Raw genomic sequence first — 144,179 nt, 5'->3', positions numbered from 1 at the left:
TGTTTTAAAAACATGGATGGATGACTTCTGCTTGGACCCCCCTCTTCAGTTCCTGGTGGCTACACATTCTTAAAAAAGTAAACACCCACAGCTGCTCACCAGCCTGTGGAGTTGCTCAGAACTTTGCTTCCAGCCTGTGTTGTTCCAGATGAGCTATTATAAGACGCGCTGTTCAGAGAGATGCTCCTCTCCGGACCAGTGCAGGAAAGGGCCTTGACCTCTGTGCCACCACCTTGTTTCAGCAATAAGAAGTCGTAACTCTTTCCTTCCCTTTTTGGCTAAGAATCCTACTTTTCTTTCCTATTCAGCTTTTATTCAATCAATTATGAATTGAGTGCCACGCACCAGGCACTGCATGAGATACCTCAGCGAATAAAACAGAGCAAGACTTTTGCCCTCTACATGCTAGTGGGGGGGGTGGGAGGTAGACAGGTAAGGAACATAAATTAAGTAGCATACCACAAGGTGGGTGCTTCAGAGAAAGAAAAGGTAGAACAAGGTAAGGGGGATTAGGAGTACAGGGAGGGAGCCGGTTGGGTGGGGAAGGGATCAGGTGTGACCTACTTCCAGCCCGTCCCTGGTCCATCAGGAAGTGATGGCCCACCCACACTAGTTGCAGACGGCATATGTTAGCATGTTCTTTTCAACTGTAAAGCATTATAAAAATAAATATATCCATTATAGGGGCGCCTGGGTGGCTCAGTCGGTTAAGCATCTGACTCTTGATTTTGGTTCAGGTCCTGATCTCACAGTTTGGTTCCTAAGTTCAAGCCCCACTTCGGGCTCTATACTGACAGAGCAGAGCCTGCTTGGGTTTCTCTCTCTCCCTCTCTCTCTTTGCCCCCCTCCTTGCTCACGCTCTTTCTCTCTCTTAAAATAAGTTTAAATATATATATCCATTATAATAACCATAATCACCTAACTTAAATATTGGCACAAAAAATAACTAGAGGTCTTTCTCTCTCTCTCTTACACACACACACACACACACACACACACACACACACACCCCTCCAGTCCATTCCCGTTACCAGACTTCTTTGCTCACAGTATTATTCGATGTCACCTGTCACCTCTGAGGAAGCAGTTCCGTGAGTGTTGTTTCCCTATATTCAACACAGCCTGGAGCTCTCACCTTCTCCCCATCCCTTCTGAGGCCAACATCTCTGCGATGAGTAGCCCGTGATCAACTATGCAAAATCACTTTCAGACTATTATGGGGAGGTTTTTACAGCCCCCCAAAGCCAAGTGGGGCTCCCTTTTATAAACTGATTTTTCATGTAAGCTTCAGTAGGACTTCTGTTCAGTCTGGATAGATAATTGGGAACTGGAAATATTTAGGATGGTTTTTATTTTTTTTTCATAACATTCAGGGAAAATGATCATTTTTTCCATCCCTAAACTAATGACGATTTTGCCATAAGCATTGTGCTTCTCCTACATGATTTAGCCGATTTCTTCAATAATGTTTCTTTTACCTGCTAGGTTGGCTGTGCCATCATTTCCTGGAACACCTGATTGCCTGGCTCACATTTCAGCCATGTCTCCCTTGAACTTGCTGATTGCTCAGATCCCTGATTCTCCCAGCTTCTTTCCTTTTTGGTACATTTTCAACTTCAGAGACTTTGAACTTTCCTCTCCTTCTGAAGTGGCCATAACCTGTTATATGTAATAGCATTAATGCTGACATGGATAAAGAATTAGCCCTGAGGCTGGCAAAAGTCCTGGAGTTCCGAAATCCCCACTAATAAGACTGCCCTGCAGTTAAACAGCTATAACAAACAGTAATAGCCTATCCACATCCATTATACAGCAGGATGCCCACTGCTTTATTGACTGGCAGAAAACAATTCCCATTTCATGAAACAATAAAAATTAAATTGAGTGTAAACTCTCCCAAGGTCACTGCCTCTAACCTTCTAACATCAGCAATGAGGGTTGTAAACCCCACCGTGTACCATTTGGTCCGGAAGATGCCAGAACATTGGTTCCCGTGCTGCATGTGCGGCACCCCACGGGTGGGGCCGGGTGCCTCCTCCCACAGGCAGTGTTGTCAGGAAATGACAGGAACGCTCCTTCCCACTCCAAGTCTGGCAGACGCCTTCCTCACAGCACTTGCTGCCTGCCTGGCCCACCGAGTGACGAGGCCCGTGCACGTGTCATCTTGAGAGGTATCTCGGGCAGCCTCCACTCTTGGGGACAGAAGGAGTGACAGCTCCAGTAGTTACTGGCCCATCAACGTGACCGCCAGCCTCAGGGACCGCCCCAGGTCACCCATCCTCCCCTGGTTACCCGAACACCTGCCAGCGAGAATTCAGTAAGACTCTGACAACTGACCACCCAATCGCCACCGGTCTCTCTAGCGTGAAGGCCTTCGCAGACATACGAGCATGGGGCAAATGCTGAGTAGGTCGCAAGACGAAAAGGGAAGCCGAAAGGTGATTTAGCCCAACTCCCTCCTTTCCAGAAGTGCCACCAAAACTCTCCCAGTTAAAAGTAGCAGAATAATAAATGCATGGGGAGATGCTCTGATAAGATCAATTAGGACATTCGCTGAAACTCCTAGCGAAATGAGAACACGGTTTTTCGTAAAAACCCCCAAGCTGATCCTAAAATGTATGTTTTTATAATGCAAAGGACCTAACACAGCCAAAACAATTCTGACAAAGAGGAACACACTTGGGGGAGACTCACACGACCCAATTCCACAACGACCACGAAGTCATAGTAAACGTGACAGGTGGTACCAGCATAAAGGACAGGCCCATAGACCAGCGGAGGAAAACCGAGAAATCCAGAATGAAACTCTACGTTAGCAGTCCGTTGGTGCTGGGACCAATGATTAGCCACGTGTGAACACGCAAATAAAACCTGACACCTTCACCACTCACCATACATAAAAATTAATTCAGAATAGATACATCTAGCTATGAGAGAAAAAAACATAAAACCTTCAATGAGGCAACATAAGAAAAACTTGTTGTGATCCTGGGTTGAGTAAAAAGTTTTCAAATACAACACCAGAAGCACGATTCATAAAAGAAAAAATTAACCAACTGTGCTTTATCAAAGTTAAAAACTCTTGCACTTGGAAAAGATACTGCTAAGAAAATGAAAGGCAAGCCACAAACGGGAAAAATACTCGCAAATCATCTGGCAAAGGAATTACATCCAAAATAGAGAACTCATAAGTCAATGCTAAGAAGATAATTCAACTTTTTAAACGGGCAAAAGATCTGAACAGACATTTCACAACAGAAGACACGTAAGATTTACATTACTAACAATTACTTAATTATATGTTTACAATGGGCGAATATTATGGTATACAAGTAATATCTCGGTGAAATTGTTTAATATAAAACAAAATCTAAAATCTCTATATGTGGCATGTCACAAATATTACATGCGACTATGAGTTTCAAAACTAATAAAAGACAGTATTTCCAAAATATTACCAGTGATTACCTCTTTTTGTGGGATTATGGGTGATTATTACTCTCCTCGTTATCTGTGTTTTTAAAGTATTCTATATAAAGCATATACTCCTTTTATAATCAGAAAAACAGAAGGTCTTTTTAAGGAAAATATGACACCCACTAAAGGTAGTACCAAGAAACAGGAATGTGACAACTCCTTCTAAAATAGGTTCTAATAGGTCATAACACTGATTTTAGTAATCAGTCCTACATGTTGGACTAAAATGTATTAAGTCCTACATGTTGTTCCTAAAAATGTATTAAGGACAACAGTCCTACATGTTGTTCCTAAAAATGTATTAAGAATCAACTTGCCATGGGGCGCCTGGGTGGCTCAGTTGGTTGAGCGTCTGACTTCAGCTCAGGTCATGATCTCACAATTCACGAGTTCGAGCCCCGCGTCGGACTCTGTGCTGACACCTCAGAGCCTGGAGCCTGCTTCGGATTCTGTGTCTCCCTCTCTCTCTCTGCCCCTCCTCTGCTCTCTCTCTCTCTCTCTCTCCCCCTCTCTCTCTCTCTCAAAAATAAAAAAATAAAATAAAATAAATAAAAAAGAATCGCCTTGCCAAGAGTGCCTCTCACCTGTGCTACAAAACGACCTCTCTGAGTGCAGCACGGACGGACCATCACCCATCCCGGCCTGCCCTCTTCATGCCTCTCATGATTCTGCTCTTGCCACAGGATCCCGCCCATCTCCCCTGCTCTTGGGGGTTCATCCCATTGGTCACTTCCACACATATCCCTCTGGATTTTATCACAGAAGCAAAGAGGAACTGTGCTGCTCTCCCAGGGCCACCCCTACAGAGAGAGCCTCTACAGAGAGAGCCTCTGGTTAACAGCAGTGCACCCGGCTACTGAGAGAAGGGAATCAGGAGGCCACCTGGCTGCTGGGGGCTGACAGGGGACAGACAGTGAGGCCCAACACTGCTGCCCCTGCACAGTCCTCACCACCCCCGCCCCGTCCCCACCTCTTCCCCCTCCCACTGCAGGGCCTTGGGCCTGAGCCGCCGAATCCTGAGACCTTCCTGGCTTGGAGGGAGGCCAAATGGAGCGAAAAGAGCGTGCTAATCCCTCATGTGAGGACATGCCTCCTCACGCCACGCCATGTTGGGACAGCGATTATTTTGAGCTGAAGGTACATAAGAAATAGTAAATGCAAGGAGAGACTTTCTTGGAACTGTCCTTCTCTGCCTAAAGACAGATCCCCGAAAGGAACCCAGTGATCAAAACTCCCCTCCCTGGGGTACCCGGGTGGCTGTCGGTTCAGTGTTGGACTCTTGATTTCAGCTCAGGTCATGATCTCACAGTTCGTGAGTTTGAGCCCCAGCTTCGCCGGGCATGGAGCCTGCTTGGGATTCTCTCTGTCTCTGTCTCTCTCTCTCTCCCTCTCCCTCTCCCTCTCTCTCTGCCCCTTTTGTGCTCACGCTCTCTCTCAAAAACAAATAAACATTAAAAAAATTAACATTAAAAACTGATTAATAGATTCAAATACCCTTTCTCATGTGAATTTGTCTGCTCTTAGCTTATTTCACAGCCCCAGCTACCAAACCTGGGAGGGGAGAGGGAAAGTGCTTCCTTCCCCACGTGAGCCAGAGCAGAAAACCAGAGACAGCCGCGTCCTCCCGCGGCTCCCAGGCTGCTCCCTCGTGCACAGGCAAGATCTCTTTGCCACGGTCGCTCTTCACTGTCCCATCCTGCCTGCCCGGGGCCAAGGCACACAGTGCACGCACACCCCTCAGACCACTGACTCCATCAGCTGAACAAATCGCCACCAGAAACGAATGTCAAAGACGCTGGCTGCGTGTCAAAGCGAGTGACAATTTTAATGCCGTGGGAGAACGTTGTTTCTCTGGCTGATGTTACTTTGGTTTGCGGTGTGAATGGAGGTGTGAACGGAAGGTAAACCGACCCTGCCCACATGAGGCTCAGCCAGACCCACAAGAGCCCCTCCACCTGGACAACTTTGTTTGCCTTCGGTCTTGGCAAGCTTCTAGCAAAAGAAGTGAAGGCCAGTCCCCAACTCCAGTGCTAGAATAAACAGATAGTGCTGTTTCCAAAGGGAAATAGTCACCTCCACAGAAACTGCAGGCACACCAATCGCTCGTCCCCGGGGAAGGGAAGGACCAGAAAACAGAGCACAGGGTTTGCATTTCTGCGGCAGCCGTGTGCACGAAACGAATCCTTAGCGGCCTGTAACAGTGCTTTGACCATCCGGCTTTCCTCACAGACCCACAGAACTACAGCAGCGTCCCAGGTAAGAGGAGCATTCCCACTAACCCACGGTGGCTTTCCGCTGCCTGGGCGCAGAGAGAAGGACAAGGGAACAGTGCCGGTGACCTTACTGTTTATCACGTCATAGTCCACGAAGCAGTGGTGACACGTATCCCCAGCAGCGATGGGCACGCCCACACTATGAGTGTTTTGTAAAAATAACGAACAAAATAGAAAAAGTTTATAATTAAGAGCGGAAAAGCATCACCACAATGTTCTAGAGAGGATGCTAAACGAGGCTCCATAAAAACCTTGATGCAAACCCTGAATTTTCACCCGCTGGCCGCATGATATGGATCCAGTCACTAAGCTACCGAACCCACCCTTCTTCATCTGTAAAATGTTACAAACTCTCTTCCTCCAAAGCATACGGTGTTGTCGTAAGGATGAAGTGATGAAATACAATACAAATACTGGGTTACTAAAAAGTGCCACACAGATGTATTACATTTTATGTTGAATATATTTCTTCATGAGTTTTCCAAAAGGGATGAACAGAAGAAAACTCTCACAGCTCTCACTGCCTGCATTGCTTCATACCTTCCCCAGTACTAATGTACCTGGTGATTCATTACTGCTGATGAAGACTGAACCTGGAATTTTCATACTGAAACATTAAACTTTCACAAATGATGGCATTTTCAAAAAAGAGCCTGGCAGTGTTCGTATGCTAATAATAGACATTCCGAGCTGTGTCTATTCGTTAAAGTAAAAATTTCCAAGACAAGAAGCTGAGAATTCTTTACTCATTTGTAAGTTCTTAGTACCATTGAGCAACTATCTGAAAATTCATTAGGATAAAGTTCAAGGGTTAATATGTTCAGGATCTCCTAATTTGTTAACTAGGAATAATATACTAAAAACAAGTTGCCCTAATCCTTCAATTTATTAAATGGATATCTGCACTACCTTAGCAAGGAGTTGTCATTTTAAATTAAGAGTTGATTGAAAAGAATTGAAATTAATCTGCCTCATTCAGCCACATTCTTAACTTTTCTGAGAACAAAAAAAAAAAATTAATTATCTCTAGCTTTTTCCATCATGAGAAATTCTGACACTTTAAATATGACCTATCACATAAATCAATAGTGCGAGGCCTATGTCCGGTCAAAACTATCAATCATAGCATTTATTTTGTGTATTCTCAGTTTTTTAAATTGTCCTCCCCTTTTTCACATTAAGCCACTCCCCACGATCGGCACTTTCTGGCCATCTTGGTCTCATAAACCCATTCCCACAAACCCCCTGAAAATGCTGTTGGGCATACCAGTTGCTGCGTTTTTTTTAATTTTTTTTTTCAAGTTTATGTATTTATTTTGGGGAGAGAGAGAGAGAGAGTCATTGCAAGTGGGGGAGGGGCAGAGAGAGAATCCCAAGCAGGCTCTATGCTGTCAGTGCAGAGCCTGACACGGGGCTCGATCTCACGAACCACAAGATCATGACCTGAGCCGAAATCAAGAGTCGGACACTTAACCGACTGAGCCACCCAGGTGCCACTCCCCCAGTTGCTGTATTTTAAAAGAAGAGGCAAAGTGAGGGCCCTAATTAGCACGAGGAATGATGACAGGAACACTCCCATCATAAGCAGAAGACCCTCACTGCATTAGTCAGGGTTCTCCAGAGAAACAGAACCAATAGATGTATACAGATCTATTTACAAAGGAGAGTTATTACAGAAGTTAGTCACGGGGTTAAGGAAGGTGAGACGTCCCACAATCTGCTGTGTGCCAGCTGGAGACCTAGAAGAACCAGTGGTATAATTCATCTGAGTCCGAAGGCCAGAGAAGCAGGGAGATGATGGTATAAATTCCAATACGAGTCCAAGGGCCTGAGAACCAAGAGGGTTGAGGGCTGATGTCCAAGGGCAGGAGAAGATGTATGTCCCAGCTTAACAGAGTGAATTTACCCTGCCGCTTGGGCACTCAACAATTAAACGATATGCGTCTGCATTACGAGACATCCGCACAAGAACACTCAGAAATAATGTTTCACCAGCCATCTGGGCATCCCTTAGCCCCGTCCAGTGGACACACCAAGTTAACCACGACAGTCGGTTGCACGGAGAGGTCCAATGTCCCCATAGCGATGACGCCTTGTAGCCACATGCCTGAGCTCACTCTAAAACGCCACTAACTAAACTGGTGATGGTAATAAAGCTCTCCAGATCTTAGTTTATCCGAGCTTACTTATCTACGAAAATATCTAATTCTGGAGGGAAGCCATGGGGCTACTGGGTGCAATTATGTGACTTATTATTTCACAAAGAACTGAAAGTGAGGAAAGCAGTATTTCAGCCAATATCTGTGAGTTCTTCCACAATATCCACACTTGACTAAATTGGGTCAAATACCTTCCCAATTTTTTGTTTGATTTTTAATTCATGTGGTTTATTACTCATATTTTTATTTTATTTCCAACTCAGATTAATCCTTGACTTTATGAAAACCAAATGAATTCAGGAAGAGGAATTAACAAAATTGCTTAATTCTATTCCACAAGGAATAGGTCTGTTCTTGACAGTTTATCCTGAACTCCTATATCCAAAACTCCTTGAAACAGGACCCATGGCATTCGTTTCTCACCCATGTCATAAATAGTACCTTACTATGAAGACTTCAGAAAATAATGGGCTGAGTAATGTAACTTCCATTCCAAAATGAAACAGCCCAAACCCTTTAAGAAAATGAGCAATCACGATAGGAAGCTGTCAATTTTAAAATAAGAAAATAAAAAGCAAGGGGAGAGGAGGCTATAAATTTGACCTCTTCACAACAGGCTATATTCTTTTCTTTTTAGCTTTTTTGCATGGCCTAAAATATTTACAGAATAATAGCCATGTGTTTTCTAAGAGTGCTTCTTCCCTTTTCCACAAATGAGTAAAAAAGTTCACGACCTTTACATTTGTATGTTTACAGGGGCACCTGGGTGGTTCAGTGGGTGGAGCATCCGACTTCGGCTCAGGTCATGATCTCCTGGTTCCTGAGTTCAAGCCCCGCGACAGGCTCTGTGCTGACAGCTCAGAGCCTGGAACCTGCTTCGGATTCTATGTCTCCCTCTCTCTCTACTCCTCCCCTGCTCATGCCCTGTCTGTCTGTCTGTCTCTCTCTCTCTTTCAAAAGTTAAAAAAAAAAAACAAAAAACAAACAAACAAAAAAAACCCACACATTTAAATTTGTATGTTGACTCAGCTGAACAAGAAGAGTCGGTAGCTATGCCCAGGGAATGCCTGCACTCCGGAGCAACTCAGGAAAGGACGATGCCCTTGGCTTTCTCCTTCCCACCCCCCGCCCACCTGCCCGCCAGCACGTATGCTGTCCTACCTTAGACAAGAACATGGACTTTCCAGGAAGGGGGATCAGTAGGAGTTCCACCGGCCACGTCCTGCGCTGGAGATGACCGTCACAAAGGGAAGGCTTGGCCAAACCAGTCACACGAATTTAAGAATGTCTCAAATGCTTGTAAAACCAGGCGTGGTGGGGCAGCTGGGTGGCTTCGGTTAACGCCACGTGATCTCGGGTCTCGATCTCCTGGTTTGTGAGTTGGAGCCCTGCTTCAGGCTCTGTGCTGACGGCCCATTTAAAAAACAAAAACGAAAACAAAACACCACCAGACCTCGCGTGGACCTGCGCGGCGAGGCTCCTTCCCGCTGACCCGGGAGGTGGTGCCGGCGCCAGTGTGACCACGCCGGGCCCCCGCCACTGTCGCTCAGGGAAGCCACCGTGCAGACGCCCTAACAGCGCAGGGACACGGCCGCCGGGGCCTCGTCTCACCGTGTGTGCACGCAGAGTGGCAACGAGCGGAGCTCAAGGGTGTGTACCCGAGCTGAGCGTGGGCTCCCGCGCTCATCCGCGCCGAGCCTGAGGCCTCGCGCCCGGCGGCCCAGGCTACAGCCTGACCGGGACTTTGCAGGGGCCCTGCAACACCTGCGGCACCGCGTGCCGGGAGGGGAACGGCGGCGGCGGCCCCTAAGCACGGCCGGATCCGGGTGGGGGCTGCGGGTGCGGGGCGCCGGGTGCCGGGTGCCAGGCTCCGGGCTCCGGCCACGGCCCAGCCCCACGCCGCGGCGGCGCTGCGCTTCCTGCGCGCCTCCCGAGGACGAGGACGGAGCAGGCGTGGGGCTGCCCCGGGCGCCTGCGGGGGGGGGGGGGGGGGAGGGAGGCGGGGAGACTGGGGGGGGGCACCTCGCGCCTCAACCCCGAGCCCAGAGCCCCGCCCCGCGCTGCACCTGCCGAGCAGGAGGCAGCTGCCGCTGCAGCTAGGACTGTGCCCTCGCAGGCCCCGACGGGGTCGCGCTCGCTACTGCCGGTTACTGCCAGGCGCGGAGCAGCCTGCACAGGCCCAAGCCTGGGGCCTCCTCTCCCGCCTGGCTGCCGGGTAACTGACTGCGCCCCCGGCCAGAGGGGAATGGGCCTCCGGGGATGGGATGGGACGGGGCCTCCAGGAGGGTGTGGAGGACGTGACCGGAGACAGGCACTGCTGCAGGGTTAGGCCCTCGACTGAGCAGACCCACCCACGCTCCACCACCACCACCGCCACCGCCCAGTCAGGCCACGAGGGTTCAAGGCCATGCTATGGGTCTTCGTAGGTGGACCAGTCTGTTATTGCCCCCCATGATGAGGGGTACCGAGGCTGTTGTCATGGTGGGCGATTACCTTCAGGAGACAAAGCATGTTTGGGGTGCTAACATCGATGCCCACGGTCTTGGGTTGATTTCGAGACCTAGAAAGGGTTTGGGTTTGGTTTTGGTTTGTTCTGCTTCTTTTGGCTAGAGCCAGCCGCAGTGACCCCAGCAGGTTCTGAGGGCCTGCAGCCTCCATGACGGCTAAAATATAGTCTGTGGTGGGCACTGCTCGCTTTGGGTCAGGCCGGGTCACTAACGGGGCCTGGTGGTCCAACCTGGCTAATCACTGCTAGGAGTGAAACTGAGGCATGAAGTAGATACCTGGGTTTGGGGAGGTACAGGCTTAGCCCAGGCCCCTGAGATCCCCACCCTGAGCTGTGGAGGTGTGCAGGCAGGCGGGAACCAAGCAGCCCAAGGAGAATCACAGCCCACATCCCTTCCAGGGTGCTGCTCCCTTCCCTCATGTCCTAAAGGGCCTGGGAGCTTGTTCTTCAGAGGGTGCTGGGCCCACAGTGGCCAAGGCCAGGTGTTCTCGCCCAAATGGCCTGGTCGCAGGGCCCTTACTTAGGACAGGGGAGTCTCCTTTTCCTTAGCTCTGGATTTGTTACTGTTTTGATTGCACACTGGGCAGGGAGGGCGGGGGGGCGAATCAAACTTCTAGATTTTTTTAATTGCCATTCTTTGGTACCTCCACAGACTAATAGTAAATAAAATTTCTTGCAATTATATGGCAAAAAAGATAACTTTGATACCAGCTTATATCTTTGCACACAGCCCTTAAACATAGGATCAAACAAGAGAGCAAACATAGGTGACAGGGTCGCTTGGATGCCTCAGTCAGGTAAGCATCTGACTCTTGGTTTCCGCTCAGGTCGCGATCTCACATTTCATGGGTTCGGGCGCTACGTCGGGCTCTGTGCTGGTAGCACAGAGCCTGCCTGGGATTTCTCTCTATCCCTCTCTCTCTGCCCCTTCTCTGCTTTCTATCTCTAAATAAATAAGTGAACATTAAAAAAAAAAAAAAAAAGCCTGAAGCTATCAACAAAGACCAACAGAGCAAGACCTATGGCTTCTAGATGGAGTCTGACTTTTCAAGAACACGGAAGGTAATTGGATAACTATTCTGTAAATTTTTTTGTTGATTCAACAAGATAAGCTTTCCCAGAACGGCAGCAGGAGGGATTGAAATTTTACCCACAGAGTGTGTTCTGGGACACCAGAATGCTTATGCAAAGTGCCTGCGGGAGATCGCCCTGCCCTGCAGGCCTGTGTAGGGACCCCTCACAGAATTTGTTGATGGCTTCATTATTATCACTCAGAGATTTAAACAAATGTTTCTTCTTTTGTAGTGCAAGGCCAGAATACCAGCCTAGAGAATGATAATCTGTTTTTTCCCTCCTTGTATGGGTTTCACTTACCAAGAGTATTTCTTACGAGACAGTTGTAGCCATTCCAGGAGCCCACATACCATGTTCACAAGTTCAAGTCCACCCAGACAAATGAAAATTAAAAAAAAAAAAAAAAAAAAAAGGTGTGTGATCAGGTCAAGTCAAAAGTTAGGACCAGCTAGAACAGAATGTCATCGTGCCTTTGAGATTAGAGAAAGGGACAGACATGCTTGTCCTTCTGTCTTCTTTTATGTTCCCTCGGAGCACGGCGACCACATCAGAGAGGCTTCCACGGGTGACTGATTTGACAGGTAGCTTACAAGTGCGGCCCAAATTCAAAAACCTCCCAGCCCCCGTGAAACCAGGCTCTTCTTTCTCATCTTTTCTTGACATTTTGCTCCTAAAATTAGCTTTTTGATGAGAAAATTGCAGTGGGTCATACCAAAGCTAGTTAGAGGTGAGGCGAATGCCTTAGATTGAAATTGAGTTGATTCTACTTTGCTTGCTGATGGTGGCTGGTAATTGGACATTGGAATTAGAACTGCTGTGACCTTTCACAATAATAAGAAAAAAAGCTCTATTCAATTTGCTGGAATTTTTTTCGACATTTAAAGCATTTTTTTTGAATGAAGTAATTTACTCTTCTTTTTAAATTAGCAATACCAAGCAGCCTGTTTTTCATGTCGTTCTGTGCATTTATTCAATAATTCTAGTTCTCAGATCAATAAAAACCAATCTGTTTCTCACTTTCTTATCACCTCTTGCTCCAATCCCAGCCCCCCCCCGCCCCCGCTGTTCATGGAAGTTACCAGTGCGACTTGCCTTCCCTCCCCTCACTCTTCCTGCCACCCAGATCTCAGAGATGCTCCTCTCCAGATGCAGTCTACACTCCCTTCCTCCCCCACCTAATGTCATGTCTGCACTGGCCTATTAGCATGTTTTGAGTTGCCGTTTGAGAGTGGGGTGATGGACAAGATGTGGAGTTGCTGTACCAATTATGCAACAAAAGCTAGAACAAGACTGCGTTTCTTTCTCCATAGGATTTCCCTAATGTTGTATCACTCATCCTTTCAATTCATTTATTTCCATCACTTAACAAATGTTTATTGGGTGCCACTCTATGTTCACCCATATTCAAGTACCTTGATAAGATTGCATATTGCTCAAAGCAGGAAGAAAAAAAAAAAAGTCTGCCCTCATGGGCTTATATTCTAGAAGGCAGACACAGACAATCAAAAAATATAGATCAATCAAAAAAGTAAAATGTGTATTATACGAGAAGGTGCCAAGAGCTATGAAGAAAAAAAGGAGTCTGGACTTGTAATGAACTGAAAACTTCTAGAAGGAAGATCAGGAGTTCTGTTTGAACACAAGATTTAGATATATGTTAGACAAGCAGAGGTCACCTACACAGAGACACCAGTGCACAGCTGGAAATCAGGAGACAGAGCTGGATGATGGCTGCTACTCATTTCCACAAACAGGATATTTAAAGCCATGAAACTGGCTGACAGCAGCAAGAAGGAGTATAGATTAAAAAGGCAAAAAGTCCAGGGGCGCCCGGGGGGCTCAGTCATTTAAACATCCAGCTCTTGACTTTGGCTCAGGTCATGACCTCACAGTTTGTGAGTTCAACCCCACGTTGGGCTCTGTGCTGAGTGTGCAAAACCTGCTTGGGATTCTGTCTCCCTCTCTCTCTGCCCCTCCCCTGTTCATGTGCTCTGTATCTCTCTCAGAATGAATAAATAAGCTTTAAAAATTTTTTTAATAAAATTCAAAGAAAGACTCCAGCTTCCACCCTACTAGCCCTCTCTTGTCCTTTCTCACTATCTTTTTCTACTAGGATGGAGAAAGCCAGCTAGTGCGTTGTGAGCTGCCCACTGGGAAGCTCTGTGTGGCAAGGAACTGATGTCTCTGGCCAATAACCATCAAGGACCTGAGGCCTGCCGACTGCAGAAGTGGATTCTCCCCAGCTGAGCCTTCAGATAAGACCACAGCCCACGCTGACTCTTCAATTGCAGGCATCTAAGACACAACCTGAACCTAAGGATCCAACTAAACGGCCTGGATTCCTGACCCCCAGAAGTTGTGAGATAATAAATGAATATTGTTTTTAGCTGCCAAGTTTGAGGGTTGTCACACGACAATGTAACTAATACAACAGAGAGGGAGTTAAAATCCAGACATGTTGTTGCCAGAGCCTACTTGAAAAGAACGATATGGAGGGGCACCTGGGTGGCTTAGTCGATTAAGCATCCGACTCTTGATTTCAGTTCACCTCATGATCTCACGGTTCATGGGTTTGATCCCCGCATCAGGCTCTGCGCTAACAGCATGGATCTCTGTCTCTCTTCTCTCTCCCTCCGTCTCTGCCTGCACGTACCCTCTCTCTCTTTCTCTCTTTCAAAATGAATAAACAAACTTAAAGAAAAAAATCAATATGGAGAAAGGGCTGTTAGGATGCGTATGGAATTGCAGAGTTTCATCATTTTCAATCCGTCCCTCTGCTGCCTACACAAAGTCCCCAGATCAAGACAAGATAGGACTCTGGAGAGAAAGGATGGCATATTACACTTGTGGTCACGACTCTGACCTCCAGAATGATCATACTCACAAAACAGTAGCCTCCCCCCCTTCACAATTTGACATGGGTAAACAGAGACATGTTCTCTGACGCCATTCTTGTCCATGGAATTAAAAATATCTAGCTTCATTTCATCAGATTCCAGGATTTCATAATTTTTTTAACACTTCTTAGAAGACCTTTTAAATATAGCATTGAAGTTTAAGAAAAAAATCAAAGCTGTCTAGCACAAGTCATACTGTGGATCCTTCCCCCATATATGAAATTGGATTTTTAAAAGTCAATAAAACTGGCCTGGAGGGGGAAAAAAAGAAAAGGAGAGAGAGTTCATAAAAATAGTTGATGTATTAATCAGTGAAATGAGAAGAGTTGGTTCAATCGACTGATGATAATGTAAATCAAGTCATTGTTTTTTTTTTAGCAGCCCCAGAACTGCTGTGAACCCCTTCCTCCCGGCAGCTTCCTCCCTGAACCCCTTCATCTCTGGCCCTACAGTATTTGAGGTTCATAAAGAACAAGGCCCCAGTGGAGCAAAGGGAAAAGGGGAGCTGTCCAATGGGCATAGAGTTTCAGTTTTGCAAGATGAAAAAGTCCTGGTCATCTGTTGGATAAAAACGTGAAGATAGTTAACACCACTGAACTTTATACTTAAAAATGGCTTAGGAGGTAAGTTTTGTATTATAAGAGTTTTACCACAGTTTAAAGAAACAAGTAAATACGTAAGCAAGCCAGCAAGCAAAGGAAACCTTCACCAGGAGACCCAAAAGTTTTTATAAGTTCTAGAAATCTCCTTGTAAACATTTTTTCTTCATAAAAGATAGTCAGCACTGATGACAAATCAGGGGGCATAATCTTGTAGTTCAAGTCAGCAGCTCACAGATAGCATATTAAATGTTCTATTGGAAATACAGGTTACTGTAGGAGTTACAGTTAATTATGCCAAAACAAATTTCATGGGCAAATGCAAACAAAGCACTACTTAGAATAACTAGTTAGATAATCCAAGGTGAAGTGTCCCTCAGAAGCTGAATACAGACGTGTAAGTACAGGAACCTGACACCAACTGCTTCTAGAAGGAATTCTATTTCTCCCCAGAGTATACATGCAAAACACATGTAAAGCCAATATGACTTTTAAATATGCATAAACATGCTTATTAACACACACACACACTCTCTCTCTCTCTCTCACACACACACACAAATGAGGCCTGAGTCTCTACACTAATTGTCCTAGATCTGATTATTTCTACAACTAAATATTTAGTTAGTACCCTCAAACATAATCTGTAATACAATCTGAGCAAGCCTGTATTTTAGATGGGCTCTGAATGACCTCCTAATCTAAATTGTTCAAACAAAATAACACTTGAAGAATAGATTGAAAAATGAATATAGCGACAGAGAACTACAGTGAGCGCAGGAAGAAGCTGTCAGGTATTTTTGACATGAGTTTCATTAGCATACCAAAATACCAAGAGTCAGAGCAAAACTCAAACCCAGATATTCTGCTCATCTGAAATGCATTAATTCTGAGTGTTAATTCTCTGATTGGAAAGATGGAGGGGTTTGGGTTTTTTTGTTTGTTTTCTTTTCTTTTCTTTTCTTTTCTTTTCTTTTCTTTTCTTTTCTTTTCTTTTAGAAACATAAGCCTGTGGTGGCTCTAATTGGCCCCGAGTCTGCTATACCTCTCACATACAAAATTTTCATTCAAACAACTTAATTTCCAAATAATTTCACACAAATTTAAGCTGAGTATAAGCTTATAAGGTGTTACACAAGATATACATTTTAGCACTTAATGAAAAATTCTTGAGAATATATATCCTGAATTCAAATAAAGAAAAAGGGAATACTATACCATGAAATAACAATAACCAATTAAAAATACTTTAGTCTTGAGAAATATGGATTAGAATTAAAATATTCAAGAGTTTAAAACAAATCATTTGCAATGATTAGGCATAGATTTTTGGCACTGATTTAGTTTCGTTGCTGCTAAAACGTCTTCAAATCTTATGTGAACCTTGGGCTCAGTCATTCCAAGCCAGAGGCTTCATCCATAAATTTAATAATGGTTCTCCATGCCCTAAGAATTCCTTTTAAGCTGAACTAACAGATGCAGGAACAGACAGAAGTAATTATATTAACTTGAAAAAATATATATAAATCGAATTTAGCCTGCTTGCCCTGGAAAATTTTAAACTATTGAGAATTATGAAATGAAATGCATAGAAACGCCACAAGGGGGTGCTGTGGATAAACCAACAAGAGCCCTTTCTTGGCCACGTGGATAACAGGGAAACAATCTTCCAATTTCCACCCTCACGGAATATGGAGAGAAACACAGACCGTGCACAAAAGGAGAGGAGGGATTTTTAAATAGGAATATATCCAGAACATATATCTAGAAACAGAGCATCACACATGAAAACAGGTATCAAAAGACAAACAGAAGACTTACTTTCCCTTACCCTATTTTCTGATCGGAGATTGAGTCATTTTAGAAGAGCAGGCTGTGCCTCTTTTCAACAGAGCACTAAACTTGAGATATATTTACCTTTGTCTTTAGGGAACAATCCACTTAAAAAAAAAAAGTAGGTCAAAGGCTGAGTTTCCCCGGAGGGAGCCTTCCAGGTGCCCCCCCCCCCCCGCCCCCACCCACCAGCCAGCCTCCAATTACACCACATGCTAGTTCAGCTCAAAGCCCTGTCTTGTACCATGACATTCTCAAGAGCTAAGTAAAACACAAAAGCAAACAAACAAAAACCCTCACTCCTGAAGGTTTAAAATGCAAATCGAGTTCTGAAATTCTGAGTCAGGCTTTGTTGTGCACAGAATTAATTCCACTATTTTTAACTTCCCAGAAGTGAAGTCGCTGAAGAAAGTATCGCTGAAACTTGAAGATGAAAAGCTATAAGCCGTTCCATTATTCAGCTTTCAAAGCTTTCCCCTGAGTGACAATACAAAAACGGAGCTCCTCGCACAGTGCCGGGTTGTCATCTTTTTCATAAAAGCATTTATTTGATTGATAAAATCTGTGATACCTGGAGGTTCGATTATTTTTCACGAATCGTTTTCAAAATGAATCACAAAAGTGCTTTTCTTTGCTCTTCCTCGACCTTGTTAGCCGAACCCACTATCCCCAAATCAACTACAATTTAGCTATTCTAGATTTTCTCCCCACCCTGCCCCATTGCTCTGAATTTTAGCAAAGCATGAGCTAAATAATAATACAGCAGTATGAGTGGCAGAACCGAGCCCACGGTAGGAGCTTGATGACCATCCGTTCCTTACCCAGTGCTTCCAGTTGGTTTTTGTGTGTGAGAAGACCATCCCCTTTGCTTCCACCCAAGGGCAGCTGTATACACAGCTGTCAGCGAATTTTCCACAAGCTGTGCCCTTCAATCCTAAGCCAGGGTCTCCCATCCAAGGAGGCCTCAGCATACCGACACCTGCCATTGCCTCGTGAGCAGTCTCCTGTATGCACTGCCCTGTAAGAGGCACCGAGGGGCTGTAGGTATGTGGAAAGCACGGTCTGTTAGTACCAACAGCTGGATCCAGCAGCCTTTTGAAACACTGAGCTAGGAGTCTGGTGGGTCTGTCATCGAATGCTGAGTTGCACGACACAGAGTGGTTGGCATGAGGCAGCAGGGCGTGAAAAGAATGTGGACTGTGGAGACAAGCCCCTTAGTGGGTTCAACAGTGTCCTCCAAAAAGATATGATCGCCGCCTAACCCGGGGTACCTGTAAACGTAACCTTATTCGGAAATAGTTTCTTTGCAGGTGTCATTCATTAAACATCCTGAGAGGAGGTCTTCCCGGATTTAGTGTGGGCCCTACATCCCATGACTGGTGTCCTTATGAGAGAAAAGAAAGGGAAAGTTGACGCAGACAGACACAGAAAAGAGAAGGCCGTGTGTGCACGGAGGCAGATAGGGGAGTGACACAGCTACAAGCCAGGGAGCACCAGGCGCAACCAGAAGCTGGAAGACAGAGAAGAGAATAGACTCCCCTTTGCTCTCCAGAAACAGCCATGCCTGTGAACACCTTGATTTCAGACTCGTCGTCTCCAACACTGTGAGATAAATCTGCTGTGTGTGGGTGTGTGTGTGTGTGTGTGTGTGTGTGTGGTGTTTTTTGAGAGAGCCCAAGCGGGAAAGGGTCAGAGAGAGGGGGACAGAGGATCTGAAGCAGGCTCTGCACTGACAACAGTGAGCCTGACGTGGGGCTTGAACTCACAAATCACTAGATCATGACCTGAGCCAAAGTTGGACTGACAGACCCACCCAGGTGCCCCAATAAGTCTGTTGTAAGCCAGCCGGGTTGTAATAATTGCTTACAGCAGCCCAAGGAAGCCGATACAACTACACAGTTTCAAATCAGTTTCCCCACCAGCTCTGTGGCCTAGGACACCGAACATCGGTGTCTCCGTCTAGAGTCATAACACGCATCTCACAGAAAAATCAAAAAACAACTCAGACTGCTTATCATCCAGTCTCCAACCTATGGGACCGTGCGTATGAGACTTAACACGTTGTCTCAGCTTCCTCATCTATGAAATGGGGATGGAAACAGTGACGTAACCTGGTAAGGCTGGGGCAAGAACTTGGGGACACCGTACACGGAAATCGCAGATGCAGAGAGCCATGCCTGCATAGACAAAGTCCTCGGCAAGCGGGAGCCGCAGATGCCTGACCCGCCGTGGCGGCGACTGGCAGGGGAACTGAGTAGGAGGGAGACCAGTAATGTTTGGGGGGTCCAGACAACTCTGACTGGAGAGTAAATGTGACATGTACCCTGAAGCAACGGTCCCATTTGGATGGGTCACAGAGAAGGAAAGGGCATTTCGGGAGGTGGGATGGGCTCAGGAACATAATGAGCAAAGGGAGAATGGAGTTGAAGGAATGTGACAAGGGTCTGGAGAACTGGTGGGTAAGAGGGACCTGAGAGGGCTGGACGGCTAGACCGAAGTTAAAATTCAGTAGAAATCCCACGGGCGGTTCAGATGTGATACCCCATGAAGCGAAAAGACATTGAAGTCTTTGAATAAGGAAATGACACCCAAAAAAAGAATGTGTAAGAAAGAGAGTCCGGTGGGAAAGAGCAGAGCTGAGCTCCTCACAAGGGCTGCGGCGAAGGGCTGGGCACTTGCACTCTGGCCGGCATTTGTTTATTAGCACATGCAAACGTGCGTCACGTTACCGTGTCACCTTGTCATAAACACTTCTAAACTCCTCTCAGGGTCTGACTTACCTTATCGCAGACCCATAGGGAACAGCTGGGCCTCCAAACAGCCAGAGCCGGGTCTCTGAGGACTGGACCATGGGTCAAAAGGAGAGCAAAAGAGGGTAACAGACAACAGACCAGCGGGGTGGGGGGCGAGGGGGAGGCACGAAGGGGGTCAAATCCCCTGATTTGCAGGTATGAAAGAAATAAGCCATTAACTATACTTAATAATACTGTACTGTATGTTTGAACCACGGGAACCTACCCCAACAACCAAGAGCACACTTTACCCGCTGTACGTTAGCCAATTTGACAGTAAGTTATCTTTTTAAAAATAAACAAATAAATTTAAAAAATTCTTATCACAGGGGCGCCCGGGTGGCTCAGTCGGTTAAGCGTCGGACTTCGGCTCAGGTCACGATCTCACGGTTCATGGGTTCGAGCCCCGCGTAGGGCTCTGTGTTGACAGCTTCAGATTCTGTGTCTCCCTTTCTCTGTTCCTCCCCTGCTCGCACTCTGTCTCTCTCTCTCTCTCAAAAATAAATAAAGATAGAAAAAATTTTAAAAATTCTTATTGCAAGGGGAAAAATGTTCTGTAAGGACGGCAGGTGGTGGATGTTAACTAGACTTATTGTGGTCATCATTTCACACTACATACAAATATCGAGGATGTGGTATGCTGGAAACTAATATAATGTTGTACATTTATCAGACCTTAATTTAAAAGTTTGGGGGGAGGGGTCCTGGGTGGCTCAGTGGATTAAGCCTCTGACTCTTGATTTCGGCTCAGGTCAGGATCTCACGATTCGTGACACGGAGCCCCCAGTCGGGCTCTGAGCTGACAGCGTGGAGCCTGCTTGGGGTTCTCTCTCTCCTTCTCTCTCTGCCCCATCCTGCTCATGCATTCGCTCGCTTTCTCTCTCTCTCAAAATAAATAAATAAACTTTAAAGAAAGTTTTTAAAAAGGAGCAAAATCAGGGCTGCTGTGAGCTTTAGAGAAGCTGAAGGAATCAGAAATGAGGAGAATCAGACACCGGTGTTTTGAAAAGTAAGTTGGTGGAGACTGAGAGCACTGAGCTGTAAGGAGAGTAAGGAAGAGCTGACTGCAGGGCCTTCCTGAGGTGAATAAACTGACTCGCTTATAGACATGGAAGGAACCGGAGAAAAGTGAAGTAAGTGTTGGAAAGAATCACAAACTCAGAGTGACCACACACTCCAACTCGTCCTTCCTGCTCCTTGAGGCTCCCTGTCAAATCGCCTAGGAAGGGTCCCCCGCAGTGACGACGCACATGAGGGTCCTTTCTTAAATGTTGCCTTGCTGAGCCAGAATTACAGACTGACGATTTCAACACTGTTAAGTTAAATTAAATCACATGGACTGAAAACAAATGTTGCCATGAGAGAGAAATTACTAGAAGGAAAACTTAGTAAAAAGAAAAAAAGATTTTTTTTCTAAGATTCTCCTGGCCACAGGGGGTCAGTGTTGCTTCGAAGCAAAATGACCCCAAGTCCTTTTGGGGGTCTAAAGGTCTTAAAGAAATTATTACATGTTCTCCTAAAAAAAACAAAAAACAAAAAACAAAAAACATGTTTTGATACATCTGATTTTTAGGCATACTGAGTGACAGATGGTTACAGCATGGTAAAAAATTTCAACTTGTTAAAAAAATAAACTTGTTAAAAAATATATATTTCATGCACAATGAACTTGGATCCTCACCGTTCAAAAGCAATAAGAGAAATTAAGAGAAGGGAGAAATATATATATATATATATATATATATATATATATATATATAAACACATGCATCCTCTTTGATATATATATGTGTTCAATATGAGTGTTCAATTTAACTCAGAGCTCAGTGCCAAGGAGAAATAAACCGTGTCTTTACTCTTTAGCTGAAGAGGTCAGACATATGCTCATGTACATATTTAAATTGAGATTTTAAAAATACAACTATCCTGGGGCACATGGGTGGCTCAGTCGGTTAAGTGTCCAACTGTGGCTCAGGTCATGATCTCACAGTTGATGGATTCGAGCCCGTGTTGGGGCTCCGTGCTGACAGCTAAGAGCCTGGAGCCCGTTTCAGATTCTGTGTCTCCCTCTCTCTCTGCCCCTCCCCAGCTTACCCTCTGTCTCTGTCTCTCAAAATAATAAATAAATGTTAAGCCATTTAAAAATAAAAAATAAATAAAAATATAGCAATCCTTGTAAATTAGCGAGGTAAAAGATGCAAATAATTAGCCAATGAAGCCAACTTTTATGTGGATTTTTTAAAAACAATAGATTATTTTTTTAAAGCAACACATTATTTCTCTGCTTCTCCTGCCACTCATTACCACATTTACCTCTTGGTAAAGATACAAAAAGGAAAAATAAAAGCTCTATTGACCCTACATATGAGAGAAAAAGAGAAGATTTAATGTATATGTGCAATGGAGTATTACTCAAGTAATGAAATCTGGCCATTTGCAGCAACATGGATGGAACTAGAGCCTATTATACTAAGTGAAACAAGTCAGTCACAGAAAGACAAATACCAAATGATTTCACTCATATGTGTAATTTAAGAAACAAAGAGCAAAGGTTAAAAAAAATACAGGCATACCTCGAAGCCAACTCTCAACTACAGAGAACAAACTGATGGTCATGGGGGGAGGGGGTTAAATAAGGTGATGGGGATTAAGAAGGGCACTGGTTGAGGTATGCGAGCGCTGAATCACTATATTTTGTATACCTGAAACTAATATTACACTGTTAACTAACTGGAATTTCAATAAAAACACACAAAAAAGAAAAAAAATAATGAAAGAAAAGCTTTATCGTAGGCGGTGAAGGCAGAGATTAGTATTGGCAGAATCTTCATTCTAAGAATAGAATTGAGGGACAGAGGAGTGGTCCAGGGAAGGAAAGCTAGATCAACTCGAACACAGGGTGAAAATTACAACTAACCTGTTGAGAAAATCCCATAGAACGATGGGGGCCAGTTTGGGGATGTGTTGTGTTATTTTGATTCCGCCACATTGCCCCAGTCCCTCTCTTATCTGAAACATGTGGATATTCGTTCGTTGCTTTGGACGAAGAGGGACAGAACAGAGGCATCCCGGCCCCTGTGCAGCTGTGTTCAACGAGTAACCAGATTCAGGAACGCACAATCACACATTGTGATAAAAGCTCCGAAAGAAAAGAGCAGAGTGACCAGACAAGACCTCTCAGAGGAAGTGACATTCAAGTGGAGACTTCAGGACGTCCAGACCAGGAGCTGTGCGTCGCTATTTCAGGTCACGGATGGTGCACAGTGAATGGGCAGGAAAGAAAATCGGGGGTCTGAAGAAGGTCAGATGTTATCCCAAGGGCAGCGGGAAACCAAAGAATGGAGGGAATCATGATCCGATTTGCGTTTAAAAGGAAAAAAAACTATTTTGGCTGCTGTGTAAATGACTGAGCTGGGGACTCCGCAAGAATAGAAGTAGGTTAGGAAGGGTATGTTGCCCCAGACAGATGCCCCTGAGAAGAGGGCCAGGTAAACAGGACAGTTAGAGGTGGAATTGGCCAGTCTCACTGGAGGATCCGGAAGAGGGGGAGGGGCGGAGGCAGTAAACACGTGCCTGTGTGCCTCTAGGTACGCACACATCTGTGCTTATGCCTCTCCTGTTGAAACTTAATTGTATTGTTTCTACACCAAAATACTAACCTTTCCTCTTAAAAGTAGAATTACTAAACTTTTACTGGTTATACAGAGAAGCATCAAGTAATAGATCATTGATTGTGTTGATTTATGTACATAAAATAGCACCAACTCAGTGTCACGACTTCACTGATCATGGAAGCAAAAAACTATATTCAGCCAAATGCTTTTAAAATTTAATAAAGAGAATATTAAAAGATGATTACTTCCTAGCAATTCTGATTGCATATCCATTGTTCAAAGTCTCTGTTGATTTTTCTCTTGAGAATATTCGTGGGAAATGAACAAATTGAATCCAAAAATATTCATCTCCAAATCTATAAATTATAGTCCAATTTCATTTCCATGCTGTGGGAGCATTTTCAACAACATGCAAGCACTATGATAAGACTATCTGCCTCAGCCAGGCAACTCACAGGAGAAACGATGGATCTGCGGACACTTCTAAGTCTTATTAAAAATACAAGGACGAAAAGACTCTAAATGGGCAGAGCTGCTATCCTAAATTAGCCCTGGACTTTCTAATGAAAATGGAGGTTACCTGGGCAAGCTGGTTTCCATCTGGCAAAACCGGAGTATCAACTCTTGTGGGCAGAATCTTAAGCAACTCGATTTCACAAGGTGTTAGGTGCCAGGTTGAGACTGTAGGAGACTACAGATCCTGGGGGCTGGGAAATATTTTTAAGTTATAGAACACAGGGAGGAAAAGGCAGCTAACTAGAATGGCTATAACTTTCCTATAACTTCCTAAAAAATGGGCAGTCGCTACTAAAAGCCAGAGGGATGTTTAGAACCACACAACCTTTAAGGGCAGCACATGGGTTTACCTGGATCTGTTCCCATCAGACTGTCCCTCTGCCGGTACCTTGCATAAAGCTACATCTTATCCCCATGACGTCTCTATTTTAAGGAGCAGCCCGGGGCACCTGGGTGGCTCAGTCAGTTAAGCATCCAACTTCGGCTCAGGTCATGATCTCCCGGGCTGTGGGTTTGAGCCCCGCAGTGGGCTCTGTACTGACAGCTTGGAGCCTGGAGCCTGCGTCTGATTCTGTGTCTCCCTCTCTCTCTGCCTTTCTCTCTCTCTCTCTCTCCCCCTCTCTCTCTCTCTCTCAAAAATACATAAACATTAAATTTTTTAAAAAAAATAAGGAACAGCCCAAGGATCCTGACTCTTCTCATTGGTGATTGTTGTAGGAACAAATCAGGATAATGGTTGTAAAGGGCTTTGAAAGATTAGAATGTGCAATGCAAATGCAAGACTATTATAATGAGTTATGATTTTGTTTTATGACTCATCTGTTACATTTTATTATAAGTATAGACCGCATGTAAAGCACAAATATCATAAAATTATAATTATACATTTTATATTATATAATAGTATACATCATTTACTGTTAGTCCTCAAGGGGCGCCTGGGTGGCTCAGTTGGTTGAGCATCCGACTTCGGCTCAGGTCATGCATGGTTCATGGGTTCGAGCCCCGTGTCGGGCTCGGAGCCTGGAGCCTGCTTCAGATTCTGTCTCCCTCCCTCTTGCCCCTTCCCCCCCCCCCCTCAAAAATAAATAAGCATTAAAAACAAACACCTGGAAATCTCCAGAAGGCATCTGTCTCACAGGTAATCCAGGACATATCCCTGAGCCGTCCGCATCTCTGGCTGTTTTCTAAGGCTCAGAAGCTGCATGAAAACCCCTGCTGTCATCGGTTCCCTCTGCAGCCAGGCCAGCCGAGATCCCAGAAGGCCAGCGCCCCAGGTGCTTGCTCCTCCGCCGGCCAGTCACATGTTCAGGGCACATAACCTGGGATATGCTGGGCTACCCAATGACGTGGTGAGCGCGCGCGCACACACACACACACACACACACACACACACCACACACACACCCCCACACACCCCATACACACACACACACACCATACCACACACACACCCTTCTCGTTCACGCTTCTGTGAGGGTTCCACAAAATCGCTTCCTTTTGTTCCCAATGTCACTCCCAGATTTGTAAAATTAGTGGTTTCTGTTTTCAGTCCCCAGACTTGGGCCCGTCACCTGGAAGGTGTGTGTGGAGAGGCAGGGGGACATCTGAGAGTAACACAATGAGGGTTGAGCTGGAGGGTGACAGCCAGCGGCTCAAGTCAAGATTCTCTCTCTACAAGTTGACAATCTAGGGTGTTTCTATCACGCCCAGTTTGGCCCAACTCTCTTCTCTCTTATTTTCTGGAGCCACTCATTAGGAAAGGCTGCTCCAAGGGGTCTGGCAGAAATGCTTGACTTTTAGCTTGACTACAACTTGGGTCTAGGCTGTGAGCTCTTAGTGTCATTCCCAGAGTCCTTGGTTTGCTGTGGGAGGAAAATCTGACAGACCAGCAGTATCTATCACAAGGAAATCCATGGAAAAGCTACCTTTATTTACAATTAAACATAAAATTGAGAACACATTTACAAAGAGCTGTTCCAATGTTTATCTTCTATTCTCCGTGAAAGTGTGGTGCATCTTCCTTACCTTCCTTCCTCTATCCAAGAAAACTTTGTTACAGAGTCAAAAATCCTGACCACTGCTCTGGAAAATGACCCAGCCCCGTGCTGGTCCATTAAGCAAGCATGTCATTAAGGCCTTCTTTGTCATCGCTGGTCCTTCCCAAGGTGACTGTGTCTCCTGACTCTGTGAATGCACTCACGTCAGACATGGCTGGTCAGGCAAAGCCTCGGTGCTTATCCCTGATTTATGTAGAATAGCAAACTCCCAGATGGCATCCATTAATGCAGAATGGGGGAGGGAGGGGCTCCACTTGCAGATAAGCATCAGAAATGCCTCTTACCTTGCAGATCTGACTGTGTCAGTAGTTCTGAATCAGGCTTACCCGATGACATAATTAGCGTCATTTACCAGGCAGTGAAATTCATACAAGCATACGATTTCATTTAGGAGAAAGAGAATGATATTTTGGTCTGGTAACTCCCTCATTTGGCTGTAAGTCAAGTAAGATGAAACATGTGATCTTAAACAGCTTTAAAAAAATCTTTCTTTTGAAATAATTTCAGACTTACAGAAAAGTTGCAATAATAGTACAAAAAATACCTATATAGCCTTCAAGTAGATTCCCAAATAGTGACATTTTGTCACATTTGCCCCATCATTCTCTCAGTCCTTATATGCATAGTACATTTTTTCTGAACAGTTGGAAAGTAAGAGGCAGACATAATGACCCCCTACTGCTAAATACTTCGGTCTTACTAACCACACTAGGATTATCAAAAGTAGGGGAGTAGCATTGATATGGTACTATTATCTATCCTAGGGATCTTATAATAGTTTTGCCAATTGTCACACTGATGTCCTACATACAAAAAGAAAACTAAACAGTATTTTAAGGCTTTTGGGGTAGGATCCCAATGGGTCTGAAATTCTTTCTGGTAACAGGGTAGCATTAAGAATTGTTAAGGGCTCAGTACACCATAGTCCTGGTGTAAAACATCTCTTGGTATTTAGGCCTTGACACCTGCTGAACCAACATTCTTAATGGCAGAATGAGAAACGGACACAGAGAATGTTGATGATAGGCCTTTTATTTCTTCTCTGTTTCTCTTTTGACCAACTTAATTGAACTCAACAACGCCTTACAGATGCCTGGTACACCCAGGGCACTATCTTTGGTTCAGGAAGATACAACGTTAAATAAAATGCAGTCCCAACACCTCTGTGAATCAACATGCTATTAAATAAACAGTAGCTAGAGGCGCCTGGGTGGCGCAGTCAGTTAAGTGTCTGACTCTTGATTTCGGCTCAGGTCATGATTTCACAATTCGGGGGATTGAGCCCTGGGTTAGGCTCTGTATGCTGGCAGTCTGCTTGGGATTCTCTCTCTCCCTCTCACTGCCCCTCCCTTGCTCTCTCTCTCAAAATAAATAAACTTTAAAAAAACAAATAAACAGTAGCTAAATTAAAATAGTAAAAAGGAAGTTAAAAGGGAGAGATACATTATTGAGTCCCTACTATTTGGTGGATGCCATATCAAATGATTTATATACATATCGCCTTTAATTTTTACACACATATGGTGAGATTGGCATTATTTTTCCTGTTTCAAAGATAAGGAACTCGAGGCTCATAAAATAAAGAAATCTGCCCAGCTTCTCCACTCAGTGAGGCTCAGAACCCGTAATGTGAACCTGCCTCCAAAGCCTATGTGCTTCCAGGAAAGTAAGAGGCAGAAACTGATCATGTGGAGCCACAGGGAGGGAGAGAGAGAAGGGAGGAGAGAATGAGTTACTAGACGGCAAGAAGTCTTATATTTGAGCACAGGATGAAGAACGGATAGGACTTTGAGAGCAAAGATGAAAACAATCTAGACAGAGGGAAAGCCAGTGGCTGCAGGGTCCTACACTTTGACCCAGCAAAACAGCCAAATTCGGTTCCCATGACAGAACAGGGGGAAGAGTTTCTTAAGCATCTGAGTCTGCCCAAGGGCCCTACAGCAACATCAGAAAGCTGGAACAGGCAGTTCATACCATTAGACAGGAAACAGCTTCTCCCCTGGGAACAGTGACTAGGGGGCTTTCTTTTCACCATGGAGCTCCACAATGAAGCTCTTTCTGATTTCTTTTTTTAAAAGGAAGACTCAGCCATTTAAGATAAAGAGTATAAGATAGTACTGGGAGGCCTTTTAAAAATCAAATATTTCTTCAGGGGGCTGGTTTGTTAAGTGTAGACAGAAGCAAAGAGTCATAACTTGGCGGCCTCCTGACCATTGGTCAAGCAACGGACACACAGTCACCAGGAAAGCCATCTGGTTGGGTTGACATCTACTTTTTACTTCCCTCCCTCCCAGTTCATGAGCACTGTCTACCATTTTTTCTGGGAAGAGTGCTCACTTATTAATTTGATAAAATAATGAACGGGTGACTAATGAGCATTTAAAAGTCATGTGTTATCTTACCTAGATAGCCTGAGAACCCCAGTTCAGTAGGTACCCAAAACCATTTTACTATAAGATCTCCTTGCAAAGAGTTGTAGGGTTACTTACGTGGCTCAATTATAAAAATAACAAAATCATTTAAAAATGAAAATAATCTTCGAGAATAATCATGATTAACAGGATTTATTTATTTATTTATTTATTTATTTAGGGGGGAGAGAGAGAGAGAGAGAGTATGGCCACACACATGCAAGCAGGTGAGGGGCAAGGGAGAGGGAGACAGAGAATCCCAAGTGGCCTCCACGCCCAGCCTGATGCAGGGCTCAATCTCACAACCATGAGATCATGACCTGAGCTGAAACCAAGAGTCAGTCACTTAACTGACTGAGCCACCCAGGTGCCCCAACAGGATAGGCTTTAGAATCAGAAGATTTTAATTTGATTTAAGCTGCATCCCCAGTGATCAACTGTGTGACATTGGACAAGTTACTTCCACAGGCCGCAGGTTAAAATGTTGGAATAGGGGTGCCTGAGGGCTCAGTGGGTTAAGGCTCCAACCTCAGCTCAGGTCATGATCTCACGGTCCGTGGGTTCGAGCTCTGCATCAGGCTCTGTGCTGACAGCTCAGAGCCTGGAGCCTGCTTCAGATTCTGTGTCTCCCTCTCTCTCGGACCCTCCCCCACTTGTGCTCTGCCTCTCTCAAAAATAAACATTAAAAAAAAAATTTAATGTTGGAGTAATAATAGCACCTACCATGAATTTAATATAGGTCTTAAAAGTAATAAATAATCATTCAGTATATCTTAGCTGATACTAGCATCGACCCTCAACATCAGCCACTGGTATTATTCTTATGCATGTTTTTTGTTTTCATTGGCCCTCCAGAGAAAACCATGGTCCCTGTGCTGTGGCCTGCATTGCATGGAAACTATACTTACAGGTGTAAACAAAATAAAGAGAATCTCATCAGGTTTCTTTTTATAAAGTTGTAATTAGAGGTACATGGACTTTTATGTTCTGCTTTTTCATGGAGCAAAGGATAGTCATTGGGTTTTTAAAAAAAAATTTAATGTTTATTTTTTGAGAGACAGAGAGAGACAGAGCACGAGTGGGAGAGGGGCAGAGAGAGAGGAAGACACAGAATCCAAAGCAGGCTCCAGGCTCCGAGCTGTCAGCACAGGGCCCAATGTGGGGCTCGAACTCACAAACCACGAGATCGTGACCTGACCCGAAGTCAGACGATCCACCGACTGAGCCACCCAGGCGCCCCAAGGATAATCATTGTTTTCAATGCTCCTACAAAGTTGTTATAATCACCACTGTCATGTGGTTGTGTAATATTTTAACATGTGGATTCTGTGCTCAGTATACAAGAAAAATTCAATAAACACTTAAAGACTGGATTGGAACATTATCAGGATATGGGTTATACTTGGAATAGTAAAAAGTATTTCCCTGAAAAGTACTGAAAAATCTGACGTGCTTACCCTTTAGTGAAAAATATGTATTTGGGCATCTACATGACCATCTATGACCAGTCGTCTATGATTTGGGGAAAATATTATCCTACAATAAAGATGCCCCAAAACACCACCTCCATATTAAAATGAATTACAAATGGAAGCTTTTCTGTAAAGGATTCATACTGCAAATTTACAATAGAGTTTGCAGCATCATGACTGAATGATCTCTACAACATTTTAGAATAACGTTTTTTCCCATTATAAACTAATACATTTATCGTGCAGAAAATATAGATAATAAAATATACAAAAATAGTATATCAGTGCTAACATTACCACATCTGGGATAGAACCAGGAATTCATTTAGCTTTTTTCCATAACATTTCAGTCTGTTCTGCCGCGCATGCGTGTGTGTGTGTGTGTGTGTGTGTGCGTGTGTGTGTGTTTTAACTCATCCTCCAGTGCACATATTACAAACCTCCCACCATGCAGGTGCGAGTCGGTATTTCCTGATGCCCTCATAGACACCGACCGTTATCTTTCCTTTTCAGTCTCTGCCAGACGGAAAATTGCTTCCTACTTTTATTTGCTGTTTTGGGGATTCTATTGAGATCGAATATTTTTTCACACTTCTGTCAGCCACCCAAGGTCCTTCATTTGTGCAGCATATATCAATGACTAGTGAACTCTCGTTAAGTGTCTAATCATGTCGGCAGCCTTGACAAGGCTCTGTGGGAGGTACATTCGCTCTTACTGAAACTCTCTGCTCATGATATTATTAAACCCCCACACCACTCCCGCATTGCTGCATCCTGAGAAAGAGCCACCTGCACTCTCTGGGTATGACACGATGTCCATGCCCTCTGTCACTGATGGAGTGAATCGCTTAATACCAGCTGGCAAGATGGCTGTCCCTGTGCCTGGGCTCCAATCCAGCCCATGTGGAATGCAAAACCTCTCAAGATGACCCTTCCTCCTTCCTCAAGTGGACTCTGCCTCCTTAGATCTTTCACTGGTGTGCTTCTGGGTGACCCTCCTTGACGCAATGAACAGTTAGGACTGTGTTTCTAAACTGATAGAGAATTCCTGCTGCCTGCTGTCTAGATTTGCTGGAACTGTCACCCAGCATATCATCACCGACCCTTATTTTAGAAGCTGTGCTCACATTTATAGAAATCATTATGCTTTAGCATCCTCTGTTTATTGTTCTTACACGCATTCCAGAAAAATAAACAATTCCCATGCAGCGAGCTGCACTGCATGAATGTGACATAGACCCGTATAACGGACCCAAAGACAGAGTCTTTAAGATACTCCATTACTTCATTTAGGCATGATTAATACATCCATTCATTTTTCTAGAATTTATATTCTCTTATCTCTTTCTCTTCACATTTATTCATCCAAAATTGGAGAGGGGGAGGAGATACAGAAATTTTCAAAAACACACACCCATAGGAAACACATCCCAGGGTTAGAACAAATGAAATATTGTGCGATTTCCAGGAAAATGTCAATAACGCCTGACTGAGCGTGAACAAATATCAAAAGAGTCAAAAATGCGTACATCCCAACTAGAGGCAATTTTCCACTGTAAGTCGGGGGAGGGAGGAAATCAGGCTGCAGCCAGGGACCAGGGACAGTCTGGGTCCCCAACTCTCCACGTCATCAAGGTTTGTCTGTCCTGTCTCTCTGGGTTTAGAGGTTTTGTTTCCGAAGCTACCTTGCATTTTGACCACTCCTGTAGGTAGATTTCAAAAAACAAGTAAGCCCAGCTTGCCCCAATTTTGTGTTTACGGATGATACCCTATCAATGATGGAATGTCCCCTAACACGGATTTTCACAATTTCCCTGAAAGCACATATTTTAATAGGCCAGATGCGAGCTCTAACCGGGGACCCTACACGGCAGAACCCAGCGGCTGAGTGTGGACACGGAGTCCAAACGGCTGGGAAACGCTGGCTGCCACGTGGTAGCAATGTGATCATGCCCCTGCACTTTTGCTTCCTGATCTTAAAATTAGAGAATGGTGGTGACTTCCCCGCCATCTGTTTCCAGAATTAAATAAGTTAATACATGTTGAGTATTTCATCTGTCAGTTAAAAAAAAAAGAAGCAGCAGTGAAAATCAGCAGCTTCTCTTACAATTTAGGAACTAAGTGGCCACAGGCAGGAGGGTTTCACTTTGACTTTCAGACATTATCCACAGACAAGAGAAAGGCTCTAAAGGGTGTTCAACATCTCCTCCGTCTACCTACCTCTGGCCATAAATATGTACACGGCTCTGAATTAGAATTCAGGACATGGTCTAAATCTGTGAATTCAGCCCTATTCGTACAATAAGTGTTGACAACTTATTGAGATGATTTAACACATCGTCCAGATTAGAAGTAAACAGTGACTTTATCATGATTCAATCTCATGATTATCCCCCAGAGTACCTACCATCAGCTCTCTTCTTAACAACATTTACTCAATACTGAATCCACAATCTTAGTCCTAGCTACTCGACTGAGGTTATCATTAACCTAAGTACCAGTCTTTTTTTCTTTTTAACTGGAAAAGAAGGACCACTTTTTTTTTTAAGTCTCTTTATTTTGAGAGAGAGAGAGAGAGTGTGTGAGTGGGGAGGGGCAGAGAGAGAAAGGGAGAAAGATAACCCCAAGCAGGCTCCACGCTGTCATTGCAGAGCCCAACTCAGGACTCCATCTCAGGAACCTGGAGATCATGACCCGAGTCAAAATCGAGAGTCAGACGCTTAACCAGGTAAGCCACCCAGGTGCCCCCCACTAAGTAACAGTCTTTAAATGAGAAGAGGGATTATATATTTTCATGATCTCAATACTTAAATTATTCAGTTGTAATGGTACCAAAAATCCTAAAGAGAAATGGCCTTCTCTTCTAAAATGGGTGTCACTTCTAGGATCTTGGTCCACATCTGAAACTTCTCATATGAGTCAGAAACACCCTTCCATTATTGGGCCCTTCATCCCGGACAGCCATTTCTGAATCCTTGTTTCTAGTAGCATTAAGGACTAAAAGGTTACCTTCTCAAGCCATACCATCCAAACCTAGATCCGTGAATTGACTTATGCAACCAGCATTTGCTAAGGGCCTTCCAGGTCTTGAAGCCTCCTCTAGGGAGTGCGGAGATGCCAAAGGAGCAGACCTAGCGGTCACACCTGAGGGCTTCACAGTCTCCTAGGTGACACAGAAATGTGAGTCCGGAAGGGCACCTGTAATGGAAGGGGACCGACGGTTCAGGCTCCGTGTACATAGTCAGCAGCTCTGAGGTGGGAGATCTTCTCCAAGACTTGGTCACGTAAGACATGATCTTGCTCTCTTTGCATAGACAGTCTCTCCCAGATGGCCATGGGTAGTTTATGGAAGTGACCTTTCTTATCATTCGTCACACACCCACCCACCCCTGTGTGCCTCCTACCAGCTCAGAGCATTTCTGCAAAGAGGTCACTCTGCTCACGCAGCAGGCCCTTGCCTTCTGTTTACACGACAGCAACCGCCACTTTGTTCCTCAGAAGAAACGTTGCTGTTCTCTTCTATTTTACTTACTTATTTATTTAGAGGGGGGCACAAGTGAGCAAGGGCCAGACAGAGAGAGAGAGAGAGAGAGAGAGGAAGAGAGAGAGAAGCGGGGCTCACCAGAAGCGGGGCTCGAACTCATGAATCGCGAGATCATGACCTGAGCTGAAGTCAGATGCTTAACCGACTGAGCCACCCAAGTGCCCCTGTACTCTTTTAAAAGAAAATGAGGAAAATGTCATGCTGGCAAATGAATTTTGTTTTCCTGCCATTGCCAAGCGTGCCTGCGGAAGACAATATGGGAAGAAAATGAGAGTTTTTCCTGACCTGCACAGCTAGGTATGGTTTTTGGTGCCTCCTGAGAAAGAAGAGTGAGTTTAGTGTCCAGCAACAGCCAGTTCTATCCAGATCCAGGCAGGTGAGGGCCTCAGCATCTGGAATATCTCATCATTAATTCTGGAACCAAAGCCAGGAAAGGCACTGTTTCTCTGCATCTAGTATCTTCCTCCAGAATAAGGTTATAATAAAACTTACATCAAAAGGAAGCTACTTAGAAAAACTGTCTTGGGGTTCCTGGGTGGCTTAGTCAATTGAGTGTCTGACTTCAGCTCAGACCATTACTTCAGGGTTCATGAGCTCTAGCCCCACGTCGGGCTCTATGCTGACAGCTTGCTCAGAGCCTGGAGCCTGCTTTGGATTCTGTGTCTCCCTTTCTGCCCCTCCTCCACTCATGCTCTGTCTGTCTGTCTGTCTGTCTCTCTCTCTAAAATAAATAAACATCAAAAAAATATTTTTAAAAAAAACTGGCTTAATGCCTAGATAGGTCTTTGAACACACTCAGTGCTTATGAGCAGTGTAACCGGTCATGTCTGGGTCAAGCCTCTTCCCTCTGACAGGCCACCCACCCTGCTGTGCAGCAAAGTTGCAGGGAATTCTCAAAAACCAGTTGGACAGACCACACTGCCAGGGGCGTCTAGAGCCTCGGAAAGATAATGACAGAAAACAAATCTTTGAAAATGTGTATGTTTTGCAATAAACAGGAATTGATAAATGCCAATCTTTTTATTTTTATGAATGTAACATCGGAGCCTCTGGATGTCTCCTGCAGAAAACCTCTGTCACTTAAGAGCAGAAGAAATTAACCAGAGGAAATGATGACAACTACAACAGGGGCGCCTGGGTGGGTCAGTTGGTTGAGCGTCCCATGTCCGCTCAGGTCATGATCGCGCATTTCGAGAGTTCAAGCCCTACATCGGGCTCAATGTTGTCGGCACAGCCCGCTTTAAATCCTCTGCTCCCCCTCCTCTCTCCCCCTGCCCTGCTTGCGCTCTCCTGAAAATAAACAAATATTAAAAAAAAATAACGACTACAAGAGCATATGGCTCACCATGTGCCAGACATCACGCATTCTAGGTGATTCCTCTAATTCAGTCATTCCTCCAGTTAGCACGGGGAGGCCGGTGCTATAATTATTCCCTTTTCCATATAAGGTCACTGAGGCTCAGAGTTAATAAAAAGTACAGATACTTATGTCACAACCATGAAGAGAGAGAGGCCTGAGCATATGGGGATCGGACGATGGCAGAGAAGTAAGGCAGCACCAACACATAGTATCACATGCTTCAGACCAATTGATGGGAAGCCCATTTATATGATTAAAACATCTCATTCATTCTATAGGATATTTCTAAATAAACTGCTTTTTCTTCTCAAGTACAAATAGAAACAAAAGACCAGTAACACAATGGTCACTAAAGTTTCTTGTGACGGACAGTCCTTTGATGTGTGAACCTGGCAAAGGTATAGTTCCAGTTACTCAAACAGCCGTCCAGGTGTTGCTATGAAGGTATTTTGTAGACATGAATCAAATCCATAATCAGTTGACTTTAGTTCAAGGAGGTTCTCCCAGGTAATCTAGATGAGCCTGATTCAGTTGGTTGAAAGACCTTAAGAACAGAACTGAGATTTCCCTAAAGAAGACATTCTGGCCCGGGACAGTAGCTTCAGAATGTTCCAGAATTCCCAGCCTGCCCTGTGAATTTCAAATGTGACCAGCCAGCGCCACAAGAGCATAATCCAATTCCTTGCAACAAATCTCTAACTATCTATCTCCTCCTGGTTCTGCTTTCTTGGTTGAACCCTTACTGAGTCAGTTCTGAAAATGTTCACCATAATTAATATATAAGAATGAGTTAGTAGAAAGATATTGTATACAAAAGCTGATATACAAAGTGTGTTTTTAAGGGGTTTTAAATTTTTCCCTGCATTCTTGTTTACTGATGGACTTCTACTCTCTCAGAGGAAGGACTCAGAAAATCACCTTGCTAAGCCAGAGTAAACTTTAAAGTAAAATTCCATTTGAATTATTCTGAACAAATTCTGAATGAATAGTCTTAATAAAGTTCCAGAATGTTAAAAGAGGAGACTCCTTCCCTCTGATTTAAAGTACACATTAACATACACAGTTCTATGAGAGGGTACCTACCTAACCCCCACAGAAATGTCAAATAACATTAATTAATTCATGGCACAGAATATTCAAATGCATTAATGGAATGCCAATGACATTGAACACCTTTAGCTTTGTGACCTTGGACAAGTCTCTCAACATCTCTGTATCTCAAGTTCCTCATCCATAAAAATAGGGATATAAATAGTGCGTGCCTCACAGGACTATTATGATGATTAAGTGAGTTACTATTTTGAAGGTCTTAGAAGAGTGCCCAGCACATGCTGAGCAGCATTTATTTGTGGGTTTGGGAAGCTGGCAAGGACTTCAGAGAGAAGCTGGTGCTAGAAGGACTAGGATTAGGGGCCGAGCCTGCGGTATGGTCCTGAATAAGGTAGAAGCCGGTTTTGAGCAGAGCTTAGAGGCAGGAAAGAGGGAAGCTTGTTTTGTTGACCCTAATTAAACCAGCCTGGATGGTTCTTACTGGAAACCCCATGAGGGAAAATGAGGCCAGATTGTGGTCAAAGCAAAGTCCAGATTCTAAGTCTATGATACCATATTCAAGATCCCTTTAAAACTGTATGTTACGTTTTTCAAAAGAATTTTATGGCTCAACAAGCTTACAAAACTGTTCCAATGAGGACTAACAGGTTTCTTTAAAGCAGGATTCCCCTAATTAGTAGATCAATGCTACTAATCTACATGCAGCAGCTCCCAAATGGGCAACAGATCCTCTTGCTCCAGAGCACCTCCCAGGAGAACGGGTCAGAGGTGCTCGCGTCTGCAAACGCCAGCTGCATGAACTGTGTGTTCTGGCGTCTTGATGCTCCGGCATTTAAGGGTCCTGCTGACTGACGCGGACCAGCCACCCAGAGTGCACACACCCGCCACCTCCTGTATGTGGCTCTTACGACCCAGGAGGACACCTTCCTCTGCCCCGATCATCCAAGGCTCAGGTACCAGACAACTAGACAGCCTCTGCACCCCAGAGCCCACTGAACTGATTCAAGCAAGCCAACTCAAAGCCTGCTTACCCTGCCTCCTCTTGCTTTTCCTGAGGAAACCACCATAAAGGCTGCTGCCTACACTCTGCCATTGCTCCCACGGGCTTCGGACTCATCTTGCTGCTTCCCGACGTGGGAGTGGTGTGGCATGCCCCTCCTCTTAAGAAATGTGAGTAACAAATTATCTTCTCAATAGCAATCGCTGATCTGTTGGCCTCACCACAACCAAATAATCATAAAACCTACATTTTAAAACATCGGTGTTGGCAATGAAGGGCTTTCCAAGACTTTCAAGGGGAAGAGTCACCTAATTACGTTTTAGAAGTATTCACCTTAAGTATCACCGCTCTACCTCTGCACCACATTCCAAATCTCCAGAGCATCTCCAGAGCCCTGGGAAGCTCAAAACCTACCTGAACGTTTGAGAGGCACAGCAGGGTTGGGACAGCCCAAACTCCCACCTATCTAGGAGTCTCGACAACTTGATGCGTCTCTGGGAGTGCAGTGGATCTCCAGGCGAGTCGTCCCTTAACCAGTCTGGTGACCCTGGGAGTGCGGGCAGAAGCCAGCTGTGGTTGGAAAGGTGATAGACAGTGAGCTGGCTGCGGCTTTGTCTCAGCATGTAGCTAACACTAGAGGTCTATGGCACCAAGATTTGTGATTCACCTGAACTTTCTCCATTGGGGATACACAAAAGCCCTTGAGAAACTGATCCAGTCTCTAAACACTTTGACCTCATTTTTTTTTTCCGTCTACAATATAAGCGGGGCGGGGGGGGGGGGGGGTGTTGAGTCAATTATCTTGTAAAATATCTTCTGGCTCTGAAACTCTAAACTCTAAATTCCAAATCACTCTGCAAAGCTACTAATTCCAGCAAATTTTATAATCCTATAAAATTGCTCGAAGTCATAAAGAAGATTGACGCAAAGTTTTTCCATCTCTGTGTACTTTTTTTTCTTTTCTGTACAATGCCTGCTCTCCAAAGTGCACTTCTCTTTTGTTAGTTACAATCACCCTACTCTTTATTGTGAGCCAATTAAAATAAATATTTTACTTTGGAAAGGGAAATGTACTTTTTTCCCCCAGACTGGTGCCAACCTTCATTCCACACCTCGTCCCATCACTTAACCAACTGTGAGCTTTATCTGCACTTGGAAAAGGCATTCGGGAATTCATGACTCACCGCCCCAGCAGAACTCTTTTAGGTTGAGAGGACACTGGCTACATCCCCTCCCCCACCAGGGGCAGCCCTTGGCGGAGCTCTGAATAAGAACAGCAATGACCTTGCCTTGAAAGTGAGGAAATGAATCATAGGGCTTGACCAGAACTTACTAGTTGTGTCTCCAAATGAAGGAACAATGATAAAACTGATGGTTGCCTGATAAGCAAATTGGAGTAAAAAGTGGAAGACGGAAGTACATTAGCCTGATATCTTCTGAAGGGAGAACTTTGCAACTTTATGGAAGCTGTTTTCCTGGACCGCCTGTCGTTTCTTCTCTGGGGGGATCTCAGATTCCTCGTATGTAAAGCGTCAGGTCTGAAACAGGTGATGTTGCACATGAGTATCTCCTTGAGTCAGTAAACATGGAGGTCGGTGCTGAATCCGTTGGCCACCCTGTTTTCCCAATAAGGAAAAGAGATACCCAGGTGTTACTGGATTGAAACACAGCCACTAAAGGAGTAGGATCCTTGCTCAAAAAAGTCTGTGTGCAAAGGAGAGAAAAGACTCTATAACCAGTGGGGAGCTTTCATCTTGGGTAAGCAGGCCAAAATCTGAGTGCATGATGGCACAATCGGAAGAAGAAAGAAAACAGCAAACGAAAACACATTCAACATTCCGCTTGGCCAGTGGTTAGTCATGAGAAAGAAAGGCAAAAGCCGTCATAAAGTAGAAAAGATTTGCTCCATTAGTCAGCAGTGTGGAGAAGCAGGTATAAATGACAGCAGGGACACTAGGAGATGTGGACCATGGATTTCCTATTTTCTGGACACTAGTGCTAGAAAAATTATCTCTATGGAAGCATCCAACTATTGCAATCAACGTAATTATTCTTACTGTCCTGTAGAAACTGCTATATGTATTCATTCAATATGTATTTACTGAACATCTTCCTATTTGTAACTGAACTCATAACCACTTAGTTATCTATAGAGATAAATAATTCTTGCTCTTAAGTGAGGAAATGGGTAACGACAACTCACTGTCATCACAGTGCTGCTGAGAAGTATAAACAAAAGAACAAGGGAAAAAAATATTCTTACCCACGACTTTATGCCGAAGAGGAGACTGAAGCTCAGCTTTAAAGAATGGATACAGTTTTGATAGAGGAAACTGAGGAGAAAAGCATTCTGGAAAGATGGAATGGAGAAGGTAAAGGCATTCCTTAAAATGGTTTACAAAACTACCCCAATATGATCTCCACTTAAATGTCCTGCTCATAATTATTAAGGTGGTGTCTTCAGTGTGGGCCGCCCCTGAACACATTCGGCACATCGGTACGTCCTTCCTAGCTGGCTCTGTGGCTGAGGGAACCTACTGCATCTTGAGATAAATGTGGGGATAAATCACCACTTAGATTCCAGTCTCCCCAGCCATCTCTCAGACCTTCAGGAAACTAGACGCCATCACATCAAGTGTTTGCTTTATTGGTCAAGGGAAATTAGTTCTTCAATTTCAAGCTTGAGGGTCCCGGGCAGAGTTCTGGTGTAGAAGATATAGTGCAGCGTGTGGCATTACCTGAATGAGCAATCACAAGGGGGAATGATTCAGACACCGCTTCAGGGACTCCGCTCAGGCGAGCAAACTCCACCCCCACAGGACTGCAGGCAAGATGCCCGGCCTCTTGGGAGCTGCTCTTTTTTTTTTTTTTTTTTTTTTAATGTTTGTTTTATTTTTGAGAGAGAGAGAGAGAGAGAGAGAGAATATGAGCAGGGGGAGGGTCAGAGAGAGAGGGAGACACTGAATCCAAAGCTGTCAGCTCTGACCTGTCAGCACAGAGCCAGACGCAGGGCTCGAACTCACAAACCGTGAGCTCCTGACCGGAGCTGAAGTCGGATGCTTAACCAACTGAGCCACGCAGGCGCCCCTGGGGAGCTGCTCTTGATACAAATCTCACATGTGAATGAGCCAATAACATCTTTCTAGTAAAATAAAATCATTTCTAGTGAAATATTAAAATGAAATCTGGGAAGGTTTTTGAGATTATTTTCTTGACCTGGAAAGGCAATACATTCATGTCCTCTGAATGTTTAATGCTTTCTGTTTTCAAAAACTCCCAAATGGTTGTTCCAAAGCATATTAGATAGGTTTCTAAAGATATACTCTGTAAACTGTGGCTATCTCTGGAGGGATTATGGGGTACTTCAACTTTTTTATTTTCAACATTTTGAGTCATTTGAATTTCTTACAGAGTGAATGCATTTTTCATAGGATACGTATATACTTTTTGCGTTCAGAAACAGCCATCTGCACAGGTTGGGAACTTCCTAACTTGTTCTGTGCCACGTGCTCTTTTAATATCTCTCAGCACGTGGGTACTGCATGTAATTTTTGCAGTCTTGCATCGTGATGCTATGCCCTAACAGGTGCCCATAAAATATTCATTAAATAAGGGGCACCTGGGTGGTTCAGTAGGTTAAGCAACCAACTTTTGATTTCGGCTCAGGTCATGACCTCATGATTTGTGGGTTCGAGCCCCACGTTGGGCTTTCTGCTGACCCCGTGGAGCCTGCGTGGGATCCTCTGTCTCCCTCTCTCTGCCCCTCCCCTGCTCTCTCTCTCTCAAAATAAATAATTAAACATTAAAAAAAATATGTTCATAAATAAAATAGTCAAGAAGTAAGCAACATTCATCTCTCAGCACAGGAACGCGTAGAGAAGGAGCCTGCCCATCAGTGTCTCGTCATTGTTGCGTTGCTGAATTCTGTCTACAATGAGCGGGAAACGAGGGAGAGAAACAGCAGAATGGGAACCCAGAGGTGTGTGCTGAGCCGCTGCCCTTCACGCACTCACCGAACGCTGAGTAATACTGGAAGGTTGTGCCTACAATTGCCTATTGGTTGTGCCTATTGGACTTTGGTCCGAACCCCCGCCCTCCTGCCTGCCTCTGCTGCAGCACGCTGGCTGCCCCGTCCTGATCCCCTCCAGGGTGGTGTTCGGTGCCCCGACAACCTTGACGGTAAACCAGGATCATCCCCCTGGGTGCTGCCCTGTGTAGCAGCCCCACAAGGAAGGGCAGCCACGCCCCGCCTCCTGGGGCGACAGGGCCCTAGGCACCCACGTGCTCTGCCAGACAGTCGCTGGCCTCGAAGTCTTGCCTCCTAAGCCTGATGGCTTCATAAAGAGCCGGCTGAGTACTAGCTGTTTTTATTCAAGACTTGGGCTCAAAACTAAGCTAAACCCGATCAGGAGATTATGTCAAGGGAAGAAATGCTGAATTAGCTTTCTGGTGGCTCTGAGATAAAGAGCTGTTGCAGCCCGGCCGTGGTCCGGGAGGGCACCACCGAACAGTTCAATCAGTGGGGCCTATTTTGGTACGTCTGTGGGAAAAGTCAGCCACGGGATGCGTGCGCTCCGTGCTGGCACCCCTCCCCCCCCCCCCCCCCCCCCCACCGTGCTCGGGGCTTAGCCTCGGCACGCTGCAGAGGATCCAAAGCAGAGGGCGGGGGACGACTCATATCACCATCAGGCAGCTCCAGAATGTTCCTTGGCTCCCACATCACTGAGTCAATCTGCGGCCCAACCCAGGACAACGGGAGCCCGTGGTGAGTTTGGTTATGAAACCACAGAAACAAACCCTAAGTGCCCAGAGATCTGGAGAAAGAGGTATAATGAATTCTTTACCAGTGAACTTTCACAGTATCCACAGGTCCTCCTTACCCAGCCCTTCAATGACAAGATCTCACCACCTGCCTTTATCTTAAACCACGTATTTAGGACTTGGACCATGTCTGTATCTTTGCAGATGGCGGTTTAAGGTTTTTCAGTCTGAGCTCACAGGCCACCTAAGGTCGAGGGAGCTTACAGGGGACTGAGGGTGGTAGTGAGGACAGCCCTGAATCAGCACCCAAGCTGTTCCAACCAGACGGCGCCCCTGGTCTGTGGATGGTCTCAGACATCTGACAGTCTTGTGTCAAGGTCCTGGGGGTGCAGGTCTGAGGAAACCACTGACCAAATCAGGGAGAACGTGCAGGATGAATGAAATGTGTCCATTTCTTTTTTCTCTCCCACCGCGTTACTATAGCACTTGCTAAGGTTCGTGGGTGACCGAGGATAGGAAATACTTATTACGCCATTTTTGTTTGTTTGCGTTGCCGTGAGTTTAAGTGCACAGGCTGGGACAGAGTCTAAGCAGAAAAGTGTGCACCCTGACCCTCCTCATCTCCCCTCGCTGGCCTTCACTTTCCATTCCTATTTCCATTTTACTGCATCAACCCCTGCCTCTCCACAGACTTCCTGTTTCCCCAGTCCCTCCCTACATAGGAACAGATATAGTTTATATTCTTGAAAGAAACGTTTTTGTATGAAATAAACTTTCCTGTTGCCTCGAGTTGTAATATTATAAGGCAATTATTGGCAAGGAAAGAGACTTTTAAATATGGAGATCAAACAGAGGGTTGCTGGAGGGGTTGTGGGGAGGGGGGTGGGCTAAATGGGTAAGGGGCATTAAGGAATCTACTCCTGAAATCATTGTTGCACTATATGCTAACTAACTTGGATATAAATTAAAAAAAATTAATTAATTAAAAAAAATTAAAAGGGGGTGCCTGAGTGGCTCAGTCGGTTAAGCCTCCAACTCCTAATTTCGGCTCAGGTCATGATCTCATTGTTCGTGAGTTTGAGCCCCACATCAGGTGCTGCATTGACAGTGCAGAGCCTGCTTGGGACTCTCTCTCTCTCTCTCTCTCTCTCTCTCTCTCTCTCTCCCCCCCCCACTCATGCTATCTCTGTCTCTCTCAAAATAAATAAACTTAATTTTTTAAAACAAAATGCGGAAGTCTAGTTCCAAAGGTAAGTCCATGTGTGCTTTAAGGTAATCTGAGGAAGTATCCAGAAAGAAGATGAGTGCTTTACTCATGAGACCTGCCCCCAACCATGGGATGCTGGAGCCCACTGTCTGGGGAAATCCGTGTCAAAGCGGAATGTCTGTGGATGGGGGACGCCTTGCCCAGGTGTCTGGACTAAACAACTATTTTCTTACTTCTTTCACATTCGTGCACTAAGGTATGTTCATTCCCTCTTCACTCTTAGAACTCCCAAGTCTTCCAGGCACCAGAAACCCAAGCGCCATTGTGTCCTGTCCTGCATTGTCAGCCCCTCTCGCCAGCTCCCTTCAAGCCCGGTGACGAGACCCGGGCTCCAGGTAGAACACAGCCCTGACCTGGGGTTCTAGGACTGAGAGAAGAGGAAGAGCTACGTTCCTGATCCTCCCACCAGTGGGAGGGTCTTAGTCTGCTTAGGCTGCCCTAGCATTACAGACTGGGTGGCTTAAACACAGACATCGTTTTCACAGTTCTGGGGCTAGAAGTCCCAGATCAAGTGCGGGATTGCCTCGGATGAGGGCTCTCTTCCCGGCTACTAGATGGCCCCTTCTCCGTGTCCTCACATGGCCTTTCCTCTGTGCTCCCATGGAGAGAGAGCCCTGTGTGACCTCTTCTCCTTATGAGGACACCAGTCCTATCAGATAAGGGCCCCTCCCTATGACCTTGTTTACCCTCCCTTAAAGGCTCCAAACAGAGTCATATGGGGGGTTAGGGCTTCAACATATCAATTTAGATGGGGTGGGGGGGGGCACGGGGAACACAATTCAGTCCATCACAGTGAGTGAACTGGTAAAGTTGCAAGAATTCAAAAGTCAAAAAACCTTTGCCTTTAATACGTAACACCTGCTTGATAAGAGTGACAAGGAGAGCAATGGCTATATGATAAAAGTTTACAGATATTAGATGAGAAGCAAAACTAAGAGAAAATATAGCTTTGATCGAGGTATATGAGACTAAGACCAGTATTAATTGTAATACTTTACTTAAAATTTGTGAGCAATTTGAAGTCTATTAATATATTGTGAGAGACAGAGAGAGAGAGAGAGAGAAAGGGAGGGAGAGCTTGCACACGCAGGGGAAGGGCAGAGAGAGAGGGAGACAGAGAATACCAAGCAGGCTCCGCGCTGTCAGCATAGAGCACAGGACTTGAACTCACAAACCGTGAGATCATGACCTGAGCTGATCTGGTTAAGTCGGCTTAACCAACGGAGCCACCTAAGTGCCCCTCATTTTACTCTTTATATCCCACAACGTCACTTGATGAATGGAATGAACTATTGAAAGAATTAGTTGCTTGGAAGAGGAAGTGTTAGCAAAAGAAGCTGGGGTAGGCTTCATCTAAGCCTAAGTAAGAGAGGGGACTATGGTCAATGAGGTCTCATATCTAATTCACTCATCCATTCATCCCATAATTATTGACTGGTTGCCTGTTGGTGCTTAATGAATTTGACAGATGAAATAAAGTTGGCATTTTAGCAAGATGACCAGCTGCCCCATGGAAAAGGGATGGGAAGGGGCAAGGTTGGAAGCAGGAAGAGTCAGGGGCCATGGCAGTAATCCTGGTCAGAGGCTCTCCTTACAGAGAGGGGACATTCAAAAGTGAATGCCCATGACTATAGGCAAGGGTCTTTGTTTTTTAAGGTTCTGGTCACCACCACCCCCCGCCCTCCTCGTCCCCCTTATTCCAGCCTTATTGGCTGGATAGCTCTAGGTACTGGGTTGTCCATTCCTAATTGGCTCGATTCCATTGTATGAGGGTGGTCTATGGCCCATCAAGAAACACTTCTTAAGATCAAGATTATAATAATGGTTGTTAAAATTAATGAATATTTACCATATGTCTTTACAATCTTCATCTTTGTAACAAGGCAAGGGGAGTTCGAATTAACGCAGTTAGGAGCGTGCATTCAGGTCTTAGCTCCCCCTCACTAGCTCTGTGACCTTGAAAATTCTTAACCTCTCTGCACCTCAGTGTCCTTGACAGTTTCTAAGGATTAAATGAGTTAATATATGCCCCTGTCCTCATGTACTTTTGTGTCTAGTTATCTAGTACATTCTTTCTCTAAACTTAAAATCAACTAACGCCTTCTTACAAAGTAGATACTCCAGACCATTGATACTATATTATGCTGTAACTGGTCATTTTTAATCTCCAGGGCATAGGTCTCCATTTTTATCCCCAGGGCATAGGTCAGATCCTGGCACATCCTAAGAACTTAAATATGAAGCAGCACAGGTCAGTTCAATGGCTTCTCTGACCACATCCAGACCCCCGCTGTCACTAAGAGGAGTCCTTCTGGTGTATTCCTAACAACCACACATGATGGGGCAATTTAGAATGTTACCACATGGACATTGGTTCAACCTTTTAAAGATTATTTAATTACATTGGTATGTTTTGTTTAATATTTACACTTTTGCATACCATTTCAGCAGCAGGATCCATCTCATGATAACTTTCTAATGTTATAAGAAAATCATTCCCAGGCCCAGCCCAACCAGAGGTATTCTGTTTCTAAACAGGTCAGGAGACAAGGAAAGTTCTGGAAGTCTGGGGTGTCCTTTGCCTACACAGATGCCTGCCCTGCACAAGTCCTATCAGAGCCTTGCTACTCCGCTAACCTTTGAAAGCATCCTTGTGCACAGTTAATAAACAGGGATGTTTCAGGTATTTCTCTCCAGAGACTGATGGTATAAAGCATAATTAATTATATTTTAAGTACATTTTAAATGATCAATAAACCTAATCTGTTCTGTTAATTTTTATGGAATTCAATGACATTGAATAAGTTGCTTTGGGTTACTTCCTCATCCAGACTTTCCATCTTTTCCTAAGAAATGGGGACCTTTCAGAGCCTGGGTTGGGACCCTTCTCTCACAGGGACTTAGCAGCTAAATCTACCAGTAGTTTTTCACTAATAGCTTTTATTACTTTTAGAAAAAACTATTTAAAAAATTTTTTTTAATGTTTGTTTATTTTTGAGAGAGAAAGAGAGAGACAGAGCACGAGCCAGGGAGTGTCAGAGAGAGAGGGAGACACAGAATCCGAAGCAGGATCCAGGCTCCAAGCTGCCAGCACAGAGCCTGACGTGGGGCTCGAACTCACAAACCGTGAGATCATGACCTGAGCCAAAGTCGGATGCCCAACTGACTGAGCCACCCAGGCGCCCCAAGAGAAAACTATTTTTTAACTGCAATTTTCTCCAGTGACTAAAAGTCCAGAAAAAATAAAGAGAAATATCAAAATGATTACATAACCAAGACCAAAGGCTAAATTAGATTAAATAATTAAATAGGTGTAAATTAGGTAAACATTTACTAAGTATGGTAGGCATCTGTAGTAGATATAAACATTTAAGGGATGCAGTCATCCAGGAAAAAGGAAATGTAAATGTAGATCACCAGAAACAAAAGTAAAATTAAGATTCACATACAGATCAGTATGTGATTCATTATAATAATGAAGCTGATATCATTATCAGACAGAATATAGCAACATATTAAAAGAATAAAAGGGGGTGGGGCACCTGGGTGGCTCAGTTGGGTAAGCATCCGACTCTTGATTTCAGCTCAGGTCATGATCTCAGGATTCATGAGTTCAACCTCCACATCAGGCTCTATGCTGACAGTGCAGAGCCTGCTTGGGATTCTCTCTGGCCCTGTTTTTCTGCCCCTCCCCCCCATCTCTCTCAAAATAAATAAACTTAAAAAAAATACAATTTTGATCAAGTAAATTTCATAGCTAAAATGAATAAATGGTTTATTATTCGGATATTAATGCAACTTACTGTGTTAAGAGAAAAATCCTATAATTATCTCTATAGATGCTAATGACATTTGATAAAATTCAACATTCTTAAATTTAAAAAATCTCAATATGTAAGTCTTAAATACAAAACTAAACACATGTCAGTGCACACATACATTATGCTTAGTGAAGAAATATTAGATGCATTCCTATTAAAATGAAAAAGGTATCAGTAGCACAATCATTATTAAGTGTTCTGTAATTATCAGCCAATGAAAGTAGGCTAATAAAGGAATACAAAATATAAAAAATTTTAAAAAACATATATTTGGATTACTTTCTTTCTTTCTTTTTTAAAGATTTTATTTTTAAGTAACCTCTACACCCAACATGGGACTCGAACTCATAAGAGGCGAACTCAAGAGGCGCATGGCTCTACCGACTAGACAGGTGCCCGATGGAATTAATTTCTGATGACAGACTTGTAGACAGAGAAAACCCAAAGGAATGGACTAAAAAATTTTAGAAGCAATAAGAAAATACATAGAATTAGTAAACAAAAGCTGATTACCAAATAAGTAAAGAACATCAAGTTAGAAAATGTGATGGAAGGGGGACCCAATTCTGTGATTCCAACAAAAATGATGAAATCCCTAGTGATGAGCATACCAAGATGTCTAGGCAGTCTAGTTGTGTTTCAGGCAAATGTTACCAAGGGACTGTGATGAAAGCTATTTGCCCCGTTCCCCACTTTCTCCTAAGATTTTAGCTGAACCCACAATCATCCAGAACAAAACTGTTTTTGCAACCTTGCCTGCAGTAAGTACGACCATTTGGCTAGGCGAAGTCCGTGTGGGTAAATGTAGGTGGGGTGTGCTAACTTGGGGTGAGGAGGTCCCTGGAGAGGACACAGCCTGTCTGGCTACCTCTGTCCTCCCAAACAGGTGCAGGGGGTGCTGGAGCAGCCATCCTGTCCGTGAGACAGAGGCCATGCTGAGGACAGGAAAGTGACAAAGCAGGAGGCTGGGTCTCCAATGACAGAGGCCTGGACAAACCCATCTGTGTTCATGAGCAAAGGTTCTCATTCAAGGAACTGTGATTTTCTGTTTGCAATCAGTCACAGCTGGACCAAAAAGAAGACTGGGAAGCAAGACAGATGAAGCACATCTCTTCCTACAGAACTCCTTTCTATGTTTGTTGATTTCACATCAATTACCAGCCTCCCTTTCCTCATCTCCCAGTTCCCCACAGGAATATTTATGTCTGTTTTATTGTGTTTTTATGTTTGCAAATATAGTAAAACCTTGGATTGTGAGTAACTTGTTCTTCAAATGTTCTCCAAGACGAGCAAGCATTTCTAATAAATTTTAACTTGATAAACAAGCGATGTCTTGCAATACGAGTAGTATGTGACACTGAACATCACATGATCACAACTGAGCCAATGGTTCTTCTCTCTCTCCTGTCTCTCTCTCGATTGTGGGTGATCATCTCCCATGCCCAGATCTCAGTCTCAGGCCATGGTGTTTGTCAGAAATCAGTGGTTTTTCAGAACGTTGGAAGGCACCCACAACTGGCATCCAACTGTTGCCATCATGAGGAACAGCAAGAACTTATGGAGGAGATACCATCTGCAGAGGAGGAGAAAAAGGCAGAGGAACCCCTCACTTCCAATGAGATTAGGGAGATGTGTAAAATATGGGAAACTGCAAAATTTTGTAGTTTTCAACAAAAACTACCACCCAAATAAGGCCGTAGCAGTGTGAGCCATGAATCTGTTTAACAACAATGCAATGTCACATTTCCATGAAATCCTCAAAAGGAGGCAAAATCAAGCATCATTGGATAGATTCCTTGTTAAACTTTCATGAAAAGAAAAAGATTCTATTGAGCCAATAGTAGTGATTCTGTTAGTGACAGAGAAAGACTTCTAACACAATAACTCTCCTCTCTCGTCTCCTCTCTCGTCCACCCTCTTTGTCTTACCTCAAAGGTAAGTTCAAGTTAATTTGTTTATTTTTCTTTATATTTGTATTTTCTTTATTATTTTGTATTATATTACAGTATTGTAATCATTTTTATATTAATATCTTGGGGTTGTGGAACGAATCATCTGAGTTTCCATTATTTCTTATGGGGAAATTCGCTTTGATATACAAGTGCTTTGGATTACAAGCATTTTCCGGAATGAATTATGCTCGCAAACCAAGGTTTTACTGTATTAAAAATACATTACAACCTCCTAACCCCTTTCTTCATGACCCCAGTGTGACCTAAGAACCCACCATCCAGGCTCCGCACTGGCTCCCTAGATAACAAACTCGATTCTGCCAGTCTTGTGTTTAAGAGTCAGTATTACACCACTTACAGACCCCTCAAATCCTTCATCACTGGCCCCTGGCTCTGTCTTCCGCTTCCCTCCCAATGTACCCACAACCACCCCACCAACCAATTACAGAATCCTACCCGGTTCCCCCAGCGCACCGGCTGTCCTGCCCCTGTGGCTTCACACAATGTCTCTTCTCTGCCGGGAATGCCCGACGTCTGCGCTGGTCTGCTCACCTCTCCACCCTCCTCAGCTCATGTTAGTAATGCCCCCCAGACTCCCCCTAGACTTCTGCTCTGTCCCCCTAAACCAAGCAGGTTCTCCTCTTTTGTGATCCTTTTCAGGGTTTCCCTGACACCCTGATATAACCTCGAAACATGGTAAACATTCCTTTCTCTTCCTTCTGCCTCCACGAGAACAAAACCAAACAGAAACCATTTGAGTGACATCACACACTCTTAAAGCAATGGCTGAACTAATCAGTCAACCTCAAAGGCAGTGTTTCTCAAACCCTGAGAATTCACAGGTCAATCTAGAATACTGCCTCTGCGCCCAGTTTGAGAAAGGTCACTTTAGATGGTCAGTGAATATTGATTCAATTAAAAACACAACAAAAATAAACAAATAAGAAACAAACAAAAAACAAAGACACAACACAGACACTGGGACTGAACAGTAGCACTGGGACATGATGAGGTCATTCAGATAATAATAAATAAATTTATGGGTTTTTAAAAATTATTATCCATACAAATTATCCAAGTATTTGGATAATAATTGCATATCCGATTGTCCATATATACAGTTTTTAAATTTGTTTACATACATTGCACATCCTTAAAAACATGCCTGTGGATGCCAATTTGAGGAGAAGAGTTATTTATTATTCCCTTAGGAGTCCTATATCCCTTACTTCAGAAAAACGCATATTTTGCAAACCGTATGTGGACATGGTTTCAAAAATGCCTCAAGCCCACCATGAACCTAATTTAATGATAATTTAAATGCTGGAGAACACTAGCCTTTCATCTCAAACAGAATCATCATCAAACAGTGTCAGCCCTCAGGAAGCATTCAGTGAGTTCAACAGTCTCCTAGATTTTACCAAACCACCCATGAATTACCCCATAAGGAATCTTTTGTTCCAGACCCAGGCCAAGTGAACCTTTGACCCGAGTTCAACCAAGCTTCTTTTAATCCCCACCCCACCCCCACCAAAGACCCCACAGCGTTAAGTTCTCTGGAGTAGTTGTACATCACAACTCACCTCTAAGCTTTCTGAAAAGTAAATGGGAAAGGTGAGAAAGACTAAGAGAACAAGAGAAATCTCTGGGACAGAAAGTAGAGAGAGCCAGGTCCTAAAAAGACTTTTCCCCATAACATGGGAACGCTCTTGAAGATCCGGGCTCTCCTTAGACTCTGCAGGCATAGCACGTGCACTTTCTGGCCGGCTCCTGTAAGGCTACACTTCTGCACACTAAGGCAACAATAAAGTAAGGAAAGCAAAATGATTTTCTAGAAGTATCGCTGAAAAAAGGACCCTCAAAACTGTGAAGGAATATTTTGATAGGCAACAAGCAGTTAATCACAACATGCTTCAAAAGATGAAGGCACACTTTACATATTGGATACAGTCAAATCTTCACGAACGAAGTTAGTCCTGAAATTGCATGTAGTTTTATGTAATAAAACACTGTCTCCTCTTTATATGTAACTCTGTAGGTGTGGCCAGGTAATGAACTTTAATTCTACATAGCTGCTAAGAAGACGTCTTAAGACCACACGGCTGTTCACCAGGGGATGCCAGTAGGATGCTTAGGTTTTCCATATACCTTTGGTTGAGGAATAAAAATCAGAACTAATTACTCATTCTTTCAATTTTTCTTCCAAACAGAATTTTCCTTCAGGCCACCATCCTTTGTTTACAAATGAAGTCGGGCAAATTGAACTAACTCGGATTTCACTAGGCACACCAATTACATCAAATGCATAACTTTACTATCATGATTATCAAATTGCATAGCAGGAGGTAGACAAGGACATTAAATAAATGCTTACTTCACTGTTGTCCACTGAACTGATTAGGGGAGGAGCTAGTTGTCCTGCACATATGCGAGGAAGAAGGCAAATTTATGGCAGGAAGAATGCAAATTGTCAACCAATTTTTAAATAATTTTCAATGTATACTGTAACTGTATATTGAGTGCTACTCAAAATTAATATTCTGGGAGTTTTAAAAATATGGTCATACTGCTGCTGTTGCAACACTGCTTGCTAGGGTAGACATGGCCCTTATACCTATTTGTGGTCATGCTATTACTGTGTATTTATATATGGTCATATGATTTTGATGACTATCTGTGATGGAAGATGTGTCAAAAGAAGATAAAAAATGGAACATGTACATATGGATTAAGTATTAAAAGGAGCAGAATTGAGTGGGCAAAAGTTATGGATAGATAAAGGGGAAAATGTGAGAAGGGCAAAGGAAGGAGAAAGGAATAATTTAAGGTGCATAAAGAAGAGAAAATAAATTAGGACCATCAACAAACCTTTACACTGAATGTGAGGAAGGGGAAGAGAGAGAAAGAGAGAGGGAGATAGAATGGGAAGAAAGAAGTGCAACACTCGGAATGGAAACACATCACCACAAAGGAAAGGAGAGAGGAAGAAAAGGGATACAATGGGTACAGGCCCGAAGATCAGAGTAGACTCTGCTGATACCCCTCCCACTCACTAGCCTGTGGGCTGGCCCTGAACATCGAGAACCACGCCCCCCCGGAAATGGCCAGGAGGTCATGCCCTCCCCCAGGGACTGACTGGAACATCCTGAAGGCCAGCCCTCTGGCTGTCACTCATGCTTCCAGCAATGCTGTCCAATAGAGATAAAATGAGGGCCATACATGTCATTTAAAATTTTCCAGTAGCTACATTGTAAAATATTAACAGAATAAAGAGTCCAGAAATGGACCCACATAGTTACAGTCAATTAATTTGTGGTAAAGATACAAGGCAACACGATGGATTGAGGGAAGTCTTTGGAACTAATGATGGCACAACTGGCCTTCCATATACCAAAAAGAAAAAAAATAATAAACCACAACCTCAACCTCATGTCTTGTATGAAGGGTGCAAAATGAAACAAAGATTTCAATTCAAAGTACAAAGCTATAAAAGTTTCAGAAGAAAACATAGAAAATCTTTGTGACTGGGGTTAGCTAAGAGTTCTTAGATAAGACACCGAAAAACACAATTCAGAAAAGAAAAAAAACTTATAAATTGGACTTCATCAAAATTACAAACTTGCTCTATGAAAATACTGTCCAGAGAATGAAAACACAAGGCACAAAACTTGGAGAAAATGTTTGTAAATCACATATGCAAAGAAACACATAATGAACCCCCAAAACTCAATAGCAAAAATATAACTCAGAAATAAGCAGAAACTGAGACACTTCATCAAAGAGGTTATGCAGATGATAGTAAGTACATCTGAAAATGCACACGTTGGGGCGCCTGAGTGGCTCAGTTGGTTAAGTGTGGGACTCTCCGTTTGGCTCAGGTCATGGTATCGCCTTTTGTTTCATGAGTTTGAGCCCCGCATGGGGCTCTGTGTGGACAGTGCAGAGCCTACTTGGGGTTCTCTCTCTCCCTGTCTCTCTGCCCCTCCCCCACTCACTCTCTCTGTCTCTCTCAAAATGAATAAATGAAAAAACATTTTTTTAATGCACACGTCATTGGACGCCTGGGTGGCTCAGTCAGTTGAGCATCCAACTGTTGATTTTGGCTCAGATCATGATCTCAGGGTCTTGAGATCCAGCCCAGAATCAGGCTCCGCTATGGGCATAGAGCCTGCTTGGGATTTGCTCTCTCAATATCCCTCTGCCCCTCCATGCAAGCATGTGCTCTCTCTCTCTCTTAAAAAAATAAAAGTGCTCATGTCATTAGCCATTACAGAAATGCCAGTTAAAACCACAGTAACCACCAGTCGGTTACTCATCCACTTCAGCCCAGGTCATGATCTCACAGTTCCTGAGTTCGAGCCCCGCATCAGGCTCTGTGCTGACAGCTCAGAGCCTGGAGCCTGCCTTGGATTCTGTGTCTCCCTCTCTCTCTGCCCCTCCCCCACTCACGCTCTGTCTCTCTTTCTCTTAAAAACAAAATAAACCTTAAAAAATATTAAAAATACCCCCCCACACACTGAGATGCCTCTACATATCCATTGGAACAGAGGGGTGCCGAAGCTGATTGTTCCCAGCGCAGGTGTGGAGGCAGAGCGGCGGGGATGCTCCTGGTCCCTGGCGAGAATGCAAAATGGGGCAGCCACTCTGGGAAGCTATTTCATATTTCTTAGAAAGTTAACCATCCACTGAACACGTGACCCAGCAATCCTGCTTCCGGATACTTGCCCAGGAGAGAGGAGAGCAGATGCCCATCCCACGACCGTGTGCACATGCTCAGAGCAGCTCTATTTGTACCCGCCAAGCCCTAAACGTCATTTACACGGGAACCCACGTCGGGTTCTGTCCTAAGGCACCTTGTTTTCCAGGTGACGAAGAGACCTAACGACTAGGTGAACAACTGGGAAAACGAATGCTAGAAACTATAAACAGAGCAATAACAAATGAAGACCGAATTGCAAAGTTGCAAATAACAGAGTATCATCAAAGTTGTATTTATGATACCTCTTAGACAGGAATTATTTTTTAAGCAGGAAACAAATAAAGATGTTTTAAAGGGATGAAAACAGAAGAACGGGATTATTTTAAATAAATGGCTTTTCCGTAAGCCCCTCTGGAGAGTAGCCCCGCAGCTCTTCCCAAAGTAAATGTGGTCTTACCACACCACCCCACAACCGCAATCTCAGACATTCAACCCAGAGAAAGGAAGACATTTCCACATGAGAACTTGCATGGGAATGTTCATAGCTGCTTCATTCATAATAGGCAACACTGGAGGCCACCCAAATGTCTTGCAATCGGGTGAGTGATTATACCCGATGAAGCATCCACGCCACAGAAAACCACTCAGGAATGAAAAGGCACGAGTGGTCCCTCGATGGATCTCCAGGGAATTATGCTGGATGAAAGAGCCAATTCCAAAAGGTTATTTATTCCATGATGCCGTGTATGTAACATTCTTGAAATTACAGAATTGTGGAAATAAAGAACAGATTGGTTGCTGCCAGGGGTTAGGATGGGAGAGAGGATGGTGTGGCTATGAAGGGATAACACGACCGAGCCTGTGGTGACCACACAGTTTAGTATCATGATCGTGGTGGTGGTTATGTAATAAGCCACACTGCATGGGGATACACATGACAAATGGTGAACTTGGGAGACGTCTATGGGTTGTACCCACAGCAGCGCCTTAGTGTAGATACTATGCTATTGTTCCATAAAATGTTAACATGAGAGGAAGGTGCACAGGACCTCCCTAGACATTTCTTTGCAACTGCCTATGAATTTATAATTATTTCAAATTAAAAAGTTATAAAAATTTTAAAAATTAAATAAAAGGACCTTCTGAACATGATCACTAACTAATCATTTCAAGCACCCCTTTAAGTATTCTACAGACATAATTCCCTTAGGTAATCCTTTTCCTACTAATTCAAATTTTGTGCATACAAAATTCAGGAAGGTGACACTTGGCTACAGGGAAAAGGACATTCGCATACATTTTAATGAAGTTTACAAAACTGACAAATATCTTACATATTTTAATGCCACATATTTTTTCAGACAACAAATGATGTTTACAACTGCAATGATAATGAGATGACTCTTTACTCAAATTACTGTTTTTCATAGAAAAGAAATTGGCAGTGGGAAACCAACCCGTAGCCAGGAAGCTAATGGCTTACATTTCCAATGGGGAGACCTGTGTAAGGGGCTGCAGTCATCTTAAGTCTACTTGGCAGAATCTGCATTTATTTCTATTAAATTCACTTATCTTAATGGATAGAATTGTAGTACTGAAGGAAGGCAGTGTCCCCTGCTTGCCCAATGAGAGTGAACAAGATATATTTAAAGGGTCATAAGCCCAACTGTGCAATGCAGTTGAATGGCTATTTAGGCACATTAGAGGATGAGAATAGAAAGCCCCTCCCACCCACCGCCCACAAGGGGCACCTGGATGGCTCAGTCAGTTAAGCAACTGACTTGGACTGAGGTCATGATCTTGCGGTTTGTGGGTTCCAGCCCCGCATCGGGATCTCTGCTGTCAGTGCTGAACCCGTTGGGATCCTCTGTCTCCCTGTCTCTCTGCCCCTCTCTCGCTGAAGCTGTCTCTCTCTCAGAAAGAAAAAACCCTGTGGTGCTTGGGTGGCTCAGTCAGTTAAGCATCCGACTTTGGCTCAGGTCATGATCTCACAGTTTGTGAGTTCCAGCCCCACATGGGGCTGTGTGCTGAGGCCAGCTAGGAGCCTGGAGCCTGCTTCAGATTCTGCGTCTCCCTCTCTCTCTACCCCTCCCCTGCTCGCACTCTGTGTCTCTCTCAAAAATAAATAAATATTAAAATAAATAAATAAAAATCAATGTAAAAACCTTAAAAAAAAATAAAGGAATACAAAGCCCCCAAATAGACTCACATGCTACATGAGCATATGGCCAAGGATGCAAGCAGCATTTCATATGGTTTGTTGCATTACTTAGGAAATGATGTTGGGACAAGTTTAGCATTAAGAAAAGAAAAGAAAAAATCGTTAGAGCTGAGAAAGGTAGCTTCCCCCACCCATGATCTCCTCCTCATGCAGAGAAAGTGAGTAGGAGGTCCGGCCAAGACCACACTACCATGAGGGCTCAGAGTTCACCTGCTATTTTTAGATGAAATGCCCCAATTTTTCACTGATGGCAACCATTTCAAACATCTTTAAAACAGTGAGCTGCCTTAACAAACTACCACAAGCTGGGTAGCTAGAACCACTGAAACTTTCTCCCTCCCACTTCTGCAGGCAAGGAGTCCAAAATCAAGGTGTCAGCGGGGTTGGCTCCTTCTGGAGGCTCTGAGGGAGAATGTGTTGTTAGCTGCCTTTCTCTTGGCCTCTGGGTCCAGAGGGACCTGGTATTCCTTGGATTATAGACACATCACTCCAGTCTCTGTTCCTGCATTGCATCTCCTGTCTGTGGTTTCCAAATTTCCCATGTTCTATATGGACACTAATCACTGGATTGGGGTCTACCCTCACCCAGTAGGACCTCATTTAGCTTGACTGCATCTGCAAAGACCCTATCCCCAAAGTAGGTCACATGCACAGATACAGGGATTAAAGGCTTGAACATATTCTTTGGGGGGGCATGATAAACCCATGACCCAAGCAAGCCCAATACAGCCCCGGCCACCAGTTTATATTATCTGTTTGCTGGCAAAATGAATTCTAGATAGTTAAAAATATTTGTAAAATAAAAAAGCATCAGAAAAGTGTTGAAGCAAATGTTTGCACACTTAAGAGGTAGAGAAAGACTTTGTAAGCATAACTCCAAGTGCAAAATTTATACAGAAAAAGGACTGAAAAAGTTGACAGATTTAACTACAAAAATATAAATGTCTCTCTACATTTAAAGAAATTAACATAGTAAAAATATAGATCAGGAATAATTATGTTATAGAAGATTGAAAACAGTCTGTATAAATACAATTAGGATTTCTTCTTATTCATTTATAACCCTCAGAAGAAAAATTGGCATAGGACCATAACAGAAAATTAACAAAAGAGGAAACACAAACGTTCTGTAGACATAGGGAAACATGTTGAACATTTCTAGTTATCAATGCACTGCAAATACAAAGCAATGACAAAGCTTTTTCTCCCCATTAAACACATCAAAATTAAAATCAAACCAACCCACAAAGGAAGCCCCAGTGGTCACAAGAAAGTGGGGGGATGGGCATCATCATACATTGCCAATAAAACTGTAAATTCTGCAACCCTTCTAGAGTCGGTTTGCCATCTGGTAGCAAAAGCCTTAAAAACATTTATCCTTTCTAATCAACAAAATTTTTCTTCTGGCAATTTACCCTAAATCACTAAGTGGGGAAGACGAACATTTGAACAAGGCTATCCATTGCAGCCATGTTTATAGCTGCAAAACATGTGGAAACAGCCCAAACATTGAATGCATTGGGTTTCCTGGGAAAGAGACTCTGAGACAGAGCTTTTGGGTGGTTACTGGGGGTCTGCTGTCGGCGTTCTGCTCTCAGGAGCAACTGGGGAAGAAACGCTGGGAGAGGATGAGTGAAAAGAGAGGTGTGTTGTGTTGCACTGGCCGGGAATATCCAATATTAGCCAGTACACCATGAGTTCTCAGCAGGGGTGGCCCTTCAGCATTGAACTGAATTGAGACACGAGGCTGAGACTTGGTGTCCCCTTATCTACCAGTCACTGATTGTGGCTGTTCCCAGATGGAGGTGTCCTGTGGGCTAGGTGGCTGTCTGGCTAAGGAAAGGCAATCGCAGGACTCTGCTGTGAGCTCTCAGCAGGCAAAGATCTTCTGTTCTTTATCGTTACCTCCTGTGGTTGTCCCAGCAGTACATCTATTGACAATTCTTACGGTAAATCACACCTCTCTTTTTTTCCCAGCATTCTTGGGGTATAATTGACAGATGGAAGTTGTACATATTTAAGATGTGCAACATAATGGTTTAAGATGCATACTGAGAGTGCAAGGATTACCACAGTCAAGTTTATTAACACACCCATCACCTCACACAGTTACCACTGTTTGTGTGCATGTGTGGTAAGAACACTCAAGATCTACTCCCTTAACCAATTTCAAGTATACAATACAGTGTTATTAACTAAAGTCACCAGGCTGTACATTAGATCCCCAAAACTTCCTCATTTTATAACTGAAAGTGGTAAGTCACATTTTTCAACATTCCTCAGTAAGATGAGGCTAAATTCATTTTCTGTATTAATTACTGTGGGAAAGGCTTACAGCACAGGGTGCAGTGATAAAAACAGTGAATCAACAACTGTCTACTTATTGAGGACCTACTGTATGCCAGATGCTATTCTAGGAATTAGAACAGATAATAGATCAGGAAGATGGTCACCTGAAGGAGATTTCATTCTGGTGAGGGGGCAGAGCATGTACATGATGACATTTTTGTTATTTTTTTCTAATGTTTATTTATCTACTTTGGGAGACAGAGAGTGTGCATCTGTGAGTGAGGGAGGGGCAGAGAGAGAAGGAGAGACAGAGAATCCCAATCAGTCTCCTTGTTGTCAGTGCAGAGCCCAACTCATGGCTGGAACCCACCAACGCTGAGATCATGACCTGAGCTGAAATCAAGAGTCAGACACTGAACCAACTGAGCCACCCAGGTGCCCCCGTTTTTGTTATTTTAAAATAAAAGGATATACACATAGAAAAGCTTATATATGATATATACACGCAGTCATATCATAGTTATAATTTATATAAAAATTGGAAGGAAGAACCATTAAAATGCTGTCACCCCAATTGGTGAGATTATAGATAATTTTTCTTTTTTTTCTGTTTAAAAATTTTTTTTAATGTTTATTTATTTTTGAGACAGAGAGAGCATGAGTGGGGGAGGAGAAGGGAGAGAGGGAGACACAGAATCTGAAGCAGGTTCCAGGCTCTGAACTGTCAGCACAGAGCCCAACGTGGGGCTCGAACTCACGAACTGTGAGATCATGACCTAAATCAGAAGCTTTACTGACTGAGCCACCCAGGCACCCCGATAATTTTTCTTTTTTAAAATCTGTATTTTCATGGATTTCTTTTGAAATAAATGATGGAGAATGAAATAAGGCTTTAAAGAAATTTTTTTAAATGTTTATTTATTTTTGAGAGAGGGAGAGACAGAGTGGTGAGTGGGAGAGGTGCAGAGAGAGAGGGAGACACAGAATCGGAAGCAGGCTCCAGGCTCTGAGCCGTTAGCACAGAGCCTGACGCGGGGCTCGAACCCATGAACTGCCAGATCATGACCTGAGCTGAAGCTGGAGGCCCAACCAATTAAGCCACCCAGGCGCCCCTGAAATAATGCTTTTAAAAAGGAGAAATAGTTATATTTAAATCCCCTTTTCTTACATCAGAGGAAACCACAGTCCTAATACTTACTCCAACTGTATCTCAAAATTGGAGGACCACTAGAAATGACAGAATTATTATTGGCCTATGAAGCTCACCACATATGTTAAGCACCGACCCTATTGCCCAGTTTTAACTCCTACAAAGTCACTGCATGCAGACTGGCAGAACTAGAAGCAGAGCCCAGGGAACCGGTAAATCTTTCTTCTGAGGACAGAAGTCAATTTGCAGTGATGACTGTGTATTTTTACTGGGCCCACAAAGAGCCACGAGGCTACCTTCAGTGCTGGAGGCCTTTGATTTAGAAGCAGGTCTATGCCTGCTTTTCCTAAGCGACAGGGAATGCTATTTTAGCAAGGATTATGGAAGTAAAGAATGTTGCCTATTCGGAGCATAAAAACCAATGAAAAGAACAATACAGGAGAGGTAAGAGAATATACTAAAGAAAACGTTACTAGGGAAAATATCAAGACTAAAAGTATATAGTAAATGGATCATCTTGTTAGCCGATCAGTTTTAATGGACGATCTGAGAATGAGTCAAAGGTTGATTTTATTTCACTCTTTTGTGCCCAGATGAGAAAACTGAAGAGATATTAATGACAAAGGAAACAGCAACAACAACAACAACAACAGCAGCAACAACAACAATAGCAGCAACAGGGATTTCCCCAGAATCTCGTTTGTATATTCAGAATATTGCATATTCTGCCAAATTCACAGAAAAATGCAATAAATATGTTTGGCTTCAACCAAAACTGGATGGATTATTCCTGCTGATGCAGACATTGATGTAAGACACTGGAAAGTCACATAACTAAGGATAAATGATTGACTTTCATGGTTCATGCAGAATACAAATGATTCCTTGTTAATAGAACCAAAGTCTCTCGGGAAAATAATGTCCAATTTCCTTTCACATTTGAAGTGAAATCCTGGTTGTATATATTAGGAAACTTCACAGGCCTTCATTCTCCTTTTAAAACAACCTGAAAATAATTTTTATTATTATTTTCATTTTTCTACATTTCCTATGTGAATTTCCACTTAATAGAATGAAACAAATCATGTATTTCTCAAAGTTTATGAGATGAAAAATTGTTATACAGAAAGACAAAAGTTTCGAAACCAAAGGCACTTGGGTTTTGGAAGATATTTATAAGAGTGTAAAAAAAGACAATATAAGACATTTTTCGAAAATAAATAAAGCTCATCCTGTTCCATTCCATAATCATTTATCAAGAATCTATTTTACATTAATCACTGTCCTGTGTTCAGGGAATTCAAAGATGGATAAGAAGCATCCCTAAGAAGCATATGTATTAGTATGGTGGACAGATACATACAAATAGATCATTTTGATATAATGCTCAAGTGACATGATAGAGGTATTGATTGAATTGCAGGTATTCAAACATGAGATTTTTTTTAAGCCACACAGATATAATCAATTAAGAAACAAGGGAGATAAATAGATATTTTACAATATGTATGGTAGGCAGAATCGTGGCCCCCAAAGATGTCCACGTCCTAACCTAGAACCTGCAGATATGTTAGATTATGTGGCAAAGGGGAACCACAGTAGCAGATGAATTAAAGATGTTCATTGGCCAGGGTGCCTGGGTGGCTCAGTTGGTTAAGCCTCTGACTCTCGATTTTGGCTCAGGTCACGATCACGATCTCGTGGTTCATGAGATAGAACCTCACGTCGGTCTCTGCCTGACAGGGAGTCGCCTGTTTGGGATTCTCTCTCCCTCTCTTCCTCTGCCCCTCTCACACATGCACTCACACATGCACGCACATAATCTCTCTCTCTCTCTCTCTCTCTCTCTCTCAATATAAATAAATAAACTAAAAAAAAAAAAAAGTTCATCGCTGACCTTAAAACAGGGAGGCTATCCTGGATTATCCTGCCAGGCCCAAGGTAATCATCCTAAAACCCTTAAAAATGGAAGTGGGAGATGGAAGAAGGGATCAGAGAGTTGGTCAAAAGGAGATGTGACCACAGAAGAAAGGCACAAGGAGATAGATGCCGTCTTTGGCACCCCTTTGGTGGTGGGGGGCAAGGGGCCACCAAGGAGGGCAGGCAGCCCGCAGGCACCAGAAAGGGTGTGAGCCAGACCCTGTTAGGGCCCCCAGATACAAACACGCCCACATCGGGATGTTGGCCCAGAGACCCTGCATCAGACTTCTGTCCTCCAGAACTACAAGAGAACAAATCCGCACTGGAGTAACACACAAAATTGGCGGTACCTTATTGCACCCGGAAACTAATAAAATATGCAAGTGTAATAATGAGACATGAGGATTCTATTTGGAATCTAACGAATCAAGTGTTCAGAATTCAAATTGTCTGAGGTCATGATATAGTCTAAGTTATTTTCTACTTCTCCATTGTGAGCATCCGAGGGAGGCAAAGGGGAGGAGCACAGGAAAGGGAAGAAGAAACTCCCAAGGGCCAGGCTCCTAGATGGGCGTGTTCACTCATGTCACTGGATTCTCACAAAAAGCCCTACAAGGATGTTGTTGCTATTCCACCTTTACAGATAAGGAAGCTGGAGACTCCGAGAAGGAAAGGTAAAATGCTACTGCCTGTCTGTCAGACTGCAAAACCCACACTCAGTCGCCACACCACACTCTTGCAAATAAAATCCCAGATTCCACCACCCTGGGGGCTCCGGGCTGGGGAAGCCCAGCGTCCCGCCCACAACACCTGCTCACTCTTTCCTTTGCACAGATGAAAAGACACTGTGTTCTGTTTCAGTACTGTATTTCATTGATTCTAAGATTCACCCCTTTTTCTTCCAATTTTACCGCCTGCGGTTATGATGCATCTTATATTCGCAACGCCTTACAATCACATTTGGCAGCATTGTTTCTTCCTCAGTGATACGTAAAGGAATGAATGGTGTGTCTTAGCATGGGGGTTCCTTAGGGTCAGCCCGTTGGGACAGCAGGCTTCCCTAAGCTCCGCACTGGGCTGTGAGTCCCAGAGACAGCAATTCCCCACCCTTCCTCGGGAATACATGCCAATGTCAATTATTTTCAGTGTCAGGAAACATGTCACGTTGCACTGAAATCCCTCACGCTACAACCGAAGTTTTCATGCTGCCGTGAAGAGAATGGTCATCACCTGGTTTTCCTCGGCACTTACTCCGTACTAAGCAGTGAGCTATGAACCTTGGAAGGATGTGAAAGATGGGGCCTCTACTCTCAAAACCCATACAACCATACACCATATAACCAAATGGTGAGACGATACATAATTAAGGACCTAATTGCAGTGGCAACTCCATATGGAGATACGACCAACTAAACAATGCTTTTTCATTTTGTTTTGTTTTTTATTTTTTGTTTTTTTAACATAGTCCCATCATCAAGCTTGACCCATTAAGCTCATTAAAAATTTATGTAAACACATTTTTCCTGAAGGTTTCACCTAGGGCATCGAGTAACCTATCGTGGTGGGTTCAACTGCGCCCCGCCTCAAAAGCTGTGCCTAAATCCTAACCCCGATACCAGTGAATGTGACCCTATTTGGAAATAGAGTCTTTGCAGATGTGATCAAATTAAGAATGAGGTCATACTTGATTAGGGTGGGTCTTAGAGCCAATGGCTGTTGTCATTACAAGAGAAAGGGGAGGGAGATCTGGATACAGAGACCCAGAGGAGGCACAGGGAAGAGGTCGGTGTGAAGATGGGGGCAGAGATCCGGGTGATGTCATTACAGGCCAAGGAACTCCAAGGAGAACAGGAGCCACCAGAAGCCGGACAAGGCCAGGAAGGATTCTTCCCTCGAGCCTTCGGATGGAGCGTGAGTTTGTTAACAACTTGGTTTCAGATTTCTGGACCCAGAACAGTGTGAGAATAAATGTCTGCCTTAAGCCACCAAAGTTATGGCACTTGGTTAAGGCGGCCTTAGGAAAATAGTACCTCTACATATCAGACGTTAAAGTAAGTTGTGGAACAAACCACTTAGCAGGACTTGCAACTTTACAAAGGAAGACAGTTAAAATAAAGTTCAGGAGTATGAAAGGGTGAAAGGGTTAGAGGTTGGAGGACGAGTTTGGAAGAGGCTTCTCTGCAGAGATCCGAGGACCTCACTGGCAAAAGGAACTCCAAAAGACTGCCCGGAGAGCTCGACACCCTGCGTCTAGAGGGTGTCCCAGTGCACAGTGTCAACTCCAATCTGTTAGGTACAGAACACCCAACAGGCTAGCTAAGCTGCTTTGGGGATTGTAACACACTGAATGTGTATACTTCCCCCAAATCCTTATGCTAAAATCTAACCCCCAAGGTGATGGTATTAGGAGGTGGGACCTTTGGGAGGTGATTAAGCCATGGGGCAGGGTAATCATAAATGGGATCAGTGCCCTTATACAAGAGACCCCAGAGAGCTCTTTCGTCCCTTCTGCCCTGCGACATTACAGGAGGAAGACAGCCTTCAAGGAGGAAGCAGAGCCTCACTAGACACCAAATCTGTTGGTGCCTTGATCTTGGACTTCCTAGCCTCCGGAACTGGGAGGAATAAGCGTGCTTTATAAACCACCTGGTTTATGGAATTTTTATAATAACAGCCCAGGCAGACTAAGACAGAAACTGGTACCGAAAAGTGGGGGTGCGGTGATAACAAATGCTTAAAACCGTGGAAGCGCCGTGAGACTTGGCAGAGGGCAGAGGCTGGCGGAGTCGTAAGGCACGTGCCAGGAGAAGGCTGGACTGCCATGAACGGACAGTGGAGGGCGATTGTGGGTGAGACTCAGACAGAAACGAGGAGAACTACAGAGAAAGCCTCCGTCTTCTCAGAGGATGCCCGAGACATTCCGGGGATCCTTGGGGCTTCTTCTCCCACTGCAGGCCTGGAGCACAAGGGCCTGGGGGTGCAGAACGATTTCAGAAAAGGGGCCCCAGCCCAAATGGACTAAAGCAGTGACGGAAGTGGTCTATCCTCACAGAGACGACCAAGCACAGGATACATGAGCATCTTGTATGGACCAGATGTGGGTCACATGGAAGAAGGGCCTACCTGAGCCTTCAAATCCTTCCAGAAGGACCATCTTCTGGAGCAATAGAACTGCAACGGCAGCGAGTCCGTATGGAAGACTGCGCCAAAGAAGGTGGGGGCAGAGGAGGAGGGGACGGCTCCATGATCCACGTCAGAGTTGCAAGGGAAAAGACAGTGAGGTCCCCAGGAGTACCGTCATGTAAGATTTCTCTGCTACTTATGTCTGGAATAGAAAACTGCAAGAGTACAGGCCTTAAAAAAAAAAAGAAGAAGTAAAGAAAAAGTTTAGATAGAACACTGTGTGTTAAGGAAGTACACAGAGGGGCGCCTGGGTGGCTCAGTCGGTTAAGCATCCAACTTCGGCTCAGGTCAGGATCTCGCGGTCTGGGAGTTCGAGCCCCGCGTCGGGCTCTGTGCTGACAGCTCGGAGCCTGGAACCTGCTTCGGATTCTATGTCTTCCTCTCTCCCAGCCCCTTCCCCACTCTGTGTGTGTGTGTGCCTCTCTCTCTCTCAAAACTAAATGAACATTAAAAAGAAAAAGTACATAGAAAATAGGATTCTAACATGAGAATGCAAAACGCATGTGGCACAGCAGAACCGGGCCAAAGAGAGACAGGAGTGGTACGGAGGTAGCAATGTAGGACAGACTGCCCATTGTTACGGATACGTGACAACATTTTTCCCACAAATAATAAAACTGGCTCAGGTGCCAAGTTACAATCCATGGGAAAAAAGGATTTAACCAGAGTCCAAACTCATTTTTCTCAGAGCAAACCTCTGATAAATTCTTGACATGCCTTAAGAAACTCCTTGAGGATAATTCATCAACTGAATGTTTGAAAACACAGGAAAGCCATTATCAATGTGGAATTAGTTATGACTGACTCAGACTTGGTTGGAGCTATGAATGTGATGGAAAACTAAGTCATCTGGGAGTATTCATCATCATCTAAACTAGAGTCATTTAAGTCTAACGTATGTCTTCTCAGACCACATCAGCCTGGGCATTCATGGAGTCACAGGAATAATAAAATTCCACTTGGCCCCTCATTCTATCCCAACACCCTTGACATTAACGGGCCCTTTGCCCCTTCAAGGTGTTCAGGCGAGCGCTCCACTTGTACACTCAAACATCTATGGTTGCAGTTTCATTTTGGTTGGTCAATTTTGTTGCTAAATATTTGTTGATAGTTTCAAGCTGTCCAGACTCTAAAATTAGATGGGCAATGTGTGACTCCTGCTTGACGCATAGAAACTAATCACCCTGGCTTCTAGGTCCAGAACAATTCATTCCCAGGACCCAAAAGATGCAACTTTAAACCACAGTTCGGAACCCTAAGAGAAATTTGGAACATGGAAGGAAACGGGCCCAAAAGATACTGATGACAACTTTTGGTCCTATTTGGATTACGTAATAAACACGGATCTCAGAAGCTACAGAGGACTAAGCTTGAAATGAACTCCTAGAAAAATACTAAAACAGGTTGTAAAACAGATGCTTTGTGACAAAAGGGAGAGCGGAGGTCATGGGGAGCCTATCCAAAGTCATTAAAAAAAAAATCTACCCATTCTCATGTAATTGCTCCCAGAGATTGAAAAGGTAAACAGGCAGAAGGATGTCCAGCCTAAGAAGCATGAATTTCAGAAAGGCATTTTGCACAGTAGTGCAGTAAGGTGTGTAGACAGAGTCACCCAGACTTAGGGTCAATCAGCTGGAGAAGTGATCCAGATTTCTCTACTCCAGCCCATCCTGTTCACCGTTTCAGTTAATGACTTAGATGAAGGTTCAGAAGATGGTTATACCAAATTTGCAAAGAAACTGTAAAGACCAATTAGAGAGGAAAGCACCAGAACAAACAACTTCTGGAGAGACTAAAGTGAGAGACAAAAACCAGCAGTTGAAATGTGTTTAGCAGCAATAGTAGTAATAACAATAGCAAAATATTAATAATAAAATACTGGAATAAAATTAAGGAGCCAATTTGAGTGTAAAAATAATTGCATAAGGATAGGACTTGAAGAAAACTGGAAGTTTATACTTTCTTAAATTTGGATTTAAAACTAACTATAGGGGGTGCCTGGGTGGCTCAGTCAGTTGAGCATCCGACTTTGGCTCAGGTCATGATCTCACTGTTTGTGGGTTCGAGCCCTGTGTTGGGCTCTGCACTGACAGCTCAGAGCCTGGAGCCTGCTTCCGATTCTTTGTCTCCCTCTCTCTCTGCCCCACCCCTGCTCATGCTCTGTCTCTCAAAAATAAATAAATGTTTAAAAAAAAATTTAATTAACTATATATTTCATATATACCATCTCTGTGCTGTACCTGTTTTTTGGGTTTTTTTTTAAGTTCTAAGAGCTTTAGTAGTCTCATTGTTTTCTGTACTGCTCAGAACAATTTTCTTGTTGTAATCACCTATGGAAGAAGAACATTGCCAAACTGTTACAATTCCAGAAGTATATAAACAGGATTGTAGAATACAGAAATGTATAGCCAGCAAGAACCTTGATGACCATAATCCCAACAAGAACAAATTGAGGGTACCAGGATCCTAGAAGATAGATAATACCACCATTTTATTAAAGCTTACCTAGAACCCAATCTACGGGCAGATCACTTTAAGAACATTTACAGCAAGTGGGGCGCCTGGGTAGCTCACTTGGTTAAGCGTCCGACTTCGGCTCAGGTCATGATCTCACGGTTTGTGAGTTCAAGCCCTGCGTCGGGCTCTGTGCTGACAGCTCAGAGCCTGGAGCATCTTCAGATTCTGTGTCTTTCTCTCTTACTCTGTCCCTCCCCCACTCACACTGTCTCTCTCTGTCTCTCAAAAATAAATAAACATTAAAAAAAAAAAGAACATTTACAGCAATTAAGATTGTCTATCCTAGAAAAAGGAAAACATAATGGTGTGGCGGTGAACGAGGTCACTACCTAATACAAAAGCTGTCAAGTGAATAGAGGGAAGATTCAAGATCAAGGGTCCGAGTTACAGCAGGAAGGTAACTCAGAACTTATACCAATAAGGACTGTTCACAATGAGAGTAGCTAAACTTTCCATGAGGAGAGCCCAAGGTCACCCGGAGTGTTCAAAGAATGAATGACCATTTATTGGGCATGCTGCAAAAGACCTTGTAACACTGAACAGAAAAAGTAGATACAATAAAACTGCCAGATTCTGAATTTCACAAAACCTTGGAGCCTGGCCTAAAATCACCAGCTTTTTATTTTGCACAGTAAGTATCTTAAGAAAAAGAATTGCCAAGTACAATAATTGTCACTTCATTCAATGCAGGACATTTCAACCTGAAAACTCCAGCTCAGAATCAAGGACTGTCCTCTAACTTGAAACAATTTGGTTTCATTTTTTTCATTCCACCATGAATTGGTGAAAATTTACTCATTGCGGTAGATTGTATTTTCCAAAGAAGGCCACCAAATTGTATCCCATTCTGCATGCTACAATGTGACCTTAACTCTCCTCTCATTGAGTGACAGGGTCTGTGTTCTTCTCCTCGGGCCTGGGTGGACCTTTATGTCTGCCTTACCAATAAAGTATGGCAAAAGTAAGGCTCTATGAGCTCCATCGTTAGGCCCTAGGAAAAAAAAATGCCATGCTCTTTTACTCTGTTCTCTTGAAGCACTTGCCCTGGGAACCCAGCTCCCACACTATGAGGAAGCTCAGACAATATGGAAAGGCCACGTCTAGGTTTTCCAACCAATGCCCAGCCAAGGTCCCAGATAAGGAAGGAAGGTAGAAAAAATATAGGTTTGAGGTATCTAATCCAATGAGAGAGAGAGAGAGAGAGAGAGAGAGAGATTTAAAGAGAAATGGCTTAACATTTGTCAGAGAATAAACTCCATTTTAAAACATCCACTATGTGCGACAGCCAATTGGACAGCTCAGTGGTGGCACAGAAGACACAAGATGAATCCCGTCCTCCTAGAGCTATGTTCAAGGTCATGGGTGGATGGCATAAACAAGTTCATATAGTCATAAAAACGTCATAGCTAAGTTTTGTCTAAGGTTCGTAATGTAAACACGTGTCCTCATTTTTCTAGAGACGGATGCTGAGCCTCAAAGACAGAATGGCCTGCTTCCTTTCACGCGGTTGGTAGTTGAAGAACACCCAGGTGAGCCACCTGGGCAGCCGTCACATGCCAATCACGTCACAAGGGTTGCCAAAGCCTGAGGTCCACCCTGTCCCTTCCATGTCGCAAGGCCACACAGCGGACACAGATTCGTTCCCGTCGAGTCAGCAGGGGAATAAATGGCAGACATGCAGAAATAAGTCAACTTCAGGTGTGATGTCCTGTCTTCCAAACCAAACAATGATCCTTTCTGTTGTTGGTTTCTTCCCTGGGGCAATCTTAGTGTCAGCCCACCTGCCTGGGAGTAGTTCTGCCCTGGTGCTTGCGCTGTTGAGCCACTGTGACATGAAAAGGCCATGTTCCCACTGGATCTTGTTAACCCCCGTCCCTGCTAAGCTGACTTGTCTGGTTTTTCACTGTCCTTGCACTTTGGGTCCCACTTCCTGGTGGGTACCTCTTTCTCTTGGCCTAAGTCCCCTCTTTCCTAAAGTGCTCTTACACTTGGGCAAACTTTTATGTTTTATTTTCCTCCTTGTGTGTAACCTGGACAAGAACTCAAGTTTTCTAACTTCTGATTACATTCTCTCCCTACTTTACTACAGACTTTTGTGATACGTCCTGTGGATTTTGTGAGTGATGTGATTCAACCAATATTTACTGAGCACCAGGCTCTCTGCTAGGAGGCAGGAAACTGACACAGGGGGCTCAGGGTCTTTCAGTCCAGGGGATAGAGCAGACGTGCAGGCTATCACAAGAGTGTGTGTGAAATCATGCGTTAGGTAAAGCACACAATGCTACAGCAACACACAGGGGTGCTGCTACCGACCTTGAGAATGAGGAAGGGCTCACCCAGAGCAAGGGAGGGGTGGTTTGGTATTTGGGAAGATACGTTGCCAACAGAAGGGTCGATGCCAGGAGAGAGAGAGAGCCCAACCCACACAGGAGGGCCGAGTTTCTTCACTCTGGCAGGCTTGAGGCACTCGAGGCACAAGTCTGGAGTTTATGCGGATGGCAACAGGAATCAGAAAGGTGTCCAGAAAGATGAGAAAATAGATCAGAGGTTCATTCACCAAAAGGAGACGGGTGTATGGAAATGAAGAGGACATCGTCCCTGGCTGCAAGGAGCTCATCACCCACTGCGAGAGACAGACACATAAACAAATCATTACCCAACAATTCATTCAGCTCTAAATATAGGACACACAAAGGGCTGGTGGACCCAGAATAGGAAGCCATGAGCACTGCCTGGGAGGGGAAAGAAAGGCTTTGTGTAGGTGACAGTCGAGCAAGATGACAGATGAGTGGGTGGCAAGAAGTCCGCGCCGTGGGGGTGGACCTCTGGGTGGGACCAGGAAAGCACCTCTAATTCATTACCCGATATGAAGTGAACCAAACATCTGCTATTCTCTTGAAACTTCAAGCCTCAGGAATTTGTCCCCTCCTGTTAGAGATAGCAAATGTTAAAGTGTAACTTACTGCTCTCTTCTCAAGGATTCTGAAGGTTTCTGTGTGGAGGACATTTTATCTGGGGCATTTCCAGAAGCAAAAGGAGCTTTTCAGAAGTACTTGCAGAACCGGGAAAATGTGCTCATTTCTAGAGATTTCTAGAGGCTATGTTCCTGCTCCAAAGCTTTGCGGCATCATCACAAAATCGGGAGTGAGGAGGATCAGCGTGGGCTGTACCAAGGTGGAGCACATCCATACCCACCCTGGTCCCCCTCACAAACTGACTCAGAAACCGAGGGTCCAACTCACAGGCTTAGAAAGAAAGAATCTTCCTTCTCTTTGGCAACCTCAAACTTGGCAAAGGATTCAAATGGAAAGAACATGACACTTACTTCTTCGTACAGCCCAACAGATGTGTCGCTTAAGCACAGAAAATCGTGGGATACAGGATTCTCAGCTTAATCTTCGTACACAGACAAGGTGATGCTAAGAGAGTTTCTGTCTCTCCTGACAGCACAACACCCCCTTTGCTTTGGAGAGACATGTGATCAGAGCAGACCCAGGCTTACTAGATGAGCAGCACTCTGGGGGAGTGGTGGTTGAAACAGGCACTCTAGGGGCGCCTGGGTGGCTCAGTCAGTTAAGCGACCTACTTCGGCTCAGGTCAAGACCTCACAGCTTGTGAGTTCGAGCCCCGCATCAGGCTCTGTGCTGACAGCTCAGAGCCTGGAGCCTGTTTCGGATTCTGTGTCTCCCTCTCTCTCTGACCCTCCCCCGTTCATGCTCTGTCTCTCTCTGTCTTAAAAATAAATAAACGTTAAAAAAAAAAAACATAACAAATATGATATGGGGTGCCTGGGTGGCTCAGTTGGTTAAGCGGCCGACTTCAGCTCAGGTCATGATCTCACAGTCCATGAGTTCAAGCCCCCCATCGGGCTCGGTGCTGACAGCTGAGAGCCTGGAGCCTGTTTCGATTCTGTGTCTCCCTCTCTCTCTGCCCCTCCCCTGGTCATGCTCTGTCTCTCTCTGTCTCAGAAATAAATAAACGTTAAAAAATTTTTTTAATAAAAAAAATAAATAAATAAAAAAGAAACAGGCACTCTATAAATGAGTTGAAAAGGAAATGATGGACAGTCATTTGTCAGGAAATTAAAAACAAAAGATGCAGGAATACCAATACTAATAAACGATAATAGGAAATTTAATTTTAAAAAGTCAGAGGGTAATTTGGCAATGGTAGAAAAAGGTATTGTAGTCATGGATCTCTACGTACTAAATAACATAGTAGTACAGGGTGCCTGGGTGGCTCAGTCGATTGGGCGGCCAGCTCTTGATTTTGGCCCAGGTCGCGATCTCACCGTTTCGTGAGTGGGAGCCCCGCATCGGGCTCTGTGCTGGCAGTGCAGAGCCTGCTTGGGATTCTTTCTCTCCTTCTCTCTCTGCCCCTCCTTGCTCGTGCTCTCTCTGTCTCTCTCAAAATACATAAGTAAACTTTGATAAAAATAACATAGTAGTAGATACGTATGAGAATAAGTCTTAAGATAGACAAGGGAATGTGATAAAACGGAAATCACCGTGAAGAAGTGGCTGTCGACCATGAGCGATTTTGTCCCTGGGACATATGGTGATGTCTGGAGACATCTGGGGCCATGACAGCTATGCTGAGGAAGGCTACTCTGGTGCGAACCAGGGGGTAGAGGCCAGGGAGGCTGCTAACACGCTCAAGGCCCGGGACGGTCCGCCACAGAGTCGTCTGGGCAAAATGTCGATAGTTCCAAAGAGTGCAGGTGCTGAGGACGGGGCAAGACAAGTGGAGCTGCAAATACAGACGGGGGTGGAGAATGTGGAGAATGCCATGCTCCGGGTGGAACTGTGCCCCCAAAAGTTATGTTCACGTCCTAACTCCACTGAATGCGACCTCATTTGGAAATAGGTTCATCGCAGGTATAACCAAGTTACAACGATGTACTGGAGTCTAGAGGTGTCCATAACTGGTGTCCTCACAAGAAGAGGGAAATTTGCACACCGACACAGAAGGAAGAGAACACTGTGTGACAACAGGATGCGGAGACAGGGGTGATGCTGGGCAGCCCGGCTGGCTCAGCCAGCGGAGCACACAACTCGATCTCGCGGTTGTGAGTTTGAGGCCCACGTTGGGTGTGGGGACTACTTAAAAATAAAATCTTTAAAAAATAAGTAAGCAAATAAAGTAAAATAAAGAAGAAATGGGGGTGATGTGTCCACAAGCCAAGGACTGCCGGCCATCAGCAGAAGCTAGAGAGAGGCGTGGGACAGACTCCCCCTCAGAGCCTCCAGAAAGAAACAGCCCTGCCGAAACTGCAGCTTGGGTTTCGGACGTCTGGCCTCCAGAACTGCAAGACAAGAGGCTTCAGTTGTCTTAGGTGCTTTATTACAGTGGCCCCAGGAAGCCCACACGCAGTGAAACCAGTCTGCCTCCAGGCTGCCCAAACCTGTTGCTTCCTTATCAGCAATGGACTCCATAGTTGTCTCCACTTACATTCGAGACTGTTCTCACTCAGAAGCCTTTCATTATGCACCTTCCAGACCATAACTTACTTGACACGTATAAATACATTTCTACCATCGACGTTAGTGCCTGGGGCGGGGGGGACTACAGTCGCCTTAATCCCCGTGTTCTTATCAGGCAGACCGTGTGCCAGAGGGCTCCCCAAACACGCGTGAAATGCCAGAGAACCAGGGGAGACACCAGAGGAGGACAAGCAAAGAGACCGCATCGCCTGCAAAGCAGGGCTGGCTCCTCCAAGCCCTGCAGCCCCTGAGCTTCCTGCACACCCTCCCTGCACATCCAGACTCTGGACAGCTGTTGAGAACTCTGTGGGACAGGAAGGACATGTACAGCAGGAACTGTTCAGAAACTCTTCTGCTGTGAGGACCTTGCTCCGGGCTGCAGGATACCTTCAGGGTGAGGGCTGAGGCAACAGACAGGCTCTACAGGAAGAAAGGGGTCTCGGCCGCCCTTGGTGGATGGAGGGCACTGTGATTATGTGACCGTCCCAGACAGAAAGCCGAAAAGGAACAAAATAAATACACAAATCAAAAGACTGTGTGTGTGCATGTGTGTGAGTGACAGAGAGGGAGGAAGAGAAGGAGGAAGGGAGGGTGTGGATGCAATTCTAAAGCATTTGAGAAGAGGAGGTAAGAAAGAAGAAACGAGTTCCCTTTTTTCAATGAAATCTAAGTGATATGTTCAGGACCTCAGCCGCCAAAGTGGATTTTCCACAAATACACGAAAGATCACATATCAAAGAGAGTTGATGTCTGTTTCTGTCTAGCTCGGGTATTCTGCTCACTGATCTTGCAACGCTGCTGCTTCTGTACAAGTGCCCACAACCTCAGCAGAGTCAAGTTCACACCAGAAGGACACTGTTGTGGTTAACCAGCATCTGGGACCCTATTAAACCGTGTCATTTGGTAGAACTTCACATGCACCCACCTTTTTGCCTAGATATGTGGGCAGTCCGATGGGTGGTTTCCTTTGCATTTTCCTAATTTTCTTTTTTTTTTCAATTTTTTTTAAACGTTTATTTATGTTTGAGACAGAGAGAGACAGAGCATGAATGGGGGAGGGTCAGAGAAAGAGGGAGACACAGAATCTGAAACAGGCTCCAGGCTCTGAGCGGTCAGCACAGAGCCCGACGCGGGGCTCGAACTCACGGGCCGCGAGATCATGACCTGAGCCAAAGTCTGAGGCTCAACCGACTGGGCCACCCAGGCGCCCCATGCATTTTCCTAATTTTCTAATTCATCGTCTCTTTGAAGAATGAATTCATATTGTTAAGTCCACTTGATTGTTTTTTTTTTTAATTAAACATTTTTGATGAAAATGTTTTCATTAAATGCACACTGGCAAACTCTCAAATTCTCTCAAAACATTTCATTCTTCGGTCTTCTGTTCCCAGTGCCGTCCCAGTCACCCTGTGGGGATTCAGTTGTGACCAGATTTCTGTCAGGCAGACTCATCCACAGCCGACAACAGACGGAGGGGCCCTGGCAGTCAGTCATTGCCGATCCCTGCCAAATCGTAAAGAGTTACCGCTTCAGGAAGCTGGTCACCCTCCAAGATAGCCAAAACAAAAAGAAACCAGGAATAGCCAGGAGCGGGACAACTCGCACTAAGATGAAAGCAAAGTTCAACAAAAAAAATCAAAATCATTTATTCAAAGTGTCCCTTACCTCACCATGCCAATTAGGAGCTCTTTTCTTCTCTCTAATTATCAGAAAGCCACAAGGGCTTCAATACAATTGTGCTGAATTATTCTAAGGGGGAAAAGTAAGAAATTATAGTCGGTCTGATACAACCCATTTACAGTAAAACCAAAAAATATTTGACTTGCCCTTTATTTGATGTCAGCCCCTAAAAAGACAGTATGTTTTTACTATTTAAGAAATACCAGATGGGGGTTCCTGGGTGGCTCAGTCGGTTAGGCATCCAACTTTGGCTCAGGTCATGATCTCACGGTTCGTGATTTCGAGTCCCACATTGGGCTCTGTGCTGACAGCTCGGAGCCTGGAGCCTGCTTCGGATTCTGTGTCTCCTTCTCTCTCTGCTCTGTGCAACCACCCCCCCCCCCCACCACCGCCCTCACAACTCGTGTTCTATCTCTGTCTCTCAAAAATAAATAAACGTTAAAAATTAAAAAAAAAAAAAAAAGAAATACCAGATCATATGAACTTCAGATATATTAAAAGGGGAAAACAATATTCTTCCTCTAAATTAGAATGTATCTTTTGTTCTCTGAATACCAACAGAATATGTTTATTTTTGCTTACTACACGAATGGCTAATCTCCATCTGGTTTTAAAAACTTTAACGTTAATTTTCATAAATTGTCAAAGAGGCTGAAATTAAAGATGTCCAATCTAGTCACTCCACATTGACAGCGATATTGTTTTGCAGCTTATTTCAAATTGAGTTTGCCGTGGTTGACCTTTTTTATCCAAAAAACTTAGATTCTTCTTATTTGAAAATCTGCATCCTAAGATAAAGACATTATCCTTTATGAACGTCTGTAGTGCACCAGCACCAATCACACTATCGAATGGCTTGGGCAGATAATAAGAACAAAATGCTGAACCTGTCAACCCTCTGGTTTTATGGGTCTCCAGACAATAGAAGACACAACAATGAAAGATCATGTGTCCCTGCATCTAAACACTAAACTGCAGAAATCCAAGTAATAAAGACATATTAAAATAAGCCGAAGGGAAACTCTTTCTGCCAATCAGCTATACGATGCGGTGTAAGACAGGAGATTTTTTTTTTTCAGGATATGAGTAAAAATGTAATTAGGTTTGTCCTAAGAATTGGCTAACATTTTTCCCTTGTGTTGTGGTTTCTCTTAAAACTGTTCTTTTTTAATGATCCCCTGGCTCCTATTAAATTGCAAACATAAATTCAACAAAGAGCTACAATGGTTTTTAAAAGGATGGGAAGTATGCAGTATTTCCCGGCTTCACCAAATGAACTTAAAACTTTATGTATATATATTTTTTGATCATTGCCTCTGACTCCTGGAGAATGCCATTGCAGATTTCTATCTCCACAGCTAAACATTAGCCCCCTTTACTTCTATCTGTTTTCAAGCACAAAAAGGAAAAAAAAGGAAAGCCATATTTTTATGTTTATTAGTTTGATATGGGAACACTGAATAAGCGAAATTATAGAAAATGTATAAACGTTTAAAGGAAAAGAAAAATTACCCTCATAACCCAAGCAAAACAACTGTTTCTATTCTGCGTATCTTTCCGTCTTCCTGGGCACAGTTTTAAGTATAATCTAAATGCAAGTTTATATTCCGCTTTTTTGAATTTAAAATCACAAGAAACACTTCCACAAATGTCCACAGATCTAATTTCCATTTGTACAATAGTGACTTATTGCTGTGTTAGATGTTTTGGTTACTCCAATGTTTTACGTTTAGAGATGGGGTTGCAGTTAATATCTTCACACTGCTAGAACAGGTATGTGTAACCAGAGATTGCTAATGTTTTAGCAGGTTTGTCATTGTCATTCGGGCAACCTGGGTGGGGGTGTGGGGGAGGGGGACAGGCGAGCGGCGGGAGAAGGAAGGCAAGGTACATTGGAAACACTTGAACGTCCCTTCCACCCTTAAAATCTATGATTCCCCTCCACCACCACGATATGCAGACTTTTCCTTGGCACTGTCCTCAAGCCTTTTCTAATTGTCACAAATTAATTGTCATAAGATGATTTCAAATACCTTTTGGGAAAGTCACAGCTATCATGAAATGAGGCATTGAAGATAAAGGTCAGCCGGGTTTGGTTTGTTGGGAGTCCAATGTCTGCCTTGCCCTTAGTACTGTTTATACAGCACCACAGATAAGCTCACATACTTTAGCAACTGCAATAAAATAATTTTTAAAAAGCAAATGTGCTTTGTACTAAATATGCTTTCTGTACCTTCTTGTTCCGTATTCTTCTTGAGCAGTGATTGTCATCTTATGCATCTTATGCATCTTATCCACTTATGGATAATTATATATATTTTCTCATCCCTATAATCCAAATAAGGTTGCCAATATTTGTTTCCAATTCTCTGAAAATTCTTAAAGAATTTTAAAGAATTTTATTGACTTAACAGCTCCTTGGTGTTCTGCTGTAATAATAAATTCTCAATTAGATGCTTAGCAGGATCTATAAATGTCTAACTTCTTAGTTGTGATGGAATTGAAACACCCAGTTGAAAGGCTTTTAGTGTCATAATGGAAAAAATAGACTACACATCACTATTCATGTAGGGCAGCTAGGGGACCAAATCTCTGTTCTGTAGTAAGAATTTCAGATGACGTTTTTATTGTGTTAAAGACTACTGTAGGGGTGCCTGGGTGGCTCAGTCAGTTGAGCATCTGACTTGAGCTCAAGTCATGATCTCGCGGTCCGTGAGTTCGGGCCCCGCATCGGGCTCTGTGCTGACAGCTCGGAGCCTGGAGCCTGCTTAAGATTCTGTGTCTCCCTCTTTCTCTGCACCTCCCCTGCTCATGCTCTGTCTCTCTCAAAAATAAATAAACATTTTTTAAAAATTTTTAATTAAAAAAAAAGACAATTGTATATAAGATGCTATAAGATTTCTTTCTGGTCTAGTTTTTTCCAAAGTTGCTATCTATTATAACATCAGTACCTATAAACTCCTTGAGAACAGAAGTCTTATTTTCTTGTTCAGTGTAACTGTGTTGGAAGACAGTTTAGTAGTTATTCAAAAAGTTAAACATAAAGTTACCATATGACCCATCCACTATCCATATGACCACCTATCCACTCATAGGCATAGAGAAATGAAAATATATATCCACACAAAAATTTGTACATGAATGTTCATAGCAACATTATTCATAATAGACAAAAAATGGAAATAACTCAAATGTCCATCACCTGATGAATCAGCAAAGTATTGTATATCTATGCAATGGAATATCATTCAGCCATAAAAAGGAATGAAGGTCTGATACATGCAGTAACACGATGAACCTTGAAAATATTATGCCATGTTGACAATAGCCAAAGTATGGAAAGAGCCCAAATGTCCATCGATGGATGAATGGGTAAAGAAAATGTGGTATATATATATATACAATGGAGTATTACTCAGCAATCAAAAGAATGAAATCTTGCCATTTGCAACTACGTGGATGGAACTGGAGGGTATTATGCTAAGTGAAATTAGTCAGTCAGAGAAAGACAAAAATCATATGACTTCACTCAGATGAGGACTTTAAGAGACAAAACAGATGAACATAAGGGAAGGGAAACAAAAATAATATAAAAACAGGGAGGGGGACAAAACATAAGAGACTCATAAATATGGAGAACAAACTGAGGGTTGCTGGAGGGGTTGTGGGAGGGGGGGATGGGCTAAATGGGTAAGGGGCATTAAGGAATCTACTGAAATCATTGCTTCACTATATACTAACTAATTTGGATGTAAATTTTAAAAAATAAAAAATAAAGTTAAATCAAAAAAAAGAAAATATTATGTCATGTAAAAGTAGAAGTCACAAAAGGCAACATATTGTATGATTCCACTTCTATGGAGTGTCCAGAACAGGCAAATCCCTGAAGAGAGAAAGTTGAAGGTAGAATGGGGAGTGACTGCTAATGGATATGGGGTTTTCTTTTGGTGGGGAGGGGTGCAGAGAAGGGATGAAAAGGTTCTGAAATTAGACAGTGATGGCTGCACAACCTTGTGAATATACTTAAGCTACTGAATTGCTCACCTTAAAAGGGTGAATATTGTGGCATATGAACTATATCTCAATTCAAATACATATTTTAAAAAAATTAATGACATCATAAAAAATAATCCTGCCCATTGCCTTGCAAGAAGAGACACACTAAATGGGGGAAAGAAGATTCTAAAATTATGCACGCCTATATTTTGACAGTAAATATGTCTCATTTATCTTTGTGACCGCAGGAGCTATCATGCTTCCTAGCCTGTATAGTATACCATCTGCATCAGTTAAGGTGCTTGCCATTATTAGTCAAGGAAAATGCAACTCAAACTCACCTAAATAATAAAGGAATTATTGGTCCAGTTGACTGAAAAAGTCCAGATTTAACTTCAGATAAGGCTGGGTTATCAAGGACCCAATTTCTTTCCTTATCTCAATTCTACTCTTCTTGGATAACTCTGACCCCTAGTTTCTTGCTCCGAAGACAATGTCCAGTAGTTTCTAGAACTACAAGCTTCTTTACTTAAGTCTCTGGCAACTTACTCAAACTCCTGGAAGTGATAACTATCGGTCTTTATTGGGCTGACTTAGGTCTTGCACCAAAATAAAATGAATCACTGAATCCAGCAGAATGAGGTCAGAGAATAAAGCAGAGAGGCCCAGAGCTAAGAAGCAAAGTTGAGGTAGTTTTCTTGCTGGGAAAATGAGAGCCACTCGTTCAGAATACAACTAAAAGAAAAAGAGGTATGCAAGAATAAAGTGGTACTTACTCCAATTAGGAGGGCTTCTAGGCTTGAAGTCCTAATTATTTGCAGGGTCGGGGAGGGCGGTGAAAATTCCTCCTTTTGCTGTGTTGTTGTGCTTTAGATTTATGGGACACAGTGCAAGCATGAATTTCTGAGAGATCTCAAGTAAGAGACCTCAGAGTCTCTCTGGCTCTTGTACAAGGCAGGAGCGTTTTGGTGCAAGATTAGGGCTTGGCAATTATATAGTTTTAAAAAGCAATGCTAAGTGCTGGGTGTTTGAAGCCACTCAATCTTACCAACGTGGCTCTCCTGTCAGAAGGAATGAAGAAATGATTGTTGGAGGGGAGAACGTGGGCAATGTGCTCGGAACTCATCCACTGAATGAGTGAGAAAGACTAGGACGATGGGATGACCCAACAAGAGTGCAGGAAGGAAGACAAGCCTACAAAGATAGGCCCGTGGCTTGTGAGAAGCCCCAGATCCCTTGGAAACAGTTTTCTGGGCAAGAGACAGCTAAATAATACGCCGGTGTTATCTCAAGGAATTTATCCACAGATACCCCCCCCCTTTTGACATTTAGAGGTGTGTGTCTTGAAACATGACGCAACACTGTCAAATGGCCACACAATTCTTCACTTGTTAACCAGGGTAACGAGGAGTATGTTTTCACAGGAAAGGGTCTCTGTGTTCAGAAGAGCATAAGAAACCCTCCAGGGAGAGACTTTCTTGAGAAAAAACTGTCCAGAGCAAATTCCAAGTGACTGAAGTTTCATCATCCGAAGGGGCATCAATGACCAAAATTTGCCATCTCTTCATTTCACAAAAGCCACCTGGCTTCCCACTTCCAAGATTTTTCCAAGCTTAAGAATGATTCCTCAGGTACTGAGTTTTTGCATGCCTATGGGCAAACTACACAAAGCGTTAACGAGTATGCTCTCAAACGGTAAGAGGAGGCCTTTCTACAAGCTTCAGATTACAAGCTACAGAGTCAAAGAGAACAAAGCTTGCCTCTGCTGCTCACTGGCTAAGTGACCCGGAGCCTGCACCCTCTGTCCTGTCCCATTAAAAGAACAGTGACAATACCTTCCTAATGGGGTCGTACTGAATATCAACTGGAATAATGCCTATAAACCACTTGGCCCAGTGCCTAGAAAAACCACTCAGTAAATCCTGTTGCCATGTTGTGACTATGATAGTTCATAGGAAATGTGTTCCAAACACTTGAAATGCAATCATTTCTTTAAACATTATTCCATATCACCCATGTGGCACTAAAATGTGTAGATCTGAGAAATGAGGCCAAGCTACCTCATCTGTCAGATGCAGAAACTGAGGATAGAAGACAACATAACCCACAGAGAAGTCTATTGCAGGACCAAAAACCAGGCTTCTTCCTACGAATTGTCTATACAAGCTGCCAAATACAGGAACATCAATTCTCGGAGCCAGCGATTGCCCTGACTAACCCCACAGCTTAACTAACAGAACTACAGAGACCCAGAAAGTCAAAAGAGGGCAAGAATCAGGCCAAACAATTATTTAATGATCTAGTTAGTTAAAACAGATCTCATAGCCGCCTTACAAAAGTAGTAAAACAGGAACACACACATATATTTGTTTCCAGGCGCTGTTCTAAGTACTTTCCATGGAATGATTCGTTGCTATGCATTGACTCATTCCATGTATTGACTTCGTATATTGACTCATGATCTTTATGATGGCTCTTACGGATGGGGACACTGGAACTAAGCAGTTCAGACAGTAGGAAAGGCAAGTTTGGGAAGCGAACCCTGGCCATGTGCCACAGTATCCGCATTCCATCATCCCCCTCTTCGTTCTACACTGCCCATTCCGGTAGCCACCGATCACACATACTCATATTTTAAGTTTAAGTTAACTTCATCACAATCAAATAAAATCGCAAATTCAATTCCTCGACTGTCCTAACCGTAATTCGAGTGCTATCACTTGACGTGGGGCCCATGGCTTCCACTGGATGGTGCAGACAGAACATCTCCATCACCACAGGCACTTCTCCTGCAGCCTAGCCATGTATGCCTAGCCATGACACTTCGCTCCCCCATGGACTCCAGCAGTCTGTCTGCTTTGCTTGTCTATTATAATGGTTTCGCTTGAATTAAAAAAAAAATTAGGTTATTTCTTTCTCTTTGACACGCAGCATATTCAGGGCCCACATTTTACATAGCTAACGTAGCAAAGGTTGCAAAGCGATTAGAAAACACATACCCTGCCCTGAAAAACTCAGAATCTCCTTGAATAATAAGTTGAATTCTCAGATGCCTATCACAATCGGGCAATGCTGTTTTCTGGTGGAAAAACACGTAAAGGATCGTCAAAGGCATCTCATGATGGGCAAATCCAGCTAATCATAAATTATCTTCCAAATCCTTTCATGCACTCTTGTTGCTTAGAACCGTAAAAGCATCCTCCCACAGAATCATTGCCACACATTGTGGCTGTGTCCTCATCCCATCTGACCGGAGCCTACCTAACCCGTGACTTCTCGGAAGCATTGTATCATCTGTTACCACAGGACCTTTCATCAGCTGTAAAGTGAAAGCATGCAGGCCGAGGCCCTCGGAGGTACATTCTGGCTCTGAAACTCTTTGTAATAGTGGTCCTTCTGGGACAATGATTTTGCATCTAAGTGACCCCAAAATTCAACTTGGGTAGGAGTCCAGAAAACACAACATGCGTCGGGATGAGGCAGAGGGTTGTTTGTGCAGATCTTGTAGTGGAGTCAAGCTGCGCCGTGACTGTGATCTTCGATCCCTAACCGACGTCACAAACCCCCAGGCAGCGGGCATGCCTGATGACGGTCACTCGTTTTCCACGGGCATCTTTTCTCTCTACTCGTCTTTCCGTCTTCCGTTCTTCCACTTTGTTTCTTCTTTTCTTCCACCCCTATCTGAAAGTGGTGACACAGTCTTCCAGGATGCAATTTTTTCAGGATCTATTATGAGAATTAGGGACTATTCCTCCTTTGAAACCCCTCCATCTGGGGCACCTGGGTGTCTCATATGGCTAAGCACTGACTCTTGATCTCAGCTCAGGTCACGATCTCATAGTTAGTGAGCTCCCCAACCCCGCATCAAGCCCCGAGTCAGGCTCTGTGCTGAGCGCAGAGCCTGCTTGGGATTCTCTCTCTCTATCTCTTTCTGCCCCCTCCCCTGCTGATGCTCCCTGTCTCTCTCAAAATAAGTAAACATTTTAAATAAATAGATACATACATACATACATACATACATACATAAATCCCCTCCTCCATCTTTTACCATTTCTCATTACAAACAGATACCATATTCTGTTTGTTGAGTTCAAGCCCCACATCAGGCCCTCTGCTGTCAGCACAGAGCCCACTTCAGATCTTCTGTCCCTCACTCCCTCCCATGTGCACTCTTTCTCTCTCTCTTTCAAACAGATAAATAAACATTAAAATAAAACAATCGGAACAGATGGGGAATTTACTATATGTCAAAGCATTGTGCAATGTGTTTCATTCCTATCATCTCATTTAATCTCTGAATAGCCCCATCTGGCAGGATTACAAAAGCCACTTACAGAGAGAAAACCAAGGTATAATTCACCCACGCCACATAATGAGAGCTGGATTCAGATGTGAGTGTCTCCAAGGCTGGTGCTTTATTACTATAGCAGGCCTCTTTCAGTATCCTCAATTCAGGATTGCCTGGTGTGGTGGAAAGAGCTTTACTAGGGAAATTTAAAAGCCTGGTTTTCATCCTATTCCAGAATACCTTCAACTGTTATTTGGGGGGAATTATTTAATGTCTCTGGATTTCAGCTTTCTTATTTGTAAAATGAGGGGTTGAGGTAGAGGATATTTGAGGTCACTTCCAGCTCAAAACAAGAATTCTAGGGCACCTGGGTGGCTCAGTCAGTTGAGCATCTGACTCTTGATTTCAGCTCAGGTCATGATCCCAGGGTTCATGAAATCAAGCCCCACATTGGGCTCCATGCTGAGCATGGAGCCTGCTTAAGATTCTCTCTCTCTCTCTCTCTCTCTCTCTCTCTCTCTCTCTCACCCCTCTGTCCCTCTCCCCAACTCTCATTCTCTCTCTCTAAAATAAAAATTAAAAACTAATAATTAAAAAAAGAATTCTATACCAGTACATGCGTATTTTAATTTTCCTCCCAAGTACATTGCTTTTGCCACATTTTAACAGACGACGACCAGTATTTACTGATTGTCACTATGAGCCAGGCATTTTACATGCAGTATCTCATTTAGTCTTTATCACAGCCATGTAAAGTAAATACCATTTGTATTAAGTCGCTTTTATAATTACAAAAGTGAGGCCCCAAATATGAAGGGCAGAGCCAGACCCAAACTCAAGGCATCTGACTCTATATGAAAAGGCTACTCTGGCTCCCCGGGGCGTCCACAACTCACCACTCCCTCCAAAAATGTGGTCAGAGGCCATATGCGGACTTTCCAGAGTACACAAATATCTTGCACTAAAGAGTCATAATGCATACACAGATTAACTCTCAAGGGAAAAAAAAACAGAATAGAGAAAAAACAAGCAAATATATTTTGATGACTAGCCTCTTAATAGACTTCGATGCAGCAGGCATATTCAACTTTCGCCTACCTCATTTAACCTACAGAATTAACTTTCATTTGTGTACGAAGCTGACTTCCATGAATCTTTAAAATAAAAATCGTATGACAAATTGATTGTAGTAGCCCCATTAAGCTTAAACTCTCTAGTATTGTTTTTTTTTTTTAATTGGCATTTCTACCTACCAATTTAATATATGTTTTTACAGGTGAAGGCAAATCCTGGCTCTACAATACTATCAACTAATAAACCTTTAGCATATCCACACCTTAACTGACTGAAGTCCTTGAACATTAACAGCCTCATAGAAGATCCGAGTCCCACCCATATTTGGCAAACAATAGTGGTTTATAAGGGCAATTAAGACATCTCTGGAATATCACTCATTATGCCCTTGGACTAGATCTCTGCCCATGAAAGCAGTAAGACAATAAACTATTTTCTTATTAGCTTAATCAAATGTGTCATATGAGAATTCCTCTTGCGAGGTGAATACATGGATAGATATTTGATAAAGAAAATATACTAGTAATATTTTAATTATAGAACCTAGGTAGTGGGAATACGGATGTTCACTGTACGATCCTTTTAACTTTTACATTTGAAAGTTTTTACAGTAAAATGTTGGGAAAAATCCCTCTTATAAAATATTTGGTATATATTCCACATACATTGACTCCTTACTATATACCAGGCACTGGTCTATGTTGAAAAAGGACCTCAGAGTTTAATGCAACAATTATCCAGAACTGTCTTCTCGTAGACTTGGAACCCCAAGTAGGGAACTAGATATTCTTTCAGTGGACCAGGAAAACCCCTATGAGCCTACCAATTCTGGGAAGGACCCAGTTACGTGCCTGGGGATAGTGAACCAATCAAAGATGACAAAATGAATCTGAAAGTCAATCAGGAAGCCCCCTGCCTCCTACTTATACCCACCACCTCCGTGGCACTTTCAAAAATCCCACGTAAAGTCCCTCCCAAATGATCACTTTGAAAGTGACCAATCAAAGACTTGTCTTCACACTTCCTCCTTTTTCTCCGTTAAACCCACTGTCCTTTTAAATCCCTGTGAGTCTCCAGCAGAAGGAATGTAATAGTAGCTAACTCCCATACTGTAGTAAACTTTCAATAAACAGATGTGGACAAAGTCCATTGTGGACTTCAATTTTCTGATAATACTCAACTACCATCATCTACATGGTGAGTTACAATCAGTTGTGACAATTCTTAAAAAACAAATATGGTACCTATATTTGTTTTCCCTTATAATTCTACTCTTCTTTGTATTGGTTTTAAGAGAGGAAAGGGTGAAGTTAGCAGCAGCTTGCCCAGAATGGCACAGAACCCGTTACCTCCTTTGGAGCATCTTGCTTGGGAAGATCATCTGTAATGCAGGTCTCCTGGGGAAAAATATTGACAATCACTGAGTATTCAACTTTAACTCCACAAAGTAAATGCTTTGCCCTCCCCATAGTGAAACAAAGGAAGTGTGAACAGTAATGGCTACCTGTGGGCTGTGTATTTATGCAACAGTAGCCTAAATAATCATGACTGAATCACTCCAGCAGACTCAATAAAAATTGTTACACTGGTCCATCTGTCTTTATGCAATCTGTCTCCTCCCATCTGACAAACACTCAACTACTGATCCTGCAAGATTAATTCAAGCCTCACTTCACACATGATGCCTCCCCTCATCATGCCAAATCAGGGGGATTAACCTCTTCTTAAAATGCTCATAGTTATAAGGCTTGAAAAGAAGAAGAGAAAGGAAGGAAGAAAGGGAAAGAGAAAGAAAGAGTGACATGGAAAGAGGGAGACAAGGAAGGAGAAGATAAACCTGTTTTATAATAGTCTTGTGCAAAATGGAAAAAAGAATCTAATGAAAGAGCCTTGCAAGGACATAACCTCAACATTTCACTTTTAAGGATGATGGTCAAAATGGCAAATAACAGACAGAACAGCATCGTGAACGTCCTCTCTTGGCACAGAGCCTGGCTCTCCCTCCCCTTGGCCCAGCCTTCCTGTCCCAGTGCTCTGGACCCAACGCACAACGTCCACACATTCCAGACAGTTCCCTGACTTTGGACTCCTGGGAAGGTGCCTGCAGTTGTGCAGGATCAGGTATTGCAGCCAGATCTGGATGGAGAAAATGACGCTGGGCTGTTCCTTCCTCGTGAGCTAAGGAATGACCATGGTAGTAGGACTGCACCGGCTCTCAGCGAACCCGTAAAGGAGGCGGCGTGTGTCATATGCTGGCCTCATCCCCCAAATCCGTCCCCTGGCTGAGCTGGAGTAAGCCACCAGTTAAGATGCGGGACCACAAGGGAAAAAAAATAAAAGACTATGATTTTGTTTTAATTACAATGCAGTGCCAAGCCATGGACACGAGCTGGCCTACTTCATTTTCATCTCTTACTGTCCCTCAAGTTGCCAGGCCACACGTTCTCTCTAAACCTGGGAATATAAAGGACCACCTTTTAATGCTGCACGCTGCACTGCTGACCTTGCCGCACCAGTATTCTTCTCAAAGCCAGAACAAACAGCCCTAACATTTGTGTGGAACCACAAAAGACCCCGAATAGCCAAAGTAATATTGAAGAAGAAAACCAAAGTGGGAGATATCACAATCCCAGACTTTAGCCTCTACCGCAAAGCCGTAATCATCAAGACAGTATGGTATTGGCACAAACATAGACACACAGACCAATGGAATAGAATAGAGACCCCAGAATTGGACCCACAAATGTATGGCCAACTAATCTTTGACAAAGCAGGAAAAGTATCCAATGGACAAAAACCAGTCTCTTTAACAAATGTGGTGAGAGAACTGGACAGAAACATGCAGAAGGATGAAACTAGACCACTTTCTCACACCATTCACAAAAATAAACTCCAAAAGGATGAAGGACCTGAATGCGAGACAGGAAACCATCAAAACCCTAGAGGAGAAAGCAGGAAAAAAAACCTCTTTGACCTCAGCCACAGCAATTTCTTACTTGACACATCTCCAAAGGCAAGGGAATTAAAAGCAAAAATGAACTATTGGGACCACATCCAGATAAATAGCTTCTGCACTGCAAAGGAAACAATCAACAAAACTAAAAGGCAATGGGCAGAATGGGAATAGATATTTGTAAATGACATATCAGATAAAGGACTAGTATCTACTATCTATAAAGAACTCCCCAAACTCCACACCCGAAAAACAAAGAATCCAATGAAGAAATGGGCAGAAGACATGAATGGACATTTTCCAAAGAAGACATCCAGATGGCCATCAGACACATGAAAAGATGCTCAACGTCACTCATCATCAGGGAAATACAAATCAAAACTACAATGAGATGTCATCTCACGCCAGTCAGGGTGGCTAAAATGGACAGATGAGTACACTATAGGTACTGGCGAGGATGTGGAGAAACGGGAACCCTCTTGCACTGTTGGTGGGAATGCAAGCTCATGCGGCTGCTCTGGAAAACAGTGTGGAGGTTCCTCAAAAAATTAAAAACAGATCTACCCTACGACCCAGCAATAGCACTGTTAGGAATCTACCCAAAGGATACAGGAGTGCTAATGCACAGGGGCACTTTACCCCAGTGTTTATAGCACCACTTTCAACAATAGCCAAATTGTGGAAAGAGCCTAGTCCATCCACTGATGAATGGACAAAGAAGATGTGGTTTATATATACAATGGAATATGACTTGGCAACAAGAAAGAATGAAATCTGGCCATTTGCAGCAAAGTAGATGAAACTAGAAGGTATTTTGCTAAGTGAAATAAGCCAGGCAAAGAAAGACAGATACCATATGTTTCCACTCATATATGGATCTTGAGAAACTTAACAGAAGACCATGGGGGAGGGGAAGGGGGGAAAAAGTTACAGAGAGGGATGGAGGAAAACCGTAAGAGACTCTTAAGGACTGAGGACAAACTAAGGGTAGATGGTGGGTGGGGGAGAGGGGAAAGTGGGTGATGGGCAGGGAGGAGGGCGCTTGTTGGGATGAGCACTGGGGGTATTATGGAAACCAATTTTAAAAAAAAAAAAAAAAAGAATGGCAAATAACACTGTTCAGTTTCTTTCTCCTTCACAACCATCACATTTCTCAACTTTTACCCAGAATTGCTGCTGTTCTTCATGTATACTCTCCTTCCAATTTCCTCATAGAGACTCATGAACTACCACTCAATTCTGAGTCAACAAAGCTTCTACAAAAGGGAAGTCCCAGCAATGTAATGCCTAGTCAGTACATTAGTCCTTTTTGTCGTTTGTCAAAGGGGATATTGGAGTTTCACTGTTGGTATGAGATTACGAAATCTAATAGGAGAGGTCAGCCTAATACAAACCCACAGCATTCTGACATGTTACTCAGAACTGACTGATATGTGGGATCATGAGTCTACATGCAGAACCCAGATGTGGTCTTCTAGGATTCCTACAGAAGGGAAATTAGGAAAGGTGACTTCTTTAAGTCTTGCTAACTTTAAAGTTCAAATAGGGTCTCTAAGACAAAACCTAAATAGAGGGAAAAAAAGAAAAAAGAAAAGAATAGGAAGGGGAAAAGTTAGGAGAAAAAAACGTTCAAATTTGTATCACAGTTGCAAAAGGCTGACTCTGTAATGTGTCCATTGTTTTGGAATGCATGTTACGATTTGGGCTCTTAGAGCCTTGGATTTGTGATGCAGTTGGGCTGTGATATAGCATTTCTTTGGCTCTGTTTAAATACACTGTTGATCTGTTGTCTACGACACCATTGAGAGCGTTCCTATGGACCCAGACAGTTGGGTTGGGCACAGCAGGAAATGGGCCACCTAGTGACTCAGAAGCTACTCCTCAGCCTGAGACTCAAAATGCCTCCAGGTCTAGTCAGCATGAGGAGCTGGTTCCAAAAGGGAAGCCAGGATGCTTGGACTGTGCAGGGAACAGAGCAGTCCCGACATGAATTCTAGACCTCTAACAATCCAATGAGTGTGGCCTCTCCAGAACTCTCTTTATTAGCCAAACAAACTTTCACTTCCTCTCGAAGAAAGGGAAATATATGTAAAATTGTGCACATAAATCAGAAAACAAACTAAACATGAATGAGAAGGCTACTATTGCTAACTTGAAAAAGAAAATAAAATGGTGGGTTATTTTTTGATATCTAATCACTTGCCTCTACACTTACTAAGGCAATAGAGGTTTAAAGTAATGCCTAACAGGCATTACACAGATGCCATATTTTGGTGATGATGGGTGTGGTAGCATAGGTTGCTAGTTGTTTAGACAGTATCACTTCCCTATTTCATCCAGTTTTCAGGCAATGCAAACATGATCAGCTAAGAAACTGCAGCCGCCAGACTCTCTTGAAGCTAACAGTAGCTGTGGGACATGGCGCATGGCAACAAGACGTACCTTTACTGGGATTTCTGGGGATGCTCCAAAGTCCTGATACAGCCATTTATCCTTTCTTCTTTGTCTTTCTTCCTGTCCTGGAATGCTGATATAATTCTTAGATGCTCAGCCTTTCTGCTTGAAGGACAGCAGAGCAGAAAAGGTAAAATGAACCTGGCCACGGAGCAGTGCACTGGCCCCCCGGGATGACCACCTCAATACTCTTTGCAAGAAAAAGCAAACCCTTATTTATTTAAGCAGTATCAAGGTTTCTCAGCTAATTCCCAAGTAGAGAGTGTGAATCAAGAAACACTAAACTTTTCCAAAACTCTTCGGGTTTGATCAGGTTTTTCCCTTTGTTTTCAGATAAAGGAGATCATGTTCAGAATGACATGCTGGTTGCCTTCGTGCATCATTACAACAACCTGACCACACTAAGAGTATTTGGGTCCTGATATGTTGGTAATAAAGTCAAAACCAGAAGACCAACTTCATCACACTTTTCTTCCAAGGTAACCTGCTGAATTGAATATTTTATTGGCTACAATAAAAACAAAGAGACATGTCCATGATAATGATGTCCATGCCTCCAGTATATGTTTCCTACATTCCTGCCAATGAGGAACTCTTTTAGAATGACTACATAGAGCTGATTGTATCATATACTGCCTTCTACAAGGTCATCACATGCTATTCTCCAACTATTTATAGCAAACCAATACAAACTTGAATATAAATGCAAGAAACGGAAAAAATAATTTAAAAGGAGAGATCCATCTATTTCAGATGATAAACTCCGGCTACCAATGGACCTGTGCCAACTGTGTTTCAAACAGAAAACTTACAGTCCAGGCACCTTTGGTCATTCAGAGCCTGGAAATGAAACTGTTCACACCCAGTTCCTAGAATTAGAACTTCTACCCCTTTAATTGTTCATCCTATATTTATAACATCATCAGTGTTAATGGCTGCCTGCCGCCATCACAAGGCAGTTGTAAGAAACAGATCAAGACACGTGTAACCTTTCCTCCTCAATTCCTCCGCTGACACGGGTTGTGGTGCTCGACTAGGTAAACTTCAAAGCAACTTAAATAGACCCGTTCCATTTCACCCATGCACAGCAGCTGATTACCTTTCGAGGACAGTGTAACGAAGTGTGCAGACCCATTCTTCCATCCTGGATGGGTAGCATCAGCTGTCATGATGGTCAATTTGTGATGGTAAGTTTGTCCCAAGACGGTGGGCCACTGGAGGCAGGCTATTTCTGTGAATAGGACAGAAGGGAAAGAAAGAAAAAGAATTTGTTCCTTGTGACGAACACTTTGGTTGTCACCCCTCATTCCTTCTCCTTGACCACCCCCAATGTAGATACTCAAAAAGCAAAATACTCCCTTTTCCAGCCACCGTTGCAGCTCAGAGAGGCCATGAGACCTCCTTCTGCCCAAATATATGTCAGGTAAAGGGACTTTGGGGATAAATTTTCATTCCTGCATAAAAGGAGACAGGTATAAGAGGAGAGATTTCTCTTGCCACCTTGATAGACCCCCTACATCTACATTCATAAATTGCCATGTGAAGACTTGTCTGGAAGTATAGCAACCGTGGGGTGCCAGGAAGCATCAAACCTAAGGATAAAAACTAAACATGCTAGAGGTTGGAGCAAAAGGAAAAAAAGAGCATGGGACCGCCCAGGCTATTGTCACTATCTCAAAACACCTACCTACCTCTAAACATCTTAAGTTTACAATAAATGGCCTTTCTTAAAAGGTAGATTGTTCTGCCCAGCTCTAGTATTCTGCATCTAAAAGAACACAAAGTGACTAAGATTAAGCATCAGGACCTATAAAATTATAGAGGTTCTAAAAATATAACACAAAAGTAACTCAAGAACAATGCCACGGTAACAGCCAAGTCCATGAATAACTAGTCTACCACAGCTTGTTAGTTCGTGGAAATATTTACCTGGCAGAATTCAAATCAGCTGGAATAAGTCCAGGGCTCCCCAGCCTCCAGGTCAATTTAGAATGAATGCCAGACTTCTTTGGGAGGAATTTCAAAATGCTCCCTTCATTGAGAAAGTGCTTATTTACCCTACAGGCACAGCCACAGAGGCCAAGGAAATCGTTAGAATTGTTTTCTCTATTTATATAGCAAACACCTCTGGACAGATTGACAATTTCACTTTGTTTTTAATAATAATGAATCTTTGCCATCTCCTGGTGGGAACGTGGAGGGACAAAGGACAATTACTGCCATTTTTGAAAGGAAAAGATACAAATAACATGAAATTAAGTGATTACCTATAAACCATAGTCAAAACCAGCCCCATGTAGAGACGGATGCCCAGTGAGCTGGCAGAAGTTAGAATCCAGAAACTTCAAATCTCAGTCTAGCCTCCATCCCTTGGCCACCCTCTGTCTTGATGATGCAGCCGATGATGCAGTGACTCATTCTGTTCCTTGCACCTCCCAGAAGCCGGGCCACCATACAGATTAAACAGGCAAATCAAACCAGCTCATTCAAATCATTGTAATTAAAGTACCCTAGTCATTTTTGACTCTTAAACATTTAGAATAAAAAAAGACAGAAAAGGAGGAAAAAAATATAAGGAAGGCACCAGTATTAAAGAATACACAAGAACATGAAAAGTCAAAGTGATTTCCAAGTGGTGTCTTCAAAGCAAGCAAGAATGGAGTAATTAGAAATAGCAGAGGGAAGAAATATTTTAGAAACATGTTCATTATTCAAGAGTAAACTGGGGTTAAGTCAGCATTTTATTTTCATAAATAAAATGGGACTTATTTGCTAATAAGGCATGCTATGAGTTTCTCAAAATAATGTGAGACGGTCTGAAATAGCCTACATGAGCCACAGGGCCTTTAGAACATACATAACACTGTCTGGGTGCAACCCCCCACCTTAGGCCCCCTGCCCCCACTAGCTGTGTCATTTAACCCCTCACTATCTGGGCCTTGCTGATCAAGTCTGCTCTGGCAGCAATAATGTCAACAACCTCAGACGATTCTTACTTCATTTAGGAGAGGAAGCTCAGAGACCACCAAGCAGGATAAATACCCACAAAACTACATTCCATATGTCATTTTCAAATTTCAGAAAATCACAGATAAAAAAAAATCCTGACAGAAGTCAAAGGAAAAATCATGTTTCCTTTAGAGGAACAAAAATAAAAATTATATCCATCCTCCCTCAGATATCATGCAAGAAGAGAGTGAAAGGAAATATTTTTAAACGTTGAGAGAAAAAAACCCCACCAACCTAGGATTCTGTACCTTGAAAAATTATCCTTCAAAAGCGAAGGAGAAATAATGTCTTTCTCAGACAAACAAAAATTGGAGGAATGTGTTGCCAGCAGACCAGCCTTGCAAGAAATGTTAAAAGAAGTTTTTCAGAGAGAAGGAAAATGATGTAGGTCAGAAACGACTAAAGAAGATCATCAAAGAAGGAATAAGTGAATGTAAAAGAAACACTTTTCTTAATTGATCTAACAGATAAAAGTTTGTTCAAACCAGTAATAGAACAATGTATTCAACTATGTAGGCATCTGTCTACACCTTATGTACATACATATGCCTGTATATGCTTACGTACAACTGAAATTAATGACAGCAATGATTCGAGAGATAAGAGGGAGGAATTAGGATTATTTTGTTCCATAGGGCACTCACACTACCCAGGAAGTAATCCAGTGTTATTTAAAGGTGGACTTGGGTTAGTTGTAAGAGTATATCACAAACTCTGAGACAAACACTAAAAATAAAGAAGTAAATAAATAAATAAATACAACCGATGTCATAAAAATGAAGAGAAAATGGCATGATATAAAATGCTCAATTAAAACACAAAAGGCAGGAAAAAGAATGGAAGACAAAAATAGGTATAATAAAGGTGTAACAGAGAACAATAACAAATATGGTCGATGCTAATCCAACTATACAAGTAATCACTTTGAATGTCAGTGGTCTAAATAACACCAATTAAAAGACAGAGATTGTCAGACTGGATTAAAAAAGAAGACCCAACTATATGTTGTCTATAAAAAACCCACTTTAAGGGCACCTGGGTGGCTCAGTCAGATAAGTGTCTGACTTCAGCTCAGGTCATGATCTCATGGCTCGTGAGTTCGAGCCCCATGTCGGGCTCTGTGCTGACAGCTCAGAGCCTGGAGCCTTGCTCTCAAATCCTGCGTCTCCCTCTCTCTCTGCCCCTCCCCTTCTCATGCTCTGTTTCTCTCTGTCTCACAAAAATAAATAAATGTTAGAACATTTGTTTTCAAATAAAAAGAAACCCACTTTAAATATAAAGAAATATAGATAAAAAGTAAATCGATGAAGAGTTCATTTATCTGTAGTTTCTAGGGCAATGCCTCACCCACAGTAAATACTATGTAACTGTTTGTTATTATTGGAAGAATTCAATAATACAATTAACAGATTTTTCAAAAATACATTCAACATATATTTATTTAATATAAACATTCGGAAGAGCTAAAGAATTGATCATATCTTAAGACATTAAGAACATCTTAATATATTATAAAAATTATAGTAACCAATAGTTTTTTTTTAATTGGTAAAATTTATTTTTTTTAATTTTCTTTAATGTTTAATTTTCAGAGAGAGAGAGACAGAACGTGGGTGGGGGAGGGGCAGAGAGAGAGGGAGACACAGAGTCTGAAGCAGGCTCCAGGCTCTGAACTGTCAGCACAGAGCCTGACACAGGCCTTGAACTCACGAACCTCGAGATCATGACCCAAGCCGAAGTCGGACGCTTAACTGACTGAGCCACCCAGGTGCCCTAATTGGTAAAATTTAAATATCCTCTCCCCTCCACCTAACCCTACTTCTAACCCTAGACATGTTGGTTTATGAGGGTGGGGAGCTGGTTGATGATTGGTGATGTTGTTTTTCCTGCTATGTATGCATGACAAATTCTCCCCTTTTCTCTTTTAAGCAAAATAGTTGGTTTTAGAGCCCTTGAGTTCAGGATTTTCTTGCCTACAAAAAGGCTAACTTTGTTTTGTGAGATGCATTAAGGGAAATAAGTTTTGCTTAAAGAGTAATAGAAGAAGGTGGCCCTTCTTGGAGAGACTGGTGGATTCCATAGATCAAGGTTTGGGGGCTTCTGTCGGACTTGGCTGTGGGACGGCTCCCTGGACCCCGGGAAGGAACCACGCACTGTGGGTTTTGGAGTTTCATGCCAGGATCTGCAAGACCAAATTTAATGTTGTGGGTGTGGAAGCTACCTACCATCAGAAGTTGCCTTCTAATAAAATATTTTATGGTCTTCTATTGTGACATAACAAACTATCCCCAAACTTTAAATTGTTGACTTAAGACAAAGCTCATCTTACTATACCTCGCAGTTTTGCGGGTCTGGAATGTGAGTAGGTGGGTGATTCTTCTGTTCTATGTGGGTGTGACAAAAATTCAGGGCAGATGGGCTAGCCTGGTGGGTCCCAGGATGGCCTCACGCACGTGAAGACTCAGGCACGCACGCCTGGACAAGGATGGCTGAAGAACCAGTAGAGCTGGATGTCTTCAGTAGCGCACCACGCGTGACCTCCCAACGTGTGAGGTCAGTGTAACCAGACGTTGTACCCGGTGCCTCAAGACTCCAGGAGTGAACAAGGCAAAAGCAGCAGAGTCCTTTATAATCTAGGCCCACATGTCACCTTGTGTCTCTTCTACTACTGACTGGTAAAAACCATCACAAGCCAGCCCAGAAAAAAAAGCAAAGGGCACATAACCCCCACCCCTGAATGGTGGGAGTGCTGAAGTCTTCACAGCCACAATTTTAAACCACCACAACTGTATAGACACGGCAACATCCAAAATGGACTGAAACTCAAGGGCCCTTCTCCAATTTCACGGACTGCATAAGCCACCAGAATTCAGAGATAATATGCCTAATGGAAGGGGAGCCCGAAGGAGGCTGACTGTTGGCTTCGTTCTGTTTTTAATTACATTGAGAAAAATATCAACTCTTATTTTCCTAAAGCTTTAAAAATTGTACATATTTAAAACAAATTTGTTTATCTAAAAAGTAAAATGTTCCCCAAAGCTTAAATAAAATATCTCTTCCTCACTGTAGTCGTTTTCCGTCGGCTCTGCTATAACACATACTACCAATTCAGTGGCTTTGAACAACACATATTTATCATTTTACAGTTCTATAGATCATAGTCTGGCACAGGCCTCACCAAGCCAAAATCTTTATGTCCACAGGGCACTTCCTTTCTGGAGGCTGCAGGAGACAATCTGTTTCCTTTGCAGGTTATTGGCAACACTTAGTTCCTTGAGGTCACAGAACTGAGGTTCTTGTTTGTTAGATGAGGGTTGTTCCCAACTTATAGAGGCCCATATTCCTAGGGTCATTCCTAGGTTCGTGACCACTCCTGTGGTCACATCTCTCTCTCTCTCTCTCTCTCTCTTTGTCCTCTCTCTGACCTCAAAGCTTCATGTGATTGGATTCAATTAAAAAATCCAGGATAACCTCCTAATCTCAAAATCCTTAAATCACATCTGCACAGTCCCTTACCCCATGGTACCTAACATAGCCATGTTTTCTGGGGACCAGGAGTCGAGCATCTTTGGGGGGTTCTGCCTACCACACTCACTACTCTCCATCCCAATTCCAAAGTCTTTTTTTGTTATATTACCAGTGTATGCCACAATTTCTGGATTTTCTTGTTTAATATAAGCCTTAACATTAAGACAGAGATAACGATTTAACTCTTTCATGCGCCCACACATTCACACACATACATATTCCTCTTTCCCCCATTCTCCCAGAAGAGTTATATCAGGGGCGTGTGGGTGGCTCAGTTGGTTGTGTCTGACTCTTGATTTCAGCTCAGGTCATGGTCTCACGGTTTGTGACGTGGAGCCCTGAGTCGGTTCCATGCTCACTGCGTGGAGCCTGCTTGGGATTCTCTCTCTCCCTCTCTCTCTCTGCCCCTTCCCAGCTCATGCATGCACTCTCTCTCTATCTTAAAATAAACAAATAAACTTAAAAAGAGTTGTATCACAATTTTTGGTTAAGTCATTATCCAGCTGTTTACATTGTTATAAGCAAGTAAATATCTTTATTAACTAAAAACATATATTATGCTATGATTATTTCTTTCTTGTATACCTGCATTCACTATTTGTCACTTTGCTTTCAGTCACTTAATTTTCTATATATTGATCATCTTGGAAGTTTTCATCAGAATTGGAAATCATTTCTCAATATATCTGAACACAGCAAGAAATCTATCAATTTTTCTCCTTGCTTAAAAACATCCCTCCTTGGCCTTATTGCCTTTCATTAGAACTTGGATTGATTGCTCTCCAATCTAGTATAGCTATTGACATGGAAATATTCTCTCTCTCTTTTTTTTAAGTTTATTTATTTGGAGAGAGAGAGAGAGAGTGCTAACTGTGGAGGGGCAGAGAGAATCCCAAACAGACTCTGTACTGTGAGATCATGACCTGTGCTGAAATCCAGAGTCAGATGCTTAACCAACTGAGCCACCCAGGCACCCCAGAAATATTGGTCTACTCCCTCTTTTTGTTGGAGCATATGCTCCAGTAATTCTTTGAGAAAAGGTCCATTTTTTTTTCTCATGTCTTTAAATGTTTTTTTATTCCACCCTCACATTTGCTTAATGTTTAGGCTCTGTATAGTATGCAAGGTTGGAAATCTTCCTCCCCACACCTTTAAAATGATGTTGAGATTTGAGTGAGGATGGTGTGGAGAGTGGCCTAGATGGTATCTTATAGCAATGGAACAGAGAAGGCCGGTTGTGAACGGGGGGTTAACCAGAATGACGTCTCTACCACAAGTATGTTCTCGCGTACGTCACTTTCGGAAAAGAACAGATGGTATTTGAGTATCTGCAAAATGATTCCTTTAAACTGCCTGTGCTTACACATTTTAGAATAGTTTTCATGTACTTAAACTCTAGACTTTAATATTCTTAAACAATTTGAACACTGCTAAAGCATCAACTCTTCCAGGAAGTTGGGGATCCCAGGGGTAGAAAGACATAAAATGCTGGCTTTCTCACTCTCTCCTTCATTTTACTTATCATTTCTCAAGACCAGAAACAAAAAGCCTGAGAAGAGTTTTTTTCTTTCTTCTGTATCACATCCTCCTCTACCCTATAAAAGTGGTTCAATGGTCTCTTTGTAATTCTGTTGTTAATAACCTAAATTTCTATAGAGTCTAGAATACTCAAATGTAACCAACAATGATAATTTTCATTTATTTTTCCTCTTGAAATTTATATCAGAACCTCACATGGTCCCCTTTGTAAGATATGAAGAATTTAAGAAATATATACATCATAAATTTTCTAAAAGTGGTTATTTATTTTGAGAGAGAGAGAGAGCGAGAGAGAGAGAGCACTTCTGCAAGCACAAGTGGGGTAGGGACAGAGAGAGGGGGAGAGAGAGAATCCCGAGCAGGCTCTGCACCATCAGCACAGAGCCTGGCTTGGGACTTGTTCCCATATACGGTGAGATCATGACCTGAGCCAAAATCATGAGTTGGATGCTTTACTCACTGAGCCACCCAGATGCCCCTATGTTATAATTTTTTTTTTTTTTAAAGACTCATGATTTGCAAAGATTCAAGATAAGAGAAAAAGAAAGACTTCAAAGATTTTCCAATCACCTTTATCTTTACCATAAACAACTTTGGCATATGTGCCTGCTAATGAAAATTATTATTACTTTTAGTAAAGTTTTAAAGAAAGTAATCAAGTTCCAGACACTGGATAATATGGCAATGTTATAACCTTACTCTCCAGGACTTTATAATCTCCTGTGGGAATCAGACAGTTTTACAGTGAACAGTTAAGCAGTCTATGGTTAATTGCTAAAATGAGAACTATAAACATATAATATCTGACTCAGTGTCACGAAAGAGCTAAGCTATTAGCAAATTTGCTCCAGAACTTTGTGCTGTAATCTACTTAAATGAAAAATAAAGTTTACTAATCTGTAAGTTGGTGAGAAATGCAATTGAAAAATTCATACAGATTATTAAAATTACTAAAATTCAAACAGATTATCTTAATATATAGTCAACCTCTGGGTCCCAGCATATTCATTTCTCCCACAAGTGCTGAATAGAAACCAACATTACGATATTAAAATTGAATTTTTACCCTAAGGCGAACATGGAAATGAAAACTGAAAAAAAAATAAGTACATTTATTTCTTTTACCCAGAGTTTTACTATGAGTTTTGTTACTTGCACATTTAAACCTCTTGCATTTTAACTTCCTCTGAGAACAATAGAAATATATTCCCACCCTGTTACAGTCTTATCAGTCGGTTGTATAGAGAAATCCTTTCAACTAAAACAGTTAACAAGGTTAAAATCCAAGATCCTATAAATTAATGATGAAGGTTAGCAATTTAGCAGTTGATCAATGTTACATATTGAATGAACTTTAGATGGACTCTTTCATGCCCTTGAGCTAACAACTCCTATTAATTAAATTAATTTAGTTAAACGCAGAATTCACATTTTATCTCCCTATCACACGGCAGATGTAGACAGCTTAAAAAGCCACAAATGACTAGAAACAATATAAAAGCTCAGGAGTATCAGTCTGTAAGGCAGAAAGGAAAATGAAATCAAGCTCTGGTCCAAATTGTTCTAAAACCTAAAGTTCAGATTTCCCCTTCCAGTTGGCATTTGCTGAATTTCTGGATTCCACCAATTGTCTTTAAATTCTAAACAGTGAAAACCTGCTTCCTCAGAAGTAGTTAAGAAAAAAAAGAAAAAGAAAAAGAAAAGAAAAAAAGAAAGGAAGGAAAAGAAAACTAAATCACTTTGTGAAGCAATCAGAACCAACCATCAAACATCACTGCTGGGGAAATAACTAGTCAGGGTTTGAGGGAGGCCTCAAAGTGTAAGCTTCTATGACCCACGCCTTGGTGCTACTTGCCAGCTGAAGGCTCCCCAAATTACACCGTTTCTAATAAGTGAATTACATTTCTATTTTTCCCCATAATCAAAGGATACAGATCAAAGTTTCCTTTCACAATCTTGTTGCTTCCTGGAGAGGTATTCTCTGGTGAAAATGAGGCCATTGGGTAAATTGAGAGACCAGCTCAGAAAGGATCAAAGCCATGAAAACAATCGTTTCGTAAATGTGTAGGGACCCTGCAAGCACATTTTCACGAGAGCCCCAAGGTCGCAGCAAAGATGCATAGTTTTGCCTCACGCTTGGCCACATTTTTTTTTCATTACAGTGGTTTCATTTGGAGATCCATAAGGAAGAGCAGTGCCCCACCAAAGGAAGGAAAAAGGGGTTGTACATTTTAACCTCTGATGGAATGATTTCAGCAACCTAAATTTCCTTTTAGCTTGAATCTATTCATATGCTACGACTGGAGGAAATATTTTGGGATTGAATCTCTCCCCTGAAAAAAAATCAATTTTTGTTTTTGAAACAGGACTTTGTTAGATGTTGGAGCATCACACCCAAGCGCAAACAGAAATAGTGACAATGCTCTCTCTCTGGAGTAAAAAACAAAGGCTGGGTTGGGGTTGAAAGACCCCTGGGATGGAGGCCGCAAGAGCAGAGTCAAAGCAAATTAATGACAGGATGTTTTCCATCCAGAGTGGATTCATTTACTGACAACGAAAGGGGAAAAAGTTCTCTTGGTTATGGATTGGGTTTGTCTAGAATTATTAAACCAAAATACCATTATAGGGTCATATGTCCCTGAGAAATATTACAACTAAACATCTAACTAAGTGGGGGAAAAACTTTTTTTTTTTTCAGTTCTACCCATTAGGCAATACTGAGTTCTTAAAATTGTTATCATTAAAGTACCCCTTTAAATAATCCAGTAAGACAAATACTTTTCTTGATTTTCATCAAGGGTCAAAAGGTAAAAGCAACACCTGATACTGTCCTATAGAGTTAATTCTGTGCACAGCAGAATCTTTACACTATTGCAGACAATTTTTTTGAATGAAAATGGGCAATGTACATGCTATGGGAAATTTTATGCCAAAGGAACGTTTTTCTATTGTGCAATTCATATATCTGCAAATTGCTCGCTATTGAAAGATTGTTCATTATTCTCAATTAAGATACTTTTGAATTTTTTAATATGATTTTAGTTTAGACAGTATTTATTAAAAGGTAAATGTAGTAAAACCAGTAGCAAAATTCAGATAAGCTCCCCTCTCTCTGGTCCTCACCTTAATGCTCCTCAGGAACTCTTGAATGCTCCTGAATCTTTATTTATTCATTTTTTTAATTGGTTTTTTTTTTAATTTTTTTAAGTTTATTTATTTTGAAAGATAGAGAAACAGAGCACCTGAGTGGGGGAGGGGCAGAGAGAGAGAGAGGGAGAGACAGAATCCCAAGCAGGGTCTATGCTGTCAGTGCAGAGTCTGATGTGGGGCTCGAACTCATGAACTGTGAGCTCCTGACCAGAGCTGAAGTCGGACGCTCAGCCGACTGAGCCACCCAGGCACCCCACGATCTCTCCATTTTCTAGCTGACTTCCAGAAGAAAACTTAACCCCCTTCAGGGGAAAACAGTAACAGCCCAGAGTTCCTAAAATGTTTCATCCACTATGTTCATCATCCAATCAAAAATTATCAGTAGTGCAGGGAAAGGAGAACAAGAAAGGGTTAGAAAAAGAGAAGGGAAAATCTTAAAAGCTGTGTGGTGGGGGGAGTAAGAGAATTCCACATAATTTGCAGAAAAACAGCAATGCAAATGGCAGCTAAGTTCTCATCAGCAATAACAGGGTCCTGGAGACAATGGAATGATTAAAAAAAAAAAATCAACGTTTTTTTTTTAGTTTTTGAAAGAGAGACAGAGGCAGGGAGCGAGCAGGGGAGGGGTAGAGAGAGAAGGAGACATAGATTCCGAAGCAGGCTCCAGGCTCTGAGCTGTCAGCACAGAGCCCGACACAGGGCTCAAACCCACGAACTGTGAGATCATGACCTGAGCCAAAGTCGGACGCTCAACGACTGAACCATCTAGGTGCCCCTGATATTTTAAAAGTACTCACAGAGGAAAAGAAAAAGTCAATCCAGAATTCTATATCCAGTGAAAATGTCTTTCAAAACCAAAGGGCAACATAAACACATTTCAGTTACACAAAAGGTGAGAGAATTCATTGCCTGTAGACTTACACCACAGAAAACACTGACATGCATTTTAAATGGGATTTAGCTACTTTCAGTTTCACTTAATTGTCTTAATTCTCTAAACTTCCGAGGCTAGTCATATGTGCTGATAGGGTTTAGGGAAACTATTCAAAGTTTGTAACAACACGATTATTGCTGTTTTAATGATACTGGGCTAGGTATAATATAAGTGGCTATTTCCCGGAAGTGGGAGGGGAATTTACCTTGAAGTCATCATAACAATTACCATATGAACAGAGCTGGTGATTTTTTTCTACCCACTTAAGGTGCAGGTGAGAAGCTAGAACACACAGTTCTAGTTAGAACTACTTCCAGAAGGAAGTTCTTGTTCAGGATGTGCTTACTACAAAAGGACAGGAAGTTTAAGAGAACTGGCTGGGCATGGCTGTGGGAAATGAGAAGGAAAGGGTGGATTCTTTTGTGTGCCATAAAGCATAAAACTGTGACTCCTGGTACAACAGGGCACAACAACGTCTCAGGCAGTGTGATCAAATACATTACCAAAAACCCAGAGAGAACATTTTTCCTTATGTACCAAACACGTGGAGAAGGCTTCCCAAGAGTTACAATTCAACTCCACCAAATCGTGTTCCTATATTAGCTTATGAGGCAGGGTTTGGGGGGGTTTTGAGAGAGAGAGAGAGTGCTAGCGGGGGAGAGGGGCAGAGCTGGAGAGAGAGAGAGAGAGAGAGAGAGAGAGAGAGAGAATCCCAAGCAGCCTCCACACGGAGCGTGGGCTCAATCCCACAACCTTGGGATCCTGACCTGAGCCAAAATCAAGAGTCAGACGCTCAACCAACTGAGCCACAGAAGCGTCCCTAGGCAGTTTTCTTTCCAGTGAACTTTTCCAAGGCCATGCAAGGGAAAGCCATGTTCCCTTCCTCAGGATTAAAAGATGAAGCCCGTAAGATACACTGAGTCAGTCCCCATAAACGGTTACCCGCCAGTGCCCAGACAGAACATCTTGTTTAAGCTACAGAGTAGTTGCCTGAAGAAGACCACAGTAGGTAATTCATTTGCTTGTGCTGAAGTTCTTTCCCATGACAATCCGAAATAAACATTCTAAATAATAGGAAACCCCAAGTAGAGGAAGTGTATCATATTGCATGACAGCATGGATCTTGGAACCAAACTGCATGAACTTGTAACCTGGTTCTGTCACTATCTTGTGACCTTGTGTAGTTCACCTTTGTGTCTTTTTTTATGATGCTAAGGTGCCTGCCTTGCAAAGGGCTGTTTTGAGGATGTAAAATATATGCTAAGTGTTAGCAGTAGATATGGCAGCACAATTTATGTTTGTTATGATTCTTAAGGGGCGGGTGATATAAAACACAGCTCTCGAGTTTCATCTGCTGATTCCAGAAGAACCCATGTAGTGTAGTCTTCTGTGTTAAAAGATACACATCTACCGGTTTTCTAGGCAATTGTTACACCCCACATCACTACTGGGATGGTAATTATCTGGGCCAAATGATGCTCACCACTTGCCAGCCACCGGAAAACAAGAATGCCAAGGACTACAGCGAGGAGAGAGAAATGCGCCGTGGCAAAGGAATTAGGTGAACAGGTGGCTTCAGAACGAGTTCTCAGTGGAGGGAATCAGAGATGCCAGCTCTTAAAATTGTTAGGGGCAAGGCAGGGCCAAAGAGCAGATTATTTACACAAAGCAACAGAAGTTCTCTTTACTAAGATTCTACTAAAATGAGAACACTTTATAAATTCACTTGTGACCTAGGCTGGTGTAATGGAGTCCTAAGTGTCTGTTAGACTCACAGACCCAAGTTAGAGACCAGAAAAAGGCAGCCTCATATATAGATCTGCACTTCCTAGAACTTTCTTGGTGTGGGGAAAACCATGTCTCATGATCAAAAAGTCTCCCTTTTAAGATTTACCATTATTTGCAAGCCAGTTGCCAAGCACAGGATCTGATGGTCCAAAGTGACTCCTACATAAGGCAGTTGGCCCTGTTTGTAAACCCTCTGGAAACAACCCCTGCTCTGGCCAACCTCTTTGGCTTGTACAACCCATAGGAGGGCTTTGCCAAGAGGACCCTCCTCTCACTCCTCAGAGAAGGTGGCAAAGTTGCCTGGTAGTAAGTAGGGAATATGCAGTTTGAGACAAAAAGTGTAACCCCAGCAAAGTCCACTGTGTTCAGAAACGCATACTTTCAGACCCCACCACTACTGGGTTCTCTGCCAGCATCAGACCTGGCCTTACAGGGGGCCATGGACTCTGGGGAGAAGGCTTTGGGGTAGGGAGAGTGGGAACAGAGAAGCTGATGTGAAACATCCATTAGCAAGACAAGTCATGTAAAAGACAAGAAAACAAGAGTCAAAAAAAATTTTAAGAGGTTTCAGAAGGTTAAGACAAGGTTAAGACACTCTCAGAACCAGTAACTGGAAAAAGTTAAAAGTATTAAAGAAAATTTGATAGCCTCCTTCTATTTTTATGAAATATTATCAATAGGGACATTTAAAAAAATGTCACGATCCAAACATTTCATCATCCAGTACAAACTTCTAGTGAAGTCTTATTACCGTGCTAATGTTAAGTAGTCTGTTTAGGAGAGGTTTTGTTATGGTTTGTCAGTTCACTCCAGCCTTTATGTTAAAGGCTTTAGGATGTTAGCAACATTTGCTAATTCTAAATTCATTTCCTCTCTCCTGTGAGCAACACTATTTCACTTTTTCCTGGTTTTTTTTCTGCCCTTTTTTTTTTTTTTTAAACTAAATTTGCTGGTCCCTACCCTCCAGTCTCTGCAAGTTTATGAGACATCCAGAAACTATCTAGTTAACCTGATTTAATTAAAATCAGATTCTGTAATCCAGGTATTAAATATAAATAAACTACAAGGCAGGTCTTGTGAATGAAATTTTTATTTACACACTGTATCTAGAAGCAGATACACAAATCCTTATACAATTAATTTCCAAAAATGTGCAAGAAATTACTATAATTTGTTTACAAACCAAAACACATATTAAAATCAATGGACTTTGGATAATTCATTCTGTGGTGTTCTCAGTACAAATGGTACACACCTGATTTGAAACATACAGAAAAAGGGTAAACTACAGCAATCTGGATTGCAAGTATTAATTTCATGGCACTCCCAACGACTATAAAATATCTTTAAACCCAACATGTATACTTATTACAAAATTCTATAAGAATTTTTCATCATCTCTGGATGTAGAGTTTGGATCACTTTTCAGAAACAGCAACTACACATTCACGATGTTATGACTAATTAATAAAAAGAACATTTATTTAAAAAAAACGCTTCCTAATAGGATTTTTAAAAGTATTAAAAGAAATCAAATTTGTGATTACTAGCGTACCAATACTTTATTTTGGAATTTTAAAGTTATTTATGGAACTGGCAACTGTTCCTTATTAGAGTTTTCAACAAAACTGTCTTGCTGGTAGTGTGATTCCATTTTCAAATTAAGACTTCGCATTCGATGAACAGCCATTAAGATTTAATATATACTATTTTGAATCACTCATGTAGATTATCTCTCGTATATAATGTGAAATGTCCACGATTAAAATTGGCGTTTCTGAAAGCATTAAGATATTTAGACCCAGCACTAGCAGGGACACTGCATAGAACTTATTTAAGATTTTTGTAATTTTTATCCTGTTTCAGTAATACTGGCTCAGAAATTGTAAGGTATACTTTGTGTTTATTTCCTAATACGCCGACGATTTAGCCTTCTGGCACACAATTTTCTTCAACAGCAAGATGGTTGCCCTTGTAACTCGTTTCCTTAAAAACTATTTTTAGTTCTATGATCATTTCCTGTGATATATTTTTGACCTTCTAGATTTTCAGATTATTGCACCAAGTAGAAAGAGAAGATTTCCTTAGAAAGAGAAAGAGGGAGATATTTTTCAAGTACTTTCTATGCTTTCTTATTATTTATAAAAATGCACAAAAGTGTCCTAGGAAGCCTAGAATTATCTTCTGGCCTCCATTGTATTTTGTGGTGAAATCTTCAAGAAAACAACTCTGATTCATTTACTATGGCAAAAGGATACAGCTTTCCTGTTTTCTCTTTCTTGCCTTGAGCTCATATCTTTAAATGTCACTTACAGGTTGTGTCCATGTCATCTAAGCTGCCACTCAGGGTAATCCAGAAGTTTACGCAAATGGTTTCTAGACCAAACTACAGGATGGAGATTTCTCTCTTTTCTCCCTTCCATTTTTAAGCAGACTATTTTAGTATCCTATAAAGCCGATCTTTCACATTATCTTGTGCTGCCTATGCCAAATGGCTCTCTCTACACAAAAGCAGAAAATACTGCAATACTCCTTTGTTTGTAAATAATTTCTTGGCAAATACTTTTATTTTTCTCGATACACTGTCAGACCCTAGCAATTTCAAACTGGATTAGAATGGGGCATTTTAAAGTATTTTATGTTATGAATGTACAAAAAGCACATAAAAAACTGGCTTTCTGAATTAGAACGGCATCTAGACTTGCCCTCCATAAAACACAAAATATGATTTTAAAAACCATTAGATGAAAATCAAAATAATCTTGAAACTAAATAGCTAAATCTTGAACACATGGTATCATGAGGAACATGTGGGGAACAGGCTATGTCCACACAAGAAGACGGGGTTCAGGGCAGTCCAAAGACCTCTGTGCACCATGGTCTCACAAAGAGTACATGTAAATGCTTCTAGAAACATGGAGAAGCCATTTCAACATTTATTATTAATACACAGTGACTCTGTGACAATACCTGCCATCTAATATAGATGCACAGGGACTTTTAACTCACCCTAGATATATTTTAAATTGTTTAAAAATAAATAGTTTTGCAAAAAAATAGTTTAAATGTCTTGCATTAATTTGATAAGTTTACAACTCTGTAATAGTTCTTAATCCAAATAGCTTATAGTGAACACTTAAATTATATTATTACAGTATACTCCATCTTATTAGGTGAAAACATCAGAAAATTAAAGAGGAGCCTTTATGACAAGGTACAATCAACATTCCACCAAAATTAAGTACCTTTTCCCCTTTATGGCAAAATACCATAACACGATATCATTGTGCCTTTTCTTGGTATTTCTCAGTTCTGACCCTAAAAAGCAGAGAGAAAAAAAAAAAAAAAACAAAAAACAAACAAAAAAACAGGGATACTGAATGACTAAGCCATTAGGGTTGACCTAAGACCTTTACTCTTGTTTTTAATTGACGGGTAAGAGACAGGAAAACTGAGTGACAAAGGAAGAAATGTCTTAAATGGTATGTTTCATCTGAGATGGAAACATTTTCTACATGGGGTACTTCCAAAATACTCACTAAAGAATAGTGCAGCGAATAAACACTGAATTTCAAAAATAACAAAAGTACTGGGGACAACCCCCCCCCCCGCCCCACAATCCAAGCGACTAAATTAGAGATAAAATAACTAACGATGCCTGCCAATTTACTTAAGACTCAGCTAGATTTAAAACAACAAAAAAAACCAAAAAACAATAAATTAGTTTTAAACAGCGGTATATGGCAGGTGACAAGGCTTCCATATACCTGATATGGTTTTAATATTCTTCTTACATGATGCTCCACAGTTTCCACAGTTTTTCAACTAAAGTCATCGGGTTTTTTTGGTTTTTGGTGGGGAGAAGGAAGAAGGGTCAAACCTAGCATATCTTAATAGTGACTACATAAAAGAATAAAAATCCAACTCTAAAACAATGTTTTCTATTCAAATCAATTTAAAACTTTATATAAACTTAAATGTTGCAAGAGAACCCACTCTTTTTATGAAAATCGGTTCTACGTCAAGTTCACCCAAAGAAAATGTTGGCTAAGCAAAAGAAATCACAGAAAAAACACTTTACCAAAGGAAAGTATAATTAACACACAAAAAAATTATCATCACAGGAAACTATGATCATCTAGTAATTTCTTCAGTAATAGTTCTAGTCCCACAGATCTTTTTACGTTATGCCAATTTGTACCAGAGCTTAATGACAGAAAAGGCAACGCTTTCTTACGTTGGTGTTATATACTTCTTGATGATTTTTTAATGTAAGGCCATTTATTAAAGTAGACAAACCACAAGATGAAAATGAAGGCAACAGAAAAATTCCACTTTCCACAACCAAAACACAGCACAACCTCAGAAACAATTTAGAGTAAGTGTTGTAAAAGATATGCTGCGGGTCTACATTCTAATACCCAAGATTATGTCAAATCATAATTCTAAATAAATCTTTCTAAAGTAGGAGATTAAAAATCATTTTCAGTGTACGTGTAAATTCTGTGTTTTATCACACGGGTATGTTTATTCAACACTATCTTTGAAAATGGGCCATTTAAAGAGACATAACAATACTCATTCTGTAAGTTTCATTCAACTTTACTTAGGGTTGAATACACATGAAATGTGCTTTTAATGCATAAAAATCACAGTGGATAGCAGCAAAGGACTTGGGGGGGGTGGTTAAGGAGAATCTGATAATTCACATTGTGATTATTCTGCACATTGATGAAAGATAATTCACACGTCCAAAACCTCGAGACTTCCCTTTATAAAGAACCAAATAAACCCAAGACACCTTGCTGACACTTCCCCACCCCTAACTAAACAAATTGATTACTTTTACACATAAAACTGAAATAGTATGGCAGCAAAAGATTTCGATAGCAATGAAAGTTTGTAAACTGTATTTCAATCTCTTTTTCTTATTCCCAAAGTGCAAGATGCGGGGGTTCTCATAATCTTTCAGTAGTGCTTCTCCTGTAAGTAATCCTTCATTTTGTTTGGCAAAGGCAGTTTCTGAATTAAGTCTATTCTGGTATACTGACGTATAACAAAACGACACAGGTACTGCAAAGAACGCACCTGCATGAACCGTGACACTGGATTGGTCAGTCTGACCGGGTAAGTTGCAGATCCAGGCAACCGAGACCTTGAATAACAAAAAGCTCCATTTTCAGAGTCCCTGATTGAATGCTCGATGAGATCAACTATAGACGTATGTCCTTCCACATCCGGTTGTTCATAAAAGCTAAATCTACCGTTTGAGTGTTCAATTCTCGTGTGAAGTGTTTTGCCATGGGAGCGAAAGCTCAAGCTTAAAAGGTAACGGTCATCAGAACTATCCCGAACGAGAAAAGAACCATCTGGCACATTTGCTAGCTTCCCTTCTGCCTCCCAGCGTGTGATTGGTCCCCAGTACCATCCTTGTTTCGCCAGTTTTTTCAGCTCCTCTGTAAGGCTCGTCACAACCATGGGACCACTACTCTGCACCGAGTCGTAAACTCTTGCAACCCCAGGGGCAGAGTTAGGATCAAAATTCAAATGACAGCGCATACTTTCCGCCACGTGGGCATCTGTGCCGGTGAGCCCACCGAAGTTCCTTTGGATCTGATTGGTCTGCATTGGAGGTAGCAACGGTGAGAGTGGGGGGGCATCGTCGTGACTCGCTCTCGGGCTCTGCAACATGACTCCCGTGGTGCCAATCAACAAGCCGTTCACCGCCTGATCCACAAAGATCTCTGGGGCCACCACTAGGTCCTGGTCTACCTGATTCTCGTCTTCGGCGAAGGAGCTCCCTCCCACTTGCGGAGGGACCGCAGAGACTTCCATGGGAGAAGAGCTGTCCAGACAATAGCTACGCGACCCTTCCAGAGGGTACATCCCCTCGTCTAAAGGCACAGTATACTGAATGTAGTCCTGAGGCATAAGTCCGATAACTACAGGCACATGTTCATCAAGGTGAAGATGCAAGTCTCCATTGTGAGACTCTGAACTCTTGAGTGAACTACTCTGCTCCTGGCACGCAGTCTCAGACTGGAGGTCGTGAAAATCCTTCCGAACCCCGTTCAGGGCTGGGCTCGGGCTGGAAGAGTGAACCAAGGCTTTGACCCTCACCTCCATCTTGATGCACGTCTCCTCCGAGTTCGTGGGTCGCAGAGGCCACGGCGTAGGGCTGTAGTGATGGTTGCGGAGCGAAGTGGACCTGATGGGCCTCTGGGCTCTCACGTCTTTGAAGACCAGGGGTGCCGAGGAGGAGGAGAAGGTGTCCTCGTCAGCCGAGCTCCCGGAGGGCGCGCTGCCCTTGCCTTTCTGCTTCTGTTTCGCAGACAGGCGTCGTTTTAACGTACCCATCAGGCTTTCGCTCTTCGATCGACTCTTCCCACCCTTTTCCTCTTCGCTGTGGAGGTCGCAGCTGGCCATGTCTTTACCGTAGCAGCTACCAAACAAGGAGTCATCTTTTCCGAAATCACTGGCCAGTGACGGTTGCTGCACTACCATGAAATCCGTTTCTTCTTTACTTTTATTCAAGTTGAAAGATTTTCGGAAGGTTTTAAGACTAATTTTCTTCATTATGACTAGTTACCTAATCCAAGGGGATCAATTTCTCTCCGGAATATTATCCTCAAACATCTGGAGAGGCTGCAATGATGCATCTATGTACTTTTCCAGCTTCATATACCCTTTGGAGCCATTTTCTAAAAAATAAAAAATAAAATTAAAAAAAAGTCACATTTAAAAAAAAAGTCTTTCCACAGAAGTTTTACTTTACTGTTTCAATCCTCTCGCCTCCACACGAGGACACGTGAGTCCCCTGCTCACGGCCCCTGCCAAGCCTGTCAGGATGCTGCGAGGGCAAAGCCTAACTTTCCTCTTCTCCTTCCGCCCCCGGCTTCCGGACAGGAGTCCACGCTCCGGCCTTCGCCGACACCGCCCCCGCGACACCCACTCTCAGCCTCCGCCCCACGCGCACCGCACGGATCCGCACTCCCCCGCCTGCACCTGGCCCCAGGCCGCGACACGGCGACAGCACGCGCTCTCGGTGGAGACACCCAGTCCCACCAGCAGGAGAACAAGTCGGCCTGACTCCTCAACAATCTACACACGCTTTCAAATACGGAGGCATCTGTAAAATTACGTAAAAGAATCCCATGATCTGTGATAATCTGGAAAAAGTCTAGAAATGCCCCTTTAGAACACACCTTTGCGTTTCCTGAGACTAAGGCCCCTTCCCATTCATGTTCCCAGCGCCTCGCACAGAGGAGACGCCCAACGCTGGCAGCCGGGGACGACCCGTGAAAACCTAGATATGTATAGGTGTGGATCTATTCTGAAGATTATGAAGCACATTTCCCGAGTTAGGATTTCTTCCCTTTTTTTTTTTTTTTTTTTTTTTTTGGTAATTTCGCCTGGCAAGTTTTTATACCTCTGTATCCAGGAATATATTTTCTAAACTATCTTGTACATCATTCCATCACTGAAAAGATAGGATTTCAATTCTGCGAAGGCTTTCTGACTGTCGTTTTATAGGGAAAAGTTTGCCCCAGAAGTAATATTAACAGTAATAACTGCTTTGCAAAGACATTCTGTTGAAACTATGCACAATGCTTTCTATTTATTTCCTCTATGTCTGTGCTCTGCAGTTTCTGCAAGCATCAAAGTATAATGCCATCACAAGATGATTAGCTTGACTTGAGCAAAATGCTGATAAAACTAACAGCAAGATTCCAACTCCCCAACCACTAGTTTACCACCACTCTGTTTCCTGGCAAAGGACTACAGGCTCCAAGCTTGACGACATTCATGACTTCACTGTGCAGTTACTAAGCCCCTGTTACAAACCCAGCACTGTATGGTCATATGCAGATAAATAAATCAGTTCTGGCCTCATAACCCGGTGGCAGAGAGACATCTATGAATGGATAAATTATAATACAAATCTATTAGTAACATACTGACGATACTATGGTGAGAACGGAGGGGAGAGGTATCTTTAAATGTTTACTTCATGGACAGATAGGATATGGTTACTGTGTACACAGAATCGGCAGGAAATTATTTTTAATAAAAACCACTCAGATCAGACAACCTATCAGGGGATCAGCAATATCATCTCCATAAAGGAAAAAGCAATTTTAAAAAGTCGTACTGTCATGTACTATGTTTTTGAGCAAGTTGTAGGAAACAAAATGCACGTAAGTACTTGGAGCACCAGTTACTTTTAAACATCATATTAAGCTGTGGATTAGATGAACTCGTTATCCAAGTACCATTACTTTCTACCTAATATCTAAGTTATTAACATGTAATACATAAGTTATTCACATTTTTAATTTGTTTGACAAAAACATGGCCATTTCATAAATGTGAAGTAGAGAATATAAGGACACTATTCTTTAGCTGGTAAGTCACTCCTTTGGAGTTGACGAAGTAGACGAAGTATAGGTTTTGTAGCCAAAGACAGATTCCAATATCTAATCTCTTTTGACAAGAATAACAGTCCACACCCTTGACTGTGACAGGTACATTTGAAAAGGTAAAACCGCCATGTAGTGGAATTTAGATATTTTGGTGATAGATGACTAGGATGAATTACAACCTGCCATTAGAAAGAGGCCAACGTGAAATGCAAGCGAAGTAAAATAAGCTGTTCACTTGGGAATAACAATATGTGTACAATTATGTTGAAATTTTAAAACGTCACCAAGTATAAAAAAAAGATCAACAGAAAGGAGACAATATCCTACTCACCACAGAAATAAATAAATAGTAAATAAAAGTGAACCAGATGGCTTTTGGCAAAAATCAGTGTAACGTGTTTGTATGACGTGAGTCCAAATCATGGGCCTCGCGGGTGACCAAGTCCTGGACCCTGACCACAGAACCCCACAGCCCAACAGACTACGTGGCTACTCCCAAAGTTGACAACCAGTGACTTAATATAACTTACCACGCTTAGCATTTACATACTAACTTCACATCAACTAGCCTTTCTACAGAAATATTTTAGGAAGGCCAAAAAAAGTGTCTTCATGAAAATCTGTACATTGCATGCTCACACTCCTTCATCAGAGTATGAAGTTTTAAAAATGCCTGAGAATCAGTTTTAAATTCTGTTGCAACTAAATACTATTCCAGAATAACATAAAATAATTCTGTCATATTACATACGTGTGTACCATGGAAATATTTGCAGAAATCTTTGCAAACAGAAAAACTGTCACACACAGAAGCAGGCCCGTGCATATATGGAAACTTGATGCACGAGAGAAGGCAAACCAATGGCAAAGGTCACAATTTAGTCCACGGTGCTAAGATAACTGGCTATGCATCCGGAAAAATGAGAAAACTGGATTCCATATCTCACACCACCAATGAAAATAAACTGCAAGTAAATTAAAAATCTAATAGTGAAAATCTGTTTAGTCAGAATAAAATATAAAATATCTTTAAGCCTTTGAGATAGGAATAAAATTTCGTAAGCAAGGCACGAAAAGAATAAAACTTCAAAAGATACCACAAAGGGATGGAGAAGCGTCAAATTTTTTGTGAAGCTAAGGAAAACAGGACAACCCAAGTATACCAAAAGGCCCATTAACTTCTCTTAATCAGAGAGAACTTTTAAGTACAATTCTTCATAATATTTGAAATTGCATTTATTTGTCTTAACAGGCTGAAATGGTGACCTGAAGACTAATAAAGCCGCCTGTGTTAGTGATAATTTTCTGGTTCATTAGCGACGAATCCAATTTTGTTCATACAAAGGACCGGGCATCAATTCACACAGAGATTAAGAAAGCTTAATTACCAACAGCTATAAAATATAAAACTAAAGGATGCAAATACAAGACAAAACACACCTGTTCAGCCCCAGTAAGAGTGATGTTTGCAGTAATTATTGACAATCAGCAAATTCTTGATGATCTACATCAATGGATTAACAACCAGAATGACTTCTAATGATCTGTCTGGAATGTCACCCCGTCTCTCAAACCCAAGCAGGTAAATCAACCTGACCACAGAGGGTCAGGAACAACTTTCTAGGACTGGTGTAAACTGTTAGTTCAGTTTCAATCTTAATTATGAAGGCTTTTGTTTTCCTGCTTCTGTGCCTGTTCATGGTTACTCCCTCCTCCTGCTAAATGCTCTTTTCTGTCATCCACCTTTCAGAGAATTCCTTAGAAGAATATACCTCTTCCTGAAATCTACTCTGATCACCCAGCCGGAGGAGAGTTCTCTCCCCCTTCTCTGAACTCCAAATACTCCGTATGCACTTACTTAATAGTACGTCACACAGCGCCCTAGAATTGCTTGTGTTCTGTTCACATCGTATCTCCCCAGACTGTAATCCTTGAAGAGAGAGGATTACAGAAAGAAATGAGAAATGTCTTACTCATTTTTTTATTCCTAACTAGGAGGTACCATTACATATTTAATATATACTGCTTAAATTCTTTGATACCAAATAAATATTCCTTCACTATCAAGTAAATGATAGGAATGATGGGACAGGAAAACTACACCATGCAAAACTGGCTAAATCTCTTAACAAAATGGAGCAATCTAACATCTATAAGAAGCCCTTATTACAAGTGACCCAGGACTGGCAATTCCATCTAAAAAGGCCACAGGGACAAACACCTGCCTGTGAGTCAACAAGCTCTACCATACAGAATCTATTCCTATACTTTCACATGGTATGCATTCAGATATGCAAAGGCTATTGAAATTCTACCAAATCAATACCAGTAAAGAGAAAGAAGTAAATATAGTAAATACTCCCCCCCATTACTCAGTTCCACATAGTTATTCTTTTTTTTTTTTTAATGTTCATTTATTCTTTGAGAGAGAGAGAGAGAGCACAAGCAGGGGAGGAACAGAGAGAGAGAGAGAGAGAGAGAGAGAGAGAGAGAGAGAGAGAGAGAGAGAGAATCTAAAGCAGGATCTAGGCTCTGACCTGTCAGCACAGAGCCCAATGTGGGGCTTGAACTCATGAACCGTGAGATCATGACCTGAGCTGAAGTCAGACCCTCAACTGACTGAGCCACCCAGGCACCCCTAGTTATACAAGTATTTTAAAAATAAAGTTTTTTTGATCTTGAAAAGTTGAAGATGAGTGAAAAGTACACAATCCATGGCATTATCTACATATGGATTATGGTATCATCGGGAAATCAAAGTTGTACTAAGCATCTGAATCTTACAGCAGGTACTACGGACTGTCCTTCCTGTTGTAAGCTATTTTTCATAAAGCTCTGTATGGGCCTTTCCACACTCCATGTGTGAGCTACTCTACTGCATCTGGGACGCCTGGGTGGCTCAGTCGGTAGAACGTCCTAAATCCTGACTTAGGCTCAGGTCATGATCCCAGGGTTCTGGGATTGAGCCCTGTGTCTGCCTACACGCTGAGCATGGAGCCTGCTTAAGATTCTCCCTCCCCCTGTCTCTTGCCCCATGAAAGCGCACGTGCACGTTCCCTGAAATTAAAAAAAAAAAAAAAAAAAAAAAAAGTACTCTACTAGATCCAAGAGAAGTTATGCTGTTTGGGGCACTTGGGTGGCTCAGTCAGTTGGGCGTCAGACTTCAGCTCAGGTTATGATCTCGCAGTTGGTGAGTTCGAGCCCCATGTCGCACCCTGTCCTGACAGCTCAGAGCCTGGAGTCCGCTTCAGATTCTGGGTCTCCTTCTTTCTGCCTCTCCCCTGCTTGCATTTTGTCTCTCTCTCAAAAATAAATAAACATTAAAAATTAAAAAAAAAAAAAAGAAGTTATGCTGATACAAAGCTAAGAGAAGACATCTGTGGGCTCCAAGACAGATCAAAGAAATGACGGGAAAGGGCTGCACAGGGACAATCTAATATAGTGTTCTTGAGAAGTAAACTTTGAACACGACCAACCATTAAGAGGTTATGTAAGTCAGACCAGGCTGCAAACAAAGAAACAGGGAAGGGTATTTGGGGATTCCTAACTTTGCCTCCTGGCTGCATGCCGACTGCCAGCACATCTGGAAGTAAAATCCACAAGCAGGTCTTACTGGCTCTTTGAAGCCCCTGAACTCACAGACCAAATACTTTGTCCATGTTCTTTTCATCACTATCATCAGATCCTGAAAGGAGTCTTAACCCACAAAAAGGTCCATCTTCAGAGAAAACCTTGTAAGTGGAAACAACACCACACCCTGGTAGTGATACAGCTGGGTGGCCCTGCCATCATCATGGTCACTATTTTGGGAGAGGCTGTAAACGAGTGAACCAAGGAGCACAGGATAATCGTCACTGTGACAGATACCATGGTGGGGAAGGAAGCAATCAGAGAATACTGGTTCCCACTCTAGAATCCACCAACACCTACGACCCCTCCAAAAAGCCTCCCTGACAAGCCAATATTTGGGCCAAGGCTGGAATGATAAGAGGCCAGTCATGCAAAGGAAGGCTGAGGTGGAAAGAACAACCCTCTGGACTAAGGGAAGGGCAAGTACAAGGGCCCTGCGGTGGGAAACTGCAGAAACACGGAAACACTGGGGAGCCCACTGTGCCCGACACCGTATGGTGTGAAGGAGGGGTGGGGGCATGAGATGGCACACCGAGGTGTCTGCGTCGGATTCTAAGCGTGCTCAGAAGAATGAAAAGCTTTTAAAAGCACAAGCTCTAGTTTAACTATGCACTTCCCAGTTTTGAGCCCACAGATCATCCTCCCCAACATACACATACAAACCCACCAGGACTGTACCTTTGAAGACAAAAAGCAGATCAAAAAACAAAAACCCTGGGGTCTCCAAGTACCTTCTCCAAAGAACAGATGAGCACTTTCTTCATAAAATGTAAGCTATTAAAACAATCACTTGGAACTACGTGCAGCTGTTGGAGAGGACTGTCCAAGTATCCCTGGTAGACCACAATCCTCTTAGACTTTTTAACAATGGCTGGGTTGAGCGAGTTTCAGGGTCAACATATGAGCACTGGAGAGAGTAAAAAATGAATCAACTTCTTGCGAAGGTTTTATTAATACCTAATTTCCATTTACAAGTCATTCTTTATAATGTCCCAGTTTGTGATACAGTTTTAGTGACATGAACATTTGACTTCAATTAAAAATTGTTAATTGACTGAAACATGACCTCTGATAGGAAACAGTTATAGTTGCAAACGCTTCTGGGTTCGCCAGTTACGAACACACGAGTCATTACATCAGAAACGTGCGTACGCGTGTATGTGTACGTGTGTGTAGCTGTGTGGCCTCAGATAACACAGTAGAAATAACCCAGATTCATCTCGGGGTCGGGTGGAAAACATCTGGAGGCCATGCTACACACCATAAGCCTGAATTTTAGAGATCCTTAACTGGGTAAGTTCTGAAAAGCAGGTATGACGATGAAGAAAACCCCAGAGCATGATGTGGAGAGCACAGGGGCAGGGCCGGGGCGGCCCCTATGGAGGCGACACAGCCCAATCTGCTGTCCGCATACACTCTGCTCTTTCTCGCATCCAATCGACAAACCGTGGGAACAGTAAAACCCTGAAATGCTGCCCACCCCACTCAGTGAAAAACACAAGTCTCTACAGCAGTAGGGCCCAAGCTGACAGGACTCTCCGGTCTTTGCACGACCTGCCCTCTCAACTCCTCCACTCGATGCTCTGAGAATGCCACAAACACGCTACCATTTGGGGCACCAGTGCCGCTGCAGATCCACACGGCTGAGCCCGCAATTCCGTCCAGTCTTTGCTCAACTGCCACCTTCTCAAGGTCACCTGCCCTGACCCAGCACGTCAGCTGCAATACAGACCCTCTTACCCTCTTGAATCGAGTTAGTGTTTTGTAGCATACAATAAAACTTTCTCATTTCTTCCGTTGCCTTTCTGCCCCTCCAGACGTTAAAAAAGAACATAAGCTTCACAAAAGCAGGGATTTTAACTCCACTGTATTCACTGATGTCTCCTAAGAGTCTAGGACCATTCCAAGGGCCTAGGAGGTGCTCAGTCATTGTGAGTAAAACCATTTTATTTATTTATTTTTTTTTTAACATTTATTTATTTTTGAGACAGGGAGAGACAGCATGAACGGGGGAGGGTCAGAGAGAGGGAAACACAGAATCTGAAACAGGCTCCAGGCTCTGAGCTGTCAGCACAGAGCCCGACGTGGGGCTCGAACTCACAGACCGCGAGATCATGACCTGAGCCGAACTCGGATGCTTAACTGACTGGGCCACCCAGGCGCCCCTGAGTAAAACCATTTTAAACGTGCAAACCTGATCGGATGCCCTGCCCGCCTACACCTCCCACACTCCCACCCAAGCCATAATTTGCCATTTTTCAGAATAAAGTCACAAAGCTCCTTATCGTGGTCAATAAAACCCTACAGTCTGGCCTTTCTCTACTTGGTCATTTTGCTCCAGTCACACCGAAAGTGCTCATGTTCACCACATCCTCACTCTACACAGAACTTTTAATGTGCTGCCCCTTCGATCTGAAATGCTCGTTCCAGTCTCTTCTCCAACTGATGCCTTCACACCTCACCTTATCCACCAATTCCTCGGGGAACCCTGCTCTTCCTGAGTAGGTGAGATCCCCGGATTCCAGGATCTCGTAGTCCTGCACACTTCTCCTAGGATGTGCACTTAGATCTGTCTGTATAACCATCTGATTAATGACTCTCAGCCCAGCAGACCATCCATAGTCCACATGAAAGCAAAGACCCTGGCAATTTTTTCCAACATCTCAACCCCAGCTCGCAGCGTGTACCTGGTCCAAAGAAGGTACTTGATACAACTGCATTCAGCGCCCACCGCAGTGAAACGAACGTGAACACTGCTCCACACGACAGGCGACCTGATGCCCACGACTGCCCCGGCAGCAGGCCTGGTGACTGACTCTGGGGTGACTCACATTCACATCTCAGTTAACCTCACGAGGGGCGCCTGGCTGGCTCGGTCGGTTAAGCGGCCAGCTCTGGGTTTCAGCTCAGGTCACGATCTTGAAGTTTGTGGATTCGAGCCCCACGTCAGCTCTGTGCTGACGGTGAGGAATCTGCTTGGGATTCTCTCTCTCTCTCCCTCTCTCTGCCCCTCCCCTGCCTGCTCTCTCTCTCAAAATAAGTAAATAAACTCAAGTTTTTTTATTTAATAAAATAACCTCGCTAAATTTTGGGTTCAAATGGTTTCTACTTCCCACTACTGCATCCATTTCGTAGAAACAAAAGACTGACAACCACAGTAAAAGTATTTGGTAATTATCTACATGATAATCATTCCTCCTTCAACTGCCAATCCATATGTAACTCAACACTAACATTAAATAAACAAAAATCCTATGCATTAAGAACTATAAAAAGTTCTATTAGAACATATGGCCTTTTCTCTCTTCCCTTCATTTTCTAGGCAAAGATCACTCTGGAATTTTTAAGAGTATCTGTTTTTCTGTTTGCACTTCCAAAAATATATGCCATCTTTTTATAGGATTACCATCTGTCTCATCATGCCTAAGTAAATGTTCTGAATTAGTTTTACTGCTTTTCTAATTGTAAAATTCGAAGTTTACACATATACTTGAAAATGTGTATAAAAAAGTTCAAGGGAAAAGGTTTTAGACGAGCATACTTGATCTGTATGGGCCGCAGGTAACGTTTTCAAGTAATTTCACAGACTCTTTTTTTAAGGAATGATTGGACTTAGTCGTGCTGGCCATTAAAACACCTAAAGAAAACATTTAAAATACAACATGGAACAGCTACTTAACATCAACGAATAAAATAGTTTTGTTATTGTCAGTTTAACAAGTGAGGAAACTGGGTCTCAGAGATTGAAAGCTGCCCAACAAAGTTAAATAATCTGTCATGAGGAGACAGCAGATGTGCAGCCTGAACCCAGCTGCCACCGCGAAGCTCACGTTCTTCCCCTGCGACAAGCCGCCAGGCCAGTCCTCCTGCTGCTAAATCAGGGTTCCCCCAAGTCTCCAGGCTGGGGACCTCTTTATCCTCGTCCAAAGCACAGACAAGAAGCTTTGTCCAGGTGGGTTCTATCTACTCAAATTTACCCTAGTAGAAACTAAAACTGAGACTTTAAAATATTTGTTTTCAAACGATAATATACTCATCACGTGTTAATGTAAATAACATTTTCCCAAGGAATAAATGTATTTACCCAAACAATAAAATTCAGTGAGGGAAGTGGTGCTGTTTCACATTATTGTAAATCTTTTTTCTGTCTGACTTAAGACAGCAGGACTCTCACGTTTCCATCTGCCTTCAATCTGTTACATTATGTTGTTTCAGTTAAAGTGTAAGAAGAAAACCCAACCGCCTACAGATATATATCTGGGAAAGGGAGAAATATTTCCTTTAATAAACTTCTCACAGAACTGTGGATATGCTTTCCTGTGATATTATACCAAAAATCAACAAGTGATAGTTCCTTAAAAAGTTAGCTGCACTGGGAAATCTGAAACCCTTTCAATAACTTTTTACTCTATTACATTCAAATCCATTGGTCTAGCTTGCATTTTGAATCAATCCTCTAGGTATGTACGATCTTAGAACATCAGGTATTAGAGATTTCATAATATAGTATCAAAAAATCACACCTGTTAACATCACCACTGATCTCATCAGAAAAGTCTCCGCACTGGGAAGCAGGTTAAGCTAACAGTGGTAGACCCAAGTTCTCCACAATTCTATGTTCGCTTGAAAGCTTGGATGTATCACTGACACCAATCCTGTCAGTGAATTTATGAGAAAATATCTACTAAAAACTCAAGTTGAAAAACCATGGTTTGTCAACTTGCCGGGAGCCGATCCATCCAGCCTTTCTGATGGCACAGCCCAGGTGGTTGGCAGAAGAGCAACGCACAGCGAACCTCCAAATGGGAAGCTACTGGTATCCCTCCTCTTACTCATCATGGCCATCCCCATGGTCCAACTGGCACTGATGATTCAAAAGAAAGCCATGGGGGCAAACTCGGGGATATTTTCTGGGGATGATCCCCAGGACAAAAAAGAAACCTTATATCCAGCCGGTGCCACCCCTGCCTGCCCGTCCCCTACCTCAAGGAAGGATAGCCCCATGTTTCCCAGCCAAGGAGGGGGGCAAGTGGGTTCGAAAGCCCCACTCTGGCAACAAAGCAATGTCTCTATGGGTAGAAGTTACTCAAACCCCTACGCCCAACTGGCTCCCAGGAGGCCTTCCGGAGCATAACTGGACCTGGTGGGTCAAGGTACAGAATGGTTCATTAGTTCCCACTGTCTCTCTGGGAACGCATAAGGCGTGGGTTCCCAGGGCCCTCTTGGCTCCCTCCCGGCACCCCAGACCAAAGCGAATACTTTTGTTCCTTGTACCGCAAATGGTTGGAAGGAACAATTAAGAAGTCAGGTCCCTGTAAATGTTCCACTTGAGGTGTTGAGAGCTAGATGACCTTTCATGAAAATAGCGAAGCAAACGCTTTACAAAACTATAAATAAACGTAGATACGTAATGAAAGTAGTATGAAGAAGTTAATCAATAAGCAAAAAGGCAGGAGGGAACGTTACAAAGAAATAACCATGAAGTTCCTTAATGGGTGATTACACAAAGGAACGTTTTTAGAATTAGGTAATGCCGAGAAACATAGATGACGCACGCTACAAGGAAATGCTAACAAATATAACGCCACGTTTGCCACAGTAAAGCGGCCAGTCGAACCCACTGCTCTTGTCTGTGTCCATTTGTTATTTTCGCCGACGCCCCTCATCCTTCGGGAACCCCTGGACCTGCTGGGGCTGGATCTCGGCATCAACTATTCTCTTATTAATGTTTGTTTTATTTTTAAAGTAAGCTCTACACCCAATATGGGGCTTGAACTCATGACTCCGAGATCAAGAGTCCAACGTACCACCGACTGAGCCAGCCAGGTAAACGTGGTGTTTCACGAAACAGGAGCTATCTCAGCAACTACAACAACAGCACAAGGCTCCCTTCTTCGGTCAGCATGTGGAAGAAAACACGTTCTACACGTTTGCATCTCATCATAAGCATTCTGAAAAGATGTGTACACAGGGTCAAGATTCAATAAATGCAGTCATTTTTACAGCTTCATCAGTGACATTCTTAAATGTAACTGTAATTTTCTTTTTACCACAAATGTCTAGAAGTAAGGAATATAAAACTGCTATGAAAGGGGCATCTCGGTGGCTCAGGTAGTTGAGCACCCAACTCTTGACTTCTTGACTTCAGCTCGGATCATGATCCCAGGGTTCTGAGATCAAACCCCGCATTCTCATTCTCTCTCTCTCTCTCCTTCTGCCCCTCTCCCTGCTAGCATATTCTCTCTCAAAAAATAAAAATTTTTAAAAATTTTTAAAAATCATTACTTTCTTTAAAAAAAAAAAAAAAACTCCTATGGAAGTTTAATTCCATCACAACAGTTGGTGCCACTCCTTGTCCGTGGAAAGGCACCTTCAATTTTACCCACCATTGTTTTTGCCCCCTTGGTAAAAATGGCAATGCAATGAAAGAGGCAAATAATGTTTTAGCATTATTATCAAAGGGGATCCACAAACCATACTTGGAGCTACCAGCTTAAAAGAACAAAAAGACTTTAATGGAAGCAAGGCATCCACACAAAACATTAGCATGATAAAGAGTTTCACTGTTGTAAATACCTCTCTGCCCTAAAGGTTGCCAGTTTCTTAGCAAGCCATGGTTCATGACTTTCCACTGTAGTTCCTTGGATTCTTCTCCATTGTTCCTGAATCTACACTACTTGCCATTAACTTTATAAAAAAGTTTCCAGATAGAAGTAGAAAGTAAGGAAAATAGACTATATAATAAAAGAGAAAATAAGGGCAATGGCCAATATAACATGAAATATGATAGAATTTAGGTCTCAGTGTTGGTTATGCCATTAAGTATGAGTGGGATAAACTCAACTATTAGAAAAAAGATTTTCAGATCTGATTTTAAAAATCCAGGGGCACCTGGGTGGCTCATTCAGTTGAGTGTCCAACTCTTGATTTCAGCTCAGGTCAGGATCCCAGGCTCATGAGATCAAACCCCATGTGAGGCTCCGGCTGAGCGTGGAGCCTGCTTAAGATTATTTCTCTCTCTCAAAATAAAAAAATAAATAAAATAAAGCAAAAAAGAAATATTTTTTAAAATCCAGTCATATATAGAAACACATTAAAACCGACTATCTCAGAAAGTTTCAAAATATGGTAAAATCTCTATTAGCCACCTCTATTAAACTATCCTCTTCTTCAGCATTCCTGTGATCATTCTATACTATCAGCTGAATTACATTTCCTCGCATTCTATTTGAGATCGGGAATGCGATCAGTCTTTGTCAACAGTTATATCCCCCGTACCTAAACTAGGACCTGGACATGGCTGATGTGCACCCTAATTTTTCTGAATTTAAATTCACTGCATGTTTTAAGCATGTAAACGAATTCTGTTTTAAAGTTCTTCCTACGAAAACACTCAATTGATTTGTAAACACTAAATAAATGCAGCTGGTTAAAAAAAATCTTCTGCAGACTTAAGTGTAAATGAAACCACTCCAAAAGCCTAGAAAAAATTACTTTAAACAAATCTAGGCCTTTGTACAAAGACTGCTTTCCTGGGGCACCTGGGTGTCTCAGTCGGTTAGACGGTTAGGCATCTGACTTCAGCTCAGGTCATGATCTCACAGTTTGGGAGTTCGAGCCCCGGATCAGGCTCTGTGCTGACAGCTCTGAGCCTGGAGTCTGCTCCGGATTCTGTGTCTCCCTCTCTTTGCCCCTCCCCTGCTCACGCTCTGTCTCTCCTCTCTCAAAAATAAATAAACATTAAAAAAAAAAAAAAAAAGATTGCTTTCCTTTTTTTTTTTCTTTTGAGAGAGAGAGAGAGAGAGAGAGAGAGAGAGACAGAGAGAGAGAGAGCAAGCCCTCGTGAGCCCCAGCAAGTGGGGGACGGGCAGAGGGAAAGAGAGAATGCTAAACAGGCTCTGTGCCATCGGAGCCCAATACCTGGCTGGATCTCAGGACCCTGAGATCAGACCTGAGCAGAACAAAGATTGCTTTTCAAATGTAATTAACTTCTAATTCTACCTTTCGAAGTGCCAAATTGGAAACTAACATATAATGCATTATTTAAGGACAGATTTTACATAATTCAGGCTGACAGAGTTCAGTCAATAGATACAGAAAAAACCCTGGTCCCACATATGGACATTAATGAAAGAGTGTATATGTGCTTGTCTGAATTCAAAATAAAATGTTTAGGGGCACCCGGGTGGCCCACTCAGTTAAGCAACCAACACCTGATTTCAGCTCAGGTCACGAGCTCCTGGTTTGTGAGCTGAAGCCCCACACCGGGCTCGTGCTGACAGTGCCCAGCCTCCTGGGATGCTCTCTCTGCCCCTCCCCAACTTGAGCTTCCCCCCCCCCCACCCAAAAAAATAAACTTTAAAAATACAATAAAATGTCTAAAAGTACATGGATCCATACGTCAGTGAAGTTTTCCAATGAACTGACAAACGCCAATCCTAACTGTTTCAGGAAAAATATTCTAACGGAAAAGAATGAAAAAGGAAAATGCTATCAATAAGAAAGCTAGGGTAACAATAACAACATAAGACAGCGTTACGTTCAAGAAAAATCGTCATACAAAAAGAAAACAGGGCACATTACATAAGGTATAATCCACAAAGAAAATAAAAGTGCCAAAAATCTTTACACACAAAATGGAACAGCATTAAGATATCTCTTTCGGCCCAAGAAAATAAAATAAACAAAAATGGAGAATATAGATTTAAATTACATAATTACTTTTTCTATTGGGATTCTATACTCTAAAGAGTGAGAATATATCTCCTTTTCAAGAACTTATGGAATCGTTACTAAATGTAACAACAGAGTGGGCCACATTGAAAATGCTGGCAAATTAAAAAATCAGAAATACCTCATCAAGTGACCACTAGACAATAAAACTGAAAAGGAAAGCAGAAAAAATAAATAAAAATTACCCAACATTCTCTTGAATCAAAGAAGAAATCTCAATGAGAACAAAAATGGCATACTCTTCATAAACGTAATGAAAATGCTACAGATCGAAATCGATGCGATTCTGAAAGACCCTAAAACTGTGCTCACAGAAAACTTCAAAGAAGTCTTAAACATTTTCAAAACTAAACAGTAAGGAATCATAAGAAACAAACTATGCATTCAATTCAGGGAACCAGCAGTTTGAGCCACAAAAAAAAAAAAAAAAAAAAAAAAAAAGAAAACGCAAATTAATGAAATAGAAAATAAAAAGTAGTAGTAAACAAGAGTTGATTCTTTGATTAAACAACAAAAAGTTGGTGAAAAACTGGCTGCCATAGTCAAGGAAAAGGGAAAAACACATTTATATGAATATTGAAATGAAGACGGTAGTAACTACAGATCTGTGAGAAATCAAGATATGTTAAGAGTACTTTGAAAACTCAATAAAAACTGGAGACTCAGATAAAATGGCTAATTTTGTGGCAAAACATATATATTACCAAAATTTGCACTAGAAGAGACAGGAATCCAAAAGAGGCTAAAAGCTGTCAAAGAACTTGAGAAAGTTCTCAAAGAACTACTAAGGCCCTCTCTTTCTTCAGGGAGAAAAAGGCACAAGTCAATAAAGACATTAAATACTCACTAAACTACGTCAGGACATAGAAAAAGAAACCTCCCAAATTTATTTCTGAAGCCAAAGAACATTAACATCACCACTGGACAAAGATAACACATTAAAAAAAAGCAAAAAACAAAACCAGAAACACCCACTGATCTCACTGATGAATGCTGATATATAAAACTTTTTTTTTGTATTTATTTATTCGGATAGAGGGGGCAGGCAGAGAGGGGGAGAGAAAATCCGAAGCAGGCTCAGCACTGTCAGTGCAGAGCCCAACCTGAGGCGTGATCCCACGAACTGTGAGATCATGACCTGAGGTGAGATCAAGAGTCACATGCTTAACCAACTGAGCCCCCCAGGCATCCCTGAAAAACAAATCTCAAATATCAGCAAAAAACGGGGTGTCGAGGGAAAGGATTCAACTAGGTACGGCGCATCTCAGGACTGCCAGCACGGCTGAGAACTTACAAATTTATAATTTACCATAGAGCAAAGGAGCAAAATCATATGACCACAGCTATAAATCACAAAATGGATCAGAAAAAAATGACATCAACCCGAACCCCCTCAAAAACACTCCTTCAAACAGAAGTAGATGGACATTTAACATGCTATATATAACAAAACTAAGATTCACATGAGTAACAAAGAAACACTGAAAGCCAACAACAAGGATGCCAATTAGCAAGTGTTACTTAGCATTATTTCCAACATATTACCTAATTAATTAGATAAGGGTAAGAAGGAAGTATAAATATTGGAAAGGAGGAGACAAGTTGGCATTATTTACAGATGGCATGACTGAACACCTAGAATATAACACATGTGGCTGAACAGCCAAGAGCAGAAAAAAGAGGGAAAAAAAACCTCACTCCACCAACTGCTTACACAATTTACGATGTAAAAACCACTAGTAAATATTTACTTTTAAAAAGCTAGTAAGCCAACATAATAAAAGACTAGATTCTATTTATAATAGTTTCAAAAAAGATTAAATTAATTTTTAAACAATGTCCAGAACTACATGAAAAACTTTAAAACTCCTCAGAGGATCACAAGAGACTCAAATACATAGACACACCTTGTTCGTAGGTAAAAACAATTACATCCTGTCAAAACATTAACTCAAGATCAAGAAACATCAATGATATTTTTGCAAGAAACCAGACAAAATGATACTGAAATAAACTTGGACATATGAACAATGAAAAGATTAAGAAAAAATCTAAAGGAACAACTGAGGGAGAATGAGATAGCTTACCACTGGGAGGGAAAAAAGACTAGAAAGCCAAGAAATAGGCCAAGACACAGATGAAAAGAGCATGTGGCCAAGAGAACATGTGACACTATTGGGGGAAGACGGATTATCCAAGAAATGATGACAAACAGGTTGGATAACCATTTGGAAGTGGTGGACAAAGCAAGGCATTTATTTTCTGATACAAAAATACTGTGCAGAAGGATCAAATATACAAATAAAAATAATACAAAAGTTGGAGAAAACTCTTTTTGAAAATCTCAGCACTGCAGAAAGCCTTTCTATGCGTAACATAAAACCCTGGAACCGTAGAGGAAAAGATTGACAATCTAACAATGCAAAATTTATAAATTTCTGGGCAGCCAAAAGAATGGCATAATTAAAGCCAAAAGATAAACTGGAGGGAAACTGCAAACACATGACAAAGAACTAATTTCTGTAACTCAGACTGTGCTCTTAGAAATCAGTACGAGAAAGGCACATAATCCTATCAGCAAATGGGCATAATATACAAAAGAACAGTTCACAAAAAAAGAGTAACAGAAGAAAGTAAGAATGGCAAGAAAACAAGAGATATGAAGAGGGAGGGGAGAGGGAGGGGAAAGAGGGGGAGGGAGAGGGAAAGAAAACAAATTCAAGTGACCCATCACCATCCTAGAGGAGCCTCCCTTCATTCCTAACAAAGAAATTAAAGAAATTTGGGGTCCTGGGAACTATTCCGTATCTCGATTGCTGTGGTTACATAACTGAATACATTTGTTAAACTCCACAGCCTTTAACTGTAGGTATACTCAATCTCAACTTTAAAAATCCACTGAAAGATGGGCACCTGCGTGGCTCAGTCAGTGAAGCATTTAATTCTTGATTTCAGCTCTGGTCATGATCTCACGGTTGGTGGGATCAAGCCCCGCACTGGGCTCTGCACTAACAGTGTGGAGCCTGCTTGGTATTCTCTCTCTCCCTCTCTCTCTGCCCCTTAACCACTCATGCTCTCTCTCTCAAAAGTAAGTAAATAAACATTTTTCTTTTAAAGCCACTGAAAAGGAAATTTTAAAAAAACGAGGTAATATCTTTTACTGCTGAGTCTGAAAAAAGGTACATCAGTAACAATGTTGGCAAGGGTATGAAAAACTGAGCACTTACTTATTGTGGAAGTTTAAATTGGCACAATTTGTGGAGAATTATTTGAAAATGTTTATCAAATTTTAAATTCACATATGCTTTAACCAAGTAATTACGTGATTAGGAATTTGCGTCTTCAATATACACTAATGCCAAAACAAGGACATATGGAAACTGATGTTCCCTACAGCATTAAATCTTTTCAAAAGCTAGCATTACTTGATCATGTACCCAGTACTGGTAACTACAGACCACATGTTGGCCTGATACATGCCAGGCTTTGGTTTAAGTCTTCAGAATATAGTGCATCCCACTTAACCCTTCTAACCCTGTAATCCCAGTACCGTGCAGGAAGCAGTGTCACAGAGTGGAAAGCCCTCCTGTGGAACCTGAACGCACGACTCACATACTTCCTGGCTCCACCGCTTAACAGTGTGTGATCTCAGAAATAACAGTGTCTTCCACTCAAGTTAGATGCTGTGAGGTTTAAACGTGTCCTTACAACAGCACCTAGCACATATCAGGCCACATCGGTGTTTGCAGCTCAGAGTAGTAGTAAAAACAGTAATAAACCCACTCTATGGATGGGGAAGCTGAGGCAGAGATTAAGGGACATGCCTAAGATCACAGAACGGATTCTACAGAATGAGCCCATTTAATCACTATGCAGACATTTACGGAATAATTTATTTTGGCAAAAATGCGGAGTTAGCCTAGAGATCAGGTAACAAGAATAATATACATCAAAAATCAGTGGACTGGTGTAGTAAGTTATAACCCACCAGTACGATGGAGTATGATGCAGATAAACAAAGAGGCCTGAGATACATGGCTGGTGGAGGGCAAGCTGCAAAGTGAAATGGTAACGTGCACGTCCCGGTTGTGTGCGTGTTTATATGCCTACGTACACGGACTGAATGTCTCAGAGAACATCCACATATCGATGATTACACCTCTAGTGACCAGGGACGGGGTCAGGAAGGCCAAGAGACCGCCGTTTTCTACCCAGGTATCGTCCGCTTTCAAACTGTGCCTTAGGCCATGCTGCTTTCACGAAAAGACCTACATCACTACCTGCTTTTGCCGACTGGAAGAAATCCAGAGAGGATTTCTGCTTTTGCGGAAAAGGCGAAAAGCAACACTAGCATTCAGTGTGTGTTCTGCAGCGGGCCGGTACAGAGGCAGTAGGAGCGGAGCCACCCAGCTCCTTCCCCGGGAGCCCCAGGAGCCCCGGGAAACACACTCAGCATCTCAGCATCCAGCTGCCAGAGCTGTGAACTGTGCGAGCACGTGTGCTTTATCTCGATTTATATTGTGCATCTGTTTGCAAGATGTGTTCTAAGGTATCAGAGAAGCAAAAGGCTATTTTTGGGGTCTGGAAATGCTCAAAACATTTTCCATATAAATTAAGGATACCTGCGTCTTCAGTTTGCACCATTTTGGCTTACAAACGGTTTCACAGGAATGCTCTGCTTTCAGACAGTAGGGGAATCCTGCATTAGATCTTTCTGAACCCAGTAAGCGCATTTCACTTTGCTACAAAACCACCACCACCACGCTGCACACTGAGAAAACAGGCCACCTGGGGGCTCCCGGGGGGCTCGGCTGAGTGTCCGACTCTTGATTTTGGCTCAGGTTATGATCCCAGGATTGTGGGATCCGGCCCCACGTTGGGCTCATGCTCAGCATGAAACATGCTTAAGATGTTCTCTCTCCCTCTTTCCCCTCTGCCCTTCTCCCCCATTTGCTTGCTCTAAAATAAAATAAAAAAAAAAAAATTGGGGGCACCTGGGTGGCTAAGTCAGTTAAGTAGCCAGCTCTTGATTTTAGCTCAGGTCATGATATCACAGTTCATGGGTTCAAGCCCCACATGGGGCTCTGCATTGAGGGTGCAGCCTTAGAATTCTCTCCCTTTCTCTCTTAAAAAATTTAAATTAACAGACAATAGTCTGTCTAGGGAAAAGAGTATGTACTTGTGTGTTTCAGTAACCTCTTAGCAAGAAAAGCAGGACTCTGATGCCCTCAGGGTCAAAGGTCTCACAGTTTTCCTTATCCATCTTTCCCTAAATCTTCCCAAACCTTTCTCCATTCTCCCTAGCTGCTAATCTTATGATGCAAATTCCTCCCCTTCACGCCCTGTGTCATTCCGTGTACCTCACTGTCACATTTCAGTCTATTTGCTTCCCTATTCACCACGGGGCCCTTCCAGTGGCTCTGCTCCCTACAGATACCAGGAATGGATACCTCATCCAGCCCCAATCCCCGACCCCTGACAGCCGTGCCCCCCTGGGGTTCACCCCATACAGCAAGTGCTTCTCAGCTTCTGATCGTTCACGAGGATTTCTCTAAGTTCCCTTAACTTACGCCCATCTCTGTGCCTCCCTCTTCTGCCTCATTGATCACTCCAGGTGACATCCTTGTCTTGACACTCACAGAACACGGCACCTGCTTGAGAAGTCTAAGGAGATTAGCCTCCAGCCCTAGTAAAAACACGGGGATGAAAGATGAAGTACTTCCCCTCCAGGACCCTTGGATTCTAGTCCAGAAGGTAAGCAAACAGACATCTGCAGAAGACTGAGGGAAGCAATGCGGCGGAAGTTATGTCCATCTGCGTCCAGAGGACACCGGGAAGGAGAGGAGCCAGCCCCGCCACCACTCTCAGCACCTCTGCTCCCAAAGGACTTCCGTTAGCAACACCAGCACATCTGCCGCCCATACGGAGGTGACTTCGTCCTAAAGATGCACAGTAGTCTTCGTGAATCCTCACAAGAGTGCTATCTGCAAGGTACTATCTTCACGTCCATTTTATAGAAGGGCAAGCCAACCCTTACGAAGTTTAACAATTTGCCCAAAGTCACAGGGAAGGGGCCAAGTAACAGACAAGCGCTGACACAGGGTGCATCATCTAGAAACGTCCACCTTTTCTGACTGTATTAGCACAACACCAGGGATGGGTGCCTATCGACACAGAGCACGGATCGCAGGGCCACAGTGTCTGAGTTCAAATCACAGCCTGCATTTCCTAATGACCGGGACATCGGCGCTTCAGTTTCCTCATCTGGAAACGGGAGTCAAGCAAGTATTCTCTCGGCATGACAGAAGGCGTGACAGAACGAGAAGGTTGATAAATCCTCTCTCCATCGTGCTGGTCGAACAGCATGCAACCGAGAAACCTACTTCATGAAAGCTACTCAACTTCAGGACTTCGTTCAAATGATAAACTTTTACGCTCCAAAACACATCAAGAGAGAGCAAGTCACAGACCAGGAAAACATATTTGTGTATCACATATCTGATAAAGCACGTGCACCCAGATAAAGAACTCTTTAACTGAATAAGACAAATAACCCGATGCTTTAAATGGACGGAAGAGGGGCACCTGGGTGGCTCAGTCAGTGAAGCGTCTGACTTCGGCTCAGGTCATGATCTCATGCTCTCAGCTCTGTGAGTTTGGGCCCCAACAGCTCAGAGCCTGGAGCCTGCTTCGGGTTCGGTGTCTCCCTCTCTCTGTCCCTCCTCCACTTGTGCTCTGTCACTCTCCATCTCTCAAAAATGAATAAACCTTAAAAAAAAAAATTTAAATGAACAGAAGACAGGATCAGATCAAAGACGTACAAATGGCTAATAAGCACATGAAGAGGTGCTTAATGTTACTGGTCATTAAGAAAACGTAAATTAAAGCCACAGAGATACCACACACATTGTAAGCAAATATGTAGAGAAACTGGAACCACGCTGGTGGGAATACAAAATGGTGTGACGTTCAAACATTTTTCTATTTTCTTTACTGTGAGGAAAACGATTAAATGAGGGATTAAATACACAGAACAAAAAGATTTAAGACACAGCAGGTACATTTCAGACACCTAGAAATCAGTCCGCATCAGTTCATATAAACCGTCTACCTTCTTTTTCCTACAGCTGCACAGTAACTTGTATCTTGACTTTCTTCTTTTTGTGGCACCATGAGGAAGTGCCTCATTTTACTTCAGTCGCCTGGGTCTGGCCTCTTTCATCATGTGCCCCTTTTGTTGTCTTAAGAAATCCTTCCAGTACTGAAATCATACACTCTTTCTGTATTTCTTATAAAAGTACTGAAGTTTTGCTTTTCACGTGTACATCCTTGATTAATCTAGTATTGATTTATAGAAAGGATTAATTTGCGTTTTTCCACACGGACAACCAACCGGCTCAACATGTGCACAAAAAAATACCCTGATAAGAATCAATGAAATGCAAATTAAAATAGTAATGACTTTTCACAACTCATATCGGCAAATTTTTTCTAAATGATGATATTTATCACTTGAAAATGTCTTAATATAGTTGTAAAAAACAAAAAAACTTGGTTTATGCAACTCTTAAAAATATTTATCTTCTTTGGGAGTGCCTGGGTGGCTCAGTCAGTTAAGTGTCCGACTCTTGATTTTGGCTCAGGTCATGATCTCTCAGTTTTGTGAGTTCGAGACCCGCCATTGGGCTCTGTGCTGACAGCGCGGAGCCTGCATGGGACTCTCTCTTCCTCTCTCTCTCTCTCTCTCTCCCCCCCTCCCCTGCTCGCTCCCACTCTCTCTCTCTCAGAATAAACTTCAAAAAAAGTATTCATCCTCTTTGACACCATAATGCCATTTTTATAACTCTTCTAGAAATAACATAAAACCAAAGCATAACAATGTCTCCTGCATTATTATATATGATAAAAAATAAATTTTAAGAATCAGAAACATTCTAATTTCCAACAGTGTGAGAACTGTAAACAAAATTCTAGCACATCTACACAATGGAACTTTAGGGAACCACTAACATTGAATTTATACAGGGTTATAAATAACATGAGGGAGAAGTTCATATTGTTCGTTTGTTAAGTGCAAAAACACAGGAAACAAAATCATATGTACAGTGTGGTCTCGATTATGTAGAAAGAATAGGGGGGAACAGCAGACCAGAAAGAAATACAGCAGAACTGCCATGGGGACCACAGAATGCTCTGTAAATACTGTTTTCGATACTTTATTTTCAAAATATTCTATAACGAATATAGAGTTTTTAAAAGAATAAGGTCTTGGGGCGCCTGGGTGGCTCAGTCCGTTGGGCGTCCGACTTTGGCTCAGGTTGTGATCTCGCAGTCCGTGGGTTCGAGCCCCGTGTCGGGCTCTGTGCTGACAGCTCAGAGCCTGGAGCCGGCTTCGGATTCTGTGTCTCCCTCTCTCTGACCCTCCCCTGCTCACACTCTTTGTCTCTCTCAAAAATAAAAAAACAACAAAAAAATTTTTTTTAAAGAATAAGGTGTGTGAGTTTGTTCGTTCTTACTTTTTTAAAGGGTATGGTGAGTAAAATGCAAGACCTTTTCTTGGCTTTCAGTTTGGCCATGACTGTACAAAAACATAAATCAACAGGTAAGAATATTATATTGTTTTTCTTTCATTAGAACCTAGGCAGCCTTCTCTTTCTCCTCACCCCACCGAAAACAAGTTTCTACCAATCTGACATTTAATTGTGATGAGTGCATACAGGGTCTGGCCTGAAATATTCAATCTAAGTTTTGCAGAGTTAATTAACACAGACTTAGTATAGACTACGAACTCTGAATGAGCAATAAACCCACCAGCGTTTCAATGACCCTCTTGACTCCTTGCTCGGTTTACATTCCCCGCTAAATCACAGTCCCTCGTAGCACATACCCTCAACTCCCTTCCCCACGCTCACTCTGAAACGCTCTCCTGGCCAGAGGCGGCACTGGCGATATGCAGCTCCGCCCACACCACGCCTGACAGGGAAATGTGGCCTGAGAAACACGAAGCCACTCTGCCTGGCCCCACTGCACAGTCCTGACCGTGAACCCCCCAGGTGGCGCCTTAATGCCTCCTGGAAATCCCACCACATTTCTACTCGGCCCCCCACCGACCAACCCACATCTTTCCTCACACCTTTAACACTTACTCCTCCATCTTTAGTCTCAGCCGATGGCCAGCTTCCTGCTTCACTGAGAAGACTGAGGACGTGAGGAGAAAATCGGACAGAACCATCCTGTTACTTTACCGACCCACACACCTCTCTAAAGCCCGCCCCCCCCGCTCCCCGCCGTGTACCAGACCTCCCTCACCTCCCAACCATTTCCCCGCTCTACCGGATCGCTCCTAAAACGACATTTCCCATCTACCTGTACAAGCAAACTTGTCCTGACCCTCCTTTCTCCGCCAGCTGTGGTCCCATCTCTTTAATCCCCTTTGCCACAAAACACCTTGCGAAAACAGGCACACGAGGCCTACTATTCCCTTTCTCCCATCTTCCCTTCTACCCACACCAGAGACCTCTAGCACGTCACACGGAAACTGCTCTGGTCACCGCCACCCATGACGTCCCCACTGCCAAGCCAGTACCCGTCCTCAGTCCCGACCTGAGATGCTCTCATCAGTCCTACTCAGACCACTGTGCCTCCAATCTCTTCACTCACGCCCCACAGTGACGTTGCTCAGCCTCACGCCCGAAACACCACCGCTGTGTCCTCCACTCCCGAATCTGCATCTTTATTCAGCCTGGTTTCAGGCAGCTCCCTCCTCGACATTGCCATTCACTGACTCAGCGATATCCAAGACGTAACATGTTCCAAAATACACTCTGGCTCTTTCCGGTCCCAGCCCCAGATCTGCTCTGCTTCAGCCTTTCCCTCTCTGGTCTGCGGTGACTCCATTCTTCCGACCGCTCAGATGAAAACGTCCACAACCACCCAGGGCTCTCCTCACACACCCATCCAGGGTCGTGTCTCAGCTACTTTCAAAATGTATGCAGAGTCCGAGCACCTGTTACCGCCACACTGCTCCACGCTACTAGTGCGTCTTGTCCACGTTACTTAACTGCCACCCAACTCGTCTCCTGCTTTCTCCTCTGCCCCGACATTCCCTTCCCAACACAGCCCTGGTGCATGGGGACTTGGCGCGAAGGCTGACAGTGCCGCACCTGCGTAATGAAGTCCTGTATCTCTGACCCAGGAGCATCATGTCCTGCGGCAGCACCCATCAAGGCTAACTTGCCGGCTTGAGCACAGGGTGAGATTTCCTACTCGTCAGTTCTTCACGACTATGTGTAAATAAAGATAAATGAAAAGTCGTTACAAGAACTGCTTTGACTTCTTTCAGGGCCTCTAGATCTTACACAATGAGCTTCATTTTAAAAAGTAACACGAATATTTACATGGTTGCAAAGGTAAAGAAATTTAAAGGTAACAAAGTTAAGAAAAATGGACTTAAAGTTGCCATATAATTTCTAATTTAGTGAGTTAAGAAGCTCTAGTAAATTTTCAAGTGATACACTCCCACTTTAAATCTATTTATTTTTTAAAGAGAGAGAGAGAGAGCGCATGAGTGAGCACACAAGTGGGGGAGGGGCGGAGAGAGGAGACACAGAATCCGAACCAAGCTCCAGGCTCCGAGCGGTGAGCACAGAGCCCGACACGGAACTCGACCCCACGAACCACGAGATCGCGACCTCAGCCGAAGTCGAACCCTTAACCGACTGAGCCACCCGGGCGCCTCAATACACTCCCACTTTAGAGGCTATTGACACAAAACTAGAGGGCAGCACTAGAACCAGTCTGCTGTGTGACACTGAGTGAATCTCCTCCCTGAGTCTGTTTTCCCACATGAAATAAAGAGGTTGACCTCTAAAGCACATCCACCCCTAAAAGTACCTGATTCAATGGAAGTAAAAATATGCAGAGACTTAGAAATTTAAACTGCAGGGAACAAATTTTCCATGAGCATTTCAAAGCATCTTTTTAACTGTGTCAAACGTATTTCTATTAAGTTGAATATGAAAATGTTCATAAATTCAATCACTTAAAATGCTAACGAACTGGCTCCTAAGAACTGATTAATGAAGCAAATTCACTCTTCTTTAATTTTGTAGTTCAGATTTTAGTATTTAGAAATTTTTTAAGTAGCACACTCGGGGTGCCTGGATGGAGCATACAACTCTTCATCTTGGGGTCGGGTCGTGAGTTCGAGCCCCACGTTGGGTTACGGATTACTTAAAAATAAAATCTTTAAAAAAAGTAGCACACCTCTACACCCGTTCATCACTGTCTATAGGCATATACAGATTAAATTTTTAAGGTATACATTTATACATCTAAAGTATAAATGTATACATTTATACATTAAAAAGTTAAAACCTCTGTAAGTTCCCTACACAATTTCACTGTGTTCACTGCCTATGACAAAGTAAGGCCTCACTGGTTAAAGTGTCCAGTAGATTAGACCCTTTGAGAATTTTTTTACAAACTACTACCAATTAAGGAAGGCCCAAAGATCTATGTTTGCTGTTGTCATTTTTATTCTGGCTTAAAAAATTGAGGCAAAAACTAAGAAAATCAATATACCGATCCTGGAAGTCCAACATCTGATGAAGAAGAGCTTCAGTCAAGAGAAGGAAACGAAAGGGAAGAAATCATAAAAGAAATTTAAAAAATTTTCCCATAACCGAACAACACAAGCTTACAGACTGAAAGGATCCATGCGATGCTCTGTACAGCCAAAGAAGAAAAGACAATATAATCAGGCACACCGTAATGAAATTTTAAAATTTAGAAGGAGAGGAGATAATAAGAAGGTACCAAAAGTTCCCCAAAAAAGAGGAAAAAAAATACATACAAACGATTGGGAAATAGCAACTAACTCAGTAACACTGGAAGCTGGTGGTGCAATGTCTTCAAAATTCCCAGGGAACATTTATTTTCAGTACGGCGCACATTTACAGCCAGTGACTTCTTGCGCACCTCCACACTTCTCAGCACCCTTGCAGGGCCATGTGACTGGTTCTGGTAAATGTGTGAGAAAAGTGACATGTGTCACTTCTGGGCCAAACATTTCAGTGCCAGCATATGACCCATCGGCTCCCCTTTGCATCTGCTGTGGTGCCTCAGAGCCAGGTAATCAACGGGGAACTGCAGGCGAAAGCAGACTGGGTCCAAAGGAAAACGGCAGAGGAGCCCCAGGCCCAGTGTGGACGCGGGGAAAGTAAGAAGCAGCCTGTATTTACACACGCGAACCCCAGAGTTCATCTGTCACTGCAGCAGCACCCATTCCATCCTGACTCAACTCGTCACCCAGAATTGTGTATGCAGCCAGACTGGAAGTCAGATTATGTGAAACATACATGGTTTCCCACGAGGTCATTAAAAAAAACACCTCCCCCATCTCCTTTCTCAGGAAGTTATTAGAAGAATGAGCTCCATCAAATCAAGGAAGCAAACTAAGAAACAGAACACAGGTAACCTTGCTTAGGAAAGGGAGAAAAGAATCTCTACGTTGATGTTATAGCTCCTGCTGTTCACCCTGTTTGAGATAACGTCCCCGCCACCCAGGGCTCCTCCCAAACAAAGGTCACCTTCCAAGAGCCAGCTCAACTGTGACATCATCCACAAAGACACAATCCAAACTCCCCACCACCTAAGAGTAAATGAAAACATCCTGCATCAACCATGAGAAGAGTCACCGACATCAGACTCCATCCTTCCTGAAATCTGCTAGAAATGTGGTCCATGACTTGGAGCAGATTAGTTAACTGCTATTAGTCTCAGTCTCCTCATCATCTGTGTAAAGATGAAGCTGACCAATAATCAGAAGTTCCTTCTAATTCTAAAATGCAGGGGTGCCTGGGTAGTTCAGTGGGTTAAGCGTCTGACTCTTGATCTCGGCTCAGGGATGATTTCATGATCTGTGAGTTCAAGCCCCGCATCGGGCTCTGCAATGACAATGTGGGGCCTGCTTGGGATCCTCTCTCTCCTTCTCTCTCTGCCCCTTCCCTACTCGTGCACATGTGTGCGCTCTCTCTCTAAATAAACTTAAAAGAAAAACAACAAAATGCAGTAATTCCGCAAATATACAAAACTACTAAAATCCTAATACAATTCCATGTATGTTACACGCTTACACATTCTGACACTCTGATATTTGGTAATAATGTTATTCCCTAAGTATATGGTTGTCACTTTCAAAAGCAATGTCAACAGATGAAAACGACTATTGTCACAGAATGAAGATATTTCCTTTAAAACCAAAATTAAGCCTTAATAAGAAACATCTCATTACTATAAACACCAAAACAAAATTCACAAAAGGAAAGTCATACAAAGTAACAAGTCTACCAATGAGAATTCACCTTACGCTACAGGCATATCAGCCCTGTTGCTTCAACCATCCGGTGTTACTGGTGTATCCAGAATAACACCAATCACTGAAGAAACCACCAGCAGGAGTGCCAAAGAGCAGGCCATCTAGGGTGCTTGATGAACACACCTTTTCTAAACAGTTCCAAAGAGTAACGTTCAACTCTTAAAATTGTTTTTGATGGAAATCTCTTCTAATAGGAACCATATATTCTTTTCGTTCTCTTAAAAGGGAAACCCTAAGCACAAGTGTGTGTATTAAATACGATCTCATGCTGTGACTCAAGTGCTCTATGTAGACTGATGCCCCTTAAGATGACCAAATTTACCTGTGGGAAAATTTCAGGATGGCATAGTGACGTCTTCAGGGTAACGGTTTGTCTCCCAGGCCTTCAGAGATATTCCGTCTTTTCTTCCTTCTTTCTTCTCTACTACTCAACAGTCTGCTCCCAAGGACAACGGCACAGCCACCGCTCCCCAAACATAGTCTCCAAGTGTGATGCCCTTTTAATAATTTTAAGAAAACATTTCAGTGTGATGGTTGTTAACAGTGATTTAAAAAAGATTAAAACAGCAGAAACACAAGAGCCTGGGGCTTTGCAAGCGCACAGAACCTCTGCGTTCTCCGGCTCCCTCCGACTGACTGCGCTGACCCAGTGCCAGGCAGCTCAATGGCTGCTCACGTTTGTAACCCTTACAATTCTGCAGTTGGCACCATTTAAACTTCTGTGGGCTTGTCTCGTCTTTCCTCTTTTATTTTCATTTCTCTTGTCCCTTTGGTCTTACGCCCTTTCCCCACACAGGGCTTCCTTAACAAGAAAAACCAAGTCTTCCATAAAGGTTACTGATTACCCAGAATACTCCTTTTAACTAATCACAGTATATTTTAAACTAATTATTACTATTAGCACTCATTATATTCAAGGCACTGAACCCATTCATTTACACGCATTTCTCATTTAATTTTCACACCAATGCTGAGAAAGGCACTATTACAATTTTACAGATAAGGCAAATAAGACAGATTTATTTTAAAAACCTCCCCTATAGGGGCACCTGGGTGACTCAGCGGGTTGAGCTTCTGACTCTTAATCTCAGCTCAGGTCATGATCTCAAGGTTTGTGAGTTCAAGCTCCGCATCGGGCTCTGTGCTGACAGTGCAGAACCTGCTTAGGATTCTCTCTCTTCCTCTCTCTGCCCTTCCTTCTCTCTCAAAATAAATAAACTTTAGAAAAGGGGAGTGGAGCACTGGGTGCCTCAGTCAGTTAAGTGTCTGACTGGATTTCAGCTCAGGTCCTGATCTCGTGGTTCGTGGGACTGGGCCCTGCATCAGCACGGAGTCTGCTTGGGATTCCCTCTCTCCCTCTCTGCCCCTCCCCCACTCATTCTCTCCCTCTCTCTCTCAAACTAAGTAAATAAACTTTAAATAAAAGTTTAAAACTAAAATAAAAACCTTCCCTATAAATTCAGAGCTGAAATTCAAGGCTAGATGCCCAGTCTTTGTGATCAGCCAGTTGGACACATGAGTGAACGCTGTTGTTATTGGGATGCCTGCTCTACAGGTAAAGAAGGTTCTTGGGGGCACCTGGGTGGCTCAGTCGGCTAAGCGTCCGACTTCAGCTCAGGTCATGATCTCACAGTCCATGAGATTGAGCCCTGCGTCGGGCTCTGTGCTGACAGCTCAGAGCCTGGAGCCTGCTTTGGATTTTGTGTCTCCCTCTCTCTCTGCTCTCTGCTCCTCCCCCACTCACACACTCTCTCTCTCTCAGAATAAACATTAAAAAAAAAAAAAAAAAAGACAGTTCTTGGAGTACCTGGCAGGCTCAGTCGGTAGAGCATGCAACTCTTGATCTTGGGGTTGGTGAGTCTTAGGAGCAGCTACTGAGCTGCTTGCCACGTTGGGCATAGAGCTTACTTTAAAAAAAAAAAAAGCAGTTCTCATGGTGTGAGGCTACTTGGGCCACGTAGTTATAAAAACTTTGGCATTATTAGTGCTGTGATTCATTTAGCTAAGATCAGCTCAGATGGGAATAAATAAGCAGCACACACACACAAAAAAAAACACCAGATTTCTATGATCTACAGCACATCCTTGCCTTTGATGTGTAGATACCAACGTAAAAACTATAATCACTTTTTGTCCATGTCCCCACGGGTTGTGTTAGGGAGAGACAGAAGAACCACAGGCCACGGCTGGCCCATGTGGGACTTACATGTGGAGAAAGACCAAAACAAATAAACAAAATAGTTACAGACTGAAATAAACGTTATGAGAAAACACACAAACTGATAAGACCTGATTAGACAGGACTACTGAAGTAGCTGTAAGGAACGGTAAAGACTTCCCTGATGCGGTGAACCTGGCGTTAAGGTCTGAGAATGAACCAACCACAGGAGGAACATGCTAGGCAAACAGAACTACCACGTAAGATGAGGAAGCCAGAAGCAGCCTGCAACGTTAGGGAATATAAAGGACAGAGTATAACTATTTGGTCAGACACAGAAGGGGGTTCAAGATGAGCTGAAGAACTAGGCGGAAATCTTGTAGCCCAAGACGGAGAGTTTGGATTGTACTTTAAACAAAATATATATTCACAGCAACTGTCAGGTGGATTTATTATCCTCACATTAGACCCACAGAAGGAATAAGACTCAGAGGAGACATAAAATGTATTCAAGGTCACAAGGCTAGTAATGCATACTAAAGAGCAAACACCTCCAAAAGGTCCTCGGTTGCAACATGAAGATTGAAATCTTAAATGACTTTACCTGAGTACGTCTGTTCTTGAAACATCAACAAGACCAACAGCCACCTAATATGATTGTTCCAACTAAGTAAAACTTAAGGTTTGTTATGGATCATCAAAGACCCAAACCAAATGTGCCCTTAGTCCTAAAGCCTTCACTGCTCATTAGTGAAACACACTGTACAGAGTAACAAACCACAAAAACATTAATGACAGTTTCACTGTCAATACAATTTAAAACATGTCCCCACTGCTCTTTCGCCTTTACTGCCCGAACTACTCTTTCGATCAATCTAGTCACACAAGAAAGTTCCCCCTTTTTATGCCATACACTAGTAGTATAAATTTCTCCCTTGTAAAAGGAGTAATTTCACAAAAGTACTCAGGCACCACAGATGTGCCATTTCCAAAACTGGAAAAAGATTAGGGATGAGGACCAAGAACTGAAATAGATAATCTTTGCTTCCCATAAAAGATGCAACAAACAGGGGCACCTGGGTGGCTCAGTCGGTCGGTTATGGCCCGACTCTTGGTTTCAGCTCAGGTCATGACCTCACAGTCCATGAGATCGAGCCCTCCATTGGGCTCTGTGCTGACAAGAAGAAGGAGCCTGACTGGGATTCTCTCTCTCTCTCTCTCTGCCCCTCCCTCACGTATGCTCTCTCTCCCTCAAAATAAATGAACTTAAAAAAAAAAAAAAAAAAGACACAACAAACAGAACAGCAAAAGGTGATCATAGCTTAGGTTGTTACTTACCTACCTAACTTTATTACGTATTAAAAGAGACGCACACACATCCATTAGTCGTACTATATTATAAACAACATGGGGTATCTGACCTCATACGCAACATATTCGTGTATCAACCCATTTCACATGACTGCGTATTTGTGAGACAACAGTAATTGCCACAGATTCAGAAATGGACCTAACGTTTCCTTTTTTCAGACTATACCGTGACTTTTTAAGATCACACAATTACTCCTATGAGCAAAATCAAAGATACCCACCGTTAGTAACATAAAAGTTTCCCGAAAACTCACCACAATGGAGAAAACTACCGGTTTTCTCTGAGGAATGACGTTACATAACAAGACAGTCTTAAGCAGACTCTTGCTTCTGTTCCCCAAAAAGGCGGCTGTTAAAAGGAACACTCAGGATGGCAAAATGAGGAGGAATCCAGTGAGTACTGCAGAGCTTTTCCTCTGAGGTCATGGCACAGCCCAAGTCGGCTACGGCCCAGGTCAAGGGCACCCAAACCCTTTCTCTGCCACTCCCTGCAAGGTGCTGCCTCGGGAGGGTGCCACGTGACATCCCAGGGTGTGCCCCTGGTTCCCTCGGAGGCCATGTTAAGGCCTGTCCTATCTTCCCACCAAAAGAAGAGGAAAGGGGCAGTGCGAGGTACCCCCACCGATTTAGAAGGCACTTACAGATGATAATAAAAGGAAAAAGTATTTCAAAAGAGATGCCAAATGGAGACCTAAAAGGGGTTAAGGGTTCATCCTTAACCAGATCACACCGTGGACAGCACTTGCCAAACCCCAAGGTCTTCTGAGAAAGGTTATCAAGCGCAGGATCAGCGAGCCAGCTTCCCCAAAGGCAGAAAACGTTAAGGACAGTATCAGGGGTTGGGGCCACGCACTGTGTTTAGAACAGCGACAGATCCTGAAAGTTACAGCATTCACACTCGGTGATGCAGCATGAGAAAATTAGAAAGCACCCAGGAAAAGAGGTGTCTCACAGGCCACCTTCTCGTGGTTTTTTTCTGTGAAACTTGGTGAACAACATCCCTGATGTTTCTAAACAGCGCTGACTCTCCATAGCACTAAGTACTCCATTTAAAATTCATTCATTCAAATCAGCTAAGTGGATTCCACGTCGTTCTTTGTCGGTTGTTTTTTTTTTTTTAAGTCAAGATATATTTATGCTTACTACGGTTGAGAACACCTCGGATACTTCATCTCGAAGCAGACGGCAGTTTACTTTTGTCTGATTACAAAACAGAGCTGTATTCCAAGAAACACAGGCAATTAACAACGGATTTGGTGTCTCATTCACAATTTTATTGGGACTACTACGTCCTGCGTCCTCACACAAAGTCGCACGTTGCCCTCCCCAGGGTGGACGCTCAAGAAACACTCGCTGAACCGAATTCAAACGTTCTGGGTCTCACTACCGGAAGCCTGGGTTTCGCCACATATTCCCACCTGGCCCCTGATCCCACAAGGTGGGGGCGGGAGCCCCGCGTTTCCCATTCCGACTGAACGCGAAGTTGGCAGCCGGCCCGCTGCACACATTCCAAGTTCTGTGCCAGGACCTGCCGCCGAGAAACGTCAATAGTTGTGCTACCTAACGAGCCACAATGGTGCCCCTGAAGTTGCCAACTCCTGAAGCAAATTGAAAATTAAGGCCTGTCTCGGCGCCAGGGGCAGTTTCGAATTCCACAGCCCCCACATCCGCGTAAGTGAATCCTATCCGGCGGCCCCGTCACGCGCTGCACACACGGGGGGCCCCGCGCGACCTCCCGGCGGGCGGGGGCGGCGGCGGCGGCGGCGGCCCCGACGCGGCCTGGGCCCTCCCGAGCCCGCCCTGCGGCCCCCGGACCGCGGCCGGGGGGCCGGCGGCCGGGGCCGGGCCGCGCGGGGCCGAGCGGCGGGGTGCGAGCCGCGCAGGCCCCGCGCCGCCGCCCCAGGCCTCGCCGAGCCCCGGCCTCTCCCCGGCGGGGCTGCGGGCAACAAAGGCGGAGGCCCGGCCCGGCGCGCCGCGGACAGGGGGAGGCCGAGGGGTCGGGCCGGCGCCCGGCGGAAGCAGGCCTCGGCCCTCCCCGGCCCCGGCCTCCCCGCCGCCCGGCCCGGCTTCCCGGACGCCGCTCCCCGCCGGCCCCCCGCCCGCGGACCCGCCGAGGCGGCCGGGGCCTCGCGCCGGCCGGGACCCCGGGCTGCAGGCGCGCCGGACGGCCTCCCCATCCCGGCGAGCGCCGCATCCGCCCCCGCCGCCCCGAGGGGAGCAGCAGCCCCCCGCGGCCAGTTTCCCGGGTTACGGAGAAGAGGGCGCGGAAAGCAGAGCCCAGACCCAGCCTCCGACTCGGCTCCGCAGACGCTCACCCGGCGGCGGCCCGCTCCGCTTCCTCGCCCAGCGCCGGCGCGACTGCCGCGCTCGTCCCTCCTCTCCCGCAACTCCTCCTCCCGCCTCCTTCCTCCTCCTCCTCCTCCTCCTCCAGGAGGGGCGCGCGGCGGCGCCTGGGCCCGTGCGCGGAGCGGCAGCGGAGGAGCCGAGCGGAGGCCGCCCCGCGCCCTCCACTCGGCCCGCGGCGCAGGCGGGCTTCCCGGCGCTGGGGGCGGGCCGGGCGGGGGGCGTCCGGGCGCCGGGGGCGGGGGCGCGCGGGGGGCGGGGACGCGCGGGGGCGCGGGCGTCGGGGAAGGGGGGAGCGGGGGCGCGCGGGCGCCTGGGTGACGGGGAGGTCGGGGGCCGCTCCGGGCCGAAGGGCGTGTGCGGGGCGTCTGAGGGCCGGGGGCGCGCCGGGTCTGGGAGCGTGCGGGGGTCGTGGGGGCGGGGGTGCTGTGGGTCAAAGAGGGGCGTTCGGCGGCTGGACTCGGGGGTCCGAGCTGGGTCCAGCCCGGAGCCCCACTGCCCGTGCGGGCTGGTCCAGCCGCCCCTTCCGTGCTCGTTCTTCCTCGCTGCCTCCCCTCCTCGGGTGGCCCTGGCTCGCGCGGAGGAGAAAAATCTTCTGGGCCCTCGGGCGCCGGTCCTCCCCTTGCCCCTGCGGCGGGGCGGCGGCCTCCGCGTGGCCGGGGTGCGCCCACCTGGCGCGGCGACCCCGGCCTGGAGGTCTCCGCGGGCGGGGAGGGACCGAGGACAGCCGGAGCAAGCGAGCCGGAGCAGGGCCACTGTGGGGAAGCCCTTCCCCTCGCCTTCTCTAGCTTAATCGTGAGATGTGCTTGCTAGAAGAAAACTTATTGCTTGTTTCAAGCCGTCTACTTTTCCATTTAGTCCTGTTAGTGTTTTGCACCATAGTTCATTCGCTATTGTTTGTGCCGCTGAATCTCAGGGTAGTGTGATGTCAAATTGCACGTTGGTAACTTGACTCATTTCTTTGGAAAGTGGCTGAACGCGCCCTTATGTATAGCAGTCACAGCAAATTTGGTTTTTTGCCAATGAGAAGCTACAGAAAAATGTTCATTTCTCTTGTGATGAAAAGCGATTAAAGATGGGTATCTTTAAAATGTAGCTTAAGGATTATTGTTGACTTTAAAAGTTGTGTTTCTGAAATGGGACCTTTAAAAAAAAAGAAACATGAGGCTAGGGAAAAAAGTCTTAATGTTCCAGCATTAATTTATATCTCAATTGTATCTCAATAAAGCATCCAGTTCAAGTTCAAATAGTTGATCTTAATTTCTATAAATATCACAATACTCATTTGAACAAAGTGTAGATTAATAATGTAAACATTGGATTAGCAAGTGATTCAATCGGTTTTTATGATTAAACAATACATGGAAGGTTGGTGTCGTTTGTTGTGTGTGATTCGCGAGATCCTTGTTATCATCTTCGGTTCTTACTTGAATTTGTGCATAAACCTGTACCATTATGGTTATCCTGATCTAAATGCCACTCCATTCTCAAATAACTCATTACAGTGAATGCAGACTAAATAGAATGGTCAGAGAAGTTAGCAGTAATAACAAGTAATGATAAGAAAAGCAAACTTTTCAACTCCACCCTCTCTTGCTTTAAGCTGCCTCATAAGGATAGATTAGTGTCTATCATCTGATCTAAAGAAATCGCTAGCAGTTGGGTGTGCAAAGGGCCTGGTGAGCCCTGAGCTAGCATAGCACTGTGCTGGCTCCTCCAGCAGATAGGGTCAAACCCTGGGCTTCTGAGTCTGTCAGCTGGCCAGCATCCTTGGCTTTGACAGTTCATATAGTTGTGTGACCTTAACCAAGGTTCTCAGTTGTAACTTCAGTTTCTACTTGTAAAGAAGC

The 144,179-nt window shown here is 43.2% G+C and overlaps 1 protein-coding gene across 12 annotated transcripts; it reads right to left on the bottom strand.

Annotated features, from left to right (window-relative positions):
• Positions 1-37,435: 37,435 nt before the first annotated feature.
• On the bottom strand, positions 37,436-142,440 carry SOCS6 (suppressor of cytokine signaling 6). Of its 12 annotated transcripts, none has more exons than XR_008291647.1 (7): positions 142,302-142,440; positions 136,780-136,954; positions 107,382-108,994; positions 89,445-89,576; positions 88,334-88,447; positions 84,288-84,335; positions 37,436-39,375 (listed from the first exon to the last, which is right to left on the bottom strand). XR_008291647.1 is itself a non-coding variant. In XM_053206005.1 (5 exons), the coding sequence occupies exon 5, from the start codon at positions 108,867-108,869 to the stop codon at positions 107,262-107,264; it is 1,608 nt and encodes a 535-aa protein (XP_053061980.1). In that variant the 5' UTR covers positions 108,870-108,994; positions 133,243-133,362; positions 134,934-135,100; positions 136,780-136,954; positions 142,302-142,440; the 3' UTR covers positions 103,366-107,261. The 12 variants fall into 12 exon arrangements, 7 of the variants coding, with proteins under 7 accessions (XP_053061980.1, XP_026924965.1, XP_026924964.1 ...); XR_008291646.1 differs by lacking the exon at positions 37,436-39,375 and adding an exon at positions 41,309-41,451; XR_008291645.1 differs by lacking the exon at positions 37,436-39,375 and adding an exon at positions 73,599-79,226.
• Positions 142,441-144,179: the final 1,739 nt, after the last annotated feature.

Source organism: Acinonyx jubatus, chromosome D3, assembly GCF_027475565.1.
Source record: "Acinonyx jubatus isolate Ajub_Pintada_27869175 chromosome D3, VMU_Ajub_asm_v1.0, whole genome shotgun sequence".
Taxonomy (NCBI): domain Eukaryota; kingdom Metazoa; phylum Chordata; class Mammalia; order Carnivora; family Felidae; genus Acinonyx; species Acinonyx jubatus.
The sequence above is the reverse complement of the archived record's forward strand: the minus strand, read 5'-3'. Positions and strand labels throughout refer to the sequence as shown.

What these genes read in the sequence shown, in the direction of transcription:
- SOCS6 (XM_053206005.1), bottom strand. Translation starts at nt 108,869, where the DNA reads ATGAAGAAAATTAGTCTTAAAACCTTCCGAAAATCTTTCAACTTGAAT.